At 42.4% G+C, this 111,341-nt stretch overlaps 4 protein-coding genes, 1 non-coding gene and 2 pseudogenes across 18 annotated transcripts, besides 7 other annotated features; 5 read left to right on the top strand and 2 right to left on the bottom strand.

Annotated features, from left to right (window-relative positions):
• Positions 1,029 to 1,323: an enhancer, noted in NCBI's record as "tiled region #7870; K562 Activating DNase unmatched - State 1:Tss". NCBI's record gives its function as "activates a minimal TATA promoter and a strong SV40 promoter by Sharpr-MPRA in K562 cells {active_cell/tissue: K562}" and the evidence as "EXISTENCE:reporter gene assay evidence [ECO:0000049][PMID:27701403]".
• Positions 1,340 to 27,013, top strand: CDC23 (cell division cycle 23). Its single transcript, NM_004661.4, has 16 exons — positions 1,340 to 1,511; positions 1,600 to 1,672; positions 7,979 to 8,116; positions 12,508 to 12,550; positions 13,215 to 13,320; positions 13,424 to 13,556; positions 15,881 to 16,058; positions 16,140 to 16,237; positions 16,383 to 16,464; positions 22,006 to 22,159; positions 22,275 to 22,394; positions 22,726 to 22,801; positions 23,128 to 23,189; positions 24,757 to 24,835; positions 24,911 to 25,030; positions 25,515 to 27,013. The coding sequence occupies exons 1-16, from the start codon at positions 1,351 to 1,353 to the stop codon at positions 25,683 to 25,685; spliced, it is 1,794 nt and encodes a 597-aa protein (NP_004652.2). The 5' UTR covers positions 1,340 to 1,350; the 3' UTR covers positions 25,686 to 27,013.
• KIF20A (kinesin family member 20A) lies at positions 26,940 to 35,551 on the bottom strand. Its single transcript, NM_005733.3, has 19 exons — positions 35,461 to 35,551; positions 34,818 to 35,003; positions 33,152 to 33,241; positions 32,935 to 33,054; positions 32,202 to 32,340; positions 31,890 to 32,077; positions 31,673 to 31,802; positions 31,300 to 31,494; positions 31,082 to 31,193; positions 30,907 to 30,975; positions 30,558 to 30,701; positions 30,259 to 30,424; positions 29,987 to 30,151; positions 29,717 to 29,856; positions 29,466 to 29,568; positions 28,953 to 29,151; positions 28,611 to 28,702; positions 28,232 to 28,369; positions 26,940 to 27,567 (listed from the first exon to the last, which is right to left on the bottom strand). The coding sequence occupies exons 2-19, from the start codon at positions 34,980 to 34,982 to the stop codon at positions 27,250 to 27,252; spliced, it is 2,673 nt and encodes an 890-aa protein (NP_005724.1). The 5' UTR covers positions 34,983 to 35,003; positions 35,461 to 35,551; the 3' UTR covers positions 26,940 to 27,249.
• Positions 34,018 to 34,147: an enhancer, noted in NCBI's record as "active region_23195". NCBI's record gives its function as "activates an Ori minimal core promoter by ATAC-STARR-seq in GM12878 lymphoblastoid cells {active_cell/tissue: GM12878}" and the evidence as "EXISTENCE:reporter gene assay evidence [ECO:0000049][PMID:35858748]".
• Positions 35,722 to 35,891: an enhancer, noted in NCBI's record as "active region_23194". NCBI's record gives its function as "activates an Ori minimal core promoter by ATAC-STARR-seq in GM12878 lymphoblastoid cells {active_cell/tissue: GM12878}" and the evidence as "EXISTENCE:reporter gene assay evidence [ECO:0000049][PMID:35858748]".
• Positions 35,722 to 36,083: a biological region, named in NCBI's record as "Sharpr-MPRA regulatory region 11877".
• Positions 35,789 to 36,083: an enhancer, noted in NCBI's record as "tiled region #11877; HepG2 Activating DNase unmatched - State 1:Tss, and K562 Activating DNase matched - State 1:Tss". NCBI's record gives its function as "activates a minimal TATA promoter and a strong SV40 promoter by Sharpr-MPRA in HepG2 cells, with weak activation in K562 cells {active_cell/tissue: HepG2 | K562}" and the evidence as "EXISTENCE:reporter gene assay evidence [ECO:0000049][PMID:27701403]".
• Positions 36,032 to 36,081: an enhancer, noted in NCBI's record as "active region_23193". NCBI's record gives its function as "activates an Ori minimal core promoter by ATAC-STARR-seq in GM12878 lymphoblastoid cells {active_cell/tissue: GM12878}" and the evidence as "EXISTENCE:reporter gene assay evidence [ECO:0000049][PMID:35858748]".
• On the top strand, positions 36,033 to 74,893 carry BRD8 (bromodomain containing 8). 6 transcript variants are annotated; one of them, NM_139199.2, is made up of 27 exons: positions 36,033 to 36,067; positions 36,996 to 37,092; positions 42,529 to 42,598; positions 43,253 to 43,302; positions 43,503 to 43,625; positions 43,751 to 43,831; positions 44,254 to 44,318; positions 45,305 to 45,441; positions 46,585 to 46,729; positions 47,936 to 48,145; positions 48,555 to 48,835; positions 49,497 to 49,949; positions 50,250 to 50,343; positions 50,530 to 50,576; positions 51,319 to 51,533; positions 52,517 to 52,609; positions 52,799 to 52,867; positions 53,595 to 53,772; positions 54,490 to 54,594; positions 55,064 to 55,108; positions 61,903 to 62,181; positions 63,655 to 63,918; positions 64,866 to 65,023; positions 68,785 to 68,874; positions 69,418 to 69,486; positions 73,781 to 73,958; positions 74,497 to 74,893. In NM_139199.2, the coding sequence occupies exons 1-27, from the start codon at positions 36,049 to 36,051 to the stop codon at positions 74,587 to 74,589; spliced, it is 3,708 nt and encodes a 1,235-aa protein (NP_631938.2). In that variant the 5' UTR covers positions 36,033 to 36,048; the 3' UTR covers positions 74,590 to 74,893. The 6 variants fall into 6 exon arrangements, with proteins under 6 accessions (NP_631938.2, NP_006687.3, NP_001287895.1 ...); NM_006696.5 differs by lacking the exons at positions 61,903 to 62,181; positions 63,655 to 63,918; positions 64,866 to 65,023; ... (2 more) ...; positions 73,781 to 73,958; positions 74,497 to 74,893 and adding exons at positions 45,975 to 46,193; positions 57,396 to 57,738; NM_001300966.3 differs by lacking the exons at positions 55,064 to 55,108; positions 61,903 to 62,181; positions 63,655 to 63,918; ... (3 more) ...; positions 73,781 to 73,958; positions 74,497 to 74,893 and adding exons at positions 45,975 to 46,193; positions 57,396 to 57,738 and having other exon boundaries at positions 43,751 to 43,826; positions 48,053 to 48,145.
• A 341-nt stretch (positions 74,894 to 75,234) lies between these two features.
• On the top strand, positions 75,235 to 99,488 carry NME5 (NME/NM23 family member 5). 9 transcript variants are annotated; one of them, NM_003551.3, is made up of 6 exons: positions 75,235 to 75,292; positions 75,878 to 76,011; positions 85,195 to 85,400; positions 86,084 to 86,184; positions 95,727 to 95,845; positions 98,899 to 99,488. In NM_003551.3, the coding sequence occupies exons 2-6, from the start codon at positions 75,883 to 75,885 to the stop codon at positions 98,980 to 98,982; spliced, it is 639 nt and encodes a 212-aa protein (NP_003542.1). In that variant the 5' UTR covers positions 75,235 to 75,292; positions 75,878 to 75,882; the 3' UTR covers positions 98,983 to 99,488. The 9 variants fall into 9 exon arrangements, with proteins under 9 accessions (NP_003542.1, XP_016865434.1, XP_047273760.1 ...); XM_017009945.3 differs by having other exon boundaries at positions 98,061 to 99,110; XM_047417804.1 differs by having other exon boundaries at positions 75,235 to 75,684; positions 98,061 to 99,110.
• Positions 81,977 to 82,177: a silencer, noted in NCBI's record as "peak5489 fragment used in MPRA reporter construct". NCBI's record gives its function as "represses an SCP1 promoter by STARR-seq MPRAs in K562 erythroleukemia cells {active_cell/tissue: K562}" and the evidence as "EXISTENCE:reporter gene assay evidence [ECO:0000049][PMID:32103011]".
• On the top strand, positions 91,552 to 91,629 carry RNU6-888P (RNA, U6 small nuclear 888, pseudogene; annotated as a pseudogene).
• On the bottom strand, positions 97,983 to 98,090 carry RNU6-460P (RNA, U6 small nuclear 460, pseudogene; annotated as a pseudogene).
• LOC124901208 (small nucleolar RNA U13) lies at positions 99,359 to 99,461 on the top strand. Its single transcript, XR_007059172.1, has one exon. It is a non-coding gene; the product is annotated as a small nucleolar RNA U13 (small nucleolar RNA).
• Positions 99,489 to 111,341: the final 11,853 nt, after the last annotated feature.

Genomic DNA, 111,341 nt, shown 5'->3' with positions numbered 1-111,341 from the left:
CTGGGATTACCGGCGTGAGCCACCGCGCCCGGCCGAGACCCTTTCTTAAAATAAATAAAATAATAAAATAACAATTTAAAAATAGATAACTTCTATATAACACCCAGTGAATGACAAAATGGTTTCAAAAAAAATTCCCGAGGGGTTGGTAAGATAGTATACTACTATGAAAGGATAAAAACCAAAAAACGCCGAAAATGTTCATGTAATGTTTAAGAACATTGGGCTTTGGAGTAAAATCTGGTTTATAGTCTAGACTCTCTCCTTGGAAGAGTGATAGAACTTCTCTGAGCTTCCGTTTTTTCTTTTTTTTCTTTTCTGGTTTTGTTTTTTTTTTTTTTTTTTTTTGACGGAGTCTCGCTCTGTCGCCCAGGCTGGAGTGCAATGGCACGATCTCGGCTCATTGCAACCTCCGCCTCCCAGGTTCAAGCGATTCTCCTGCCTCAGCCTGCCGAGTAGCTGGGACTACAGACACGTGCCACCACGCCCGGCTAATTTTTATGTATTTTTAGTAGAGACGGGGTTTCACCGTGTTGGCCAGGATGGTCTCGATCTCCTGACCTCGTGATCCGCCCGCCTCGGCCTCCCACAGTGTTGGATTACAGGCTTGAGCCACCGCGCCTGGCCGAGCTTCCGTTTTTCTTTCTATAAAATTGGGATGATACGAATATCATAGTGCTGTTTTTAGGATTAAACCAGATTATAGTTGTAAAAGAGCAGAACCTGTTGTAGGATAAACCCTCAATAAATGTGAAATGTTAACAATTATTGTTAAATAAATGTTACAGAACAATGCTCTCACCCCCACCTCCCCGGGCTACCCGGGGTAAGAAAGGGTAGACAAAGAGGAAAAATCCTCCACATGGGGCGATACATCCTCCTATTTTAAGGAAGAATCCAGAGGCTACCATGCATCTTTCCTAGCATATACATCACTTTGTCATTATCTGGTACAGAGTCGGCCCTGAAACTACACCCTTTCTATTTTTCATCCAATCACATCACCCGTGAAAGGCACTCTCCCTTCTCCACCCTTTCTTGCCCCTACTCCCACCCCTAGCTTCCCAGTTTACTTTTCCCAGTCACTCATTCCCCTCTTCCCCGCCCCGCCCAGAGGTCGTGGCTTCTCCCTCGCCCCGCCTATTTTCTAATTTTCCCGCCTCAGTAGCTCTTGGCCATTTGGGGATGTAGTTGTTTCTTTTCCCCCGCCTCTTCGTGACGTTTCAGAAATAAGACCTATGATTGGTTTTTCCGGAGCAAGAGCCGGCCAATGACAGGCAGATATTTTTGGTGCAGATGGGCAGCCAGTATTATCGCCGATGATTGGCTGGAGTGGCCCGAGTCGGGAAAATGGCTGCGAGTACCTCCATGGTCCCGGTGGCTGTGACGGCGGCAGTGGCGCCTGTCCTGTCCATAAACAGCGATTTCTCAGATTTGCGGGAAATTAAAAAGCAACTGCTGCTTATTGCGGGCCTTACCCGGGAGCGGGGCCTACTACACAGTAGCAAATGGTGAGATGTTGGAGTGGGAAGGGACGGGGCTTGGATCCTTGGCCTTGGGGGGCTTGTCGAGCTGATCTAGTTTGTGTGGGTGTTCCAGGTCGGCGGAGTTGGCTTTCTCTCTCCCTGCATTGCCTCTGGCCGAGCTGCAACCGCCTCCGCCTATTACAGAGGTAAGGACATGTTTACAGTGAGCGCTCCCCATCAACCCAGGGGTGTGCCTCAAGAGCCACTGAGTGCCCTGTCACTGGAGGAGAGCAAACTGCTTAGCAGAAATGTTTGTAGAGGGAATTCAGGCATTCAAAGAGCTGAGTGTTTTAAATGATTTTATCCATTTAGTTTTCTTGAGCTTTGAAAGACTTGGTGGTGCTCTTATTTAAAGCTGGGGAGAATTAGTAAACAATTACTGCTTATGATTTCAGCCTTTTAGGGCTTATAGCCAAACCTAGACATAAGAGTGCCTCATAATAGTAAATATTATTATAAGGAATTATTATAAGGATATCTCATAATAAATACCCAAAAGGATGAGAAGAATCAAAAGTTTTGGTCTGGCGCGGTGGCTCACGCCTGTAATCCCAACACTTTAGGAGGCCGAGGTGGGCGGATCACGAGGTTAGGAGTTCGAGACCAGCTTGGCCAACACGGTGAAACCCCGTCTCTAGTAAAAATACAAAATTAGCCGGACATGGTGGCGCGCGCCTGTAATCCCAGTTACTCGGGAGGCTGAGACAGGAGAATCGCTTAAACCCGGGAGGCGAAGGTTGCAGTGAGCTGAGATCGCGCCATTGCACTCCAGCCCGAGGGCAGAGCGGGACACTGTCTCAAAATAAATAATAAATAAATAAAGTTTTTACAATACCTACACTGTTGTCTGATCAGCATAGCAAATAATGGTTAAGTTTGGGTGCTGGATTGAGACGACTCTGGGTTCAAATGACCTTTGGCAACTTAACCTTCTGAGCCAGTTTCCTCATCTGTGCAGTGACGATAGTAATAGTATCTACTCAATGGGGATATTGAGAGAAGTCAATGAGATAATAATATAGACCGCTTAGAAGTGTGCCTGGTGCTTGCATCTATATTTCGGTCAAGTTCTTTATTAGCAGCACCAATGTGGGCAAATGATTTCTAAGTGACAGCCTTCTCATCTATAGATAATGTTAATAATTGCTGCATTTTCAAGAAGATTAAATAAAGCAATAAGGGTAAAGCATACGGTATACTCTTAGGTAAATTTTTTGAGTCAATGCAGTTTATATTTGTCTCATTAGCTTTTACTCTTGTGCCCACTTTCATAATGCCTAGGCCCATCGTTGGTCCTGAATAGGATAAATAATTGTTTTTGTTGTTTAAATTTTAGATTCAGGGGTTACTTGTGCAGATTTGCTACATGGATATATTGTGTGATTCTGAGGTTGGGCTTCAGTTGAACCCATCATCCAAATAGTGAACATAATACCTGATAGACAGTTTTATTTTATTTTACTTTTTTTTTTTTTTGAGACGGAGTCTTGCTCTTGTTGCCCAGGCTGGAGTGCAATGGCATGATGGCTCACTGCAACCTCTGCCTCCCGGGTTCAAGCAATTCTCCTGCCTCAACCTCCCGAGTAGCTCGGATTACAGGCACCCGTCACCACGCCTGGGTAACTTTTTGTATTTTTAGTAGGGACAGGGTTTCACCCTGTTTACCAGGCTGGTCTGGAACTCCTGACTTCAGGTGATCCACCTACCTTGGCCTCTCAAAGTGCTGGGACCTGGCCAGATAGTTTTCACCCTTTGCTTTCCTCCTTCCCCACTCTTGGAGTCCCTGGTGTCTGTTGTTCCCATCTTTAAGTCCGTGTGTACCCAGTGATCAGCTTCCACTTGTAAGTGAGAACATGCTGTATTTGGGTTTCTATTTCTGTGTTAATTCACTTTGGATAATGGCCTCTAGCTGCATCCATGTTACTGCAAAGGACATGATTTTGTTCTTTTTTATGGCTGTGTCGTATTCCATGGTGTATATGTACCACATTTTCTTTAGTGCACCATTGATGGGCACCTAGATTGATTCCATGTCTTTGCCATTGTGAATAGTGCTGTGGTAAACATGCGAGTGCAGATGTTTTTTTGGTAGAATAATTTATTTTCCTTTGGGTATATACCCAGTAATGGGATTGCTGAGTCAAATGGTAATTCTGTTTTTAGTTCTTTGAAAAATCTGTGAACTCTGTTAGTTCAGAGGCTGAACTAACTTAACAGTTCCATCAACAGTGTATAAGTGTTCCCTAAATAGGATAAATAACTATTGAATGAGTAAATAAAGCATATTTATTGAGAAGTAGAGCCTCAGTAAATATCACCCTCTCCTGAGGGTTTGTATTATATACAGGGATTTTACAGACATTGCAGAAACCTGACCATTATTGAATTATTGTAAAGTATTAGCTATTGGTTTGTTGAATAGCTTTCAGTTTGCTGTGAGAATGATTGATTCAGCAGCCTCTTTACCAATTTGTTGTGTACTTAGTGTTTTCAGGTCTTCTCTAGGGACTATCTCTGAAAAACCCCAGAGTAATGTTTTGATCTAAAGTGTAAACTAGAGTAAACCTTAAAACTGTGATTTATTTACTTTATTTTGTTTATTTATTTTTTTGAGATGGAATGTTGCTCTGTCACCCAGGCTGGAATGCAGTAGTTTGATCTCGGCTCACTGCAGCCTCTGCCTCCCAGGTTCAAGGGATTCTCCTTCCTCAGCCTCCTGAGTAGCTGGGACTACAGGCGTGTGCCACCACACCCAGCTAATTTTTTGTATTTTTAGTAGAGATGGGGTTTCACCGTGTTGGCCAGGCTGGTTTGAATTCCTGAACTCAGCTGATCCACCCACCGAGGCATCCCAGGGTGCTGGGGTTACAGGTGTGAGCCACCGTGCCTGGCCAAAACTGTGAATTTTTTTTTTTTTTTTTGAGACGGAGTCTTGCACTGTTACCCAGGCTGGAGTGCAGTGGCTCAATCTCGGCTCACCGCAACCTCCACCTCCCAGGTTCAAGCAATTCTCCTGTCCCAGCCTCCTGAGTAGCTGGGATTACAGGTGCATGCCACAACACCTGGCTAATTTTTTTGTATTTTTAGTAGAGAGGAGGTTTCACCATGTTGGCCAGGCTGGTCTCGAACTCCTGACCTCAAGTGATCCACCCCTCTCAGCCTCCCAAAGTGCTGTGCTGGGATTACATGCATGATTCACTGCTCTCAGCCATAACTGTGATATTTAAAGTTATTAAAATGCAAGAGTATTATGCTTGCTCAATCTACGTAGTAGATGTTTGTTATAGCTTACTCTCAATTTTTTTTTTTTTTTGAGACGGAGTTTTGCTGTATTACCCAGGCTAGGGTGCAATGGCCCAATATCGGCTCACTGCAACCTCTGGCTCCTGGGTTTCAGTGATTCTCCTGCCTCAGCCTCCCGAATAGCCGGGATTACCGAATGTGCCACCACGCCTGGCTAATTTTTGTATTTTTAACAGAGACGAGGTTTCACCATGTTGGCCAGGCTGGCCTCAAACTGCTGACCTTAGGTGATCCACCCACCTCAGCCTCCCAAAGTGCTAGGATTACAGGTGTGAGCCACCACACCCGGCTTGCTTACTCTCAGTGTTTTATAAACATTACCAAAGAAGCATGTCATATAAGGCCTTAAACTCGTTATCCTTTGTCTTGGACTTAAAGCTTTTCTTTTCTTTTCTTTTCTTTTTTTTTTTTTGAGTCTCACTCTGTTGCCCAGGCTGGAGTGCAATGGCATGATCTCCACTTACTGCAACCTCCACCTCCCAGGTTCAAGTGATTCTCCTTCCTCAGCCTCCCAAGTAGCTGGGATTACAGGTGCTCACCACCACACCTGGCTAATTTTTTGTATTTTTAGTAGAGATGGGGTTTCACCATGTTGGCTAGGCTGGTCTTGAACTCTTGACCTCAGGTGATCCACCTGTCTTAGCCTCCCAAAGTGCTGGGATTACAGGCATGAGCCACCACACCTGGCCCTGAAGCTTAGCTTTTCTGAATATAAGATGTGACTAGGACCAATTGTGGCTTCTTGGTTTAAAAACTCAACCTGGCTGAGCATGGTGGCCCATGCCTGTAATCCCAGCACTTTGGGAGGACTGCTTGAGGCCGGGAGTTCCAGACCAGCCTAAGCAACATAGTGAAACTATATCTGTACTAGAAATACATGGTGGTGCGGTGGCACGCACCTGTGGACCCAGTGACTTCAGAGGCTGAGGTGGGAGGAGGATCACTTGAGCCCAGGAGGCTGAGGTTGGAGTGATTTGAGATTGCGCCACTACACTGCAGCCCAGGAGACAGAGTGAGATCCTGTCTCAAAACGAAACAAAACTCAGCCAAATGCTAAATGCCTCTAAATTACATGTAATTTTCAGTAGAACATTCCAGATTCTTCCCATAAGCAAGAATGAAACAGAAAAATTTAAGATTATATAATCCAAATAGTAAAACTTTCTGAATTATAAGGATATATCGACTGTTACGAATATATTTTATGCTGGGCCTATAGTATGCATGTATACATAGTCTTGTATAATCTGAATGCTTTTCATTATAATCCATTTTGTTTTCCTGATGATGCCTTTCTTGATTTTTTTGTCCCATTCAGCAATAACAAGTATTTCTTACTCAAAAAGGCATAATGCAGGTGAAAGAGTTAGGGGGAAAGAAATAAACAAGTGGTGAGTTGATATGAGAAGGGCCTCCAGAATCCTAAATCAAATGGTCGTATTTAGGACATGTTGATCTAATGAAGAAAGCACTGAATATGTTTTGGTTCCAGTTTTGTTCTGGTGATATTTGGGGCAAGAAAGATGAGGAAAATACAGTTATTCAAATTTTAATTAACTCATCCTTAGAATTTGGAGGATTGGGCCGGTGGTGGCTCGTGCCTGTAATCCCAGCACTCTGCTGTGAGTTCAAGGCGGGTGGATCGCTTGAGGTCAGGAGTTCAAGACCAGCCTGGTGAAACTCCGTCTCTACTAAAATACAAAAATTAGCCAGGCATGGTGGCGGGCACCTGTAATCCCAGCTGCTAGGGAGGCCGAGGCAGGAGAATTGCTTGAACCTAGAAGGTGGAGGTTACAGTCAGCCAATATCACACCACTGCATTCCATCCTAGGCGACAGAGCGAGGCTCTGTCTCAAAAAAAAAAAAGAATTTGGGGGATTGAATTTTTGTTTTTTGTTTTTTTTTTGAGACAGAGTCTTGCTACGTCACCAGATTGAAGTGATGTGGCGCGATCTTGGCTCACTGCAGCAAGGCTCAGCCTCCCGAGTAGCTGGGACCCCCGGCACATAGTACCATGCCCAACTATTTTTTTGTATTTTTAGTAGAGGCAGGGTCTTGCCACGTTGCCCAGGCCGGTCCTGAACTCCTGAGTTCAAGCCATCCTCTTGCCCTGGTCTCCCACAGTGCTGGGATTACAGCCACTGCGCTCAGCCAAGGATTGTATGTTTTTAACTTAAATGTGACATTATCTAATTTTTTTTTAACATAGAGAATTACAGCTGTGTTCTGTGCCTTCAGCAATACTAAATTATGACAAAACTTTATTGAAGTACAAAAAATATAAGTAATTGCACGTACATTGCATTTATGTAGGACTGTAAAAGACAGGAGAAGGAATAGAATGCCAGTATTAATGCTGGATATTTTATGTGACTCACATTTTCCTCAAGTCAAATCTGTAAGGTCAGTATTATTGGCTTCATTTTACAGATGAAGAAATGGATGCTAAGAGAAGCTAAGTAACCTCCCTACCAATGTCCTGAAACCAGGAAATCAAAAAGTCAGAATTTGAATCTAGGTCCTTAACACTAAAGCCTATTCAACTTTCTACTACATTTATAGAAACAATACACATTTATGAGTGTTCGTTTAGTTTTTTAAAGTTTTCTTTTTTCTCCATTTTTTTATTTTGAAAAAATTAGAAAGAAAAACTTGGCCGGGTGCGGTCGCTCATACCTGTAATTCCAGCACTTTGGGAAGCCGAGGCAGGCAGATCACTTGAGGCCCTGAGTTTGAGACCAGCCTGGCCAACATGGCGAAACCCCATCACTACTAAAAATACAAAAATTAGCTGGAAGTGGTGGCGCACACCTGTAATCCCAGCTACTCTGGCAGCTGAGGCACAATAATCGCTTGAACCTGGGAGGCAGAGGTTGCAGTGAGCTGAGATTGCGCCACTGCACTCCAGCCTGGGTGACAGAGTGAGGCTCTGTCTCAAAAAAAAAAAAAAAAAAAGAGTTCTATGGGCTTACTTGGTAATAAAATAAATATATAAAATTATATATATATGCATCTACATATTCTAGGTTTTTAGGAGGAAGAAAACAATCCTTTTTCTTTTACATCTTGAAATTAACGAATATACTTTTTAGATTTGAAGTTTTGTTGTCCTATTCCCAACCACTTACATAAGCTTGTTTCTTTTTTAGGAAGATGCCCAGGATATGGATGCCTATACCCTGGCCAAGGCCTACTTTGACGTTAAAGAGTATGATCGGGCAGCACATTTCCTGCATGGCTGCAATAGCAAGAAAGCCTATTTTCTGTATATGTATTCCAGATATCTGGTGAGGGCCATTTTAAAATGTCATTCTGCCTTTAGTGAAACATCCATATTTAGAACCAATGGAAAAGTTAAATCTTTTAAATAGCTTAGCAGTGGGCCACTGAATGAATGTACTTTATACATAGCAATAATAAAAAAAAGATATCATAAATAAAGTTAAAAAGGATGGTAGAGAAGAAAATATTCTTAGGAATGACTAACAGGATAAGTAACAACCTGATTATTTATTTACTTTAGGTTATATAAGGTTCTTCATGCCTGTGAATTAATATTATTGTGTAAGAATTAAGTTAAAAAGCCTGGGCTGACTTTTAAATTTATAAATTCATTTATCATGTTTATAGTATATTTATTGTTTTTCTTTCATGGCTATTAAAAAGTATGACTGTAAAGGACAATGCAAGTAAACCAACTTAATACTGTATTGAATAATAAGTACAATTTATTATTTTACTTTGAAACATTATGAATTTACTTTCCTACTTTTTCTTAGTTGTTATCTATATAAATTGATTAAAAAAACATTTTATGTACTTCTCATTTCCTAGTACAGGTTGAGTATCCCTTATTTGAAGTGCTTGGGACCAAAAGTGTTTCAGATTTCAGATTTTTTTCAGATTTTGGTATATTTGCATTATACTTACTGGTTGAAATAAAAAATGCTGCAGTGAGTGTCATTGGTGCTTTGAGTGTCATTGGTGCTGAAAAAGTTTTGGGTTTTGGAGCAATGCAGATTTCAGATCTTATGATTTAGGTTGATCAACTATTAGCATAGCTTGTATTTGTCAAGCGTGGTAAATTCTTGCAGTTATGGACTATGTTTAAGTCATCTTTGTTTTTTTTTTTTTTTTCCAATTTACCATTTTAACATTTTTAAAGTGTACAGTTCAGTGGTATTAAATGCATTCATAATGTGCAACCATCACCACCACCCATCTCTAGAACATTTTTTATCTTGTAAAACTAAAATTCTATACCCATTAAACAATAACTCTCCATTTTTCCCTTTCCCCAAGGTGGACCCCTTGGCAACCACTATTCTATTTTCTGTTTCTATGATCTGGACTACTCTAAGTACCTTACATAAGTGGAATCATGCAGTATTAGTCTCTTTGTGACTGGCTTATTTCACTTACCATAATGCTGTCAAGTTTCATCCATGTTGTAGCATATATAAGAATTTCCTTTTTTAAAGTTTAATAATATTCCATTGTATTTATATACCACAGTTTGCTTATCTCCATGAGTTTAAGAAAGATATTTTGAAATTATGGGATTTAAAAAGTTAATCTTTCACATACAATCTATACCTGTGTAGAAGCACTAATTTGGATGAGTTATGGTAGAATAGAACCAGCATTTGCTGAAGTTTGGGATAAAATAAAGTTCCTTAAGGCAAATATATAAAATATAAAAGGAAGCCCGGGCGGCATGGTGAAACCCCGTCTCTACAAAAAATACAATAATTAGCCAGGTGTGGTGGTGTGTGCCTGTGGCCCCAGCTACTTGGGAGGCTGAGATAGGAGGATCGCTTGAGCCCAGGTGGTGGAGGTTACAGTGAGCCAAGATTGTACCACTATACTCCAGCCTGGGCAACAGAGCAAGACCCTGTCACCAAAAAAAAAAAGAAAGAAAGAAAAAGTCCGGGCGCGGTAGCTCACGCCTGTAATCCCAGCACTTTGGGAGGCAGAGGCGGGCGGATCACGAGGTCAGGAGATCAAGACCACGGTGAAACCCCGTCTCTACTAAAAATACAAAAAATTAGCTGGGCGCAGTGGCGAGCGCCTGTAGTCCCAGCTACTCGGGAGGCTGAGGCAGGAGAATGGCGTGAACCCGGAAGGTGGAGCTTGCAGTGAGCCGAGATCATACCACTATACTCCAGCCTGGGCGGCAGAGTGAGACTCCGTCTCCAAAAAAAGAAAAAAGAGAGTCTGAATGTTTACTTTGCTTTTTAACCTTTTATTTGAAAATGATTCCAAATTGACAAGTTGCGAGAATAAGAATAGTACAAAGAATACTTATGTACTTTTTTTTTTTTTTTTTGAAATGGAGTCTTTCTCTGTCACCCAGGCTGGAGTGCAGTGGTGCGATCTCAACTCACTGCAACCTCTGCCTCCCGGGTTCAAGCCTTTCTCTTACCTCAGCCTCCCAAGTAGCTGGGACTACAGGTGCATGCCAGCATGTCCAGTTAATTTTTGTAATTTTAGTAGAGATGGGGTTTCATCATATTGGTCAGGCTGGTCTCGAACTCCTGACCTCAGGTGATCCACCTGCCTTGGCCTCCCAAAGTGCTGGGATTACAGGCGTGAGCCACTGTGCCTGGCACTTCTGTACTCTTTATAGTTTTGCCTATTGTGAACATTAATCCTATTTGCTTTATCATTTCTCTCTACTTTATCTCTACACAACGTGTGCATACACATGGAATTGTTTTACTCTGAACCATTTGAGAATAAGTTGCAGATATCATCATTCTTTACCCCAAATGCTTTAATTTGTTCTCTTTAGAATAAGGACATTTTCTTAAATAACCACAACATAGTTATCAACTTTAGTAAATTTCACACCATATTGTTAAATATGGCATTTGATACTATATTCAATCTATTATTGAATTCCAATTTTTTTTTTATTTGAGATGGAGTCTAGCTCTGTCACCCAGGCTGGAGTGCAGTGTTGTGATCTCAGCTCACTGCAACCTCCGCCTCCCAGGTTCAAGCGATTCTCTAGCCTCAGCCTCCTGGGTAGCTGGGATTACAGGTGCTCACTACCATGCCCGGCTAATTTTTGTATTTTTTAGTAGGGACGGGGTTTCGCCACGTTGACCAGGCTGCTCTGGAACTCCTGACCTCAGGTGATTGGCGTGCCTCGGCCTCCCAAAGTGCTAGGATTACAGGTGTGAGCCACTGCACCCGGCCGAATTCCAATCTTGTCAATTGAGCCAGCAGTGTCTTCTATAGCATTTCCCCCTCAGTACAATCTAGAATCAGTTGTCATGTCTCTTTAATCTCCGCTAATCTGAAACAGCCTTATTTGTCTTTTATGACATTGACTTTTTTTGAAATTTATAAATCTTCCCTCCCTGTTTCTTTTTCTTTCTTTCTTTTTTTTAATCAATAGAGTATTTTTTAGAGCAGTTTTAGATTCACAGCAAAATTGAGCAGAAAGTACAGGAGTTCCCATATACCTCCTTCTCCCCTCTCACAGAGGTTCTGTCACCATCAGTATCCTGCACCAGTGTGATATATTTGTTGTAATCAATGAACCAGTATTGACACATATCAACAAAAGTCCACAGTTTACATTAGGGTTCACCCTGTGTTGTACATTCTGTGGGTTTGACTTCTTTTCCCTTTCCATTTCCCCTTCCTTTCCTTTCCCTCTCTCCTCCTTTTTTCACATATTCTTGGTATGTGAATCTTTCCCTTTTGTTAATAGAACATTCTTCATTTTGGATATGTCTGATGTTTTTTCACAGGGCATCGCATCTAGTGTTACACAATGCCTTTAAGCCCCTCACTGCTAATGTTAATTTTGATCATTTGATGAAGATGTTATCCATTTTCTCCACTGTGTAGTTACTGTTATTTCCCTTGCAACTCATCAACAGTCTGTGCGGATAACATTTTAAGACCATGCAGATATCTTGCTCCTCATACAAATTTTTCTCTAAATTTAGTATTCATTGTTAATTTTTATCTGAAGCAATCTTTACTATAATGTTTCAAAATGATGATTATCTACTCTAGCATTTTGTCTACATTTACTACTCAACGCTTGGCATTCTACTTTAAGAAAGAGCCTTCCCTCCCTTTCCCCATTTATTTATCTATTTAGTATCAGTATGAACTCATGGATTCCTATATTTTTAATTGTACATAATTCATTACTTAATTATTTTGGTGCTCAGATAACTCCAGATTTGGCCAGGGAGGCCCTGAAGAGTTATTTGAAATTAGTGACCAGCTGGGCACAGTGGCTCACGCCTGTAATCCCAACACTTTGGGAGGCCAAGGTGGGCAAATCACTTGAGGTCTGGAGTTCGAGACCAGCCTGACCAGCATGATGAAACCTCGTCGCAACTAAAAATACAAAAATTAGCCAGGCGTGGTGGCGGGTGCCTGTAATCCTAGCTACTCGGGAGGCTGAGGCTGGAGAATCACTTGAACCTGGGAGGCAGAGGTTGCAGTGAGCTGAGACCACGCTACTGCACTCCAGCCTGGGCAACAAAGCAAAGTGAGACTGTCTCAAATAAATAAATAAATAAATAATGACCAAAAGTCGATGCCATTTTGGTTGAACTTGGCCCTTTAGGTAGGATCAGGATGCTAGTTTTAAAGTATGTTTTAGAATAAACTGAAAAAAGACCTATTTGTTGATTTTCTCTTACAGTCTGGAGAAAAAAAGAAGGACGATGAAACAGTTGATAGCTTAGGTACGAATTTTTTTCTTTTACCTTTTGACCTAAAAAGCAGGGTTGCAAACTTAAATGCCTCCAACAGCCAGGCAGGTAATATGAATGGTCTGAGGATAACCATTACAAATTGGAAAGCACCTGGCTTATCTCAGCTACCTTGTACCCAGCTATAGCTGAGGGCTGTCTTGGGGGAATCTGGGGTTGGTATTGTGATGGCTTTCTTCCCTTGGCCCTACCCTGTTCCCTGCAACCTGAAGCTAGAAATTTAGAGTTTTATTTGAGGTTTTTGATTTTTAAACATTCATAACGAATTCAAATAAAAACTGTGTGGGTCTAACAGAATGACTGTAAACCCATTAGTAGTTGCAATTTCTGGAATACAGTAAATGGGTTGTGTAAGATATCATTGGTACCTTGTGTTTGCTAGAGGTTTCAGGTGTAACTTTCGTTGATGCTAAAGAGAATATCTATGCATATGAAAATGAGCTGGGTACAGTGGCTCACACCTATAATCCCAGCACTTTGGGAGTCTGAGGCGGAAGGATCACTTGAGCCCAGGAGTTTGAGACCAGCCTAGGGAACATAGCGAGACCCTGTCTCTAGAAAAATAAATAAATAAATAAAATAAGAAAATGAAAACCAGCATCCTAACCTTAGAACAGAGACTCTGTTTCTTTCCTAGGCCCCCTGGAAAAAGGACAAGTGAAAAATGAGGCGCTTAGAGAATTGAGAGTGGAGCTCAGCAAAAAACACCAAGCTCGAGAACTTGATGGATTTGGACTTTATCTGTAAGTGTTACAGTAATTTGGAACTTTCTGTAACATATTCTCCTGAGTAGAAAGCAGCTATTAAATAGCATTAACTTCTGTGATTGTTTCTTTTTTTTCCCAGGTATGGTGTGGTGCTTCGAAAACTGGACTTGGTTAAAGAGGCCATTGATGTGTTTGTGGAAGCTACTCATGTTTTGCCCTTGCATTGGGGAGCCTGGTTAGAACTCTGTAACCTGATCACAGACAAAGAGATGGTAAATTGTGATGAGCTATGTGAAAAACCCTCTGCTTCAAGCCTTTTGTAATTCTGTAGTAATATAGGGGTGGGGAAAGTTTTGGCAGGGCTTTGGTTATAGTTCTCCCTTTGCTGCGCCTCTGGTGTCTTTTCGCTGTTTTGGAAGTAAGTCTTTGTTTGAAAGACTGATGACTAGCTCTTTTTCAGTAGTTGCTGTTGGATTTGTATCCAGTTATACTAGAATATTTTTTTCATATTCATGTTTTCACATTTCAGTTCTATTGTGACTTGTTTTTGTTTTTGTTTGAGACGGAGTCTTGCTCTTTCATCTAGGCTGGAGTGCAGTGGTGCGATCTTGGCTCACGGCAACCTCTGCCTCCCAGGTTCAAGCAATTCTTCTGCCTCAGCCTCCCAAGTAGCTGGGACTACAGGCACGCACAACCATCCCCAGCTAATTTTTGTATTTTTAGTAGAGATGGGGTTTCACCATGTCGGCCAGGCTGGCTTCGAACTCCTGACCTCAGGTGATCCTCCTGCCTCAATCTCCCAAAGTGCTGGGATTACAGGCATGAACCACCACGCCCAGCCTATGTTACTTATTTTATAGACTGAATATTGTTGTAGTTTGTCCCCTAATCCCAAAGATGCTATAGGAAAGGTTTCTCTGCTGTCAAGAATTGTATTAAAACATTATGGCCAGGCACGGTGGCTCATGCCTGTAATCCTAGCACTTTGGGAAGCCAAGGTGGGTGGATCACCTGAGGTCAGGAGTTCAAGACCAGCCTGGTCAACGTGGTGAAACCATGTCTCTACTGAAAATATAAAAATTAACCAGGTGTGGTTGTGGATGCCTGTAATCCCAGCTACTCGGGAGGCTGAGGCAAGAGAATCACTTGAACTTGAGGGGCAGAGGTTGCAGTGAGCCCTGATGGTGCTATTTCACTCTAGCCTGGGCGAAAGAGCGAAACTCTGTCTCAAACAAACAAACAAACAAACAAACAAAAAATTGTTCAGGCCTCTTCTGAGCTGTCATGGATTCTGTAAAGATTCAGAAATTTGCTTATTAAAGAAATAATGTATACTAAGTTGTTCTTAAACTCCAGTCATTTTATTAGCCATTAGTAGAGGATATTGTCTATAGTGTTTATTTTGCTGTTCTTCAGTAGTTAATGGAAGCAACAATACACTTCCTTTTTTTGGCCTTAAAGTCTTGTTGATTTCCCCCAGTAGTGATTTATGTCACTAAATCTGTATCTGAAATCTTATCTTGGTTTACTTTTATTCACCTATGTGTAACTGCCTACTAGACTTTCATTGAAGGTTTGTTAAACAATCTCTGGATTCAAAATAGCAAAACCAAATTCCTTGTCTTGCCTACTAAATTATTTCTCCCAACTTGATAGACTTTTACTAGCATCGCTATTAACGACATCCAGTCTTGACACATTAGAGTCATACTTGTGTCTTCCTTTTCTCTTATCTGCCTTTATCTAGTCTGTCATGAGACATAACCATAGTTACTTTCTTGTATACATCTCTTTCTCTTGGTTTCCTTTATCATCTCAGTTGTCATCTCAAATTTGGATTACTTATAAGTAATGGGTACTTTCTATCTAGGGTTCCCATTTTTATACTTCCATTTCCAAGTCATCTCTATACTGTTTCCAAACTATTTCTTTCTCTTTTTTGTTTGTGGAGATGAGGTTTCACTCTCTTGTCAGGGCTGGTGTCAAACTCCTGGCCTCAAGGGATCCTTTCCCATAGCCTCCCAAAGTGCTGGGGTTGCAGGCTTGAGCCATTCCACCTGGCCTGTTTCCAAACTTATTCTTAAAGCTCCCATGTCATCATGTCATTCTCTTACTGAATATTTGCAGTGGTTCCCTATTGTATCCCATTATCTGTTGTACCCTAGGATGCGCTCTACCAGTTCAGTTTGATTTTTCTGCTACTTCCCAGTACATAGCCTCCCCGCAAACCAAGCTAGTTTCTTTGTCCTACTCACTCACAATCATCATGACTGTTTTGCCTCTCCTTATGCTATTACCCGTGTCTAGACTATTGTCTTCTTTCTCTTCCTCTCCCCTTTTGTATTCAAATCCTACCCATTCTCTAAGACTCACCTCAAATCCTGTCTTTTCTTTGGAGCCTTTCCCAACTAGGCTGTTCCTCCCTATTATGCTTGTAAGTCATATTCAGTTAATTGGACTGTCCTGTTTTCATTACTAGGTGTTCTAATAAAATTTTAGTGATAAATTCCTTTAGATAATAAAGATAGTTCCTGGATGTTTGTTTGAGAGAGAGGTCAAGTTATATTAAGTGTGTCCCTCTCTCTCCTGCTGCCAGCTGAAGTTCCTGTCTTTGCCAGACACCTGGATGAAAGAGTTTTTTCTGGCTCATATATACACAGAGTTGCAGTTGATAGAGGAGGCCCTGCAAAAGTATCAGAATCTCATTGATGTGGGCTTCTCTAAGAGCTCGTATATTGTTTCCCAAATTGCAGTTGCCTATCACAATATCAGAGGTGAGTGAATAAAGACAATGAAATACTATCAGACCCTGACAGGTGCATTGTGCTGTTTTCTGAACTATCTTCTTTCTGCAGATATTGACAAAGCCCTCTCCATTTTTAATGAGCTAAGGAAACAAGACCCTTACAGGATTGAAAATATGGACACATTCTCCAACCTTCTTTATGTCAGGGTGAGCTGCTTCCCTTGCTTGGATTTGATTAAGCTCTTTTGTGCACTAATCTGGGTTGGATTGTCACCCACTTGTATTAGCTACAGGAAAAATAATTTAGGGAGTTCTTTTTTCATGCTTATATTGTCTTTTTCTTTTATCCCAGAGCATGAAATCGGAGTTGAGTTATCTGGCTCATAACCTCTGTGAGATTGATAAATATCGTGTAGAAACGTGCTGTGTAATTGGTAAGAATTAACTACATTTTTTCTTTTAAGATTTATATTTATTATAAGTAACACATGTGAAAATAACCACAATTAGCTAGGGATGGTGGTGCGTGCCTTTAGTTTCCTCTACTCAGGAGACTGAGGCGGGAGGATCGCTTGAGAGCCCAGATGTCAGGGCAGCAGTCAGCTGTGATCATGTCACTGCACTCCAGGGCTGGGCAACAGAGTGAGAGCCCATCTCTTAAACAAACAAACAAACAAACCAACAAGCAAACAAAAACTCAATAATACAAAAGTGCCAAAGGTAACAAATACATACCATAGAATGTGAAAGCTCACTGATTAATCCTACTCTGAAGATTGTTTGGTGAACATGATTCCAGGATATTTTTCTGTGCAAATAGTAAAAATGTATGTGTAGGGGCTGGGCGCGGTGGCTCATGCCTGTAATCCCAGCACTTTGGGATGCCAGGGCAGGCAGATCATGAGGTGAGGTATTCGAGACCAGCCTGGCCAATATGGTGGAATCCCATCTCTACTAAAAATCCAAAAATTAGCCGGGTGTGGTGGCATGTGCCTGTAGTCCCAGCTGCTTGGGAAGTTGAGGCAGAAGAATCACATGAACCCGGGAGGTGGAGGTTGCAGTGAGCCAAGATCGTGCCACTACACTCCAGCCTGGGCGATAGAGTGAGACTCCGTCTCAAAAAAAAAAAAAAAAAAATAAATATGTATTACATGTTACGTCTATATTGTTTGCTTGCCAAAACTGTATCATTATACATAGTGCTATCTAACTTCCTTTTTTTTAACTTAATGATATATCTTTGCCATCTTTTCATGTTAGTACATTTAAACTTGTATTATTTTTGATGACTAGCATTTTATAGATGTACTTTTTTTTTTTTTTTTTTTGGTGACAGAGTCTCGCTCTGTCGTCCAGGCTGGAGTGCAGTGGCGCCATTGGCTCACTGAAAGCTCTGCCTCCCGGGTTTACACCATTCTCCTGCCTCAGCCTCCCGAGTAGCTGGGACTACAGGTGCCTGCCACCACGCCCGGCTAATTTTTTGTATTTTTAGTAGAGACTGGGTTTCTACTACTACAACGATTCTTTTTTTTTAAACATATTTTTAACAGTTCTTTTTAAAACAGAGACAGTTAAAATCAAAGGAAGCCAGGCATAATTACTAGCTTCAGTAGTCTTAGTGACTTGGGAGGTTGAGGCAGGAGATGGCCTCAGCCCAGGGTTCGAGTCCAGCCTGGGCAACCCCATCTGGCTTTAGACAGTGAGACCCTGTCTCTATTTAAAAAAAAAAAAAAAAAAAAAAAGGAAAAAAAAAGGCCAGGCGCGGTGGCTCACACCTGTAATCCCAGCACTTTGGGAGGCCAAGGCAGGTGGATCACGAGGTCAGGAGATCGAGACCATCCTGGCTAACATGGTGAAACCCCATCTCTACAAAAAATACAAAAAATTAGCTGGGCGTGGTGGCGGGCGCCTGTAGTCCAAGCTACTCGGGAGGCTGAGGCAGGAGAATGGTGTGAACCCTGGAGGCGGAGGTTGCAGTGAGCCGAGATCGTGCCACTGCACTCCAGCCTAGGCGACGGAGTGAGACTCCATCTCAAAAAAAAAGGCCGGGCACGGGGGCTCACAGCGCCTGTAATCCCAGCACTTTGGGAGGCCAAGGCGGGTGGATCATAAGGTCAGGAGTTCGAGACCAGCCTGGCCAACATGGAAACCCTGTTTCTACTAAAAATACAAAAATTAGCTAGGCGTGGTGGCAGGCACCTGTAATCCCAGCTACTTGGGAGGCTGAGGCAGGAGAATTGCTTGAACCCAGGAGGCCGAGGTTGCAGTGAGCCAAGATCATGCCACTGTGCTCCAGCCTGGGCAACAGTGAGACTCCATCTCAAAAAAAAAAAAAAATCAATATATATGAGAAGAATAATTATTAAGAAGCTTCTTTTTTCTTTCTTTTAATAATCATTCGAGGTGAACTCCTTAATGAATTGTGTTTTTTTTCCTTAATATATCCATAATGCCCAGTAAAATTTCTGCATACAGTCAATAAATGTTTGTTGAATTCAGCCCACCTACCTTAAAAATCAGAGCGGGGAACATTAGATATGACAAAAAATAATACGCTAGCTTTCATATTATAGCCAGTTCAGAGGAAGTGAAAAGGAGAAAGAAGGATGGAGAGAAGAAAAGGAAACTGAGGACCTGAGAGAATGAGACAATCTTAAGAGTAGAGTGATGGCAAGAATCTCCTACTTGTTTAGTCCTGGCTTCTTTTGCTTTTATGTCTTGATGTGACTTGCTCCCTTCTGTACCTGTCAGTCACAGTCTCTACTTGAGCGGCAGCATTTTATTTTATATATATATGTATATAATATATATTATATATATGTATATATATACACATATATAAAATATATGTATATATACACATATATAATATATGTATATATATACATATATATTATATGTATATATATACATATATATTATATGTATATATGCATATATATTATATGTATATATGCATATATAAAATATATGTATATAATATATATTATATATGTATATATATTTATATTTATATATAAATATATCATATATAATATATATTATATATAATATATTATATATAAATATATTATATATAATTATATTATATATAAATATATATAATTTATATATATTTATATATATATATTTTTTACATATATGTATACTGCAGTATAGCATAGTTAAGCTTTGGACTCTGAGCCAGATTGCCCAATTTTAAATTCTGGTTTAGATACTAACTAGCTGTGTAATCTTGGACAAGTTACCTAACCTTCTGTGCTTTAGTTCCTTCATCTGTAAAAGGAGAATAATAAAATGTGAGCCACTGCGCCTGGCCCATAAAGGAGATTTTTTAAAGTGCAGGGTTTCTTTTGCTTGCTGTACCTTTCCCCCTTTAAGTTACTTGTGTTAACATGTTCTCATGCCACATTAAAAGGAATATGTATATATACATATGCAAGGTTTAATGGGCTGCTTGCTTTACAAAAATAGGATATTATATACATACTCTGCATTTTGGTTTTCTCATTCAACAGTATTTCATGAAAATCCTTCTTAGTCTTGGTGTAGCTCTTCATTCTTTTTAAAAAAAATATAGCTTAGGCCAGTGCAGGGGCTCAGCACTTTGGGAGGCTGAGGCAGGAGGATTACTTGAGCCCAGGAGTTCAAGACCAGCCTGGGCGGGTGGATCACCTGAGCTCAGGAGTTCGAGACCAGCCTGGCCAACATGGTGAAACCCTGTCACTACTAAAAATATGAAAATTAGCCGGGCATGGTGGCGGATACCTGTAATCCCAGCTACTCAGGAGACTGAGGCAGGAGAATCGCTAGAATCCGGGAGGCGGAGGGTGCAGTGAGCCAAGGTCGTACCATTGCACTCCAGCCTGGGCGACAAGAGCGAAACTCTGTCTCAAAAAAAAAAAAAAAAAAAAGACACCAAAAAAACACATAGTTTTATTGAGGTATAATTTGCATACCATAAAATGTTAAGTCTACATTTCAATGAGTTTTTGTAAATTTATGCAGTTGTAACCATTACCATAATCCAGTTTAGAATACTCCATCACCCCAAAAAGTTCCCTCGTGTGTATTTGCAGTCAGTCCCATTCCCATCCCCCAGCAACCACTGCTTTGCTTCTTTATAGTTTTGCCTGTTCCAGGAATTTCATATAAATAGATTCTTGCAATATTTAGTCTTATTGTCTGGCTTCTTTCAGTTAGCTTTTTTTTGAGACACGGTCTCTCTCTGTCACCAGGCTGGAGTGCAGTGGCGTGAATTCCTGGGCTCAAGCTTTCTCCTGCCTCAGCCTCTGGAGTAGCTGGGACTACAGGCATATATCACCACACCTGGATACTTTTTATTTTTAGAGACAGGGTCTCACTATGTTGCCCATGCTGGTCTCGAACTCCTGACCTTAAGTGATCCTCCCACCTCAGCCTCCCATCCATTAGCATGCTTTTGAGGTTCATCCATATTGTAGCATGTATCAGTAGTTCCTTTTATTGCTGAGTAGTATTCCATGTTTGGATATGCCACATTTTGTTTATTCACCAGTTGATATAAGACAGATGGCTCTTATACTTTCTTCAGCTGAAATCTTTCACTTCCACTTTTTAAGACCAATGAGAATAGAACTGCTTTGATTCTTGTGTGAGACGGAAACTTAGAGCGCTACCTTTTTTTTTTTTTTGGAGACGGAGTTTTGCTTTTGTTGCCCAGGCTGGAGTGCAATGGCGCGATCTTGGCTCACCGCAACCTCTGCCTCCTGGGTTCAAGCGATTCTCCTGCCTTAGCCTCCTGAGGAGCTGGGATTACAGGCATGTGCCACCATGCCCAGCTAATTTTGTATTTTTAGTAGAGACCGAGTTTCTTCCTATTGGTCAGACTGGTCTCGAACTCCTGACCTCAGGTGATCCGCCCGCCTTAGCCTCCCAAAGTGGTGGGATTACAGGCGTGATCCACCACTCCTGGTCAGAATGCTACCTTTTTAACCCTTGAGGTACCTGTTTTTTTTTTTTGAGACAGAATCATACCTCTTTTTTTCCTTTTTTTTTAAGATGTTGTTTTGCTCTATTACCCAAGCTGGAGTGCAGTGGCACGATCTCAGCTCATTGCAACCTCTGCCTCCCAGGTTCAAGCGATTCTCCTGCCTCAGCTTCCTGAGTAGCTGGGACTACAGATGTGCGCCACTATGCCCGGCTAATTTTTGTATTTTTAGTAGAGACAGGGTTTTGCCATGTTGGCCAGGCTGGTCTGAAACTTCTGACCTCAGGTGATCTGTCCACCTTGGCCTCCCAAAGTGCTGGGATTACAGGCGTGAGTCACCATGCCCAGCCTGGGTACCTCTTTAGAAACCTAGGCTCCAAGGAATATAGTTTGAAAACCACCGATGTAAAGCATAATCTAAGAAAATGTATATATAGGCCAGATGTGGTGGCTCATGCCTTTGATTCCAGCACTTTGGGAGGCTGAGGCAGGAAGATCGCTTGAGCTCAGGAGTTTGTGACCACCCTGGCAACATAGGGAGACTGTCTCCACAAAAAAATTTAAAAATTACCCCGGCTTGGTGGCATGTGCCTGTGCTCCCAGCTACTTGAAAGCCTTATGTGGGAGGATTGCTTGAGCTCAGGAGGTTGAGGCTGCAGTGAGCTGTGATTACACTACTGCTTTCCAGCCTGTGTGACAAAGCAAGACTTTGTCTCAGAAAAAAAGAAAGAAAGAGACTGTGTATATAAATGCTGTATCCAGGTGATATTAAAAGGAATAAAAACTTGCAGTGTTTAAGAATACTTTTTTTTTTAACCGGAATGTGTGACAGATGAAATATATTTCCCAAGGGAATATTTCCCTTTTGTACAATTTGGGTGTTTTGCCAGGACTTTAGAGGGAATGGGTTATGGTTTCACGCCCATTTGGTGGAATGCTATCTATTTTAATGGACTTTTATTTTTACCTTTCTGATTATTCATTTTTTTGTTTGATTTTTAATCAGGCAATTATTACAGTTTACGTTCTCAGCATGAGAAAGCAGCCTTATATTTCCAGAGAGCCCTGAAATTAAATCCTCGGTATCTTGGTGCCTGGACACTAATGGGACATGAGTACATGGAGATGAAGAACACGTCTGCTGCTATCCAGGCTTATAGGTGATTATCTATAGGTGGTGAGGTAGAGCAGATTGCTGTGGTTAGGAGCCTCTAAGCCTGCAAGTTGCCAACCTTGATTCTGCCTTCTTAACAACCTGTCTTTTCCATTTCTTAGACATGCCATTGAGGTCAACAAACGGGACTACAGAGCTTGGTATGGCCTCGGGCAGACCTATGAAATCCTTAAGATGCCATTTTACTGCCTTTATTATTATAGACGGGCCCACCAGCTTCGGTAAGCCTGGTCACTTGACAATGCGTCTGATATGGGAAGGGCTAATAACTTTTTTTTCCTCTTTTGATAGCTATTGACAAATCACAGTGGATGGTTTTGGCTCTTGGGGATCTGAGGTTAAAGTTGCTGAAGGCTGTTTGGTTATTTTCATTTAGTATATTTCACTAATGGGTTAATAGTATAATTATGAACACAAAGTAATCTATTATATGGAGCATCAGGTTAAAGACCAGTTGTTGCATAGATTTGAAATAGTGGTGTACTGGTTCCTCAAAAGAGAACTTCAGTTTCTGTAAAGTCTTTGCTCAGACTGCCTGTTCTTCTTTCTCAGACCCAATGATTCTCGCATGCTGGTTGCTTTAGGAGAATGTTACGAGAAACTCAATCAACTAGTGGAAGCCAAAAAGGTACCTTAAATTGGGTCCTGAAGAATTTGAGTGGAAATCTGCTGTTTAGATGAAGGTTGGGCTATCTGTGCTCTAATTTTTCCCTTATTCTGATCTAGGTGCATAGGAAAGTCTGAATATTTATAGATACATAGTCTGAAAGCAAAGCTGGGCCAAGGTCATCAGTGGGAATGTCAGTGTGTAGCCTAGACCTATCAGAACTAGTAAAAATGTCTTGCATTCTATAAATCTGAACTTCTGGGAGGCTTGCAGGGTCTTAACCTTCATATGATTTAGTTGTGACACATGGGACAATGGTCAAAATGACCAGTTTATTTTTTTGACAGTGTTATTGGAGAGCTTACGCCGTGGGAGATGTGGAGAAAATGGCTCTGGTGAAACTGGCAAAGTGAGTGAAAGGAGTGAAATGCTATTGATATTTCTGTTGGCTTCTCTGGGATGGTGGGTCCTGCATGGTCTAGAGCCTCCCATACACCCATCATTCTACATAGGTGTAGGGATGTAGCAGGGTGTGTGAATGCTGGTTTGTGAATGTAGCCATCTTGTTCCTAGAGAATGCCACTTCTGGCCAGGTGCAGTGGCTCATGCCTGTAATTCTAGCACTTTGGGCGGCTGAGGGAGGTGGATGACCTGAGGTCAGGAGTTCAAGACCTGGGAGGTGGAGGTTGCAGTGAGCCGAGATCGCGCCATTGCACTCCAGCCTGGGCAACAAGAGCAAAACTCCATCTCAAAATAAAAAAAATAAAAAGAGAATGCTACTTCTCTTGAAGGAGGGCCGTTGCTTTCCTATTAAAGCAAGAGATCAAGATTGATTTGAAGAAAGGATAACATTTTTGTGTCAAACTACTTTCAGTATTAATTTCCTGCTAAGGGCCAGAAAAATTAGGAATAACTCAAATAGTAGGCAAAGAGGTTCTTAAATGTAAAGAGGTTCCTGTCTGGATTCTTAGGAAAAAAATTGAGTTGCTTGGTATCTTTTTTTTTTTTTTTGTAATTTATAGATAGGATCTTGCTGTGATGACCAGGTTGGTCTTGAAGTCATTGGTCTCAGCCAGATTAGAGAGTAGCTAGGATTATGGCCCTATGCCACCATGCCTGGCCACTTGTTATCTTTTTTTTTTGAGACGGAGTCTTGCTCTGTCACGGAGGCTAGAGTGCAACCTCTGCCTCCTGGGTTCAAATGATTCTCCTGCCTCAGTCTCCCGAGTAGCTGGCATTACAGGCGCTTGCCACCACACCTGGCTAATTTTTGTATTTTTTAGTAGAGACAGAGTTTTGCCATGTTGGCCAGGCTGGTCTTGAACTCCTGATCTCTGATGACCCACCCGCCTTGGCCTCCCAAAGTGCTGGGATTACAGGTGTGAGCCACAGTGCCCAGCTTTTTTTTTTTTTTTTCTTTTTTTGGAGTCAGAGTCTCATTCTGTGGCCCAGGCTGGAGTGTAGTGGTATGATCTTGGCTCACTGCAACCTCCACCTTCCAAGTTAAAGCAATTCTCCTGCTCCAGCTTCCTGAGTAGGTGGGATTACAGGCATGTGTCACAACGCCCGGCTAATTTTTCTACTTTTAGTAGAGATGAGGTTTCACCTTGTTGGCCATGCTGGTCTCAAACTCCTGACCTCAAGTGATCTGCCCTCCTTGGCCTCCCAAAGTGCTGGGATTACAGGCATGAGCCACTTTACTCTGGGTATTACTAGATAATTTTTGCAAGGATGGTTTATCTAGCTTAGATATTAATATTTACTGACTCTCCTTCCATCATTAGCAGAGTAATGATTCTAAGCTTTGATAACAGTAACTATCACATCTAATACTATTCTAGTTCCAAGAGTGTCATTTATGTCAAAATTGATACTTACCTATGTATTGTTTTTTTTGGTCTTATGTACTTTTACTTTTTTTATCACTAAGTTGCTTTGGGATATCATTGGTATTTAAAGATCAGTTTCTTTTGTAGGCTTCATGAACAGTTGACTGAGTCAGAACAGGCTGCCCAGTGTTACATCAAATATATCCAAGATATCTATTCCTGTGGGGTATGTATCATACCATGAGAATTGTACTGCTGATATTATTACTGTCACCTCAGTAATTTTGCTTTCCCTTTCTAGGAAATAGTAGAACACTTGGAGGAAAGCACTGCCTTTCGCTATCTGGCCCAGTACTATTTTAAGTGCAAACTGTGGGATGAAGCTTCAACTTGTGCACAAAAGTGTTGTGCATTTAATGATGTGAGTATCAGTTCTTTAATAAAAGGTTTGAATTTTAGGCTAGAACATAAGATATTTAAGTGGAAAGCCTACCTTGGCCAGGCAAGCGGCTCACACCTATAATCCCAACACTTTGGGAGGCTGAGGCAGGAGGATCGCTTGTGTCCAGGAGTTCAAGACCAGCCTGGACAAAAAAGGGAGAGCTTGTCTCTACAAAAATTAAATTTTGCCAGGTTTGGTGGTGCATGCCTGTGGTCCCAGCTACTCAGGAGGCTGAGGTGAGAGGATCACTTGATCCTCTGCAGTGAGGTCGAGGCTGCAGTGAGCCTTGATCACACCACTGCACTGTAGCCTGGGTGACACAGTGAGACTCCATCTCAAAAAAAAAAAACAAGCAAGCCTCCCGCCTCCTTGATCTGTGGAACTTGTTTAACAGCATCTTAATAACTTGTTTTCGAGACTAGCTTTGGACATGTTTTGAAACATTTCCCTGACTTTGTTGCAGACCCGGGAAGAAGGTAAGGCCTTACTCCGGCAAATCCTACAGCTTCGGAACCAAGGCGAGACTCCTACCACCGAGGTGCCTGCTCCCTTTTTCCTACCTGCTTCACTCTCTGCTAACAATACCCCCACACGCAGAGTTTCTCCACTCAACTTGTCTTCTGTCACGCCATAGTTGGCTACTCTCAAGCCAGCACATTGTTAGACCCATCTTAATTAAGCCTTACCTCCATGTAAAGAACAGCACGTCTGTTCCAAGGACCTCAGCTCTTCTTGTTTCTACAGATGGCAACAGCTCCATAGGGACAGCTTGTATAATTACCTTCAGAGGCCAACTGACAGAATCCTGGCAGGAACAGACATTATCTTGCCAGTTAGAAGTACTTCTGTCTCACTTATGTCCAAAGAGTGGCTATAGATCTTGGCCTTCTTCCCTGAATGCTTTTTTTTTTTGGCCCCCAAGAAAGTCCCTTTTATAGCACTTTAGCACAGGCAATGCTACAGGAACAAAGTTTCAATGCTGCTGAGAGTGAAAGAAAGGAGGAAAGTCTGCCACTCTACCCTGAGCTGGCAGTAGGGCACTGAGTACCCTAGGAAGAAGTCAGAGCAATGGATACAAATGACCTTGCTCTTGGATTTGCTGAGCATGATCCCTATTCTGATGTCAGAGATTAGGTTTAAATGGAATAGAGCTATCCATTTGTTCTTACTCTCTAGGGAGACAATCTTCCAAAACAGTTTTGGGGGGGTCTTCTAAAGCTTTCAAATTGGAAGTAACTTTATTCAACTAGAGTTGAATAAAAGAAGGGCAAAAATAATCTCACAGAGCTTGGAACTGCTGATAGCCCTTACTGAGGGCAAAAGATGGCTATATTGTTAGCTATACTCCTACCAAAGCAAGCAAGGAGATAGGATTATAGATAATTTCACGGACATTTGGAAATAACATTGGTGATTATACAGACAAGAATAAACTCACTTCAAGCTGGTCTGTTTTAATAAATTTTCAACGTAATTGTCTATTTTTTTCCCTCCCATCTGCAACAGAATACATTTTTTTCAGCCTTTATCTAGATGAGGTAAAGGGAATCATTCTTATGGTGCTCTTGGAGAGTTTCAGGCCTGTGCATGTGTGTACAGCAGGAGGTAATATGCTATAATGTCTGCTGTAATATATTTGCACAGTAGATGCTATGGATCATTCTGAGCTCAGGGTCCAGACTTTATTCTTATTCCCAGAATTTTGTGTTACGTTTTTACCTCCTAACATATGACACTTCATCTTATATTAAGGAAGGTTTAGAATATCTAATACGACTTGAATTCATTTGTTACTAAGCCTTCTCAGGCAAGCTGTATACTAGTTACTGGTCTCCACTGCCATGCCTTTTCAAGGTTCCCATGGTCCAGAATGATGTTTGATTCTTAATTTTTCTGTCCCTTTTATAATTTGTTTTAATGATTTTGCTACATTTGGAATTCAATAAAAAATGTGAACAATAATATCTTTAATATAACTGTTTTTGTGTGCATAGAAATCATATAAGTAAATAAAAAAAAACAACAACATGAGATTACATAGGTGGTTATAATACAAAAGTGAGAAAAAAGCTAGTGTCTGAGTATTGCATCCTGGATATAATTCCTGATATATGGTAAAGCATAAAAGAGACCTATTTCTTCAGGAGAGTAGCTGACCCACCTCAGGGCCATGACTGCTCTTCTCTTTCCCCACAGCCTTAGTACTTTTTGCCAAAAGGCCCAGATTTGAGTAAAGGGGAACGCCGTGAGCGTAGGATCCGGGCATAAGGGCTGCAGTCTGTTGAGCTTTGGCAGGTTGGTGTTCGGGGAAGTAAATTTCGAAGGAATGGTTTCTTCCCTGGTGGTTGTTGGTTTGGTTGCTGATTTTCCTGGTTGGTACCAAGGCGCTTTTTGGCAGAAACCTGGCCTTGGAGTTTCAACACAGTATGATACTGCTCAGCAATACATGCTGCCTTCTTCCGAAGGTCCAGTTTCACTAGCACCATGTTGTTCTGCAGTTCAGCCAGAGTCTGGTCCTAAGGAAGATCAATAAAGTTATAGAAAACACTTTTGTCTGGTATATTAGAGAAACGAGAGGGCTAAGGGTAATACATACCATCCATTACTAGTTACTAACAACTGTTTCTTCAAAGATTAAAACTCTTTAAGGTCGGAGCTTATAACTGAATAAGGGGACATTTTCTGAGAACAAAACATAAGCAGTGCTGAATAGGACATCTTCTAACACATAAGGTAGTATGAGCTTGAGTAAATTTAATTTCTAAGTGCCTCAGTCTCTAAATGTCAAATTAAATGTTGAGTTTAGTTTAAGATACACAATTTTAACATTTTAATCTCTTTGGAATCAGGATGCATCTTACTGATGAGAAATTGTTACTTTTTTCTTAGTAGTACATAAAATAATGGTTTCTTATAATCAGTAGCATCTTAGATGAAATATGACAGTAACTACCTCCCTAAGGTGGTTGTGACAGAAAATGCCTATAAATTACTTAGCACAGTGCCTGGTACTTAGTAAATGCTTAACAAAGAATAGTTATTTTTATTTTGCAAATATACTGCTCTCACTATAAATTCAGCCTAAAAATCTTTACCTTTTTCTTCTGGTCCTCTTTCCTTTCTCACATATACACTGGAGTGGGCTGGTAGGACAGAAGTGGGTATATAGTTTGCCCTAACCTGTTTGATTAAGATGTCATCACAAGTGGTCAAGGCTTGACGAAGTTTTCCTGCCCCAGTGCTGTGGCAACAAGCTCTCTCTGCTGATTGGAGAGACTCACCAAGTTTCTGAAGCTCTGTCCGCAACAGCCTTATATTCTGAAAAAGGGGAAGTAGGAATCATATTGTGGCCAAGAGCAACCAGGATAATGATCTGGAGGGGTCAGGTAGCCATTTGAAGAGAAGTAAAATTAGAAAGGCTAGTCAGCTGAGTGAAATAGCCACTCTCCAGAACTGTGCACAAAAAACATCTTGTCTTCACATGAACCAGTGATAGAGTGTTGGATGTGGGAAATTGCCTTAGGTAAGAGTTTGGTAAACAGAGAATGGTGGTAATTACCTTCTGGCCCTCTTCTAACTTCTTGTCCACATCAATGGTGAAGGGCTTGGCTGAGGGTGGTGGTTCTAACATTTTCTGATACTTATGCAACTCTGAGGGAAGGAAACAGGAAACTTAAAATATGTGGGGTTTTTTTAGCCTTGGACTAACCTCTTTAACTGAGGTAACAGTAGCTTGCAGCAAATATAAAAAGTGAGGCTATGTGTATCCTAGATTGAAATGTCAGGGGGATGTAGCTTGCAGTTTAGGAAATTATGTTAGAGCAGGAGTTAGAAGGCCTGGGTTTAAGTAACAGCTCTTCCCTGAACCACTGTTATGTTTCCTGCCTGTCTCTTTCCTCACCTTCAGTGGTAGAGTTTAGCTCTGCTTTGCACTGCTGTAATTTAGCTTTAACCTCCTGAAGCTGCTGGGTGGAGGCAGAAGCTGCCAACCTTTGTGACCGCCGTAGGGCCAATTCAGACCCTGATTGCTGATGGGCCACTGACTGTTGTCTGGCTTCCTGCAAGAGAGCTTCTAGCTCTTCAATCTTTTCATCCCGCTCCTAAGAGGGAAGCAGAGAGCACAATTCTTTGCAGAGCCAGAAAAATATTGCTAAGACAGATGACTGAACAAACAAAGCACTTGTGACACTGATCCCTTGAAAACCTGTTGTTAGCACTTAATACGATTTCCTGGCCAACTAAACCCTTAATCAATTCACCAAACATAGATTGAACCCAAAGCACTATGGGGAATAGAGAAAAGGGAGTTATATATTCCTGCCCTTACTGGAGTAGTTTATAAAATCTCTTTACTTCAGGCAAGCTAGTGATGGAAATCTGAGCAGCTAATTGGAGCTGGCTCAGGGCAACTCACCTGAATCTCTTCTTGGTAAAAACTTGTCAGTGACTCCTTGAGGATATTTAGTTTTTCTTCATACATTTCCTCCAATAGTTCCTTTTGGGTGTCCAAATGTTCACTGTCAGAAACAGAGGAGAAAAGAGAGGTAAGTGAAGGTTCTGAGGAGTGAACTTGGGGAACAGATCTTGAGGCACAACTCCACCTAACTCCTTACTTCCCACCCTCTGTCTCAGGTGACAGAGCAAGAGGGGTCACTCAGCTAGTACCTGCACCACTGTTCCCGCTGTTGCATCTGTTCTACCATCTCATTGCAAATTTCATCTCGGAGATGCATCTCCAGCTGTAGCTTTTCCTGTCGTTCCTTCAAAAGCAGTGTCTTCATGGCTTCCACAACTTGTAGGAGCTCCTAGGAGAGACACACATGTCAGAGGTCATCAGATGCTCATGCCCTCAGAAGGCACAAGCCCACCTGGAAGGCACCATGGAAAAATGTGTAGCTACTAAGCTGCTACACTAAAGCTTTCTTGTATTCTCACCTCTTTGCCATACATGGAGATGTCAGCTTCATTTTCAATATCATCATCAAGGCCTGTGTCTGCCTTAGCCCCTTTCTCTAAGCTGGGGGATACCTGAAGACTATGTTCCTTGATGAACGAGTGCAGGGATGGGAATCCCAGTTGCATAGGTGGGGCATGCACAAGCTAGAGGGAAAAAAAATATCTTACTTGACTCCATAAGTAGTCCCTAGGAGCTTTCTTAGAGTTACCAGTTCCAAGTGCGCACACCCATCACACCTCTAGCTTCTCACCTGGCTAGCAATGGCTGAGAACTTGGCCACATGAAGAGTTTCATCATAGGTAGATGCACAGGGATTCACATTGACAATCATGCAGGAACGGCCTCGGCCTGTGAAGAAACCTTGGAACACTCGAGTCAACTTGCTGTCACGGAAGGGAACCAGGTTCTGCTTTGACCTGGCAGAGAATCAGAGATAATAGAGCTGTGAGCAGAACACCAGCCCTTTGGGTATCCTAGCACCATCCCCAGTGGTGTCCAGGAAGTCTCTTAGCAAATTGCAGAGCCCAGGAATTATAGTCAAAAGCTCACCGGTTCTGCTGGTTTTGACGAAGGGCAGCAATACAGCGGCCCAGGGTGTGTAGAGAGGTGTTAATGTTTCCTGCTTCCTTCAACCGTTCACCACTCTTCTGATCTTTGCAGCGCTCTGAGCCAGCCAGATCACAGAGTGACAGCCTAGAATGATGCACAGGATCTGACATAAGGGCCTCACATGTTATGAGCCTTCTGGCCCTTTGTATAATTCTGGAGAGGGGACGGCCCACTAAGAATCTCTGTACCCAAAGAAGGAGAACACATAGTTCCCCTGAGGACCTCCTCCATGCTTTCCCAACTATCATTTATGGCCAAGAAGCCCAAATTTCTAAATGGATAAACTTACTCGCTGATCTTGGGGACTATATCTCCTTCCCCCTGAAGGTGTAGGATCCTGATTGAGAAGATGCTGTGACTGGAAGTTAAGAAAAACAAAAAGTCATTGCACATTTTCCATGACCAGGCAGAGGACTAATGTTTCCTGGAACACAGTGAAGAGTTTATTCTTACAATCTACTCACCTGCGGCTGGAGTTCTGGTTGAGGTGGGTGCTGGCAAAGCTCTGGTTCTTACGACCCACTTTTAGGAGCTTCCAGGCCTCCTCAGCATCTTGCACATGAATCCAGTTGAGATCTGGGGCCAAAGGAGAGGGGTGTAAGATGGGAACATCCAACTCTTTTGCCAGTCTCTCCCCAGTTGCCCTCCAGGGTTCATGCCAGCTTTCCCCATGTTCCTTTACCTTTCACATAGGGATTGCCATTTTGATCCTCGCATAGCCGCAAAGTCTGCCTCTTGCGCTGTTGGCTAGGCGGTTCTAATAGGTCATAAAGCAGTTCGTTGTAGATCTCAAAGAATGAGATCCAGATGGAGAAGCGAATGTTTGCCGGGACAGGTAGTGGGGCAGTGTCTGGCTGTGCCCATCGATGACTTGTTTCTGGAGAAGAAGCCAATGTATAGGGCATCAACCTAGAGCAGTTCACCTCTCTTTTGGCCTGCAGGGGCCTTGGAAGGCAGACCTTAGATTGCAACCTCTGGTCTGTACTCCTGGCAGCTATTAGGAACAGGGAGTGAGTTCCTACTATTTTTTGGCAGAGCCCAGTCACGGTACATACCATCCAGCTGGCTACTGCTGGTACACTGACTGATAGAAGAGAGCCCAGCAATGCCACTGTCGAAGCTGGTGCTGGTACCTATCCGACTTTCGATGTAGACACTCCTCTTCAAGGAAGTGGACAGCTCCTCCTGGAGGGGCACAGGGAGAAGGTAAGCACAAAACTTCCCCGAGATTTGTACCCCCTACCCCCACTGCCATGGATACCAATGCTTTACCTCTTGGAGGCCTCCATTTAGCAGGGACAGCTTCTTCATTTCCTCCTGTCGGATCTGCTTGCTGTCTAGCCAGATTACCTCATTGGAGAGCAAGGGCTTCAGATCAGGTGTTGGATGAAGTTGGCCTTGGAGGCTATTGAAGATCAGCGCCAGGGACCGGGGGAGAATCCCTCCATCCTTGATGGTACCTGGAGGCATATGAAAGATGGACAGCTGAGGCAAGTGCCCTTCTCCCCCTAACTCAGAGTCTCAAAAGGTAAAAACAACACCATTACCAGCCAATCAGGAATCCCGTGAAGGCTTACTACTCACCTTGAATCGTGTGGGTTTTCCCTGAGTTAGTGACTCCATATGTATAGATGAGCCAGTTCTGCCCTTTGAGTACATCCTTTACCATCTCCTTCACAGTTAGGTTGAAGAAGGATGCCTGTCCCACTTCTGGCCCAAAGATCTAGAGAGAGACCCAGTTTTTTAGAGGCCTCTCCTTCATCTCCCACTTGCCTCCTGTGCAGAGCCAGCAGATATATTCCTTCCTGAGTGGTTGGCTCTGGAGACCACTCAAGCAGCTTCTTCCTGCAATGCTGCTGGCTGTTCCCTAAACACTGAGGACTCAAGCACTCTCTGCTAGTCCATCTTTCCACCAAATCAACAAACACTTAAGGAATGCTATGCCCTAGGCCTGATGCTGCACACACAATGGGGCAATATAATGGCCCACAAGTATGGGCTTTGGAGATACATGGATCTAGACTCAGGTCCTAACTCTACTAGTGACTAGCTACATGGCTTCAGCAATATTACATTCATTGAGCCACACTATCCTTGTGAGGAAAATAAGGAAATAATGATAATAACAATAGAATTTTTCAGAACTGATATACATATGTTACTTGACACATTGACTAACACATAACTAGGGCCCTCAAAATTGTAGGTGTGCATATACAAGGAACTCACAGTCAGGAAGAGAAGCTTTCCCTCTAAAGAGGGAATAAAGTTGCCCTTACATGTTGGTCTTTTGTTCACAAACCAGTACCCTCCATACCTGGGAAAAGGTGAACCTGTGTGTGGCTTGGCCAATTCCCCGTTCATTGCTCTTCAGGGCAAAAGAGTCCTTGGGTGCTTGTAGAACAAGGGTCTCCACATTCTCAATACGGACACAACCCTGAGAAGGGAGAAAATACAGTTGTCACAGAAGGCATTCCTGGGAATCTTTTGTACTGCATCATTTCACCTTGAATCCTCCCTTCTCAGACACTTACCTGATCTTCCTGTCGTTCCAACTCTGAAGGTAACAAGGGCCTAACCCTCAAGTATACTTTCACCTTCTCCATACTGTCCTCAGATGGAACCTGTGGCAGAATCCCAGCCCAGAACCACAGATTAATTTCAGCAGTTACCTCTGAGCAAATGGGCAAACAGTAGTTTCTAGGAACTATGATAACACTACCCCATTTCACCTCAAATGTCTCTGTGCAGCTACTCTTTGGTTCCACAATCATTCCAACCCACATGGACATTTTTACTACTTTGTCACCCTTCCCTGTCTCGTCATTATCCTGCAAATGTGGCTTGCCACACCGATGATCTGAGTTCGAATTTATTGACTGGTATGAAAATTAGTATGTGATATTAAAGCAAAGCAGAGGCAAACACTTGAATTTGAGTCCCAATTCCATGACTTAGTAACTATGAGACCTTGAATTATGAGTTCTTGAAATTCTTGGCCTCAGTTTCCTCATCTGCAGAATGGGGTTAATAATAGCACCTATGTCATTCATTCAACAGATACTTAGAGGCTGGGTGCAGGGGCTCACGCCTATAATCCCGGCACTTTGGGAGGCCAAAGAGGGTGGATCACCTGAGGTCAGGAGTTCCAGACCAGTCTGGCCAACACAGCAAAACCCCATCTCTACTAAAAATACAAAAATTAGCTGGGCTTGGTGGTAGGTGCCTGTAATTCCAGCTACTCAGGAGGCTGAGGCAGGGAGAACTGCTTGAACCCGGGAGGCGGAGGTTGCAGTGAGCAGAGATTGTGCCACTGCACACCAGCCTGGGGGACAGAGCGAGACTCCATCTCGAAAACAAAAAAACCCAAAAAACAAAAAAAACCCAGATATTTAGAGTGTCTACTATGGCCTAGGAACCGAGAAGCTCTGATAGTCCATAGTGAGAGACATCATCAAGGACCATGCTCTCATGGAACTTTATAAGTCTCTAAGAGAAACTCTATAAGAGCACAAAATCTGACAATGTATGTTAATGTTTAGCATAGGACCTAGTACAGTGTTTCTCAACCAGGGTCATTTCCACTCCAAGGGCCATTTAGCAATGCCTGAAGTGCCTGAAGACATTTTTTGATTGTCACAAATGGGAAGGCACTACTGACATCTAGTGGGTAAATGCCAAGAATGCTATTAAACATCTTGAAATGTACAGGACAGATCCCTACAAGAACTGTCTAGCCCCAAATGTCAATAATGCTGTAACTGAGAAACCCTGGCCTAGCAGGAAACCTACAACAAATTGAAGCTATGGTGATACTATTAAAACCTGAACATACATTCCACTTACATAATGCCTATATGACCTTGTGCAAATTATTTAGCACAACTGGGCCTCAAGGCAAAGAGAGATAACTATTATTCCCTGAAAGATTAACTAAGAGCATGCATTTGAGGCTATTTCATTAATGCAATGCAAATTATAGTTCTTCTGGACACACAACTCAATTTTTTTTTTACTTGTCATGCCCTTAATTTTTTTTTCTTTTTTTCTTTTCATAGCCATTTTGTCCTAAATGCCCTTAATTTTGAATTGATCTCAGACCTTTAGGATTGCTAGTCTTTGACCTCATACTACCCTGTATGGACAATTATTGGCCTGAGGATATCACTTTCCGCCCCAGCCACTCCCCAGTTCCTTTACCTGCTGCTTGTCCTCTAGGGAGGTAGAGACGACAGAGCAGTCTGATAGCAGGTTCTTGCGTACCACAGACCCCAAATCTGCAGCTGTGGACTCAAACATGGGAGAAACTACGACATCGTCATCGGACAGCAAGCCCGCTGGCGGAGAAAGGATCCCTTGCGACATGACGGCAGGGGCAGCCTAGGTCTAAAAAGAGACCAAAAAGTGGGCAGGGAGAAGAACCTTTAGGGACAGAAGGGGCCGCGAATTTTAGGTAATAAGTCCCTTGCCCCAGGACACCGTGTCCCGCTTCCTACTTCTTTTCCCCTCCAATTATCGGCAAAGGGGAAGGGAATGAGAGAAGTTCACTTAATGAACAATTGAGAGAAGTTTGAGGCGGCATTTCTGAACGCGAACAGAAGTCCACAGACATCTGGCTCCAAAAGCAGAAGGCTACGCCTAAAGTAGGGCACCTCGCCCGCCGGTGCTGTGGAGGTGGTGTCAGGATCCCTCGGCTCCTTCTCTAACCTCACCCCAAGGACCACCGTGAGAACAGAGATGCAGCATTAAGAGAAAAACAGATGGCTGCAGCTCCGATTTCTTAAAGCCTATTCCGCGCGGGCAAGAGCTGGTAACCCGGGCTCCAGCACAGCCGCACACTCACCCGAAGACGTGCCACTTGCTCCTCCTGGGATACTGGCTTACTCACACCTAGTCGCCGAAGCTGGACTTTCGCAGCCGCAGAGCACAACTCCGCCCACGAGGTGCAGCTTTGTTACAGATACAATATTTTAAATTACGCGCTGCGTTCGTTCGGCCAATCAGATAGGGAAGCCTGCAGCTACCAATCCGCGTAAGGAAAGGGGGCGGGCCTGACTGGAATTCCAGTCGTTCGCTTCTGCTTGACCTCTGAGTTCTAATGTGGGTCCGGGTTACCAACTGTCGTGGATTCGCACTTATTTTGCCTGGGATTCTTCCAACTTAACCTTTTTCCTTGAACCTTAGACATTTCTTACCTAAGAGCCTAAAGGAAATCTTGAGGCTTCAGCAGCCAACTCCTGTCCTTCCTTAGCAACAATCTTAACAGGAGTGCACAGGGTAACTGGTTTAGGGTGCTTGCTTTGTCTTAAGGGGAAAAACGACATTTCCCAGGAGGCACCGCGAACCAACGCCGGTACACTATTTCCCAGAATTCCAGGGTTTCGGCCCTTCCAGACCGTCTCTCCTCAGGGTTGGAGACTTCGGGGCCAAGATGGCGACGGGAACGGGCAGTGAGTATCTGAGCAGGTTTTGCGTGAAAGGCCTTTGTAGATCCGAGGCTAGGCACCATATTTTTGTTACACGCTTAGGGAGTGGGAGAAGTGGGTTGCTTGAGAGCCCAGGGTTTTCAGAGACCTGCGCTCTACAGCATCGTGAAGACCAACGTTTGGGGGCCCAGAAATCTGGGGTCTTGTTTCTCAGGGAGAGAGCGGAGGTGTGAGAGAAGCAGCTTAGTGAATCCTAGTGTGTTAGGAACTCTGCGGGTTAACCGTAAAAGCACTCTAGAAACTTGGGCGTGCAGACGAAAAGATGTTATGAGCCAGACGGAGTAACCGGCACCTCAAAGAGCCATTCATTTTTTTGTCTGACGTTTGTGAGGCAGTGGAAGTGGGGTCTTTTAACCATGAGCTTTTCTTGCCACTCAGGAAATTGCATCTCGGGGATTTCAGCCATTTTTCTTTTTTTGGACTGAAAAGCTCTTTTACCCCCGACATTTGGAGTAGAGGATCTGAGAGAAGTAAACAAGTTTATGCTAAGAGGGAGGCGGGGTAGTAGGAGGGGCTGGCCGCTCGGGTTCCTGGGAAATAAGCCCTGAATAAGTTCAAACTGGAATAAAGTCCAGTATTCTTAAAACTGGGCTTTTAGGGAGAACTGCCTAATCTGACATTCCCTGTTTCTTAATAAAGCGGAGCTTCAAGCCATGGCGTTTTAAGAAATAAAATGTTAATAATTCACATGCAACGAATAGGTACCCCGGTCACTGGTGATATTTCACTTGGAGAGGTGAAAATCAAGATTTGGTTATAGTAGCTCACTTTGTCCTAACAAGTTGGGATGTTTTGTATTAGGCTTTTAGTCCTCTTTTTGGGGATTTTGGAGCTTAGCACTACAGTCTCAGTGGTTGTTTCCAAGGCTTTTTTTTTTTTCTCCCTTTCCCAGAACACAAGCTGCTAAGCACTGGCCCCACAGAGCCATGGTCCATCCGAGAGAAGCTATGTTTAGCATCTTCTGTCATGAGAAGTGGCGATCAAAATTGGTAAGGTATCTAGGATGTCAGCTTTTCTGGGTCTTAGAAATTGTTAGATACTCTTTCACATCGGTAGATTTCTATAGTTAATCATATTAAGCTGTAAGTAGACTTTCTTTTCTTTTTCTTCTTTTTTTGAGACTGAGTCTCCTTCTGTTGCCCAGGCTGGAGTGCAGTGGTGCGGACACGCCCAGCTAATTTTTGTATTTTTTAGTAGAGACAGAGTTTCGCCATGTTGGCCAGGCTGGTCTCGAACTCCTGACCTCAGGTGATCCCCCCACCTCGGCCTGCCAGAGTGCTGGGATTACAGGTGTGAGCCACTGCGCCTGGCCATGCCTGGCTAATTTTGTATTTTTAGTAGAGACGGGGTTTCACCATGTTGGCCACGATGGTCTCAATCTCCTGACCTCATGATCTGTCCGCCTCGGCCTCCCAAAGTGCTGGGATTACAGGCGTGAGCCACTGCCAGGCCTATTTTTTTTTTTTTTTTTTTGAGACAAGATTGCACTCTGTGGCCCAGGCTGGAGGGCAGTGGTGTGATCTTGGCTCACTGCAACCTCCATATCTCAGGCTCAAATGATCCTCCACCTCAGCCTCTTGAGTAGCTGGGACTACAGGTGCACACCACCATGCCCAGCTAATTTTTTTTATTTTTTTGTAGAGATGGGGGTTTCATCATGTTTCCTAGGCTGGTCTCGAACTCCTGCGTTCGAGCGATCCGCCCAACCTACTGGGATTACAGGTGTGAGCCACCAGGCCAGCTGTATTTCTTTTTTTAAACAGCTTTATTGAGATATAATTCACATACTATAAAATTAACCTACTTAAAATGTACAATATAATGGTTTTTAGTATATTCACAGTTGTGCAACCATCACCACAATCTAATTTTAGAACATTTTATTCTAAGAAAAACCCCTTACTCCTTAACTGTCAGTCCATGTTGTCCCCTCCTCACCACCCCCAAGCAAGCACTCATCTACTTTCTATTAATTAATTAATTAATTTGAGACAGAGTCTCACTGTCACACAGGCTGGAGTGTAGTAGTTAGATCTTGGCTCACTGCAACCTCCGCCTCCCAGGTTCAAGCGATTATCGTGCCTTAGCCTCCCAAGTAGCTGGGATTACAGCCATGCGCCACGAGTGGCCTGGCTAATTTTTGTATTTTTAGTAGAGATGAGGTTTTGTCCAGGCTGGTCTTGAAGTAATGCACCAGTCCTGGCCTCCAAAAGTGCTGGGATTACAAGTGTGAGCCACCATACCCAGCCAACTCTCTTGTCTCTGTAGATTTGCCTATTCTGGATATTTCATACAAATGGAATGATACGTGCTCTTCTGGACTTTTTTTTGTTTTTTTTAATCACTTGACATAACACTTTTTAAGGTTCATTCTTATGTAGCATGTATCAATACTTAATTCCTTTTTTAGCTGAATAATAATCTGTTGTATGAATATACCAAGTTTTATTTATCCATCACTTGATAGACAATTGGGTTGTTTCCACTTTTTGGCCATTATGAATAATGCTGATGATGTGCACATTCGTGTACAAGGTTGTGGACAATGTTTTTAATTCTCTTGAGTTTTTTATTCAAGGAGTGAAATTGCTGGGTTATGTAGTAACTTTATTATGTTTGACTTTTTTTTTTTTTTTTTTTTTTTTTTGCAGACAGGGTCTCACTGTCACCCAGGCTGGAGTGCAGTAGTGCGATCGTGGTTCACTGCAACCTCTGCCTCCTGGGCTCAAGTGATCCTCCGGCCTCAGCCTCCTGAGTAGCCGGGACTACAGGCACATGCCATCACCCCTGGCTAATTTTTGTATTTTTTGGTAGGGATGGGGTTTTGCCATGTTGCCCAGGCTGAACTTTTTTTTTTTTTTTAATTTAAATATTTATGTTTTTGTAGAGACGAGGTCCCACTATGTTCCCCAGGCTGGTCTCCAACTCTTGGCCTCAAGTGATCCTCCCAGTTTAGCATCCTGAGTAGTTGGGAATACAGACCCTTGCCACCATGCTTGACTAATTTTTTGTGTTTTTTGTCACTTGTTGCCCAGGCTGGTCTTGAACTCCTGGGCTCAAGTGATCCTCCCACCTTAGCCTCCTAAAGTGCTAGGATTATAGGCGTGAGCCATCACTCCCAGCCTAGAACTATCATCATTTTACCTTTCTCGGTATCAGCCCCTCACCCCCTTTCTTTTGAATCATCCATTATGAATTTAACTCTCTTGCCACATTTATAAACAATTCAGTACTTTGCTGATTGTCATGCTTCCTAGCATTTTTTTTGTTTGTTTTTTAAATCTAATTTTTGAAGTAATATGTGGCCACCATAAAAACAAAAACACTATATAGAAAGCAATAGCAACAAAGAAATGGGTTAAAAACTTAAGTTTAAGGCCGGGCGCAGTGGCTCACGCCTGTAATCCCAGCACTTTGGGAGGCCGAGGTGGGCGGATCACAAGGTCAGGAGATTGAGACCATCCTGGCTAACACGGTGAAACCCCGTCTCTACTAAAAATACAAAAATCAGGTGTGGCGGCGTGCGCCTGTAGTCCCAGCTACTCAGGAGGCTGAGGCAGGAGAATGGTGTGAACCCAGGAGGCGGGGCTTGCAGTGATTTGAGATCGTGCCACTGCACTCCAGCCTGGGCAACAGAGCAAGACGCCATCTCAAAAAAAAAAAAAAAAAACTTGAGTTTATTTTTTGTCACACATACAGGAAGTCTAGGCAGTCCACAGCTCTCATAGCAACTTCACAGTGACATTAGAGGCTCAGGATATTCTCTTTCTGTTCCACCTTCCTCAGTGCATAGTTTATCTTCTGGTTATCTTATGGTTCACGGTGGCTGCTTGACCTTCAGCTATCACATCCTTGTTCCATGCAACAAGAAGGAAGGGGGTTGGTAAGAAAAGTCACATCTCTTCCCTTTTAACAACTTTTTTGTGATATAATTGATGTGCAGTAAACTGCACCTTTTTTTTTTTTTTGAGATGGAGTCTCTGTTGCGCAGGCTGGAGTGCAGTGGTGCAATCTTGGCTCACTGGAACCTCTGCTTCCCAGGTTCAAGTGATTCTCCCACCTCAGCCTCCCGTGTAGCTGGGACTACAGGCCTTTGCCACCATGCCTGGCTAATTTTTGTATTTTTTGGTAGAGATAGGGTTTTACCATGTTGGCCAGGCTGGTCTTGAACTCCTGACCTCAGATGATCCACCTGCCTCGGCCTCCCAAAGTGCCGGGATTACAGGCATGAGCTACGACACCCGGCCAGTGCACACATTTAGAGCATAAGACATGGTATTTTTGAAATATATATACATTTGTGAAACTATCCACAATTAAGGTAATTATTATAGTATCCATTAACAGATGAATGGGTAAAGAAAAAATATATATGTATACACACACACACACACACACACACAATGGAATACTGTTGAGCCATAAAAAAGAATTAAATCCTCCATTTGTGATTCCATGGTTGAGCCTGGAGGATAGTATGTAAAGTGAAATAAGCCAGACACATAAAGAAATACCATATGATCTCAGTTATATGTGGAATCTAGGAAAAATTATAGACCTCACAGAACTAGAGAATAGAATGGGGCTGGGTGCAATGGCTCACATCTATAATCCCAGAACTTTGGGAGGCCAAGGCAGGAGGTTGCTTGAGATCATGAATTGGAGACCAGTCTGGGCAATATGACAAAACTATAAAAAAACACAAAAATACTAGCCAGGTCTGGTGGTGTGTGCCTATAGTTCCAGCTACTCGGGAGGCTGAGGTGTGAGGATGGCTTGAGCCAGGGAGGCAACATAAGAGAAACTGTTCCCTACAAAAAAGAAAATTAGCCAGGCATGATGGTGCATCTGTGATTTCAGCTACTTGGGTGGGGCTGCAGTGGGAGGTTGCCTAAGCCTCAGAGGTGGAAGCAACAGCAAGCCATGATTGTGCCACTGCACTGAAGTCTGGGTGACAAAGTGAGATACTGTCTAAACAAAAACAATGTGTGTTTTGTATGTGTGTGTGTGTGTGTGTATACACATCACATATATTTGTATATGTATATAAATTGAGCTCATTTTTAAACAAAACAGGTAAACTGGTTTGAAATAGAATCTAATCTGTATATTTCCTCACATTTTTATTAGATAAATAGTGTTAAGAATCTTTTTTTTTTTTTGAGATGGAGTCTCACTGTGTCACCCAGGTTGGAATGCAGTGGCACGATCTCGGCTCACTGCAACCTCCACCTCCTGGATTTAAGTGATTGTCCTGGCTCAGCCTCCCGAGTAGCTGGGATTAAAGGTGCACGCCACCATGCCTGGCTAATTTTTGTATTTTTAGTAGAGGTGGGGTTTCACCACATTGGCCAGGCTGGTCTCAAACTCCTCATCTCAAGCAGTCTGCCCTCCTCGACCTCCCGAAGTGTTGGGATTACAGGCGTGAGTCACCACGCCCAGCCATAGAAAAATAGTATAAGAATACTTGAGTAAAAGTTTTAAATTTTATTATTTTATCAGCAGATACTAAGTCATAAGATTCAAAATTATATGCAGTGTCTTCCTCCCGTTACTATCCCCCGTCTACTAGTGTTAGCAGTTTCTTGTGTCTCTCCAGCAAAATTTTATGTGAGCAAATATTTTCTTTTTCCCCTTCATCCCCCTCATTTTCTAACACAAATGATTATATACTATATATGCTGTTCTTTTTTTTTTGAATGGCGGAGGGGGTGGTCTTACTCTGTCACCCAGGCTGGAGTGCAGTGGCGCGATTTGGGCTCACTGCAGCCTCTTGACTTCCTGGGCTCAAGGGATCCTCCTACCTCAGCTGCCCAAGTAGCTGGGACCACAGGCCGCAGGTACGCACCACCATACCTTGTCGATTTTTTTTTTTTTTTTTTTTTTTTTTTTTTGTAGGGATGGGATCTCCTCGGGTGGCTTGAACTCCTGGGCTTGAGCTGTCCTCCCACCTCTGCCTCCCAGAGTGCTGGGATTACAGGCACGGTCCATTGCACACCTCGCATTCATTGGCTTTTTTTTTTTTTTTTTTTTTTTTTGAGATGGAGTCTCACTCTGTCCCCAGGCTGGAGTGCGGTGGTGAGATCTCGGCCCACTGTGACCTCCGCCTCCTGTGTTCAAGAGATTCTCCTGCCTCAGCCTCCCGAGTAGCTGGGACTACAGGTGCATGCCACCATGCCCAACTAATTTTTGTATTTTTAGTAGAGACGGGGTTTCACCATGTTGGCCAGGTTGGTATTGATCTCCTGACCTTGTGATCCACCCGTCTTGGCCTCCCAAAGTGCTGGGATTACAGGCGTGAGCCACCGCGCCTGGCCATTCGCATCTTTTTTATTCCAAAGTTTGAACTCCAAGCCTTGCACTCTCAGCATACCTCTCCTATTGTTTTCTGCTTGGTGTGTAATAAAGCTTTCCTCATTTTGTAGGGTATCAGTTAGCAGAGCAATCAAGCCCTTTGCAGAACCTGGCCGCCCTCCAGACTGGTTCTCTCAAAAAGTAAGTTCCCAAGCAAGGGCTCTTTTAGAGCAGTCTTTGGGTTGTAAAGTAGGTTCTCTACCAGGCCCTGACTTTTAGTTACAAAGCTTTTATACCATGATGTGGGAAAATAGTTGAGAATACCTTTTTCTTTTTCCTACTGTTTGCTAATCCATCCATGTATGATCATATTAGACCTTTCTTATTGGTGTTGCATAACAGTTAAGAGCCCAAGCTTGGGAATTAGATCTGGGTTCATTATTACTCCATCTAAAAACTTTGGGCCATGATCCTCTGTTTTTTCATTTGTAAAATAGAGATAAAAGAGTTGCTTCAGGATTGTTGTGAAGCTAATTGAAGTAATACATGTAAAACATTTAACACAGTGCCTTGCATGTAGTAACTACTTGGTAGATATTAGCTATAAATATTGGCAGTTAGGTTGCCTTTCCGCAAATGCACAAACTCCAGTCCATAAGACTGTCTTTTTCTGTGTCTTGTTTTGATTATTTTGAACTGATTTGATTATAAAGTTACTTGCCCTCCTAGTAAACCACTCCCGTCTTACATATAGTTCTCTTCTCTAAATCTTACTCTAATCTCTTGAAACTTTGAAAGGTCATTTCTTTCCAGCCTTGCTCATCACATTTTCACTTTTTTTTTTTTTTTTAATAGCATTGTGCTTCCCAGTACTCGGAGCTTTTAGAGACCACTGAGACACCAAAGTGAGTACAAAGCCAGGTACTTCAGCCATATTTCTTTAGTGGAGAGTATTTACTGAGGAATTCTGGTTTATACTTAGTTATGATACTGGATGATTAAAAAATAGCAGAAGTTATCTATGATTAAGTGGTAAAAGCAAGTAGGAGAGGGGATAAATGTTATGTTATTTGAATATGAATTTTTTTTTTTCAATTTTCCACAGACGGAAACGAGGTGAAAAGGGAGAAGTGGTGGAAACTGTTGAAGATGTTATTGTTCGGAAATTGACTGCTGAGCGAGTTGAAGAACTAAAGAAAGTGATAAAGGAAACCCAGGAGAGATATAGGTACTTATCAGAGAGAATGCCAAAAAATTGAGAAAGACATAAGGGACTGTCTTCTGGTACTGGTCAGAACTTTTAAAATAGCAGATTAAAAAACCCAGTCTACCTACCTCTCTTTCTTCCTATAGACGGCTAAAGAGAGATGCAGAACTAATTCAAGCTGGACACATGGACAGCAGACTGGATGAGCTTTGCAATGACATTGCAACGTGGGTTATATTATATTGTTCTTCTGTGCTTCTTTCTTTTTACCCTCTTTTCCCCTCAAGTAATCTGGCTTATTTCCTCCAATTGCCGTCCCTTTAGACTTGAGACAGATTCTGGAAGGGGAAAGCTGCAAAGTGGTTTGGTGGCTGGGAGGGGGGAGTGAGTCCTAGAAGGTAATATAATGGGACATTTCAGTATGAAAACATAACTTAGTTCTAACTTAAGAGTGGCTATAGTTTGCCTGGGTGAAGAACTGGGAGTTAGGCAGTATACCCCAATTCACTGTTTTGCTGGTTAGAATTCCTGTTTAGGCCTTTCTTCCAGAAAGTGCTGGCCTGGCAAAAAAAATTACTTTGTAAGGGTTCTGTGAACTCTGGGGAGGAGCCAGAGCTGTCTAGCATCTAACCCTTAATTCCCTGTTTAGGAAAAAGAAATTGGAAGAAGAGGAGGCTGAAGTAAAGAGGAAGGCTACAGATGCTGCATACCAGGGTAAGCTGAACCTAGTATGCCTCTTTAGCAATTGATTGCACAGTACTGCATGCTAATGACAGTTGGACTGTTTTGTAACATAGAATACATTGATTTAAATTTACTTGCAGTTTTCTCTTCTACCAGAATAAAAACATCCCTTAATGTCTTAAGAAGAAACTCCTAGAACATGCGTTGTGCTCAGATCTCACTAGACCTTAAATTAACTTCAGGACACAAAGGCTTGATGAGATATTGAACATAATGTTTTAGAAGTCAAGGGCCTGTGAAAAGATTGAGAATAGCTCAGTCATTAGATGAGGAGAAATTTAAGCATTTACAACTCTAGGAATACATGCTGTGCGCCAGTGAGGTCTTTCCCTGTTTTTGTTTTTTGTTTTTCCCCCAGGCGGAGTTTTGCTCTTGCTGCACAGGCTGGAGTGCAGTGGCGCGATCTTGGGTCACTGCAACCTCCGCCTCGCGGGTTCAAGTGATTCTCCTGCCTCAGCCTCCCGAGTAGCTGGCATTACAGGCGGCTGCCACCACACCTAGCTAATTTTTGTATTTTTAGTAGAGATGGGGTTTCGCAGGCTGGTCTCAAACTCCTGACCTCAGGTGATCCACCTGCCTTGGCCTCCCAAAGTGCTGGGATTACAGCCGTGAGCCACTGCACCTGGCCTTCCTGTTCTTAAAAGCAGAATATTAGTAAGTTGCTAAAGAGAATATTAAAGGATGTTTAAACTACTTTCCCACTCCAAGGACCTTTGGGATAATTAAGTAGTTTGAGATTGTTAAAGGAGTTTCTTAGTGTGAGAATTGCCCTTAGGAAAAATTAGGCTAAAAAGTTATCCATCTCTAGAAGTGTTAAAGCTTTCTAATCCAAACTTATTATGCTGCTTTAGTAATGCAACATACCTATTTGTCCTTTATTGTATAATAGCAGACTAGTGTCAAGTTTCATTTATTTAATCTTGAAGATTTGGACATTGTTCTCTTTTATGTTCTAGCTCGTCAAGCAGTAAAAACACCCCCCCGGAGGTTACCCACTGTGATGGTTCGCTCTCCTATAGATTCTGCCTCCCCAGGAGGTGATTATCCACTTGGGGACTTGACTCCAACCACTATGGAAGAGGCTACCTCTGGGGTGAGTATATTTCCATCTGTGGGAATTGATCAGTGAAGGGGCAATAAGCCGGCAGAGCTGAGCGATGAGGAAACCACTTTTGGCCTAGAGGCAACTTCCTCTCTTGATCTGAATGCTAAAGACTTAATTTACCATGTTCTGTGCTCTGAGATAAGAACGGACCTAAAAGCATTGAGGCTTTTGACCTTTTTGAGAGATAGGTAAAAAACTATTTTAAGAAATTGTTTCATACTAGTCTTATGAAATTCCTGCTGAAATAAGGGACAAAATCCTTGTAAATGTAATATTGGTAGTGGGTAAGGAGTTCATAAAAGGCAGGTTGGGTGGGATGGTTGAGTCACTGTGGGTTTGAGTGGATGAAAGAGAAGATTGTGGGGAAGAAAAGTATGGCTAAGAGCAGGAGGGATAGAGGGTTTCTGGGCAATTCCACTCAGGACTAATAAAATAATAGTTAGACACACTAACCCATACAGATTAGTAGGGAACCTTCCATAGTTTGAGAAGTCAGATAAAGGTTCTCTGTTGTCTCTTAGGTAACCCCCGGGACTTTGCCGAGTACCCCAGTCACCTCGTTTCCTGGGATTCCTGACACCCTTCCTCCAGGCTCTGCACCCTTAGAAGCCCCCATGACCCCAGTAACAGATGATTCACCCCAGAAAAAGATGCTTGGACAGAAAGCAACTCCACCCCCCTCCCCTCTGCTGTCAGAGCTCTTGAAGAAGGGCAGCCTCCTGCCTACTAGCCCCAGACTGGTATGGAGACTTCTGTGGGTGTTTGAGAGCTGTGGTGATTTAGTACTTGGAAGGGAGTGCCTGGGACCTAAAATGTGACATGGGGAATAAAAGTTCAAAAGAGGAAAAGATCTCCTAATTAAATGTTAATTTTTTAAAAATACAGTAAGTTGATAGTACCCATGGGTCCTGAGGTATCTGAATCACAATTATTTTGGTTCTCTTCTCCAGAGAACTCTTGTCAAATAAGTTTTGAACATTATAGTTTAGAGTTTCCCTTGGGTCTTAAATTATTCTCTGTGGATATTAGCTATTAGTTTTCATGAAGTTTGATCAACTGCTGGAGCTTTGTTGGGAAATGGTAGTGAAGGAAAGCTTGAGTGTAGCCTTCACCTCTATTCTTCCCTGGTAGGTCAATGAGAGTGAAATGGCTGTGGCTTCTGGCCACCTGAACAGTACAGGTGTCCTCCTGGAGGTAGGCGGGGTCCTTCCCATGATACATGGTGGGGAGATACAGCAAACACCCAATACTGTTGCAGCCTCCCCTGCTGCATCAGGTAAGTTACCACTTTTCCTTTATCAACCTCAAAGGTGTTGAACTTGACATTGACTGACCTCAGTTTCACTGTTACTAAGCAGTTGTCAGTGCTAGATTTAAAGCCCAACTTTTTCTAACTTTTTTTTGGAGCTACTTTACCTGGTAAACAATGTAGTCTCCATATTATAAAGCCATCTATCTTCAAGATAGTGATAGCCCTGATTGACCACAGCATGGATATTGAGAGTAATATTGAACTGCTTTCTTAGGGCTTGCAAAATCAAGGTGCTAGAGATACCTAAGATTATAGAATAGTGGAATAAGATTTGGAACCAGAGAATTGGGCTTGAATCTCAGGCCTGCCACACATTGGTTTTGTGACCTTGGATAGGTAACTTAGCTTTTGAGCCTCAGTTTCCTTTTTTATTGTAACATATATACTTCACAAGGATGTGATGAGAATTTAATGAGGTAGAAAGTATAAAGCAGGGAAATAAAAAAAGCTCCATAGAATACCATACAAACCTTATTGGTATTTGAATGGTGTTGAACTTGGGTGGTTTACAATATGCTGAACTTCAGCAGAAGCGACAGATTTATTCATACCAGTTTTTCGTTTCTTGGTGATTAATTTTCCTCTGAGGAAAAATTACCACCCTTTGTTGTTGTTGTTGTTGTTTTTTTTGAGACAGAGCCTTGCTCTGTCGCCCAAGCTGGAGTGTGGTGGCACAATCTTGGCTCACTGCAATCTCCACCTCCTGCGTTCAAGCAGTTCTCCTGCCTCAGCCTCCTGAATAGCTGGGATTACAGCACCCACCACCACGCCTAGCTAATTTTTTTTTTTTTTTTTTTTTTTTTTTTGTATTTTTAGTAGAGGCAGGGTTTCGCTATGTTGCCCAGGCTGGTCTCAAACTCTTGACCTCAAGTGACCCACCTGCCTCGGCCTCCCAAAGTGCTAGCATTACAGGCGTGAGCCACTGCACCTAGCCTTACCACCCATTTTTTATATATGTTGTGTGTTCTAGTGCTTTGGTTCATTCCTAACTTGGAGGAAGATCTTAAGTAAGGTTAGAGTAAGGATATAGATGATGAACTTATTCAATGCAGGAGTTGCTCTCATCCTTTGAGACCATAAGAATTTTCTTAGTTGAGTCTTCAAGTAGCTATTGCTTCTTATTTATGTGCTTTCTTCTTACTTCATTTTGTGTACCTCTTTATATGTTAGGTGCTCCCACTCTTTCCCGGCTTTTAGAAGCTGGTCCTACACAGTTCACCACACCTCTTGCTTCCTTCACTACTGTTGCCAGTGAGCCTCCAGTTAAACTTGTGCCACCCCCTGTAGAGTCTGTGTCCCAAGCTACCATTGTCATGATGCCTGCGCTGCCAGCACCATCCTCTGCTCCGGCTGTCTCCACTACTGAAAGTGTAGCTCCAGGTGCGTCCCTGAGCAGCCACTAGATCTAAAATTTCATTTTGAGCTTTAGTTAGAGAAAAATGACCAAGAGCATCAGCTCCGATTCAGATGCTTCTTCTCTGTTCTACATAGACATGTGCCATCTTTATCCTTAGAAATAAATATCCTTAGAAATAGATGTGAGAAGAGGTGGGTGGGCATTTATGTATTGCAGGAAGAGGCTAAGTATACAGATATGAGCAGGCTTGAAAATATGTTCTCACCTTTCTAGATAAAACTGGGGAGAAGAAAACATAGGCACATGTTGATGACTCTTTCTGACCTTAAGTGTTTGGATATTTGACATCTGTCTGTAGCGCTTATGTGATCTCAAGGTGGTCGCTTTGTACCCAATAAGCTTCTGAGATGCTTTTCTCTTTCTGTTACTCAGTGAGTCAACCCGACAACTGTGTTCCCATGGAGGCTGTGGGGGATCCACATACTGTGACTGTTTCCATGGACAGCAGTGAAATATCCATGATCATCAATTCTATCAAAGAAGAGTGTTTTCGATCAGGGGTAGCAGAGGCTCCTGTTGGATCAAAGGCTCCCAGCATAGATGGGAAGGAAGAATTAGATCTGGCTGAGAAGATGGATATTGCTGTGTCTTACACAGGTGAAGAGCTGGATTTTGAGACTGTTGGAGACATCATTGCCATCATTGAGGACAAGGTAACTATTCAGCGAAGCCCCAGAGAATCTCATGGGTCCTACATAGGCTTCTCTTTTCAGCCTCACTTTGGTGCTGCTGCTGCTTTTTTTTTTTTTTTTTTGGAGACAGAGTCTTGCTCTTTCATCCAGGCTGAAGTGCAGTGGCACGATCTTGGCTTACTGTTACCTCTGCCTCCCAGCCTCAAGTAATTCTTGTGCCTCAGCCTCCTGAGTAGCTGGGACTACAGGCACATGCCACCACGCCTCACTAATTTTTTGTATTTTTAGTAGAGATGAGTTTTACCATGTTGGCCAGGCTGGTCTCAAACTCCTGGCCTCAAGTGATCCACCCACCTCGGCCTCCCAAAGTGCTGAGATTACAGGCATGAGCCACCATACTCGGCTGCTTTGCTTCTTACAGTAAGAATTACTTAAACAACTCTCCTACTTCTGCCCATCTCCATCTTTGTAGCCCTTTGGTGCTAACATACTAGTCATCTCCTCAGGTCTACCCATGTTACTGGTTTGCACAGGACAGGTGCCTCTTCATTGTTTGCCTCCACTACATGGAAAAAATGGAGCGAAAAGCTGCAGATTCAAGCCATCACATTTGGTGCTAACAAAAATTGAAGGACTTGGGCTTCTTTCTGTGACCTCAATAGTCTTGTGTTTTGTGGGACAGGTAGATGATCATCCTGAAGTGCTGGATGTGGCAGCAGTGGAAGCAGCACTGTCATTTTGTGAAGAAAATGATGATCCTCAGTCCCTGCCTGGCCCCTGGGAGCATCCTATCCAGCAGGAGCGGGACAAGCCAGTACCTCTCCCTGCACCAGAAATGACGGTCAAGCAAGAGAGACTGGACTTTGAGGAAACGGAAAACAAGGGAATACATGAACTGGTGGACATCAGGGAGCCCAGTGCAGAGATCAAGGTGGAACCTGCAGAACCAGAGCCAGTCATTTCAGGAGCCGAAATAGTAGCTGGAGTTGTTCCAGCCACAAGTATGGAGCCACCAGAACTCAGGAGTCAGGACTTAGATGAGGAACTGGGAAGTACTGCAGCTGGAGAGATTGTTGAAGCAGATGTTGCCATTGGGAAAGGCGATGAGACTCCACTTACAAATGTGAAGACAGAGGTACTTAAGAAAGATCGGGGCTGGGGAGATGGAGGTTTATACCTTAGATAAGAAGTGACAGCTTAGGCTTTTTGGTTTTCCAGTTGCATTCCTGAGTTCTGACATGTTTGATGTGTCCAAAGCCCATAGGCTGTGATTAGTGTTATATATACTTATTCCTGTTAAGGTGACCATTGGAGTCACATTACATGAGTAGGACTTAGAATTTCTTCTATGGTCTCATTATCACTGAAGAATAAAGTTGTGTGAGCTATAGCGATTTATCAGTACTTAGGGTGTTTTTTCTTTTCTGGTTTTCAGGCATCCCCTGAAAGCATGTTGTCTCCATCACATGGCTCAAATCCCATTGAAGATCCTTTAGAGGCAGAGACTCAGCACAAGTTTGAAATGTCAGGTAAATAAAGTCCTCTTTCACTGACTTGAAATCATTTGCTTTGGCTTCTGAGGGGTTGTGGGTTGTGGGCAAGTAGAGGAGGTAGAACAGGTCAGCATGTAAAGGAGAGCTGCAGGGGATTATGGTCCATAGGAAGGGGAAGGCTAAGGTGGAAAAATCTTCAGGTAGTCTTTCTCTCCTCTGCAGACTCATTGAAAGAAGAATCAGGGACTATTTTTGGAAGCCAGATAAAGGTATTTCAGACTTTTCTTTATTCCTCTTGCCATGTGATTAGATTTCCCTATAGCACTACTTTTTAATGAATTTCAGTAAAGTCACATCTTTATTCTCTGATAAGAGACTGGTATGGAGTTGCATGGGGAAAAGCTGCAGTAGACAGGCATAATGGGAGTACTATAGCAACAGGTGCCTCCCATATGAAACAGCATGTGAATATCACACAGTCCTTAAGAAGGCTTGATACACTTAGAGTGATTTGTAGTGAATAAGGATACCTGAGCCAAGGAGAACATACAGGAATCAAGTTTATTAATTAGACTATCCAAAGAGAATCATCCAGAGTTTTCTTTTTAGAATTATTAAAGCAGCAGTAACAGAGGCTTAAAGAATGTGATGTGAGCTTGCTCCATCAAATGAGACACAAAATAAAAATTATTTTTGATAACTTTGTACCCAGGGTCAGAGTTACTCTCGAGCAAGGGGAAAGAAGGAACGCCTCTTAGCTTAGTCTTAAGTAAGTAGCTTTTTTTTTTCTTTCTTTTTAAAAGATCCTGGGTATTATTCTTTGTCCAGGTTCTAAATTACTTAACGCAGTGTCTGTAAGTAGATGGTAGTATAAGTGATAGACAGCTGAGTCAGGAAACAGCGTGAGGTCATTTCTAGAACTAATTCTAACCCAAAAGACAGATCATGTTTAATGATGCTTTGCTGGATAGCTTTGCTTGCATTTGTTAACTGGAGCATACTGTATCTAAGGATGCCCCAGGTGAGGATGAGGAGGAAGATGGTGTCAGTGAAGCGGCCAGCCTAGAGGAGCCTAAGGAAGAGGATCAAGGAGAAGGCTACTTGTCAGAAATGGATAATGAACCTCCTGTGAGCGAGAGTGATGATGGCTTCAGCATACACAATGCTACACTGCAGTCACACACACTGGCAGACTCCATCCCCAGCAGCCCTGCTTCTTCACAGTTGTGAGTATCTGAGATTCTTTCTTTGAGGCCAAGGCAGTGAAGGTGAGGAGAGGATCTTTTCCTTCCTTCCTTCCTTCCTGTCTTTTCTCTTTTCTTTTCTTTTCCCTTTCCTTTCCTTTCCTTTCCTTCTCTTTTTTCTTGTTCTCACTCACCCATGCTGGAGGGCAGTGGTGCGATCTCAGCTCACTGCAACCTCCACTTCTCAGGCCCAAGCAATCCTTCCACCTCAGCCTCCTTAGTAGCTGGGACTACCAGCCTGTGCCACCACACCCTGCTAATTAAAAAAAATTTTTTTAGTAGAAACCAAGTTTTGCTACATTGCCCAGGCTGGTCTCAAACTCCTGAGCTCAAGCGTTCCACCTGCCTCGGCCTCCCAAAGTGCTGAGATTACAGGCGTGAGACACCATGCCTGGCCTTTTTCTTTATTTTTAAATTTTTATTTTAAAAAAATTTTTTTAAGGGACAGGATCTATGTGGTCCAGTCTGGTCTTGAACTCCTGACCTCAAGCAGTCTTCTTGCCTTGACCTCCCAAAGCAGTAGAATTAGAGGCATGAGCCACCATGCCTGGCCTGATCTTTTCTTTAGTGTTTCCCTTTTTTGACCTGGAATAAACAGCTGACAAGAAATAATTAGGGCTGGGCATAGTGGCTCACACCTGTAATCCCAGCACTTTGGGAGGCTAAGGCAGGAGGATCGCTGGAACCCAGGAGTTCGAGACCAGCCTGGGCAACACAGTGAGACCCTATCTCTACAAAAAAATTAAAAAATTAGCTGGGCATGGTGGTATGCACCTATAGTCCCAGCTACTTGGGAGGCTGAGGTGAGAGGATTGAGTCTGGGAGGTTGAGGGTGCAATGAACATGATCATGCCACTGCACTCCAGCCTGGGGGACAGAGTGAGACCCTGTCTCAAAAAGAAAAGAGAATTATAATTTTTATTTTTTAACTTGTGCCTAGTGGAATTGCTGTATCTCTGTTTCAGCTCTGTCTGTAGTGAGGATCAGGAAGCTATTCAGGCACAGAAAATTTGGAAGAAAGCCATCATGCTTGTATGGAGAGCTGCAGCTAATCATAGGTGAGTGGGCTTTACCAGTCAGTAGGTTCATTTTCTCCTACTCTTCATTGTTGGTGACTGGAAAAAAGTCTGAGTAGGCTTCTGTGGAACTGCTGGTATTAGTTCTTACTACCTTTAGTTACTTAGAGTAAGTTCCCTCCCTGCACTTCTGGAGAATGTCAGTAATTGCACCTTATTCCTTTTGGACAGGTATGCCAATGTCTTCCTGCAGCCTGTTACAGATGACATAGCACCTGGCTACCACAGCATTGTGCAGAGGTGAGCCATGGTCCACCCAGCATGGTAACTTGCCTGAATTATAAATTGTCCAGTCTTAGTGAAGTTTTGCTTTCGATAGAAAGTTTAAAGCAAGTAAGTTTATGGTTTTGCTATAAGGGGCACTGAGTGCTAAACTGATAATTCCAGTGGCTAGATCACCACTGATAGTCTAAAAGAATAAATCTCCACCAGGAGCGGTGGCTCACGCCTGTAATCTTTGGGGGTGCTGAGGTGGGTGAATCACTTGAGCCCAGGAATTCAAGACTAGCCTGGGCAACATGGCGAAACCCCCTCTCTACAGAAAATACAAGACTTAGCCAGGTGTGGTGTCGCGCATTTGTAGTCCCAACTACCTGGGAGGCTGAGGTGGGAAGGATTGCTTGAGCCTGGAAGTTCGAGGCTGCAGTGAACCAAGGATTGCTTGAGCCTGGAAGTTCGAGGCTGCAGTGAACCATGATTGTGCCACTGCACTACAGCCTGAGTGACAGATCCAGGCCCTGTCTCCAAAAAAAACCTAAATAAACTCCCTTTATTACCTTTCTCAATGCTTATTATATAGATTGTTTCTTGGGTTAAGTGCATGTTTTGGGATAAGGGGTTAGCATTTAAGTCCTGGCAGCTGGGAGTTAAGGTATATATGAGAAAGTCTATATGATAATGTATTCATAGATCTAGGTGCGTCCTCTTTCCATCCCCACTGCTACTTACCCCTGTTCTTTTTTTTTAGGCCTATGGATTTGTCAACTATTAAGAAAAACATAGAAAATGGACTGATCCGAAGCACAGCTGAATTTCAGCGTGACATTATGCTGATGTTTCAGAATGCTGTAATGTACAATAGCTCAGACCATGATGTCTATCACATGGCAGTGGAGATGCAGCGAGATGTCTTGGAACAGATCCAGGTACTTTGAGGATCCTTTGTGTTTCAGCAAGGATGAAATTAAAATACTTCAAGGGGAGGATTCATATTGATGCCAAGAAGGGTTGCTGTGGCTTTTACGTGGATAGCTGTCAGGGACACAATTGAAAACATAATATTTTGTTCTTACTTTTATTTTCTTTGGTGTGGTGAAAGAGTTGTGATACAATATTCTACCTTTCTTGGGCAATTATTTGCAGTTTCATAAAGTTTTTAAATAAAATTTTTTAAAAATGGTGAATGTATATTTTTTAATTACATTAAGTACCTGGTACATAGTAGGTGATCAGCAAATAAGAGTTTCTCCTTTCCTTTTCCCTGCTTTTATCCTATGATTGTGTTACCAGGTACTTTTTGGGGTGTTGAACTTGGAAGAATATTGCAAATCTTTGCACGATTTGTCAAATTACTTAAATTGCTGAATGATCTTTGGTTCATTCTAGTTTTATTATTTTTCTCATTCCTGGAGGATAGAGATTTTGATCCTATGTTATAGCAAAAAAAAGTTAGGGCTGCTTGATTCTTTAGCATCCCTATTGCAACTAGAATTAAAACTTAATATGCTAAACTTCCAATCAGTCAAAATATATTTGAGCCAGAAGAGTACTATACAAAGTTCTATTTACAGTGCTTAAAGTGTACTTAATTTGTCCCTACTAAATCAGGTCTCCATGGCCTACCCTGTTTCTTCTCCCTACAGCAATTCTTGGCCACGCAGTTGATTATGCAAACATCCGAGTCTGGGATCAGTGCTAAAAGTCTTCGAGGGAGAGATTCTACCCGCAAACAGGATGCTTCAGAGAAGGTGAGGCGATCAGGAAGGAACCTGTGTGCCAGTGTTCCAGTAGTAGAAGTCTGAAGCATCCAAGGACCCTTATGTTACTACTTGGTATTGGGCTTCTAGATTCCAATGATATACAGACACATAGATCTTAGAATGATGGTGGTTTGCACCCATCTAAACGTTGAATAAGCCTATTGTAACCGAAAGGCCCAGTCACATGGGAGAAATCATGAGTAGGGGAATTATTAATTCCTCTGGGAGAGTGCTCTCAAGGCGGGGGAAATGGCTTAGCCTGCAGCAGTTGGGGACCATCAGTTTCTGTGCTAGAGGCGTAATGGACAGATTGCTTTTGGATCTCTTTCCTCTTGTTCTTGAGTTTTAAAATTTTGTCCTTGTGTGTGTGGTGCTTGTGTCTCTGTCCTGAGGTTTGGGGTGCTTGTGGCTGAGAGTTTCTGTGGAACCTGATCAGTGTTTGTTTGTCCTCTAACAGGACAGTGTCCCAATGGGCTCTCCTGCCTTCCTTCTCTCTCTCTTTGTAAGTATTGAATGGCTGCAAGGGGTGGTGTTGCCACAAAGATTCTCAGCTCTTAATGGGGGTGGGTGGCAGAGGGAAATCCAACATGCAGACTGTGGCAGTGTCTTGAACTTCTGTTTATTCAGGTCATTGAATAAGAAACTCTTTTCTTCTGCATTCCTGTCTTTCTGCATGTGTGTGTGTGTGTGGGCTGGGTAGGGACTGTTTTTGAGATCACTGGGCTGAAATGTATTCTAGGGGTGAAGGATCTAGGATGTACCTGCTCGTCATTTCCTGACTTCACCTTTTACCAATTCTTTTCTTAACAAATTTAAAATTGGTCAGAGCAGGAGCTGCTAGCTGGCTTTTTAACAGTGTTTCTCATAATGGCAGTACTCAGCAAATAGTTTTTCTCTTGTCTCCTAAAATTAAGTTGCAAGACTAATGTAACAAACAGTAAAATTTAAGCTAAAGAACTCAGTATAGGCTGGGTGTGGTGGTTTACGTCTATAATTCCAACACTTTGGGAGGCTGAGGTGGAAGGATTGCTTGAGCCCAGGAGTTTGAGACCAGCCTGGGCAACGTAGGGAGACCCTGTCTCTACAAAATTTAAAAACGGCAACAACAACAAAAAACCCTACTAGCTGTGCAGCGGAGTGGTGCGCACCTGTGGTCCCTAACTACAAGCTACTCAGAAGGCAAGGTAGGAGCATCACTGGGGCCCAGGAGGTCAAGGCTGCACTGTTCATACCATTGCACTCCAGCCTGGGTGACAGAGCGAGACCTTGTCTCAAAAGAAAAAAAAAAACAATCTCAGTAATAATGACCACTGTGGCTGGGTGTGGTGGCTCACACCTGTAGTCCCAGCACTTTGGGAGGCTGAGGTGGGCAGATCACCTGAGGTCGGGAGTTCGAGACCAGCCTGACCAACATGTAAAAACCCCGTCTCTACTAAAAAAAAAAAAAAAAATTAGCCGGGTGTGGTGGCATACGCCTGTAATCCCAGCTACTCGGGAGGCTAAGGCAGGAGAATCGCTTGAACCCAGGAGGCGGAGGTTGCCGTGAGCTGAGATTGCACCATTGCACTCCAGCCTGGGCAACAAGAGTGAAACTCTGTCTCAAACAAAAAAAAGAAAAAAAAAAGTGACCACTGCATCAATAGTGGCTGCTGGAATTACAGATAAGCTTAGGAGAGCTAGCCTAAAGACTTTTATTACTTTCCTCCATAAATTAACTGGCTCTGACTCTGTGTTGTTCATTATGGGACAGTGAGGTATGATGTAATGGAAGGGCATCAGGCTAGAAAACTACATGGTCTTAAGGTCATTGGATAATCTCTTGGGGCATTGTTTTCCTTGGTGTGTGATAAAGCTAATATAATGAGGTACTTGTCCAGCCTACCTCACAGGGATGTTGTGAGGATAAAATGAGATAATAGATATGAAACTGGCTTGGAAAAAAAAGAAAAGCATTATACACATGCAAGGTTACCACCTTTTTATTTTCACTGTTGCCTCATGGGCAACTTATGTTCATGGACTCTAAAAATTTTAGAGTCCTTGCATATTAGAAATGTAAAAATGGCCTGGCCCAGCAAAGGTTTCAGTAATTCATCTTGCCTACAGGCTGTACCACAGACAGAACATTATAATCTCCGTTCTTTCTTATTGGCCTACAACAGTGACTCTGGATCCCCCAAGCAAAGCATTTGGCTGGCTATTGCAAGGCTGGTTAATAGGATCTTTTATCTATTGAAGACAGCAAAATATTGCACAAGAGGAAGGAGCTGGGCTGCAGGGAGAGAGCAGCAGATGGAAAGAAGCCTTCTAATTGTCCTGATCTCATGGAAAACCACTGTCAGGAGGTGCTAGGGAACTAGTGCCAGGGTCAGTCTGCAGGAAAGGCCTTTCTTATAGGGACCAACAGTTGGACAGGTATGTTAGTCAAGAACCTCACTACCCATTGCCCATTCTGACTCTCCTACCTTTCTTTTACTCTCCTGCTCCTTTGCACATGATTTGGGCCTGGGTGGGATGACTAATAGTTATTCTGTGGGACCCTAGGTGAATTCCAAGGACCTCTGTAGTGGGCATGAGCAAGATATTCCATCCTACATTTCCTCTCACAAACTACCAGGTGTTCTTTAGCCACTCTGTGGGAAGACAGAAATATGCCCCTCATCCCTCTGGATTTTTCTGCTGATTCTCTTCCCTCTCCCCCAAGAAACCAAATCCCCAACTTTTCTGTTGCACCGTCTCTTGTCTCCTGACCAACTCATGCTCCCTTTCTTTCTCTGCCTGTCATCTAGGATGGAGGAACCAGGGGACGCCGCTGTGCCATTGAAGCAGATATGAAGATGAAAAAGTGAAGCCTCAGAGTTACCCTCTTTGAGCCGAACCTAAAATAAAAGTAAACAAGATAGAGCTTGGGCTTGCGGGCCCAGTTCCAGAGGTGGAAGTTACAGAAGAGGAGGTACCTGGGCCACACGACATGAGCTGGAAAATCTCTCTTAGAGAGTTGGAGTAGCACAATTGCCTGTTTTAGGGCAGAAACCATGGGCTATGTTAATGTCCTAATGTGTAGCTAGCAGATCGTAGCTAGTTTGTATTGTCTTGTCAATTGTACAGACTTTTTAAAAAAAACAACCACCAGTGAAATGTGTGTGTATACAATAAACTGAAAAAAAAAACTAGCCTTTGGCTTGTTCTGTGTGTGTGTGTGTGTGTGTGTGTGTGTGTGTGTGTGTGTGTATTTGAAACTTGTTTCTTCTGCATAACTATTTCATTTGTAGGAATGAGATTGTTACAGGGGAAAAGTCTTATGAACTGCTTGCTGTAGTGTGAGAAGGTAAGCAACCAGAATTGAGTTTATAGTTAATATACCTTAAGGTGTTGCATTGCGCAGGAAAGACTTCCTTACTCAGATTTTCTTGAATGTTTGGGAAAAGTAAGGTTTTTAGAATTCTGTTCATGGCATTGCTTAAAGAAGATTAGAGCATGGACATAGGTAGCATTGACCCTTACCTCAGGAACATTTGTCTCACTTAATGCTATCTTTGCAGATGGTATTTCTAGGATAGTGTGTTACCATTTTTTTCCTGTTTTTATGGTTAAAGACTCTGTATAAAGAGTTCTTGGCGGCCGGGCGTGGTGGCTCATGCCTGTAATCCCAGCACTTTGGGAAGCCAAGGCTGGCAGATCACGAGGTCAGGAGTTCGAGACCAGCCTGGCCAATATGGTGAAACTCTGTCTCTACAAAAAATACAAAAATTAGCTGGGCGTGGTGGCGCATGTCTGTAGTCCCAGCTATTTGAGAGGCTGAGGCAGAAGAAGCACTTGAACCCGGGAGGCGGAGGTTGCAGTGAGCTGAGATCGCGTCACTGCACTCCAGCCTGGGCAACAGAGCAAGATTCCATCTCAAAAAAAAAAAAATAGCCCAACACTTTGGGAGGCTGAGGTGGGAGGGTTGCTTGAGCCTAGGAGTTTGAGACCAGCCTGGACAACAAAGTGAGACCCTTTCTCAAAAAAAAAAAAATTAGCCCAGCATGGTGGTGTGCACCTGTAGTCCCAGCTACTCGGGAAGCTGTGGCTGGAGGATCTCTTGAGCCACGGAATTCAAAGTTGGCAATGACCTATAATTGCATCACTGCACTCCAGCCTGGGTGAAAGAGCAAGACCCTTTCTCAAATAAATATAGTTCTTAACATTGCTGTTTGAAGGCTAAGCCCAGTTTTAAGAATTACTGAATTTGGCCAGACACGGTGGCTCACACTTGTAATCCCAGCACTTTGCGAGGCCAAGACAGGAAGATCACTTGAGCCCAGGAGATCAAGACCAGTCTAGGCAACATAGCAAGACCTTGTCTCTACAAATAATAAATTAGCCAGGTGTGGTGGCACGCACCTGTGGTCCCAGCTACATTGGAGGCTGAGGTGGGAGGATCACAACCCTGGCCGGTTGAGGCTGCAGTGAGCTGAGATCATGCCACTGCACTCCAGCCTGGGCAACAGAGAAAAAACACCCCTAAATTTAAAATCTCAGTTCAATTCCAACTTCTGTTAATAACTTTTTTTTTTTTAAGTGATGAGTGACTGCTCCTGGCCAACTAAACTTTTTTTTTTTTTTTAAATTCGGAGTTTCACTCTCGTTGCCCAGGCTGGAGTGCAATGGCGCAATCTCGGCTCACTGCAACCTCCGCCTCCCAGGTGCAAGCGATTCTCCTGCCTTAGCCTCCCGAGTAGCTGGGATCACAGGCATGCACCACCAAGCCCGGCTAATTTTGTGGTTTCTTTAGTAGAGGTGGGGTTTCTCCATGTTGGTCAGGCTGGTCTCAAACTCCTGACCTCAGGTGATCCACCCGCTTCGGCCTCCCAAAGTGCTAGGATTACAGACATAAGCCACCACGCCCTGCCAACATTTTTAAAACTCAATAGTGAAATGAAATAGTGCCGGGCACCGTGGCTCACACCTGTAATCCCAGCACTTTGGGAGGCCAAGGTGGGCGGATCACTTGAGGTCAGTAGTTCAAGACCATCCTGGCCAACATGGTGAAACCTCATCTCTACTAAAAATACAAAAAATTGGCCAGGCATGGTGGTGGGCGCCTGTAATCCCAGTTACGCGGGAGGCTGAGGCAGGAGAAGTGCTTGAGCCTGGGAGGCAGAGGTTGCAGTGATCCGAGATCAAGCCACTGCACTCCAACCTGGCGACAGAGCAAGACTCCATCTCAAAAAAAAAAAAAAAAAAGTTATGAACTTTTTATTATAAACATGGCTATGATGAAAAAATATTAGATGAATATCACTTTATAACTAAATATTTAGACAATATGTCACACTGGAGCCTGGTCTAATAGTCAAAGTCTTCTTGAGAAGGGTTTAAGAGGATACGATTAGAAGTCACAGATCTTTTTGCCTTTAATAGAACTATATTAGGATGCTAAGGAAGAGAAGATACAGTCTTTGTGAGGCAATGGAAAGGTATTCAATTAGTCCAGGAGTTAGAACATGAAATTCCTTGTTACATGGACATGTTGCAAACAAGAAAGGAAAATAAAAAATAACATTGTAGTCCCAAAGCAGTCTGCAAACAGGCATGAGATACAAACACAAGCTCTAAAAGCTGGGAGAAGTGTGTGGAAAAGGTCCATTAAAGGACATACGTTTTGAGTTGGTAGAGAAGGTGATAAATGAGACTAGCAAACCGAATGGAAGGTGTAGGCATCTGGTGGGGGTGGTGGGTGGCAATACGGAGAAAAATGTAATTAGAACAGGGATTATACTAAGGAATAAGGAGGTGTACATGTGAGTGAAGGGAACAAAATAAGGCTAAATTTGTGGAGGACTTTGGCAGATTGAGAAATTTATATTTGAGGTGATAGCTGTTATAAAGCCTTGAGTAGAATAACTATATTTGTTGAGAGCAGATAGGATTAAAGATAGAAAAGCTGACTAGGAGACTATGGCATTTATTCAGGAAAGGATGGACACTGAGAAAACTTATTGTGGGAGAAAACTGGGAAGAGGACTTGCTTACTGAATATAAGAGAAGGAAGGGTCAAAACAGAATTGTGGGTTCTGTAGACTAAGAAAATGGTGATGGGGTCGGGTGTGGTGGCTCACGCCTGTAATCCCAGCACTTTGGGAGGCAAAGGTGGGTGGATCCCCTGAGGTCAGAAGTTCAAGACCAGCCTAGTCAACATGGTGAAACCCCGTCTCTATAAATATACAAAAATTAGCCGGGCATGGTGGTGGGCACCTGTAATCTCAGCTACTCAGGAGGCTGAGGCAGGAGAATTGCTTGAACCCAGGAAGCAGAGGTTGCAGTGAGCCGAGATTGGGCCATTGTGCTCCAGCCTGGGCAACAAGAGTGAAAGTTCGTTCAAAAAAAAAAAAAAAAAAAAAGAAAAGAAAAGAAAATGGTGATGGGGATAAGGAAATTGGGAAGAAGCAGTGATTTTGGAGATAAAGGAAATGTGATTTTTATTTTAGAAATGTTACAGCAGGTGGTAGAGCATCTAAAGGGAATTGACTTTTGGATGCATGGAGAAATGACACCAGAATTCATATAAGAAGTAAAGGTAGAGAGATTTGGGAGCCACCTGAATAGAGGTCAAAGTTGAAACCTCAAAGTATATATACATTTTTTTAAAATACATTAATAAGAAAGCAGAGGACCAAGCATGAACATAGAAGGTAGGGATTTATTGAAAGTTGTAAAAGGGAGAGGACAAAGAAAGATATAAAAAAACCAAGATAGTGGTGTAATGAGAGCAAGGGAAGATATATTTTAAGCTTAATGTTTCTCAACATCAATTTGGATATGACCAGAAGGATGCCAAAGGCAATCCTAAAGTGTGTTTTGAAGGTTTAATGGTTCATAGGTTAAAAATGTTTATACACTGAGGAAAATATCCCCTGCCCCCTCAATTTGTTTGCCTTACGGTTTAGTTATGGATGATTTGGGCTAGAGGAAAATAATTGAGCTAGCTATGCTCCAGTTCTTTCCCTTCTTTTGGTGTGAATATGAGGAATTCCAAGTAAAAATAATTATTAGGTAATATTAATGTCTCTATTATACTGTATTGTATGGTGCAATATCTCTGTTATACTGACATGGGGCTTTCTTTATTCCCAAAGACAAATATAATTTCATCTCATGTCTCCCTTCAGCAAGATTTTAATTCTTCCTAATGATGAATACTTGAATACAAATAAATTTCTGGCCCCTTATTTTTCTACTGAACTCGGGAGATGGAGATGCCTCAGGAATATTTATTTGAATGAATTTAATGCATGTTTTCCTGTGTATTTACAGATGGGACACGAGTGGGTTTGGCTGGATTCTGAACAAGATCATCCCAATGACTCTGAGTTGAGCAATGACTGCAGGTCCCTCTTCAGCTCATGGGACTCCAGTCTGGATCTTGATGTGGGCAACTGGAGGGAAACTGAGGATCCAGAGGCTGAGGAACTAGAGGAAAGCAGCCCGGAGAGAGAACCTAGTGAACTGCTTGTTGGGGATGGAGGCAGTGAGGAATCTCAGGAAGCGGCAAGGAAAGCCAGCCACCAGAACCTCCTCCACTTTCTCTCTGAGGTAACAGTGAGCTCTTATTTCCAAAGCTGGAAAAGCCTCAACTTTCTAAGAGAATGCTTATCCTTACATGCTTCTACCACTCTTAATATTGTTTACTAAAATATAAGCTCCACAGTGGCAGGGATTAAGTTCATTGCTATGTCCTCAGCACTTGGTGCTGATACAGAATATGCACCAAATACATGCTTTTTGGGCCGGGTGCAGTGGCTCACGCCTGTAATCCCAGCACTTTGGGAGGCTGAGGCCAGTGGATCACTTGAGGTTGGGAGTTCGAGACCAGCCTGGCCAACATGGTGAAACCCCATCTCTACTAAAAATACAAAAATGGCCGGGCGCAGTGGCTCATGCCTGTAATCCCAGCACTTTAGGAGGCCGAGGCGGGCGGATCACTTGAGGTCAGGAGTTCAAGACCAGCCTGGCCAACATGGTGAAACCCCATCTCTACTAAAAATACAAAAAATTAGCCGGGCGTGGTGGCGGGCGCCTGTAATCCCAGCTGCTCGGGAGGCTGAGGCAGGAGAATCACTTGAACCTGAGAGGCGGAGGTTGCAGTGAGCTGAGATCACACCATTGCACTCCAGCCTGGGCGACAGAGCGAAACTCTGTCTCTAAATAAATAAATTAATTAAAATTAAAATTAAAATTAAAAAATTAGCCGGGCTTGGTGGCATGTGCCTGTAATCCCAGCTACCTGGGAGGCTGAGGCAGGAGAATCGCTTGAACCCGGGAGGCGGAAGTTGCAGTGAGCTGAGATCGTGCCATTGGACTCCAGCCTAGGTAACAGAGCGAGACTCCGTCTCAAAAGTAAAAAAATTAAAAATAAAAAAATACATGCTTTTTGACTGAATTTCTAATACTTCAGTCATTAGGGGCCTGGGTCATAAGGACTGCTTTATGAGTATCCTTGTAATTCATGCTTTTGGAGTTGTGGGAAGTTATACTTGCCCAAATTTTCCTTGAAGCTTAAAATGCTGTAACTTTAAGGTAGTATTTTTAAGTGTCATTACCTTGGTTAAGGGCTGAGGACCAGAAATAAACAGAATTGGACAGAGAGTTATATGTATGCTGTTATTGAACACATTTAGAAGACCCTAGATCAAGATCAGCAAGCATCCATTTCAAATGTTGCCACTTCTCTCTACAAGTGTCTGTGGTAGACAAAATTTTCAACACTTTATTCTAGACAGCCACTCCCAATTGATCAGAGTTGACAGCTGAGATGAAAAAGTAGAACATAAACTCCTGGAAGAGGCAAGAACCATATCTTTCTTGTTCACTGTAGTGTCCCCACCAACCAGCCCAGTGCCTGTGTATATAAGATATTTTGGCAGATTTTAGATGATTGTATTAATTAAACCATTTTGTCCTCTCAGACTTAGTCACTGTGACAGTGTTAGCATGTGGCATTGTTGATATGTGGATGATGATTTTCAGTGGTGTTCCTGTGCATCTAATAATAAACTTTGATTGCAGGTAGCTTATTTAATGGAGCCCTTGTGCATCAGCAGCAACGAATCAAGTGAAGGCTGCTGCCCTCCATCTGGTACCAGACAAGAAGGAAGGGAAATTAAAGCTAGCGAAGGAGAAAGGGAGCTCTGCAGAGAGACTGAAGAGCTTTCAGCTAAAGGAGACCCCTTAGTAGCTGAAAAGCCACTGGGAGAAAATGGAAAGCCAGAGGTGGCTTCAGCTCCCTCAGTTATTTGTACAGTTCAGGGACTACTCACAGAGAGTGAAGAGGTAAGAAAGTAACTTAAATCAGCTGTCTTGTTGGTCTTCTGCCTAGGGAAGCAGAACAGAGTAGTTAGAGCACATAGGCTAACTCCAGAAAGTTAAACTACCTGGATCCAAATCCTGGATTTAGCACCAGTTTTAGCTGTGTTACCTTTAGCATGTTAGTGAACATTTTAGAACTTCAGTTTTCTCTGCAGAAATGCAATAATAGCACCCTATTTTGTGGGATTGCTGTGAGGTTTAAATGAGATAATTCATGTAAAGCACTTAGCACAGTGCCTGGCTTATAGTAAGCAATCAGTAAAATTTAGAATACCGTCATCATTATTAATATTATCTGGCAGGTGGGGTGCAATGGCTCATGCCTGTAATCCCAGTGCTTTGGGAGGCAGAGGCAGTAGGATCTCTTGAGCTCAGGAGTTCAAGACCAGTCTGGGCAATACAGGGAGACACCATCTCTACAAAAAACAAAAAACAAATTAGCCAGGTATGGTGGCATGTTCCTGTAGTTCCAGCTACTTAGGGGTCTCGGGGGAGCCCAGGAGTGCAAGGCTGCAGTGAGCCATGATGATGCTACTGCACTCCAGCCTGGGCAACAGAGTGAGACCCTGTCTCAAAAAAAAAAAAAAAATTATCTGGCCAGCTAGAGTAGTTAACTCCAGGGCCACAGGTGATCATGATGGTTTTTAAAGAATCCAATGAGAATTGGGCAAATAATGCTTTTCCATTTTGCTGGAGGTGAGTGGCACAGAGTCAAAGTCCTCCAGCAAGATTGTTACCAAGAACTCATTAACTTAAATCTAGTTAAGTCAGCTTTCTTTAATTTCTTTTGTAGCTTTATGTAATTGACCTCTTCTCACCTTAAGGGCAGCCTTCATTTACTCTATGCAAGTAAAATTACTATGCAGAAAGTAAATCTCCTTCTAAAGTTTCCTGTTTCCTGGCATTCCTAGGGGGAGGCTCAGCAAGAATCCAAAGGGGAGGACCAGGGTGAAGTATATGTGTCAGAGATGGAAGACCAGCCCCCTTCAGGCGAGTGTGATGATGCCTTTAACATTAAGGAGACTCCCTTGGTGGATACACTTTTCAGCCATGCTACCTCCTCAAAGCTGTAAGCGTAGACTTTCATCCAAGTTTGTTAAGATTCGTACTTCTGTTTATGCCTATTTGAATCATGAAATGGATTACTTTTATAAGTTAAAGAAAATTAGAGTTGGAAAACACAAAAAATATAATTAATTAAGTATAATTTTAACATCATATAAATAGAAGTCTATATGCTCTCCTGTTATAAAACAAATATGTTTAATCAATATTAGGACTGTCTTTCAAGGCTAGGTGTGGTGGCTCACACCTGTAATTCCAGCACTTTGGGAGGCCAAGGCAGGAGGATCCCTTGATCCCAGGACTTTGAGACCAGCCTGGGCAACATAGGGAGACCATGCCTCTACAAAATAAAAATTAAAAAAAAATTAGCCAGGTATGGTGTCACTTGTCTATAGTCTCAGGTACTCCGGAAGCTGAGGTGGGAGGATCACCTGAGCCCAGGAGGTCAAGCTGCAGTGAGCCATGATTGTGCCACTGTACTCTAGCCAAGTCTGTATCACTCCAGCCTGGGTGATGGAGCTAATATTATACAAACTATGCCTAATATACAAACTATGGTGCTTTTTTTTTCTTTAATAGAGACAGGGTCTAGCTCCATCACCCAGGCTGGAGTGCAATGGGCACGATCATGACTCACTGCAGCTTGACTTCCTGAACTCAAGGGATCCTCCCACCTCAGGCTTCCAAGTAGCTGGGAATACAGCCATGGGCCACCACACCCAGCTGATTTTTTATTTTTTGTAGACAGGGCTGGCCTTGCTATATTGCCCAGGCTTGTCTTGAACTCCTGGTTTCAAGTGATCCTCCTACCTCAGCCTCCTAAAGTGTTGGGATTACAGGCTTGAGCCACTGTGCCTGGCCCAAACTATACCTCTTTTAAAAATATTAAAATAGATTTTATGAACTTGAAATGGAAAATTATTTTGATGGAGACAAGGAAGAGGATAAAAAAATTTTTTTTTAAAGAAAAAATTAGGCCAGGCGCAGTGGCTCACACCTGTAATCTCAGCACTTTGGGAGGCAGAGGCAGGAGGATTGCTTGAGCTCAGGATTTTGAGACTAGCCTGGGCAATATAGTGAAACCTCATCTTTACAAAAAATAAACAAAATTTATTGGGTGTGGGGGCATGCACCTGTAGTCCTAGCTACACAGGAGGCCAAGGCAGGAGGACTGCTTGAACTTGGGAGGTGAAGGTTACAGTGAGCTATGATCATGTCACTACACAGCCTGGGTGACAGAGCAAGACCCTGTCTCAGAAAACAAAACAAGAAATAAAAGAGAAGAAAAAAATTATTTTGAAGTTTGTGATCTTTGTTTCTTTTTCACATCTCTTAGGGGATTGTTTATGTCAAGCTTGTCTAATCCCTAGCCTGCAGCCCAGGACAGCTTTGAATGTGGCCAAACACAAATTCTTAAAACATTATGAGATTTATGCACTGACCCTTTTTTTTTCCCTTTTTTTTTTCTTTTTTTTTTTTTTTTTCCAGCTCATCAGCTATTGTTAGTGTATTTTATGTGTGGTCCAAGACAATTCTTCTTCTTCCTCCAGTGTGGCCCAGGGAAGCCAAAAGATTGGACACCCCTGGTTTATGCAATTGTCTCATCTTTGTATAGATAATTATAGGACTAAATAACACATTTTCAAATCTTAATGGGGGCTGTTTTTTTTTAACAGGAAACCAAAAAAATATTAATTTTTTTTTTTGAGATAGGATCTCACTCTGTTGCCCAAGTTAGAGTGCAATGGCATGATCTTGGCTCACTTCAGCCTCCGCCTCCTGGGCTCAGGTGATCCTCTCACCTCAGCCTCATGAATAGCTGGGAACACAGATGTGCACCACCACAACCAGCTGATTTTTTTGTATTTTTGTTAGAGACAGGGTTTCATCACATTGACCAGACTGGTCTCAAACTCCTGGACTCAAGCGATCCCCTGCCTTGGCCTCCCAAAGTCCTGGGATTATAGGCATGAACTACTGCATCTGGCATGAAGTGAATTACTTTTTAAAGCAGAAAAACAAAGTTGTTTTTATCTGTGACTCCTGGCCTCAAGTGATTCTCCTGCCTCAGCCTTTCAAAGTGCTGAGATTATAGGCATGAGCCACTACGTCCAGCAAAGTTATTTTTGTTATGGTAATAAATAAATTGTTCTTTTTCCAGCCTGTGTCAGATCCATCTGTTGAGAGAATATAGTATGAACTGTTTTTTTTTTCTTCAGTATATCCCAGATCCACCCAGTTGTCTGTGGAAAGGTAAAACTAATAATTATTCTAGTGTTTTTTTGTTTAAGATATACAGCTGAACCATGCATATATTTATATATGAATATATATATATATATATTTTTTGAAGAGCAGATTTCTTTTTTTTCTCATAGAGACAGGGTCTTGCTTTGTTGCCCAAGCTGGGTCTTGAACTCCTGGCTTCAAGCAATCCCACCTCAGCCTCCCAAAGTACTGGGATTATAAGCCTGAGCCACTGTGCCCAGCCTAGATTTCAATTTTTGGTACACAAATAGGATACAGTTTAAAATGTAGATTGGTGAGGAATGCCTTCATTTGCTTTTCTTTAACTCCTTAAGTATGAGCAATAGAGTGCAGAGATGACATACTGTGACTGTACAAACAGCAGGAAATCTGCAATCTGAGACTTTTTTTTTTTTTTTTTTTTTTTGAGACGGAGTTTCGCTCGGTCGCCCAGGCTGCAGTGCAGTGGCGTGATCTCGGCTCACTGCAAGCTCTGCCTCCTAGGTTCACACCATTCTCCTGCCTCAGCCTCCCAAGTAGCTGGGACTACAGGCACCCGCCACCACGCCCAGCTAATTTTTTGTGTATTTTTAGTAGAAACGGGGTTTCACCGTGTTAGCCAGGATGGTCTCAATCTCCTGACCTTGTGATCCGCCTGCCTCGGCCTCCCAAAGTGCTGGGATTACAGGCGTGAGCCACCACACCGGGCCCAATCTGAGACATCTTATCTCATGACAGTTCATAGTCTTGGATGGTAAATTCCACATTCTTACCTTACAATTTAGATTAAATATGAAATCTTTATTAGAAAGCAGTAGATATCCAGCCTGGGCAACGTAGTGGGACCTTGTCTCTACAACAAATACAGAAATTAGCTGCAGGGCGTGGTGGCATGTGCCTGGAGTCCCAGCTACTTGGGAGGCTGAGGCAGGAGGATCGCTTGAGCCCAGCAGGTTGAGGCTGCAGTAAGCCACGATCACACTACTGCACTCCAGCCTGGGCAACAGAGCAAGACCCTGTCTCAAAAAAAAAAAAAATTGGCTGGGCATGGTGGTTCATGCCTGTAATCCCAGCACTTTGGGAGGCTGAGGCGGGTGGATCACTTAAGGCCAGGAGTTTGAGACCAGCCTGGCCAACATGGCAAAACCCCGTCTCTATGGAAAATACAAAAATTAGTTGGGTGTGGTGGTATGCAACTTTAGTCCCAGCTACTTGGGAGGCTGAGGCAGGAGAATCGCTGGAACCCGGGAGGCAGAGGTTGCAGTGAGCTGAGATCATGCCACTGCACTCCAGCCTGGGCAACAGAGCAAGACTCTGTCTCAGAAAAATAAAATTAAAAAATTAAAAGAGAAAACAATAGATATTAATAACTAAGTCTGCTTGGCCAGATAAGGGGAGATAAAAAGCTTCAGATATTAATTAGGAGCATGTCTTAAGAAAACCTCATTACCCACCTGGGGGAGATAGAATATTATTTGTGAAGTTACTGTCTCTTTTCTTCATGTTTTATCCTCATAGGACTGATCTAAGCCAGGATGACCCTGTTCAGGATCATTTGCTATTTAAGAAGACTCTCCTGCCAGTCTGGAAGATGATTGCCAGTCACAGGTAGGTCTCCAAAGTGGTAATAGGATTATGTTCAGAGCTGAAGCAGTAATACATATTGGGGTTTAAGCATAAAAGGAGATATGTTCATCCCTCAAATGAGCCATAGTTGAAAGGTAGATTCTGTATCTAAGCCCGATTTATCCCAAAGTACCCACAGCTGCTTTCACAAGTCTGTACAAGAAATAGTTGCTGTGCCATTTGAGTTGCCTCTAGAAATTGGTTCCTACTACATGATAAAATTTATATTTAAAATGTATATTCTTCTTTTCAATCTGGTGGATTCTCTTTTTTCACAGAGACAGGGCCTTGGGAACTTTGAACAAATTTCTGAGCCCTAAATCAGTATATTGTAATAATAGTGAAATATTTTATAGTTTTGTGTTTTTTTTAACTCTCTGGCAAGAGGGAACAAATAGATTTTTTCCTAATGGTGCTGACAGTCTGCATTCCCCTAAAGGAAGTCTACTAAGAACTGAGCTACTCTTCTCCTTCAGAGTGCCTTGCCAGGGTTTCTTTATCCTCTCTGGGTTTGTCCCTTAACAGGTTCAGCAGTCCATTTCTGAAGCCTGTGTCAGAAAGGCAGGCCCCAGGGTACAAGGATGTGGTGAAAAGGTCAGTGAAAAAGGGGTCAAGAAAGGTTGGTTGCTTTTATATCTGCCTTTTCATTTTTTATTTCCCATCTGTTAGATTATTTTTATAACTTACAAACTCAAGATATGTTTCATAGCCAAACAAGTTTATAAAGTTATGATGAGCTCAGTATCATATCTTCATTTAAGAAGGAATGCAGGGAACAAAAGGATGATATAGGCTTTTTATTTTGTACTATTGACTTTTAAGTAATATGATCCATTCTATATATATATATATTTTTTTTTTTTTTTTTTTTTGACAGGGTCTCACTCTGTTGCCCAGGCTGGAGTGCAGTGGTACAGTCTTGGCTCACTGCAACATCCTCTTCCCAGGCTCAGCTATTCTCCAGCCTCAGCCTCCCAAGTAGCTAAGACTACAAGCATGAGCCATCACGTCCGGCTAATATTTGTATTTTTTGTAGAAACGGAGCTTTGCCATGTTGCCCAGGCTGGTCTTGAACTCCTGAGCTCAAGCAATCCACCTGCCTAGGCCTTCCAAAGGCTGGGATTATAGGTGTGAGCCTTGGTGTCCAGCCTGATCATTAATTATAATCTTAAATTAGCCTTTGGTTGTTTTTGACACTATTCTTTTGGAGCAAAACTTTAAAAGGAACCCTGTATTTATTCAGTTAGTTATAGGTATAGTAAGGCACAGATGTCGATCCAAATGGAAGTTATGAACATTGGTTGATTGTAGTATTGTGTCCGGAATTGGTTCCTTCCGGTGGGTTCTTGGTCTCGCTGACTTCAGGAATGAAGCTGCAGACTCTCGTGGTGTTACAGTTCTTAAAGATGGTGTGTCCAGAGTTTGTTCCTTCGGATGTTCAGATGTGTCCGGAGTTTCTTCCTCCCGGTGGGTTTGTGGTCTCGCTGAGTTCAGGAGTGAAGCTGCAGACCTTCACAGCGAGTGTTACAGCTCTTAAAGGTGGCGCCTCTGGAGTTGTTCGTTCCTCCCAGTGGGTTGGTGGTCTCGCTGGCTTCAGGAGTGAAGCTGCAGACCTTGGCGGTGAGTGTTACAGCTCTTAAAGGTGGTACATCCGGAGTTGTTTATTCCTCTTGTTGGGTTCGTGGTCTTGCTGGCTTCAGGAGCGAAGCGGCTGACCTTCACGGTGAGTGTTACAGTTCATAAAGGTAGTGCGGACCCAAAGAGTGAGGAGCAGCAAGATTTATTGCGGAGTGAAAGAACAAAGCCTCCACAGTGTGGAAGGGGACTCCAGCGGGTTGCCACTGCTGCCTTGAGGGGCCAGCTTTTATTCCCTTATTTGGCCTCCTCCACATCCTGCTGATTTGTCCATTTTACATAGTACTGATTGGTCCATTTTACAGAGTGCTGATTGGTCCATTTTTATAGAGTGCTGATTGGTGCGTTTACAAACCTTTTTTGGTGCGTTTTTACAGAGTGCTGATTGGTGCATTTACAAAGCTTTAGCTAGACACAGAGCGCTGATTGGTGCATTTACAAATGTTTAGCTAGACACAGAGCGCTGATTGGTGCGTTTTTACAGAGTGCTGATTGGTGTGTTTACAAACCTTTAGCTAGATACAGAGCACTGATTGGTGTGTTTACAATCCTTTAGCTAGACAGAAAAGTTCTCCAAGTCCCACCCAACCCAGAAGCCCAGCCAGCTTCACCTCTCAGTATTTTGGGATTTTATTTTTATTTTTTATTTAAAAAAATTTTTTTGAGACAGGGTCTCACTCTGTTGCTGGAGTGCAGTGGTGCAATCATGGTTCACTGCAGCCTTGACCTCCTGGGCTCAAGCAATCTTCCCACTTCAGCCTCCGGAGTAGCTGGGACTACAGGCATGTGCCACTGCACTTAGCTAATTTTTAAATTTATTATTTTTTAAATTTTTACTTACTATTATTTTTTGAGACAGGTCTCACTCTGTTGCTCAGGCTGGAGTGCAGTGGCACATTTCTTGGATAACTGAGCCTCAACTGCCCAGGTTCAAGCAATCCTTCCACCTCAGCCTCCCTAATAACTGGGTCTAGAGGTGTGTGCCACCATGCCCGGCTAATTTTTGTATTTTTTATAGAGATAGAGTTTCACCATGGTGCCCAGGCTTGTCTCAGACTCCTGGGCTCATGCAGTTCACCCACCTCAGCCTCCCAAAGTGCTGGGATTACAGGTGTGAGCCACTGTGCCTGGCCTGATATTTTTATTATAATAAAATATTTTCTTTGTTTGAAATGTTATTAATAACTTTATTTTTCTTCAGAATATCACTGAGGAGGAATTTTTAAATTTTTTGTAGATATGGGGTCTCACTAGATTGCCCAGGTTGGTCTTAAGCTCGTAGTCTCAAGCAATCCTCCCACCTCAGCCTTCCAAAATGCTGGGATTACAGGCAGGTAATCCTAGCCTATTTTGGATTTTTTTTTTTTTTTTTTTTTGAGACAGTCTTGCTCTGTCACCAGGCTGGAGTGCAGTGATGAGATCTCGGCTCACTGCAACCTCCGCCTCCCGGGTTCAAGTGATTCTCCTGCCTCAGCCTCCTGAGTAGCTGGAACCACAGGCACACGTCACCACGCCCAGCTAATTTTTGTATTTTTAGTAGAGACAGGGTTTCACTATGTTGGCCAGGATGGTCTCAATCTCTTGACCTCGTGATCCGCCTGCCTCGGCCTCCCAAAGTGCTGGGATTACAGGCTTGAACCACTGTGCTCGGCCTATTTTGGGTTTTTATAGCATAGGTCATCTAAAATGCTGTCATAAACCTGTATGGTAATAGAATGTAAAAGATCATGATAGGACCTTTGGAGAGTCACTAGTCTGTGCTGCTATAGCACAATACCACAGGCTGGATAATTTATAAATAATAGAAATCTATGTTTCTTTGTTTTGGTTCTGGAGGCTGGGAAGTGCAAGATCAAGGCATTGGTAGTTTTGGTGTGTGAGGTGGGTTACTCTCTGCTTCTGCTTCTAAGATGATGCCTTGTTGTTGTATTCTGCAGAGGGGACGAATGCTGTATCCTCACATGGCAGAAGGGACAGAAGGATAAGAGGGCACTCTCTTCGATATGGAGCCCTTTTATAAGGATGCTAATCCCATTCATGAAGGCAGAGCACTCATGAATTAATTACCTCCCAAAGGCTCCACCTCTTAATACTGTTGCACTTGGGATTAAGTTTCAACATGAATTTTGGAGGGGATACCATCATTCAAACAGCAGAGACAATGATACCATCATTCAAACAGCAGAGACAAACTTCTTTAGGAATGAGGAAACTAAAGCTCAGAGGTGCTTGGTCATGACTTGCTCGTGATCAACCAACAGTTAATAGCAGAGCTAGAACTAAGCCCCAGATTCTTACCTGCAGTTCAGTCTTCTTTCTACACTGCTGTGCCTTCTCTTATATATCTACTTTCTGTGTCTCATTAATATTGTCTTAATATTCACTTGATCCTTTTTTCATCTCCATGAAAGGAGAAAAAAATTATTCTTAGCTTTTTATTTGTGCAGTAAGAGAAGTAGATGAAATAATATATGACTATACATTGTAAACAGCAAATAACTACTGTGTGATAAACTGATGATTGGTGCTCTTTACAACTTTGATACCTGGGGCCAGCACTCCTCCTCTGATAGTAGAATATAGTGGCTTGACCTGTGGGCTCTGGAGTCAGGCTGCCTCTGAATTGGAATTCAGGCTGTGTGCCTTTCAGTGAGTACTTAACCTCTTTAGATTTCAATTTCTTCATCTGTGAAATGGAGATAATAAGGCCGGGGGCGGTGGCTCACACTTGTAATCCCAGTACTTTGGGAGGCCAAGGAAGGTGGATCCCCTGAGGCTAGGAGTTCGAGACTAGCCTGACCAACATGGTGAAACCCTATCTCTACTAAAAATACAAAAATTAGCTGGGCATGATGGCGCACGCCTGTAATCCCAGCTATTCTGGAGGCTGAGACAGGGGAATTGCTTGAACCTGGAAGGTGGAAGTTGCAGTGAGCTGAGATTGCTCCATTGCACTCCGGCCTGGGCAACAAGAGTGAAACTCCGACTCAAAAAAAAAAAAAATGAGATATTAATGATACCTACCTTACAGGTTTATTGAGAGGATTAAGTGAGTTAGTATAGAAATACAGTGTTTGGCCCATTGTAAACAGGCAAATATTAACTGCTGTTGCTATTTTATTATCTGATGAGGGTTGTTATCTTTGCTACTGTTTTCATTAAGAACTGGTTAGTTCTTCAAGAGAACGTGTTAGGTTATCATATGTTCCACATGAAGGTTTGATTTTCTTTGTTTTTTCTTGGCCACCTGCAGACCCATGGACTTAACTAGCCTGAAGAGAAATCTCTCTAAGGGTCGGATTCGCACCATGGCCCAATTCCTGCGAGACCTGATGCTGATGTTCCAAAATGCTGTAATGTACAATGACTCTGATCATCATGTATACCATATGGCTGTGGAGATGCGGCAAGAAGTCCTGGAGCAGATTCAGGTACTGTATGCAGATACCTGTAGCCTCTGGAATCTTGATTTCAGAACGCCTATGAGAATAAAGGTGATTTCGAGGTGACTGTGTTCTCAGAGTTTATTTTTAAAGGTGATTAAGGCCCTGAAGGATTGATAATGTGCCTGCTGGTTTGGAAAACCCTGAGCCTCAGTAAGTCCAGCTCTGATAGTGAAGTAGTCTAGGAATGCAGGCAGCAGTGAAGAGCTCTCAAGAGAGCTGAGGATAGACAAGTAATGGGAATTCCCGCTTCCAGAGCCTCAAGTCAAGGGCTAAACTCCAAAGAGGCTGGAGTCACTGTGTATTTTTTGGTTGCTTCATCTGTTGTTATTAATGTACGTTCACACTTTCCCATCTTTAGGGGATAAGATATAGTAGCTAGAAGACATTTGTGGGTTTCTTTTCTGGGTAGCATCATACTTTAAAGAAAAAAGTATAGTTGAGTCTATTTGCCAAAAAAATAAACTTGCAATACTTTAGTGTTTAAGGTTCATAATAGCTTGCTATGTGTTCCTTAACCCTTTAGGTACTGAATATCTGGTTAGACAAAAGAAAAGGCTCAAGTAGTCTGGAAGGAGAACCAGCTAACCCAGTGGATGATGGAAAACCTGTTTTCTAACCTGGAGCTGCTATCCTGACTTTTTCTAGAGTTTGAATCTCTCCCGGAACTCTGACCTAGAGAGGATCCTGGTACTTCTTTGCCATGTCCTCATTTTCTTTTCCAACAAGAATAATACCTTAACTCACAACCAACGAGTCAAAGATGCATGTGGACATAATATAAAGAAAAAAAGGGGAAGCTGAGGTTTGGATTTATGCCATAAATGTTGCCCACATCTTTGTTCCATCGGCTTGATTTAAAGACAATTCCATTAGATCTTTTCTAAGCCTTTTACTCTATAAATAAATGTATTTACACAATAGGAATATTGCTTTTTAATGACTAGATAAGCTGGGCATAGAGGGCACAGCATCATCTGGTGAAACGAAGGTATCTGACACGGGTCATTTACATATACCGCCTGGAAAGGAATGGTTGGGGGAGGGGTTCTTATCATTTATAGAGTAGGGATAATTGAAGCATCCTTCAAACGGGAAGAAGGATGAAATAAGATAAATTATGAGTAAAATGTCAGAAAACATCTAGTGCTCTAAGATTCACAAGGAGAATAAAAGTGACTGGCTGGCTCCCTTTGGTTAAAACGAACTGGCCAGAAGCTGCAAGGTTCCTTGCTGGGATTGGCTCTCTGCAGCCACCGTCCCCACGCTGGGGCTTCAGGTCTCCTAGCAACAAGTTGTACCATATGAGGACGGCCGCTGAGGTGAGTACTTAGAGAGGGTCAAATTCAGAATTTGCAGGTGCAACCCGGAAAGTCCCCGCGGACCTAGAGGCCCTGCTTTTCAATTAGCCTGACCCTATGCACAGAGAGGTCCCTGCGGGACAGGGTCGCTTCACAGAGGCAGCTGGCCGAGGCCGCTCACCCGCCGCTGTAATGGTGTGTGGTTGCCCACCAGCCACCGTCCCCTCGAGCCCCCACCACCCGCTCTACCGCCCCCTCGAGCCCCCACCACCCGCCCCACCGCCCTCTGCTGCCTGGGGCTGTTGCTGGTTCCAGGCCTTCGGGTCGCCCCTTGGCCTCTGGTTATGTGAGCCCATAGTCCTTCCTGCCTTGGTGACATCGTATACGAAAAGCCGGGGCTCGATTTGGACATAGTAGGAATCCTATTATTGAGACCCTGTATATAGAAAAACATGGCAGTTTCTACCTTCATCAGTTAATAAAATCAAGTACCTACTATTGCTATTCTTAATCATAATTACATTGAATTTGCGATGGGGGTGGGGGGAAATGCATGTCATTGCAGTTGATACCTGTTAAGAAACTCTTAATTTGTGCCCTGAAAAGCCATAATGGAGATATCAATGCCTCCACCTCAGATATATGTAGAAAAAACTCTGGCCATTATCAAACCAGATATTGTTGACAAAGAGGAGGAGATACAAGATATTATTCTTAGATCCGGATTCACCATTGTTCAGGTAACTTCTGGGTATGATGATTCATGCTTTTTTCCTCTCTGCCCTTAAAAAAAAAATGCTTATGTAAATGTGCCTACCCATTTAAACCCTTAGTGTTCAGCATTAAATTTAAGTTTATTCTTCTAAGTATAAAAGTTATATGTGATAGTTTTTAAAAGGATGTAAAATGAGAAATAAAATGGACTTTTCCTTCACCTGTCCTCTTTTACCCCAAGTCCCAGGCTCCAGAGAGAGGCAACCACTTAACACTTTCTGTTCTTCCAGGAGTTTTCTATGCATTTATAAACATTTTCCCCCCATAAAACAGAACAGTCCCTTTCCCTTGACCCCTTTACAGAGTCCCTCAGATAGGATTCCAGATCATTGCATCTGAATTGATCTCACTCTTCCTAATTTCTGTGTAATATTTCCCTGTGTATTAGAACTACAATTTATTTACTTGATCTTCTATTGATGGAATTTTAGGCTATTGGTACTTTTTTCAGTTATGGCATAACATTTAATGTTTTAAGCCTTATGTTCTGCAATTAGTAAACATTGTCATTCTAGGGGTTTGAAAGTGAATATAAATAGCATTGTTAAGGATAAATCAAATAGAATTGAATATTTTTAATCTTCCTCTTTTATAGTTTTTTTTTCTTTTTTTTGAGACAGAGTCTCCCTCTGTAGCCCAGACTGGAGTGCAGTGGTACGATCTCGGCTCACTGCAACCTCTGCCTTCCAGGTCCCGGTTCAAGCAATTCTCCTGCCTCAGCCTCCTGAGTAGCTGGGATTACAGGCATGCACCACCATGTCCAGCTAATGTTTGTATTTTTAGTAGAGACGGGGTTTTACCATGTTGGCCAGGGTGGTCTTGAACTCCTGACCTCGTGATCCACCCGCCTCGGCCTCCCAAAGTGCTGGGATTACAGGTGTGAGCCACTGCACCCCGCCTCTTTTACAGTATTCTCATTCGAACTTCCAATTTTTTATTTTCTCCCATTTATACAGTGTCATATTGCTTATTCAGTCAGTATTTTTAAAAATAAAGAGAAAATGGCGGGTACGGTGGCTCACGCCTGTAATCCCAGCACTTTGGGAGGCCGAGATGGGTGGATCATAAGGTCAGGAGTTTGAGACCAGCCTGGCCAATGTGGTGAAACCCCATCTCTATGAAAAATACAAAAATTAGCTGGGCGTGGTGGCGTGCACCTGTAGTCCCAGCTACTTGGGAAGCTGAGGCAGGAGAATCGCTTGAACTCAGGAGGCAGAGGTTGCAGTAAGCCAAGACTACGCCATTGTACTCCAGCCTGGGCAATAGAGGGAGATCTGTCTCAAAAAATAAATAAATAAATAAAGAGAAAATATCAATCTTCAGAAAAGATACGGAATTTCAGTTGAGCTTCAAAGGACAGGTGGAGTCCGAGAGTAGGGATGGCACAAGAAAGTGTTAGGAAGTATTTAATATGATTAAAGACTCAGGTAAATAACTTTTTAGTAAATGTTAGGAAAACTGGTAGCCACTGAAAAATTTGGATCAAGTATTATATACCAGGATAAACTCCAAATAAACCTGAGATCTACATATTAAAAAAATTAAACCATGTAAGTTCAGGAAGAAAAGATAATGGATTTATTTTGTTGTTGGAGTAGGACAGCCTTTTTTTTTTTTGTTATGACTTAAGGTCTAGGAGCCATGGAAGAAAAGATTGATAAGATTATATCAACAAGGCCAGGCACGGTGGCTCATGCCTGTAATCCCAAAACTTTGGGAGGCCAAGGTGAGTTGATCACCTGAGGTCAGGAGTTTGAGACCAGCCTGACCAACATGGAGAAACCCCATCTCTACTAAAAAATACAAAATTAGCCAGGCGTGGGGGCGCATGCCTGTAATCCCAGCTACTCAGCAGGCTGAGGCAGGAGAATCGCTTGAACATGGGAGGCGGAGGTTGCCGTGAGCCGAGATCGTGCCATTGTGCTCCAGCCTGGGCAACAAGAGCGAAACTCTCGAAAAAAAAAATTTTTTTAATTTAAAAAAAGATTATATAAACAAAAAATTTCTGCACAATGAAATAAACACCATAAGCAAAGTCAAAACACAACAAACTTGGGAAAAAGATTTGCAACTCATAGACAAAGGGCTTGTCTTCTTAATACATAAAGAGCTCCTAGAAAAAGATAAAAATAAATTAGTAGAAAAATGGGCAGAACAGATGGATGGTCACAGAAAAGGAAAAACATTTTTTAAATATATGAAAAGATGCTCAATCTTTAGGTGGGAAAAAAAGCAAGTTAAAACTACACTGAGATTCCATTTGGCAAAAATATAAAAGTAAATGGCACAACCCCTATCAAAGGGAATCTGGCAGTTATCTACCAATACAACAGATGGACTTACCATTTGATCCAGCAGTTCTGCTCTTGGAAATCTGTCCTATAGAATTCCTTGTGCTCTTACTACCTGTCATGCGCAGAGCCCTGTTTAGTCCCATCAGTAGGTGCCTGTATTAATATGAAGTGATATATATGCAGGTTATTTTTTGCAGCATTGTTTACTTATCAACAAAAGATTGAAAATAACCCAGGTTGGGAGATTGGGAGACAGGACTAAATAAACTCTGGAAAACCCATCAAATTGCATAATATGCAACTAATTGTAAATAGAAGAATGAGGAACCTGTCTGTACTGTTAACGGAAGAAAGCAAAGTGTGTAGCAAAAAGAACAAAATAGCAAAAAAAACACAAAATCATGTGTACCAACCTTTTGTGATAGAGACAAAGTAATATATTCATGTTTGCCAATATTTGAAAAATGGAATTCTGGGGAAATAAACATTTAAAAAGGGTTGCCTATTGAGGGCAAGGAAGAACTGAGTAGATTAGGAAATGGATAGGAATAAGATTTTTCAGTATATACCTTTTTGTCTTGCTTTGAATTTTTGAATCCTGTAATTATATTACCCATTAACTTTAGAAAAAATAAATGAAGTATACAGATAAAGGCGTCCCATTTAAGTTTTTTAAAAGTCCGTATTTTGCCCGGGTGCAGTGGCTCATGCCTGTAAACCCAGCACTTTGGGAGGCCAAGGCGGGTGGATCACCTGAGGTCAGGAGTTGGAGACCAGCCTGACCAACATGGTGAAACCCCGTCTCTACTAAAAATATGAAAATTACCTGGGTGTGGTGGCACGTGCCTGTAATCTCAGCTACTGGGGAGGCTGGGGCAGGAGAATGGCGTGAACCCGGGAGGCGGAGGTTGCAGTGAGTCAAGATCGTGCCATTGCACTCCAGCCTGGGCGACAGAGGGAGACTCTGTCTTGAAAAAGAAAAAAAAGTCCTTTTTTTTTTTTTTGAGACGGAGTCTCGCTCTGTGTCGCCCAGGCTGGAGTGCAGTGGCGCAATCTCGGCTCACGGCAAGCTCCGCCACCCAGGTTCACGCCATTCTCCTGCCTCAGCCTCCCGAGTAGCTGGGACTACAGGCACCCTCCACCACGCCCAGCTAACTTTTTGTATTTTTAGTAGAGACGGGGTTTCACTGTGTTAGCCCGGATGGTCTCGATCTCCTGACCTTGTGATCCACCTGCCTCGGCCTCCCAAAATGCTGGGATTACAGGCGTGAGCCACTATGCCCGGCCAAAAAAGTCCATATTTTAAAAAATATTTAGTGACGGCCGGGCGCGGTGGCTCACGCCTGTAATCCCAGCTCTTTGGGAGGCCGAGGCGGGCAGATCACAAGGTCAGGAGATTGAGACCACAGCGAAACCCCGTCTCTACTAAAACTACAAAAAATTAGCCGGGCGCAGTGGCGGGCACCTGTAGTCCCAGCTACGAGGCAGGAGAATGGCGTGAACCCGGGAGGTGGAGCTTCCAGTGAGCTGAGATCGCGCCACTGCACTCCAGCCTGGGTGACAGAGCGAGACTCCGTCTCAAAAAAAAAAAAAAGTGACAAACTTAATAATTAAGTGGCTAGTGTTAATTATAAATTAAAAATTAGCCGGCCGTGGTGGCTCAATCCTGTAATCACAGCACTTTGGGAGGATGAGGCGGGTGGATCACCTGAGGTCAAAAGTTCAAGACCACCCTGGCCAATGTGGTGAAACCTTATCTCTACTAAAAATCCAAAATTAGGGCTGGGTGCGGTGGCTCATGCCTGTAATCCCAGCACTTTCAGAGGCCGAGGTGGGTGGATTACCTGAGGTCAGGAGTTCGAGACCAGCCTGGCCAACATGGTGAAGCCCCATTTCTACTAAAAACACAAAAATTAGCCGGGCGTGGTGGTGGGAGCCTGTAATCCCAGCTACTCAGGAGGCTGAGGCAGGAGAATCGCTTGAATCTGGGAGGCGGAGGTTGCAGTGAGCTGAGATTTCACCACTGCACTCCAGCCTGGGCAACAAAGCAAGACTCCATCTCAAAAAACAAACAAACAAAAATCAGCTGGGCGTGGTGGCGCATGCCTGTAATCCCAGCTACTCAGGAGGCAAGGCTGGAGAATCACTTGAACCCGGGAGGCGGAGGTTGCAGTGAACTGAGATTGTCTGGGCAATGTACTGAGACCAGAAAAAACAAACAAACAAAAAAATTTAATGTAAATATATATGACACTTTCCCTAGTTAGTAACTTTCAGAGCAAAGGCAGCCATGGTACATCCTTCATTTTTTGCTTTAATTGCGGTAAAATATACACAACATAAAATTTACCATTTTAACCGTTTTTAAGTGTACATTTCAGTTGCATTAAGTACATTCACATTGTTGTACAACCATCACTACTGTCCATTTCTAGAACCTTTTCATCTTAAACTGAAACACTCTACCTAATGCTAACTCGTTGCTTCCCTCTTCCCCATCCCCGATAACCACTATTCTACTTGCTGTCTGTAGGAATTTGACTATTCAAGCTATCTAATTTAAGTGAAATTATGCAAGTTTTGTCCTTTGCACTGTATGCTTTTAAAATAGGCTTGGGAGTCCAATGAACTTGAGGCTTTCCTGTCCCACTTAAGGGAAAAGCTGAAAAATGATATGTCATTTCAGTAGATGGCAGTGTTGCCTTTGTTACAAACTAAGAGTTCTGTTCTGATAGTACTTGGTATCACTGCTTCTCTGTGAAAATATTCAACCTAATTTCAGATGAGATCGGGTGTGTTCAGGGTGGTATGGCTGTAGACTATTCAACCTAATTTCAAAAAATTTCACCTGATCCAGTTTTAAAGCAACCAATGGAATAATTGATTTAGTATCAATTTTATTTAAAGATGAACCCTTAAGGCCGGGCGCGGTGGCTCACGCCTGTAATCCCAGCACTTTGAGAGGCCGAGGCGGCAGATCATGAGGTCAGGAGATCAAGACCATCCTGGCTAACACGGTGAAACCCCGTCTCTACTAAAAATACAAAAAAAAAAAATTAGCCGGGCGTGGTAGCAGGCTCCTGTAGTCTCAGCTACTCCGGAGGCTGAAGCAGGAGAATGGCGTGAACCCAGTAGGCGGAGCTCGCAGTGAGCCGAGATCGCGCCACTGCACTCAAGCCTGGAGGACAGAGTGAGATGAGACTCCGTCTCAAAAAAAAAAAAAAAGATGAACCCTTAATTTTAAAAATTGTGCTACATTGGCTGGCATACCTGCAGAAGGTAGGTTCCCCTGCTTTTTAAGGGGCAAGTGGCAGATAAGGGCTTACATTACAACAGATGAGATTTTATTTTTAAACTCAGCAAGAAAAAACAAAAAAAAAAAACGCTAATACGCATAATCATAGTTTCATGTCTTAATTTTAGATAATAGAATGGAGGATTATGCTAAATCAGGTGCTCTTGTAATTTCTCACATCTTTTATTTAATCGCTGTATGAATTTCAATTTGAGAACAAATGTCAGCACCTTTTTCATAGTAACTGGCCCTTCACTGGTGAGAATCCAGTGGGTCCTATTCATAGCAGAGCTATGCCACCTAGGTAAGCGTGTTCCTAAACTTCTTGCTCTGGGCGGTTTGGTCCCTTGCTACAAACCAAGCAATTTTACCAAGTTTCTGAAGCCTGCGGAGACACGGAATTTTGGAAAGGGCTTTAAGAGGTGAGTTACTTGGTAAAATTCACACTTACTCTCAGGAAAATCTAAGACATTTTAGAAAGACAGATTTCTGCCATAATCATGGAGATTTTTAGCCTTCACTTAGTGACATATCTCCATTTTTCATCATCCTTACTGCAGGCAGAGGTTCTTTGATTTCTACTTTGAATCCCTCTGTTATATTTTGAGCATTTTCTCTCCTCACCCACCTTTAGTGGAATTGAAAAAACAGCAGTAATAAATAATTTTTTTTTTCTTTTGAGACCAAGTCTCACTCTGTTGCCCAGGCTGGAGTGCAATGGCATGATTTCGGCTCACTGCAACCTCTGCCTCCTGGGTTCAAGCAATTCTCGTGCCTCAGCCTCCCGATTAACTGAGACTACAGGTGTGCACCACCAATTTTTGTATTTTTTGTAGAGACGGGGTTTCTGCGTGTGGCCCAGGCTGGTGTTGAACTCCTGGACTCAAGCAGTCCGCCTGCCTCGGTCTCCCAGAGTGCTGGGATTAGAGGCATGAGCCACCGAGCCTGGCCAGCAGTAATAAATAATTTTTTAAAAGCTCTCAAGGCCGGGCGCGGTGGCTCACACCTGTAATCCCAGCACTTTGGGAGGCCAAGGTGGGCAGATCATCTGAGGTCAGGAGTTCAAGAGCAGCCTGGCCAACAAAGCGAAAAACCTGTCTCTACTAAAAATACAAAAATTAGCCAGGCATGGTGGCAGGCACCTATAATCCCAGCTACTCAGGAGGCTGCGGCAGGAGAATCACTTGAATCCAGGAAGTGGAGGTTGCAGTGAGCCAAGATCACACCACTGCACTCTATCTAGCCTGGGTGACAGAGCAAAACTCCGTTTCAAAAAAATAAAAAAAAAAAAAAGCACTCAAAATAGCTGCTTCTAGAGAAAGCATGAGTTTCAAATTAGACTGAGCTACCATGATTTTTTAAACCTGATTAATTTTTATAGTCTCATTTGTGAAGGAAATAACATCTATTTGTCCAGAGTGTTTCATACTCTTTCAGATTGAGAAACATACTAGCATCTAATTTTTTTTTTTTTTAGACAGAGTCTCATCCTGTTACCCAGGCTGGAGTGCAATGGTGCTATCTCAATCTTGGCTCACCACAACTTCTGCCTCCTGGGTTCAAGCAATTCTCATGCTTCAGCCTCCTGAGTAGCTGGGATTACAGACATGCACCACCACGCCTTACTAATTTTTGTATTTTTTTTTTTTGACGGAGTTTCACTCTTGTTGCCCAGGCTGGAGTGCAGTGACACGATCTTGGCTCACTGCAACCTCTGCCTCCCGGGTTCAAGTGATTCTCCTGCCTCAGCCTCCCAAGCACCTGGGATTATAGGTGCCCGCCACCACGGCTGGCTAATTTTTTTTTTTTTTTTTTTTTTTTTTTAGCAGAGACGGGGTTTCATCATGTTGGCCAGGCTGGTCTTGAACTCCCGACCTCAGGTGATCCACCCACCTCGGCCTCCCAAAGTGCTGGGATTACAGGCGTGAGTCACTGCGCCTGGCCTAATTTTTGTATTTTTAGTAAAGATGGGGTTTCACCATGTTGGCTAGGCTGGTCTCAAACTCCTGACCTCAGGTGATCCACCTGCCTTGTCCTCTCAAAGTGCTGGGATTACAGGAATGAGCCACCACACCCGACCTAATTTTTCTTTTTTCTTTTTTTTAGACGGAGTCTCGCTCTGTCACCCAGGCTGGAGTGGAGAGGTGCAATCTTGGCTCCCTGCAACCTCTGCCTCCCGGGTTCAAGCTGTTGGCCTGCCTCAGCCTTCCGAGTAGCTGGGACTACAGGCGCGTGCCACCACACCTGGCTAATTTTTTGTATTTTCGGTAGAGACGAGATTTCACCATGTTCACCAGGCTAGTCTCGAACTCCTGACCTCAGGTGATCCACCCACCTCGGCCTCCCAAAGTGCTGGGATTACAGGCGTGAGCTACCGCGCCTGGCCTGATTTTTGTATTTTTAGTAGAGATGGGGTTTCACTATGTTGGCCAGACTGTTCTCGAACCCCTGACCTCAAGTGATCTGCCTGTCTTGGCCTCCCAGAGTGTTGGGATTACAAGCCTGAGCCACCATGCCTGGCCTAATTTTTCTTAATGTTACAGTGAATCAAGATATTTATGACAGAACCAGAATAAAGAACACACGTTCAAATGAAAAACTTTTTACTGCATCATTATACTACATGTTACTTTTTTTGTTAGTTTGTTTGATACAGGGTCTGCTTTATCGCCCAGGCTGGAGTGCAGTCGTGTTATCATGGCTCACCACCTCTAATGTAGTGGGGACTACAGGCGCACACCACCACACCCGACTGATTTTAAAATTTTTCATAGAAACAAAGTCTTCCTGCGTTGCTTAGGCTGGTCTCTAACTCCTGGCTGGGATGAAGCGATCCTTCCGCCTTGGCCTCCCAAAATGCTGGGATTATAGGCATGGGCCACTGTGCCTAGCTGTTATTTCTAAGTACTAAAATGAGACCAGCTCCCAAAATAGTAACACAAATAGAGAAACATGAATTTGGAATATTTTTAAGTCCAGTTTTGTTAATTGAAGTGTTATTTACTTTAAGAAGGAGATGCGATAAATTTGTTACTGACAAAACATATGCTGAGGGAGGCTTCCTAACTGGAATAATTTTTCTTTTTCTCTGTCGCCCGGGCTGGAGTGCAGTGGTGCAGTCTTGGCTCCCTGCAACCTCCGCCTCCCGGGTTCAAGCAAATCTTCTGCCTCAGCCTCCCGAGTAGCTGGGACTACAGGCGCATGCCGCCCGCCCGGCTAATTTTTTGAATTTTAGTAGAGACGGGGTTTCACTGTGTTGCCTAGGCTGGTCTCGAACTCCTGAGCTCAGGCAATCCACCGACCTCGGCCTTCCAAAGTGCTAGGACTACAGGCATGAGCCACCGCACCCGGCCATAATTTTTCTTAAGTAGGCTAAGTAATTCCTCTTACTATCTTATTTACAGCATACATTTAATTATATCCTTTTCTTTCTTCATAATACAAAGATAAACCTTGAAGTTATAATCAGATTGGTACTAGTTTCAAGTTACTAATGATTTTAATGAGCTATCATTGAACTGTCATTTTAAATGCTTTTGTTGACTTTGTGTCTTTTATAGAGAAGAAAACTACGCCTCAGCCCTGAGCAATGTAGTAACTTTTATGTGGAAAAGTATGGAAAAATGTTTTTCCCCAACTTAACAGCTTACATGAGTTCTGGACCACTTGTCGCCATGATATTAGCTAGACATAAAGCCATCTCTTATTGGTTAGAACTTTTGGGACCAAATAATAGCTTAGTAGCGAAGGAGACACATCCAGACAGGTAATTTTCAGGGTTTGGGGGATGGCAGGGAATGGAATCCATCTGTGAAAATGAAAAAAAAAAATCTGATTTCATTGTAATGGGAATTTTTTTTTTATTTGGAAGTTTTCCAAAATCAACTTTTTTGGGGGGCAGAGGGTGGCAGGGCCTGGGGGGTCCATTTTACATTTTAAAGTGTTAAATGTCTATTTTAATACTACCTACCAGAAAAAGCAACAGAGAATGTCTGATTTATAGTTGATTACCCTTATTCTCTCAACCTTTAAACTGCCACTGAAGTAGGATTTTTAGATGGAAAAATTGGAATGGTATTTTAAAAGAATAATGGTAATACAGGAACAGAAATTCAAATTTTCAGCATTATTGCTAATGTATGGAAACAAGAAGATATTGAGTTCTTGCACTTTTGAATGTGCATTGCTTTTTTACTTCTCACAAAACAACACCACGTTTTTATCCAGAGAACTCCTATTTTCTCAGTGTATTCCTCCTGCAGACGTAAATATATTTGATCCTTATCTAGATAGATAAGCTTAAATTTAAGCTTAAATTTGACATAAATTGTGAAGCTTTCATATGTAAGAAGTGGCAATGCTTTTGTAAAATTCTTAAGTGGAATGCATGCATATAAAGTAAGGAATAGACGTTAGATTGGATGGACGTCATCTCTAACTTGTTTTTAGTCTGAGGGCAATTTATGGCACAGATGACCTAAGGAATGCACTTCATGGGAGTAATGACTTTGCTGCTGCGGAAAGAGAAATACGTTTTATGTTTCCTGAAGGTGAGTTACAGATGACTAACTTGTCAACTGCATCTCCTTATTGTTTGCTTTTTCTTTTATTTTGCGGATATAGCTGGGAAGGAAGATAAAATAATTTTTTTTCCAGTATATTTTGTTATGTTTTCAAGTTGTAGTTACTTAAAAACTTGAAGCCACAAATGGAAAACTTGACATTTCCCTAACAACTAAATTGTGCCCTTTAGGGAGTCTTTTGAGAAGTGTTTAATTTTTATTTATTTATCTATTTTTAACATTAAAAAAATTTAAGACAGTGTCTCACTGTCGCCGACGCTGAAGTGCAGTGGCACAATCTTGATTCATTGCAGCCTCAAACTCCTGGGCTCCGGTGATCCTCCCACTTTAGCCTCCCGGGTAGCTGAGACTATAGGTGCATGCCACCATGCCCAGCTAATTTTCTTTTATCTTTTGGAGAGATGGGGTCTCTCCGTATTGCCCAGCATACTCTCAGATGCCTGTGCTCAAGTAATCTGCCTGCCTTGGCCTCTCAAAGTGCTGGGATTGCAGGTGTGAGCCACCACACCCAGCTTAATTCTTTTTTCTTTCTTTTCTCTTGCATTAGACATATTCTTCTGTGTAACAGTTCTTTCTAGTTATCCTGAAAGGTTCAGTAGAGTTTGTGACACATGAGAAAAATAGTCTCTCTAGGAAACTACATTTGATTTACCGTCTTCTGTAACAATTTACTGTTTGCCTAACAAAGTCTCATGCAATTGAGAAATTAATAACTAGTCCCTTTTTTTGTTTCCTTACTGTTAGAGAAGTTGTAAACCTTTGAGAAGTGGACATACGAGGAAGAACACTGAAGTTTTTGGTTTGTTTTTAATATTTTTAGAGCAGAAATAAAATTTGGTGATTTTTGTTATAAGGAAAAAAATGCAAAGCATTGAGCAAAATTTTGGATTTTTTTAGTATGTTATTTTTCCTGTTATGACTTATTTTTCCCTAAGTCATTTAGATCTGTTCCTCAGTATTTTCCACTGGATATTCATTCAAATAAAACAGAAAACTGTCTTGGAGATTTAAAAGTTCCTGATATATTTTTTTTCTTTTTTTTGGAGATTTCACATGTTTTGAATAACTGATGTGATACAACAGTATCACTGTTGTTTGAATTTCTGAATTCAAAATAAATACATTTCACATTTTGAATACTTGATCTGTTACTTTTTAGTGCCAACAGGGTCGGTAACGGCCTGATGCTGACCTGACAATGGGCTGACAACTTTTCTCCACTGGCCTTTCAGTCATCCTCCCAGGGGAAGACCTGCTTCCCTCCTTTCTGTACAGTCTGAAAAGTCCCTGATTCTTAAACAAACAAACAAAAACCACTTTTAGAAATATATATTTTTTCTCAAAGCAGTCCTCCTGCCTCAGCCTCCCCAAACACTGGGATTACATGAGTGAGCTACCGTGCCCAGCGAGAGGTCTTTTTAATATGGTAGCACTTTATATTAGTCTTACAAGTGAATTAGACTTTTGCTCGTTAGCTTTTATTATTTATTTATCTATTTGAGATGGAGTCTCAGTCTGTCACCCAGGCTGGAGTGCAGTAGCATGATCACGACTCATGGCAGCCTCGACCTTCTGGGCTCAAGTGATCCTCCCACCTCAGCCTTTGAGTAGCTGGAACCACAGGCGCATATCACCACGCCCGGCTAATTTTTATATTTTCTATAGACATGAAATCTCACTACGTTGCCCAGGCTGGTCTTGAACTCCTGGGCTCAAGCAATACTGCTGCCTCTACCTCCCAAAATGTTGGGATTATAGGCATGAACCATCATGCCTGACTTCTCTTTAGCTTTTAAATAAAACAGGATAAAATTTCATTTTATCTTAAATAGAAGGTATATTTGGAAGCTCTTCTTACTCATAGGATTATATTCCTAAACTGTAATTTTCTTTCTTTTCGCTTTCTTTCTTTTTTTTTTTTTTTTTTTTTTTTTTGAGATAGATTCTCACTCTGTTGCCCAGGCTAGAGTGCAGTGGCACAATCACAGCTCACCGCAGCCTTGACCACGCAGACTCAAGTAATCTTCCCACCTCAGCCTTTGGAGTAGGTGGAACCCCAGGTGTGCACCACCACACCTGGCTAGTTTTTCAAGTTTTTTGTAGAAGCGGAGTTTTGCCATGTTTCCCAGGCCAGTCTCGAACTCTTGGGCTCAAGCAATACTCCCACCTGCCTTCCAAAGTGTTGGGATTACAGGCATGAGCCACTGTGCCACTGTGCCCAGCCAACTGTTATTTTCAGTTGCCTTTGATTTTACTCATTAAATTAATCCGCTAGGCATGAGTTTAGAGATATAGTTAGACATTTGAGAAGCAGCAAGTTGTAGGATAAATATAAAATCATTAATTACTTAGCACATTGTAGCTCTTTTGCTGTGAAGTTCTTTGGAGCAAGTACTCAGAGTTTGTGGTATGAGCGTCCTCTTACTTAGCAGTTGATGAACAACTATGTGCAAAACTTTATACGATGATTCACTCAAGCAAGTTATCAAGATATTTAAAGGCATGTTCTTAACCCTTGAAAAAAGTAATGCTGGCTGGACGTGGTGGCTCACAACTGTGATCACAACACTTTGGGAGGCTGAAGCGGATGGATCACTTGAAGTTGGGAGTTCAAGACCAGCCTGGCCAGCATGGTAAAACCCTGTCTCTACTAAAAATACAAAATTAGCCAGGCGTGGTGGCGCACGCTTGTAATCTCAGCTACTCAGAAGGCTGAGGCAGGAGAATTACTTGAACCTGGGAGGCAGAGGTTACAGTGAGCCGAGATTGTACCACTGTACTCCAGCCTGGGTGACAGAGTGAGACTGTCTGAAAGAAAAGAAAAGAAAAAAGTAATGCTCTCTTCTTTCCCTTTTTTCTGGGGGGTGGTCACAGGGTCTCTCCATGTCACTCCAGATGGAATGCAATGGTGCAATCATAGCTCACTACAACCTTAAACTCTTGTCCTCAAGCAATCCTCCTACCTCAGCCCCTTGAGTAGCTGGGACTACAGGTGTGTACCACCATGCTCGGCTAATTTTTTAATTTTTTTGTAGAGATGGGGTCTCACTACATTACCCAGGCTGGTCTCTTTTCCCTTTTAATATAAATGGCTAATTCAAAGTTTTGCTATATTCCATTTCTTCAACAAATTTATTAAGTTGCCTACTATTTGCCATAAATGCAAAGCTGAATAAGAAGATATCCCTGCTATCAAAATGATTATATTTGAAAATAAATATACAGTCTGGGTGTGGTGGCTCACACCTGTGATTCCAACACTTTGTGAGGCTGAGGCGGGAGAATCACTTGAGTCCAGGAGTTGGAGACCAGCCTGGGCAACATAGCAAGATCTCATCTCTACAAAAAATAAAAAATTAGCTGGGCATGGTGGCCCATGTCTGTAGTCCCAGCTACTCTGGAGGCTAAAGTGGGAGGATCACTGGAGCCTAGGAGGTTAAGGCTGTTTGAGCTGTGATGGCACCAGAGTGCTCCAGCCTGGACAACAGAGTGAGACCCTGTCTCAAACAAACAAACAAATAAATAAATAAAACAAGGATGAGAGAAAACTTAAAAAACTTAAAGTTCATCCATGTAAGAAACATGAAAACACTCTTTTTATTCTCTCATTAATTTATTCAGCCCTAGCCTGGCATGGTGGCTAACACTTGTAATCCCAACACTTTGGGAGGCAGAGGCAGGAGGATTGCTTGAGCCCAGAAGTTTGAGAGCAGCCTGGGCAATATGGCAAGACCCTGTCTCTACCAAAAATAAAAAAATTAGCTGGGGGTGGTGGTGTACACCTGTGGTCCCAGCTACTTGGGAGGCTGAGGTGGGAGATTCACTTGAGCCCAGCAGGTCGAGGCCGCAGTGAGCTGCATTTGCGCTGCTGTACTTCACTTGGGTGACAGAGTGAGACCCTCTCAATAAATAAATAAATGAATAATTCACTAATGAAATTAAGAAAACAATTCCAGGGAAGAAAATATTTGCAAACCATGTATCTGATAAGGGGTTAATGTCTAAAATATATAAGGAACTCTTACAAATCAATATCCAAAAAACCCCTAAATAACCCAATTAAAAAATGGGCAAAGGACTTGAATAGATATTTTTCTAAAGAAGACATACAAATAACCAACAAGTATATGAAAAGGTGCTTAAGGCCGGGTGTGGTGGCTCACGCCTGTAATCCCAGCTCTTTGGGAGGCCGAGGCTGGCAGATCACCTGAGGTCAGGAATTCAAGACCAACCTGGTCAACAAAGTGAAGCCCTGTCTCTACTAAAAAAAAAATACAAAAAATTAGCCAGGTGTGGTGGCACGTGCCTATAATCCCAGCTACTCGGGAGGCTGAGGCAGGATAACCACTTGAACCCAGGAGGTGGAGGTTGCAGTGAGCCAAGATCGCGCCATTGCACCCCAGCCTGGGCAACAAGAACAAGACTCCATCTCAAAAAAAAAAAAAAAAAAAAAAAAAAAAGTGCTCAAAATCACTAATCATCAGGGAAATACAGATCAAAACCACGGTGAGATATCACCTCACACGTTAGGATGGCTATTATCAAAAGAAAAAAAGGTAAATATTGGCAAGCATATAGGGAAATTGGAATGCTTGTACACATTTGGTGGAGATTAAAAATGGTGCTGCCACTATGGAAGACAGTATGGAAGTTCCTCAAGAAACTAAAAATAAAACTGTTACATGATCTAACAATCCCACTGCTGGATATATATATCTGAAAGAATTGAATCAGGATCTTGAAGAGATACCTGCACCAATGAACCACAATAATGTTCATTGTGGCATTATTCACAATAACCAAGATATGGAATCAACCTAAGTGTCCATCAGTGGGTTAATGGATAAAGAAAATGTGGTGTATATACACAATGTAATACTATTCAGCCTTAAAAAGGAAGAGATTCTGTCATTTTTGACAACATGGATGAACCTGGAGGACATTATATTAAGTGAAATAAGCCAGGCACAGAAAGACAGATATCACATGATCTCACTTATATGTGGAATCTAAAAAAACTTGAACTCGGAGAGTAGAATGGTGGCCACCAGGAGCTTGCAAGAGAGAGTAGGGGATGGAAATGTTGATCAAAGGATACTTATTCCTGTGATAGTAGGAATAAGTTCAACATGGTGACTATAGTTAATAATAATGTGTTGTTGAAAATTGCTAAGACAGTAGATTTTAAGTGTTCTCACCACAAAAAAAGATAAGTATTTGAGGTAATGCATATATTAATTAGCTTGATTTGTCTTTCCATAGTGTTTACATATTTCAAAACAACATGTACACAATAAATGTATACAATATTTCTTATCTATTAAAAAATTTGTTGTGCTCACTTCAGCACATATGCTAAAATTGGAACGATACAGAGAAGATTAGCTTGGCCCCTATGCAAGGATGACATGCTTTTAAAATAAAAAGAAATTTTAAGTACACTTATAAGTTAAAAAAAATTTGGGGGACCAGGGGTGGTGGCTCATGCCTGTAATCCCAGCACTTTGGGAGCCTGACATGGGCAGATCACTTGAGGTCAGGAGTTCGAGACCAGACTAGCCAACATAGTGAAACCCCATCTCTGCTAAAAATAAAAAAAAATTAGCCTGGCATAGTGGCATGCATCTGTAATCCCAGCTACTCAGGAGGCTGAGGCAGGAGAATTGCTTGAACCCAGGAGGCAGAGGTTGCAGTGAACCGAGATCGCACCACTGCACTCCAGCCTGGGCAACAGAGCAAGACCATGTCTCAAAAAAAAAAAAAAATTAAAAAAATTTTTGTTTAATGATTAGTACCTGATAAATTGGCATAATGAACTTTATATAATATATGAATAAAACATTTGCCCATATTGAGAAAAAATTGTATACATTAATTGTGTGCAATTTTGTGTACATGAGTAATACTTCAATAAAGCTGTAAAAAGGAAAATTCCATTCACAATGACATTAAAAATAATATAATATTTAGGCACAATTTTTTTTTTTTTTTTTTTTTTTTTTTTAGAGACAGAGTTTCGCTCTTGTCACCCAGGCTGGAGTGCAGTGGCCCGATCTCAACTCACTGCAACCTCTGCCTCCTGGGTTCAAGCGATTCTCCTGCTTCAGCCTCCCGAGTAGCTGGGATTACAGGCGCCCACCACCACGCCCAGCTAATTTTTTGTATTTTTAGTAGAGACAGGGTTTCGCCACGTTGGGCAGGCTGGTCTCAAACTCCTGACTTCAGGTGATCCACCCGCCTTGGCCTCCCAAAGTGCTGGGATTACAGGTGTGAGCCACCACGCCCGGCCATATTTAAGCATAAATTTAATGAAAGTGCAATTCTTGTACACTGAAAAACAAAGAACATTGCTGAGATAAATTTTAAAATAAATAATAGATATTCCATATTAATGGATTGGAAGACTCAATATTGTTAAGATGGCAATTCTTTCTAAATTAATTAACAGTTTTGGGTTGGGTGCAGTGGCTCATTCCTGTAATCTCAACACTTTGGGAGGCTGAGGCAGAAGGATTGCTTCAGTCTAGGAGTAGGAGACCAGCCTGGGCAACAAAGTGAGACCTCATCTCTACAAGAAAAAAAAAATTTAAAGAAAATTTTAATGTAATCCTTTTAAAAGTCCATGCATACTTTTACGTAGACATTGACAAGCTGAGTTTAAAATTTAGCAAAATTGCAAATAATTCAATTTTAGAAAAGAAGAACAAAGTTGGAAGACTTCCACTATCTGATTTTGAAACTTACTGCAAAGCCACAATTATAAGACGGTATGACAGTGATATAAAGATACACATATAGATTATTGGAACAGAATTGAGGATCTAGAAGTAAACTTTTACACTTATGGTCAATTCACTTTCAACAAAGGTGCCTAGACAATTCAGTGAGAAAAGGATGGTCTTGCCAATACAGTCCCCAACTTACCATGGTTCAAGTTACAGTTTTTTGACTTTACTATGGTGCTTTCAGCTGTGTACATTAATGGCGAGTATCCATACAACCATTCTATTTTGGTTTCCTTTTTTTTTGAGACAGGGTGTCTCTCTGTCACCCAGGCTGAAGTGCAGTGGTGCCCACTACAGCCTGACCTCCTGGGCTCAAGCATTCTCCCACCTTAGCCTCCTGAGTAGCTGAGACTAGAGGCATAGACCACCATGCCTGGCTACTTTTTGAATTTTTTTGTTGTAGAAAGGCAGTCTCGCCATATTGCCCAGGCTGGTATTGAACTCCTGGCCTCAAGAGATCCTCCCCCAAAAATGATATATATATATATCTTTTTTTTTTAAGAGACAGAGTCTTGCTTTGTTGCCCAGATGGTCTCAAACTCATGGCTTCAGGTAATCCTACTGCCTCAGCCTCTCAAGGAGCTAGGACTACAAGTGTGAACCACTGTGCCCAGCTCATAATATATGTATATTATATAGAAAATGTTATTTATATAAAATTTGCTTTGTGTTAGATGATTTTGCCCAACTGTAGGCTAATGTAAGTGTTCTGAGCACATTTAAAGTAGGCTATGCTATGCTATGATGTTCAATAGGCTAGGTGTATTAAATGTGTTTTTGACTTACTGATACTTTCAACTTATGATGGGTTTATTGGGATGTAACCCATGTAAATTGAGGAAAGTCTGTATATGGTGCTAGGACAGCATGATAGTCACATAAAAACAAAAAGAACTTAGACCCTTGTTTCATAGCATACACAAAAATTAACTCAAAATGGATCACAGACTTCAATGTAAAAACATCTAAAAGAAAACAAGAAAATCTTTGTAACTGGAGTTGGACAAAGACTTCTTAAAATGACATCAAAAGCAAGATCCATAAAAGAAAATATTGATAAATTGGACTAAATCAAATTAAAAGCTTTTGTGCTTCAAAGGACATCATTAAGAATGTGAAAAGAGGCTGGGCGCGGTGGCTCATGCCTGTAATCCCAGCACTTTGGGAGGCCGAGGCAGGCGGCTCACAAGGTCAGGATATCAAGACCATCCTGGCTAACATGGTGAAACCCCGTCTCTACTAAAAAATACAAAAAAATTAGCCGGACTAATTAGTGGCGGGCACCTGTAGTCCCAGCTACTCAGAAGGCTGAGGCAGGAGAATGGCGTGAACCCAGGAGGCGGAGCTTGCAGTGAGCCAAGATCGCGGCACTGCACTCCAGCCTGGCGACAGAGAAAGACTCTGTCTCAAAAAAAAAAAAAAAAAAAAAAGAGCTGGGAGCAGTGGTTTGCACCTGTAAATCCAGCTATTCAGGAGGCTGAGGTGGGAGGATTGCTTGAGGCCAGGAGTTTGAGACCAGCGTGAGTGACACCCTGTCTCTAAACACTTAAAGAAAAAAAAAGCTGGGTGTGGTGGCACACACTTGCAGGCCCAGCTACTTGGAAGGCTGAAGCCAGAGGATGCTTCAGCCCAGGAGTTCGAGGCTGCAGTGAGCTGTGCTCACACCACCACACTCCAGACTGGGCAACGGAGCAAGACCCTGTGTCAAAAAAAAAAATAGAAGTTAAATTTTTAAAAATATGAAAAGATAGGTAGGCAACAGACTGGGAAAAAATATCACCAAATAATATAAAGAACTTGTAACTAGAATATATAAAGAACTCCTATGTCTAAATAATAAGAGAAACATCCCAACTGAAAACTGAGGCTGGTTCTACTCAGGAGGCTGAGGCAGGAGAATTGCTTCAACCTGGGAGACGGGGTTGCAGTGAACTGAGATTGTGCTGCTGCACTCCAGCCTGGGTGACAAGAGTGAAACTCTGTCTCAAAAAAAAAAAAATAAAGAAAAGAAAAGAAAAAGAAAACAGGCTGGTTGCAGTGGCTCATGCCTGTAATCTCAGCACTTTGGCAGGCTGAGGCAGGCAGATTATTTGACGTTAGGAGTTCAAGACCAGCCTGGCCAACATGGTGAAACCCCATCTCTACTAAAAATACAGAAATTAGGGCCGAGCATGGTGGCTCATGCCCGCAATCCTAGCACTTTGGGAGGCCGAGACAGGAGGATTACCTTAGATCAGGAGTTTGAGACCAGCCTGGCCGACATGGTGAAACCCTGCCTCTACTCAACGTACAAAAATTAGCCAGGCATGGTGGCACACTCCTGTCTACTTAGGAGGCTGAGGCAGGAGAATCACTTGAACTCAGGAGTTGGAGGTTGCAGTGAGCTGAGATTGTGCCACTGCATTCCAGCCTGGGCAACAAAGCGAGACTCTGTCTCAAAAAATAAAAATAAATAAAAATACAAAAATTAGCAGGGTGTGGTGATGCGGACCTGTAGTCCCAGCTACTCGGAAGGCTGAGGTGGGAGAATCACATGAACCCAGGAGGAGGTTGCAGTGATCTGAGATTGCATCATTGCACTCCAGCCCAGGCAACAGAGTAAGACTCCATCTCAAAAAAACATATAAAAAAATAGAGAAAAGTTCTTTAAAAAGAACCTTTTTAATGATTGTATAGTATTTAATCATTATGTTTGCATCAATGAGAATACATTTGTATTTGCAGTGATTGTTGAGCCCATTCCAATTGGACAAGCTGCTAAGGACTATTTAAATTTACATATAATGCCAACTCTGCTTGAAGGACTCACAGAGCTTTGTAAGCAAAAACCAGCAGATCCTTTGGTAAGAAATATTTTTATTCACACTTAAGAATATTGTCACCAGGCGTGGTGGCTCATGCCTGTAATCCCAGCACTTTGGGAGGCCAAGGCGGGCGGATCCGAGGTCAGGAGTTTGAGACCAGCCTGACTAACATGGTGAAACCCCGTCTGTACTAAAAATACAAAAATTAGCTGGGCGTGGTGGCATGTGCCTGTAATCCCAGCTACTCAGGAGGCTGAGGCAGGAGAATCACTTGAACCCAGAGGCAGAGGTTGCAGTGAGCCGAGATTGTGCCACTGCACTCCAGCCTGGGTGACAGAGCAAGACTCCATCTCAAAAAAAAAATTTTTTTTTCTATAAATTGTCTGTAGTTTTCACGTTTAAGACATTGTGTCTTTGAAATACTGCGAATATAGCTGGGCGCAGTGGCTCACGCCTATTATCCCAGCACTTTGGGAGGCCGAGGTGGGTGGATCACTAGGTCAGGAGATCAAGACCATCCTGGCTAACACGGTGAAACCCCATCTCTACTAAAAATATAAAAAATTAGCCGGGCGTGGTGGTGGGTGCCTGTAGTCCCAGCTACTTGGGAGGCTGAGGCAGGAGAATGGCGTGAACCCAGGAGGCGGAGCTTGCAGTGAGCCGAGATTGTGCCACTGCACTCCAGCCTGGGCAACAGAGCGAGACTCCATCTCAAAAAATAAATAAGTAAATAAATGAAATACTGCAAATATTGAGAACCTTTTTAAAATAAACATTTCTAGAAGGTATTTCATATACATGTTAGATATGTATAATTATTGATTACTTATTATTTTCTTGCTGTGTTTTATTTATTTATTATTATTATTTTTTGAGACGGAGTCTCACTCTGTTGCCCAGGCTGGAATGCAGAGGCGCAATCTGGGCTCACTGCAACCTCCGCCCCCCAGGTTCAAGTGATTCTCCTGCCTCAGCCTCCTGAGTAGCTGGGATTTACAGGCGAACACCACCACGCCCGGGTAATTTTTGTATTTTTAGTAGAGACAGGGTTTCTTCATGTTGGCCAGGCTGGTCTCGAACTCCTGACCTCAGGTGATCCACCTGCCTTGGCCTCCCAAAGTGCTGGGATTGCAGGTGTGAGCCACCGCGCCCGACCTATCTTTCTTTTTTTTTGTAGCCATGCTAGTAGATAACACAAAATGGTTTCTCACGGTGGTTTTGATCTGCATTTCCCTAATGGCTAATGTTGAACATCTTTTCATGAGCTTCTTGGCCATTTGTATACCTTCTTTGAAGAAATGTCTATTCAAATTGAAGTCCTTTGCCCATTTTTAAACTGGGTTGTCTTTTTGTTGAGTTAAAGTTCTTTGTATTTCTAGATGTTAAACCCTTATTAGATATATGATTTGCAAATATTGTCTTCCATTTTGTAGGTTGTCTTTTCACTTTCTTGATAATGTCCTTTAATGTATAAACATTTTTCATTTGATGAAATCCAATTTATTTATTTTTTCTTTTATTTCTTGTGCTTTTGATGTCATGTCTAAGAATCCATTGTGAAATCCAAATCCAAGGTCATGAAAATTTACCCCTGTGTTTTATGTTTTCTTTTAAGATTTTTTTTCTTTCCTTTTTTTTTTTTTTTTTTTTTTGAGACAGGGTCTTTGTTCCCCATGCTGGAGTCTGGTGGCGCCATCTCGGCTCACTTCAACCTCTGCCTCCTGAGTTCAAGTGATTCTTGTGCACCAGGCTGCCAAGTAGCTGGGACCACAGGAGCACACTACCACACCCAGCTAATTTTTAAAATTTTTTGTAGAGATGGGGTCTCCCTATGTTGCCCAGGCTGGTCTTGAACTCCTGGTCTCAAGTGATCTTCCTACCTCGGCCTCCAAAAGTATTGGGATCACAGGTGTGAGTCACTGGCCTCTTTTAAGATGTTTATTGTTTAAGCTCTTATATTTAGGTCATTGGTCCATTGTGAGTTCATTTTTGTATATGGTGTGGTATAGGGGTCCAACTTTATTCATTTGCATGTGGAAATCCAATTGTCCTAGTACCATCTGTTGAAGAGACTGTTCTTTCTCCAAGTCCAGTGGTACCAATGGGCTTGGTACCATTGTCAAAAATTTGTTGACCATAGATGCGTGGGTTTATTCCTGGATTCTCATTCTTTTTTTAAAATATGAAATGCTTAATAAATTGTGCATCATCCTTGCACAGGAGCCATGCTAATAATCTCTCTGTATCATTCCAGTTTTGGTATATGTGCTGCCGAAGAGAGCACTGGACTCTCAGGTCCATTCTATTGGTCTGCATGTCTGGCATAAGGATGTCATTACCACACTGTGCTGACTACTGTAGCTTTGTAGAAGGTTTTGAAATTGAGAGTACAAATCAGTCCTCCAACTTTGTTCTTTTTCATGATTGTTTTGGCTCCTCAGAGCCCCTTGCAATTTCATATGAATTTGAGGATTGGCTTTCCATTTCTGCAAAAAAACTTGTTGGACATTTGGCAAGAGCTGCACTGAATCTGTAGATTGCTTTGGGAAGTATTGACATCTTAACAATATCAAATCTCCGTATCCATGAAAAATAATGTCTTCTCATTTATTTAGGTATTCTTTAATTTCTTTCAGCAATGTTCTACAGTTCTTAATGTATAAGCCTTTCGCTTCTTGGGTTAAATTTATCCCTTGGCATTTTATTTGTCTTTATGCTACTGTAAATGAAAGTGATTTAAAATTTTTTTTTGGACTGTCATTGCTGATGTATAGAAATACAGTTGATTTTTGTGTATTGTAACCTACATCTTCGCTGAATTTATTAGCTGTAGTGGCTTCCTTGTAAATTCCTTAGGGTTTTCCACATGTAGGTTTATGCCATCTGTGAAAAGAGATAGTTTTACTTCTTTCTTGCCAGTTTGGATCTATTCTTGACAATCTTGCATAATGTAAATCCAAATGTTTCCATTTTTAATGGTCATTTTCTTAAAGTGATTTTGAAAACTGTTTAAGTTTCCAATTGATATAGTATATATTGAAAGGAAATATGTAACTGTTTCTTAACTTAGGTTGTTTTTTTTTTTCCCATAGATTTGGCTAGCTGATTGGCTGCTGAAAAATAATCCTAACAAACCCAAACTTTGTCACCATCCAATTGTAGAAGAACCTTATTAAAAAAAAAATCCTCGAAAGAACAAATCATGAACTATCTTATTATAAAAGGCTGTACTTCTACTGTTTGAAAAAATTATTTCTAGGGTTTAAGTAACTACAAGTAAAATAAATTTATTTCTTAAAAATAAGTGTTAAAGGAATAACTATTCTATGAAGCAGATAACATTAAGGTAAAATATAGGCTTAGAGTATGATTTTAACAATGATGTAACACTAGGTAATGGAAAACTCATGTAAGATGTTGCTAGATGTTTTTGTTTTTCTTAAGTTTGAGAAGTAAGACATAAAGTTTAGTTATACATTTTCCCAAGCACATATCCTATATCTAAATACATAATTAATGCACAGTTGAGACAGTCTAGTTTAAAAGGCTTAGGTCCTTTTGTAGTCCATAAGCATGGTGATTTGGTTTCATGCTCATGTGTCAGATATGCTTCCCTCAAACCTTGTTACAGCATCATCACATTACCTGTTTGATGTAAAAAATAAAAAATAGAAAGGTGTAAGTATATAAGTAATTTTTTGGTACAATGAAAATGGCCAGAACCAGGGGATGATCTTAAACTAATCACTTGGATAACTATTAGGCTGGTGCAAAAGCAATTATGGTTTTTGTCATTAAAAAACAATGGCAAAAACCACAATCACGGCCGGTCTTGGTGGCTCACGCCTCTAATCCCAGCACTTTGGGAGGCCGAGGCGGGTGGATCACGAGGTCAGGAGATCGAGACCATCCTGGCTAACACGGTGAAACCCCGTCTCTACTAAATATACAAACAATTAGCCGGGCGTAGTGGCGGCGCCTGTATTCCCAGCTACTCGGGAGGCTGAGGCAGGAGAATGGCGTGAACCCAGGGGGCGGAGCTTGCAGTGAGCCGAGATCGCACCACTGCCCTCCAGCCTGGGTGACAGAGCGAGACTCTGTCTCAAAAAAAAAAAAAAAAAAAAAGAGAAAAGAAAGTATAATGTAAGAAAATGTGAAAACAGAAAGATTGTTAGCTGAAAAAAAGTATGTTACAAAGCAATATGCACAGTGTACGCCCATTTGGTTTTGGTTTGGTTTTGGTTTTTTTTGTTTGTTTTAATAAGATAGGGTCCCGCTATGTTGCCCAGGCTGGTCTCAAACTCCTGGGCTCAAGCAATCCTCCTGCTTCGCCCTCCCAAAGTGTTAGGTTTATAGGCATGAGCCATTGTGCCCAGCCATGTGTTCTCATTTAGATTAAAAAATGAATAAATAAATGTGTATAGAATAACATGTAGAAGGATACCCACTCAAGTGTTTTTATCTATAATCTCTGGATGGTAGAAATATTTTATTTTTCTTCTTTTGCTTAGCTGTATTTTAAATTTTTCTACAGCATTTATGTAACTACTTTTGTGATTAAAAGAAACATTAAGATTACGAAAAATAAGCCGGGCGCGGTGGCTCAAGCCTGTAATCCCAGCACTTTGGAAGGCCAAGGCGGGCGGATCACGAGGTCAGGAGATCGAGACCATCCTGGCTAACACGGTGAAACCCGGTCTCTACTAAAAATACAAAAAAAATTAGCTGGGCGCGGTGGCAGAGGCGCCTGTAGTCCCAGCTATTCGGGAGGCTGAGGCAGGAGAATGGCGTGAACCCGGGAGGCAGAGCTTGCAGTGAGCCGAGATCGCGCCACTGCACTCTAGCCAGGGCGACAGAGCGAGACTACGTCTCAAAAAAAAAAAAAAAAAAGATTACGAAAAATAAATGTTGTAACAAATGTCAGCTTTAAAGGGCTGGCAACACTTCCTTATTAATAGACTGTGTTTAAGCTGTCAGTGGCTAAGATGTTTTGCAAGTTCTCACTGTTGGTATTTTTCTGAAGTTTTGGACATATTCCTTCTGAGACTGTGTGCCCACTGTATTTCAAAACACCTTTAGCATCAGTGTTGGGAGAACAAACCAAAATCTTAAAAATAAAGATAAATAATAAATTGTTATATTTTTTAGCAATGACCAAGGACATATAGGAAAAAGCAAATCATTTTTACAGTAGGATTCCAGTGTGACAGCTTTAGGAGGTCATTTCCACATTCAAAGCCTCTGTCATGGAGGAAAGAAAAAAAAGAAAGAAAAAAAAAGGCAGCACTGTGTATAGCAAAAAATTCCAACTGGGTGTGGTGGCTCACGCCTATACTCCCAGCACTTTGGGAGGCCAAAGCAGGAGGATCACTTGAGGCCAGGAGTTCAAGACCAGCCTGGGCAACATAGCAAAACCACGTCTCCACAAAAAGTATAAAAATTAGCTAGGTGTAGTGGCCTGCACTTCTGTTCCCAGCCACTTTGGAAGCTGAGGCGGGAGGATTGCTTGAGCCCAGGAGGTCAAGGCTGCGGTAAGCCATAATCACACCAGTGCTCTCCAGCCTGTCTAAAAATATCAAACAAACAAACAAAAAAGATGGCCGGGCTCGGTGGCTCACACCTGTAATCCCAGCACTTTGGGAGGCCAAGGCGGGTGGATCACGAGGTCAGGAGTTTGAGACGAGCCTGGGCAGCATGGTGAAACCCCGTCTCTACTAAAAATACAAAAAATTAGCTGGGCGTGGTGGCGGGTACCTGTAGTCCCAGCTACTCGGGAGGCTGAGGCAGGAGAATTGCTTGAACCCAGCAGGCGGAGGTTGCAGTGATCTGAGATCACGCCACTGCACTCCAGCCTGGGTGACAGAGTGAGACTCCATCTAAAAAAAGAAAGAAAGAAAGAAAGAGAGAGAGAGAGAGGGAGGGAGGGAGGAAAGAGAGAGAGAGAGAAAGAGAAAGAAAGAAAGAAAGAAAAAGAAAGAAAGAAAGAAAGAGAAAAGAGAGAAAAAATCCATGCTGGTAGTCACCTCCAATCGAGACCTGCCATTCGTTTTTTTTTGTTTGTTTGTTTTATTTTTTTTAATGGAGCAGGAGCTGAGTGCGGTGGCTCATGCCTGTAATTCCAACGCTTTGGGAGACTGAGGTGGGCCAATTGCTTGAGCCCAGTAGTTTGAGACCAGCCTGGGCAACATGGGGAAACCACGTCTCTAGTAAAAATACAAAAATTAGCCGGACATAGTGGTGCACACCTGTAGTCCCAGCTACTCGTGAGGCTAAGGCAGGAGGATCATTTAAGCCTGGAAGGTCAAGGCTGCAGAGAGCCATGATTGTGTTACTGCACTCCAGCCTGGGCGACAGTGCTAGACCTTGTCTCAAAATAAATAAATAAATAAAAATAAAATGGAGGGGGAAAAGTGGAGAAAAGCAGACTAATTTAAGATATATTTTAGGGATCGATAGACAAATGCACATGCAAATGGAAAATAACATAGTTATCATGGAATTCTTTAATTTTGCACACATTTGATTTCCTTACTTCATGGGCCAGGAACTGGGAAGTGTAGCATAGGGTGAGTAGGAAAATGAGAAGTCTGCCTTCTTGTTTACTTCCAAAATAACTAGAAGAGGAGAAGTCTGTCTTCCAACATAACCTGTTAGGTGTTACCAAAGTACTGTGCATGCATTTGTGGTTGTTAAGTACTGGTGCCTTAATGCATTTTTATCACACTGAATCATAGTATGGCATCCTTGTTAAGCATGATATGTCACTTTGTTTGGTTCCTTTCTCCAGGACTCGAACTAAAGAGAGCCAAAAAAGGATGCAGGCATGCAGCTCTCTTACAACTTGAAACTAAACAGAAGTTTAGATTCCTCTTTTTTTTCTTTAGAAGTTTAGATCTGGGATGGCATCTAGAAGCCCCCTCTTCCCAGGTCTCTTGCCAATCTTCCTGTACTTAGCCAGAATAAAAGGTACATGTCTAACCTGGACATTCCTACTTAAGTTTCTATTTGTGTGCATGTGTGTGGCATGGGCATGGGGGGTGTGGGTGTGGGATTTTGGAGCATGAGATAGTGCTTGGAGGAAGGAGCCCAGGGCAATAACTTGTCTGTCCTGTGTTAAGGGTGTCATGGATAAGCTTGATTTGAAACTTATGTAGTATTTGAGAAGTACTCTCCCAGCTCGGAAATACTGCCACTTCTCTTATGCAGTTAACTCTTTATAAGAACTATTCAGATGATGCTTTTATTATTTTTTTCTTTTTGATATAGGGTCTTATTCTGTCACCCAGGCTGGAGTGCAGTAACACTGTCATAGCTCACTGCAGCCTTGACCTCCTGGGCTCAAGTGGTCCTCCCACCTCAACCTCTTGAGTAGCTGGGACTACAGGCATGAGCCACCACACCCAGCTAATTAAAAATTTTTTTTTGTAGAGACGGGGTCTCACTACGTTGCCCAGGCTGGTCTTTTACTCCTGGGCTCCAGCTATTCTTCTGCTTTGGCCTCTCGAAGTGTTCAGATTATAGGCGTGAGCCACTGCACCTGGTCTAAGATTTGATTTTTGATTCAGAGATGGTCCAGTTCTTCTCAGTTTGCTATTTCTGTGACTTCAATTGCTTTTCTTGGGTTGTTTTTGTTAGTCCCTTTACTAGTAACATTCTCTATATTATCTTTACACCTTTCATTTGAGATCCATAATTATGTTCCAAAAGTTAATTAAATCTCAGAAACTCCCAGGCTTACGAGAGAAATTTACTTAACAGAGAAGTTATTTCTAAAGATAGAGTCCAATGATTTCTGGCAATTTTATATAGCTTTCTTCCACCTCACCAAAGGACATGACTAAAGAAAAAAATCTTTGTGAAGCAGTCTTGCATTAGCTTTCTCATTAATTTAATTAGAGCCTCTAGTACATAGGAGAAAGTGGAGATGACTAAATAAAATGATACCTCTTCCTTTCCTGCTTCCAGGGTGATCCAAGAAATTTCTCTCTCCCCATCCAAATCAAGAGTTGATGACACTGCTGTGACTGATGCCTTTTGTTCCCAGACCAAATTGTTTTTATTGCCTACCCCCTGCCGGCACTTTCCAAAGCACCACTGCCATCAGCTCCAGAGGGAATCCCTTCCTCAGGCGTCCTGGGCAGCAGCTGCAGGGTGATGGCAGGGAGCACAGAATGGGAGGAGAAAGCAACTTGCAGACAAATGGGCAGCTAATCAGACCAACAGCCCAATCACTAGACCCATAAAAAAATTCCATTCCCCACCTCCACTAACCTCATCTGCATTTTTTTGGCCAAGGTGGGGAGAATGCTCCTTGAAAAGTTATGCTTCATAAGATCTATCAAAGCAGGCTCAAATTACTGCCCCCCACACCTTATTCTTTCTCAAGCCAATTGTGCTTATTCAGCCGAATAGTTGTCAAATCACTACAGACCTTACAAATACTAAAAGGACAATTGGGGAATATTATGAACAACTTTATGCCAATAAATCGAACAAATTAGATGAAATAGACAAAGCCTTTGAAAAATGCAAACTACCAACAGTGTGTCAACCTGAAGCACAATTTCTGGGTCTTCCTTTTAAACTCTTTGCAAAGTTTGGATCTCTCTCAATTTTCAGGATTTTTCATTTTAAAGCAGCCTTACTGAGCTTACTTAATTAGCATTCTCAACTGTTCTGCTAGGAGCTGGTTACTTCTCAATACAAGTTATCTAATTGTGGGATGGAGAGGGTTAAGCTATTTTATAAGAATAAGCATCTCCATCTTGAGGGGGAGGATAACACATCTTAATCAGGATTATAAAATCCTGATCCTTCTGGGCGGCCTTTATGTTGGGGCCAGAAGGACAGCCTCTCTGAACTTTAGTGTTTCTGGTCCTTGCCACTGTGAGAACATTTCAAGGAGTCTTTAACATATATATGTGGTTAGAGTCTTCTTGTACCATAAAATGGTTAGACAAGGACCAATATAAAGCAGTCAGTCTGCAATGAGGTTGGAGCTTTAGAGATAAGCACATCCTTTTCAGTGGTGCTTGCTTTTATAATGTGTCATTTAGCAAATGGACTGTGAAGAATTAGTCATGCCAAACTCCTAACCATCTGATGACTGGATATGGACTAAACATCTCAGATGAAAATGTTTAGACTTTAAGCCTTCAGTCTTTCAAAGCTCAATTAAAATAAAGTACTATATCTAATTTAAGTTCTAGTTTAACTTAGCCTGTTTGCAACTTTTATAGATACAGGTTCAACATGTAAATGGCAAACCATTATCAATTCCTTCATGCTTCTCAGGGATGATTTAAGAAAATGTAATATTTGAAACTGTTGTCATCTTTGTGGTGAGAAACAAATATGTATCCTAAATTAAATTAAAATGTAATATTATTAGGGTATTGTCCCCTTGGTGAAATCATATTATTATATCTCTCTGTTGCTAAAATGGAAGGTGCCAACCCGAACACACTATTGTGTGTAGGAAGTCAGACTTTGTTTAGCTTCCTGTAGATTCTGGGTGCCCCCGTGCCCTCCTCCTTCAATTCTTCGGTAGCTACCTGGCTCTAAGGCCTGGCTTTAAGTTCTCCTAAGCCATCTGAGCTGGCCTTTTCACTGGATTCCCTCCCTTTTTCTCTTCATGTAGTACTTTTCTCTTCTTCCTCTTTATAGCTCTATTCTTTTTAAAGCCTCTTCATCTTTTTTCCTGCCCTTATCTTGATCATTTCCCTTTATATTTAGAATGCTTCTGACCTCCACATAACTGCTATAAAGATTTTGAAATGATGAAGCATGTCACAAAGTAGAGGAATTTTTTTTTTGTGGGCCGGGGGGACGGAGTCTTGCTTTGTCGCCCAGACTGGAGTGCAATGGCACAATCTCAGCTCACTGCAACCTCTGTCCCTGGGGTTCAAGCAATTCTCCTGCCTCAGCCTCCCGAGTAGCTGGGATTACAGGCACCTGCCACCACACCCGGCTAATTTTTGTATTTTTAGTGGAGATGGGGTTTCACTATATTGGCCAGGCTGGTCTTGAACTCCTGACCTTAGGTGATCCGCCCACCTCAGCCTCCCAAAGTGCTGGGATTACAGGCGTGAGCCATTGCATGCGGCCAAGTGGAGGGATTTAAAACAGTATACTGGCCGGGCGCGGTGGCTCACGCCTGTAATCCCAGCACTTCAGGAGGCCGCGGTGGGTGGATCACGAGGTCAGGAGATCGAGACCATCCTGGCTAACAGGGTGAAACCCTGTCTCTACTAAAAATACAAAAAATTAGCTGGGCGTGGTGGCGGACGCCTGTAGTCCCAGCTACTCGGGAGGCTGAGGCAGGAGAATGGCGTGAAACCGGGAGGCAGAGCTTGCAGTGAGCAGAGATTGCACCACTGCACTCCAGCCTGGGTGAAAGGGCAAGACTCCGTCTCAAAAAAAAAAAAAAAAAAAAAAAAAAAAAAAAAAAAAAAAAAAACAAATAAAAAAAAATGCAAAAAAATTAGCCGGGCGTCATGGCGGACACCTGTAGTCCCAGCTACTCGGGAGGCTGAGGCAGGAGAATGGCGTGAACCCAGGAGGCGGAGCTTGCAGTGAGCCGAGATCGCGCCACTGCACTCCAGCCTGGGAGACAGAGCCAGACTCCATCTCAAAAAAACAAAACAAAACAAAAAAAACCAACAGTGTACTAACGCGATTTGTTGCTGTTCCAGTTGGCCATGGGACTCAAGTTGAATGGACACTTCCTGTACTGATACTGAAAACAGATCCTACATCCTATGTCCGTTGAGTAACTAGGTTTGAAATTAATTCTCTCTACTTTGTGACAATCAACAATTACTTATTGAGTATCTAGTGTGTAGCTGATATGGTTAAAAAAATTATATTTATGTTAGTCTGATATTCAGGGCTCCCACAGACTGGCCAGTGCTTATCTTTCTAATGCTTATTTTTCTAAACTAATCTCCCCCGTACCTGCCTTTATGGACTCTGCTCTAGCTAGAGTGGTCTGTTTGCTCCCTTGCTCATTCCCGTCTACATTTGCTAAAGCCATTCTCTTCCTTTGCCCTTGCTCCCCAACATCACAAACACTGGACGACCCTCCTCTTTCTGTTTATACAATTTCAAGCCTATAAGATAATTTCCTGTAATTTTGCTCTAATACATGCTTATCTCTTATGCCTGTGAACTACTCATACTTAAATTCTGACTTGGCTTGTAGTTAATATATTTCCTTGACATAATGTGCTGGACAGTACATTATGAAGTAGTTTAACATTTGGCCTTTGGAGACAGCAAAGCAGTTTTTACAAACATTTATGTATTTTTAAAGTGAATTATCTGGTAACCTCCCAAACAAGAATAGGTTCGTTCAGTCTCCCAACAAAGCAGTTTTTATCATGACTCCATGACTTCCTAGCTCTGTGACAATGGGGAAGTTTGCTTAATCTTGCTGAGTCTCAGTTTCTTCATCTATAAAATGGGGATAATGGTAGTTCCCATCTCACAGAGCTGTTGTGAGTACTAAATGTGATAATATATGTAAAAGTATATAACAGTTCCTACTGGCAAAGAGGAAACATTCAGTCAACATTAGCTGTTATTATTTCCCTTTAGTATTTTTACTTAGCTTATTTATATATGGATTATGTTCCCATCATTAATGGAAAGATTACTATTTGCTGTTATTCATTATATGCCAAGCACTGTACTAGGCACTTTTTTTTTTTTTTTGAGTTGGAGTTTTTCTCTTGTTGCCCAGGCTGGAGTGCAATGGGGTGATCTCGGCTCACCACAATCTCCGCCTTCTGGGTTCACGCCATTCTCCTGCCTCAGCCTCCCAAGTAGGTGGGATTACAGGCATACGCCACCACGCCCGGCTAATTTTGTATTTTTAGTAGAAATGGGGTTTCATCATGTAGGTCAGGCTGGTCTCGAACTCCTGACCTCAGGTGATCTGCCTGCCTCAGCCTCCGAAAGTGCTGGGATTACAGGTGTGAGCCACCACGCCTGGCCTGGCACTCTTATTAATACTTACGTTATTTAATTCTCACAGCAGCAATCCTGAGGTTAAAGTGATTTTATCTGGAAATTAAAAGATCCTACTAATGCCTTACCTAGGAATTAATAGAGCCAGGATTTTGAACTGTCTTTTGTTATAGGGGCCTCAGCCATGAACCTAGGATGAGTAGGGAAAATGTATTTTTATCCCCTGCTGAACTCAATTATATCTACCTCTGAAGCCTTTCCACTGCTTCATGGTGCTTTTTCACAGACATGGGAAGCTTTTTGTTTTTCTCATGGGGCTACCTAAGTGTTGTGTACAAAACAAGTTCCTTCATTTAATGGATTTATTGTATTTAAATCAATAGAGTGGAATTGGGGGCTTTATTTAGTTTATGCTATTGTTCTTTGTGGCTGAAAATCACAGGTTCTCTTCCCTTATCACTCAGAAGGCACCTCCAAATCTCTTTTCATTCACTGTATTACTAAAGGCACTAATGCTGTTATTTACACCTAACTACTACTTGCTCTTGCTCATATATCTGCTTGAAAAGAAGGTTTGCCAGTTAATTTAAAACCACCTAATTTAACCCCTTAATTTATAGTTGAAGCAAATAAGGCTCAAGGTGGCTAAGAGATGTGCCCAAGGTCAAGCTAATGGCTGTACCTCAATTGGTTCTCAATCCAGGTTTCTGGCTCATGTCCAGAATGCCACTCATTATGCCAGGATCCCCTTGAAAACCAGCACTCAACAAGGTTATTGTCCTAAGTAGTTCAAAACCTCCACCTGTAGTCTTATTTGTGGCGTTAATTTAATAGCACCTCCCTTTAAAATATAATATACAAACAAACTTCCTCCAGCACAAAATTCAAGTGAATGAAATCTTAAAAAAAAAATTTTTTTAATGTAGAGATGGGGTCTCACTATGTTGCCCAGGCTGGTCTGGAACTCATGGACTCAAGCAGTCCACCTGCCTCGGTCTCCCTAAATGCTGGGATTACAGGCATGAGCCACAGCGCCCAGCCCAAATAAGTGAAATCTAACCATTAGACTATGTGTACATCAAGAACATGTGACTGTTGCTTTTTTTTTAAAATGAGACGGAGTCTCACTCTGTCGCCCTGGCTGGAGTGCAGTAGAGCGATCTTGGCTCACTGCAACCTCTGCTTCCTGGGTTCAAGTGATTCTCCTGCCTCAGACTCCTGAGTACCTGGAATTACAGGTGTGCACCACCATGCCGGCTAATGTTTGAGTTTTTAGTAGAGACGGGGTTTCACCATATTGCCCAGGCTGGTCTCCAACTCCTGAGCTCAAGTGATCCACTTGCCTTGGCCTCCCAAAGTTCTGGGATTATAGGCGTAAGCCACCATGCTGGGCCTGACCGTTGCTTTTTTTTTTTTTCTGAGACGGAGTCTCGCTCTGTTGCCCAGGCTGGAGTGCAGTGGCGCAATCTCGGCTCACTGCAACTTCTGCCTCTCGGGTTCAAGCAATTCTCTGCCTCAGCCTCCCGAGTAGCTGGGAGTACAGGTGCCGCCACCACGCCTGGTTAATTTTTTTGTATTTTTAGTAGAGACAGAGTTTCACCATATTGGTCAGGCTGGTCTCAAACTCCCCACCTCGTGATCCACCCTCCTTGGCCTCCCAAAGTGCTGGGATTATAGGCGTAAGCCACCATGCTGGGCCTGACCGTTGCTTTTTTTTTTTTCTGAGACGGAGTCTCGCTCTGTTGCCCAGGCTGGAGTGCAGTGGCGCAATCTCGGCTCACTGCAACTTCTGCCTCCTGGGTTCAAGCAATTCTCTGCCTCAGCCTCCCGAGTAGCTGGGAGTACAGGTGCCGCCACCACGCCTGGTTAATTTTTTTGTATTTTTAGTAGAGACAGTTTCACCATATTGGTCAGGCTGGTCTCAAACTCCCGACCTCATGATCCAACCTCCTTGGCCTCCCAAAGTGCTGGGATTACAGGCATGAGCCACTGCACCCGACCGACTATTGCTTTTTTATAGGCTATATATTTCTAGGAAGCAGAAGTAACTTATTCTAACTTTTTCTGTATGGCAATTGGCACAAGGCATCATCTGAAGACCAAAACTGTCAGGATAGAGAAACTTAGAAGCTCAGAATAGAATTTTAGAATTTGAAAAAAAAATTGGGGGAATGTATCATGCAATCTAATCCAATCCCCTCTTTGTATAACAATGATTTTGAGGCTCAAGAAGTAATTAGCATAGCATTATAGTAAAATCTGTGGCAACATCAGCAACATTTTTCCTGCAATACTAAATTACCTTCCTTGATTTTCTGAAAATTAAATTGTATCAATAGTCACATAAGATTGCAGGAATAGGCCAGGCACGGTGGCTCATGCCTGTAATCCCAGCACTTTGGGAGGTTGAGGCAGGCGGATCACGAGGTCAGGAGTTTGAGACCAGCTTGGCCAACATAGTGAAACCCCATCTCTACTAAAAATACGAAAATTAGCCGGGTGTGGTGGCACGTGCCTGTAATCTTGGCCACTTGGGAGGCTGAGGCAGGAGAATTGCTTGCATCCGGGAGGTGAAAGTTGCAGTGAGCCAAGACCGTGCCATTGCACTCCAGCCTGGGTGACAGAGTGAGACTCCGTCTCAAAAAATAATAATAATATTAAATAAATAAAATAAAGATTTCAGGAATAAGTCCTTTTGGAAAAATGCAAGACAACCTTCAGGGAACTAAAATTATATATTACCTTACTCTCTTTTTGGAACATGAACCTCATTTTTTGGGCAGTTTTATTTGCAGGTACAAATTTTCTTGGCTTTTGGATAGTCCTTATGTATTATTGGCAGAATCGTTTCTCACCAGAAGCATCGGAATTCAGAAAGACAGAAACAATGGAATTTATCTTAGCTAAATAAGAAGTTTGAAGAACTCCAGATTATGATATATTCCAAAGTAGCCTCAGTTTTTCAGCAAATTTTAGAGTTAGAAAGGAGTCAGAACTCGGCTTGGATCATCCTCTTAAGAGAGTCAACAATTCTTTTCTAGTATCTTAGCCATAGAGGCAACATGAAATGTCTGGCTGTTTAGTAAAGCTCTAACAATATTTTCATCTTCACTGTTTTCTTTAGGTTGTGTAGGTATCCCTATTGGAGCCCAAGATTTGAAAGAAATTTTGTATTATTGTCTTTTTTTTTTTTTTTTAATTTTGCTTTCCCCAGTTTGCGCTCATATAGATTCCAGCCAGGCTTCTTTTACCACACGTGCTACCCAGCCCGGTTCTAAAGAAATCAGGCTGAGAAGAATTACATAACACACTGGGGAAATGTATCCAATACACTCAACCCTGCCCTGTCCTTCACACTCTGGAGATTATTTCAATTCAACCCCAGGACACTGGTGAATGAGGGAAGCTTTTGGAGGGGTGAGGTGTGGGCGGGTGCCAAGGGGCTAAAAGATCTTATGAAGCTCCCTGCCATGCTGGCCCAGAATTAACCCATGGTTTCCCAGCCAGAGCAGTCCCAGCTGCCTTGCTTTCCTGGGGCTTCACATGTTAATCTATGAAATTAACC

Source organism: Homo sapiens, chromosome 5 (assembly GCF_000001405.40).
Source record: "Homo sapiens chromosome 5, GRCh38.p14 Primary Assembly".
Lineage (NCBI taxonomy): Eukaryota > Metazoa > Chordata > Mammalia > Primates > Hominidae > Homo > Homo sapiens.
Note: the sequence above shows the minus strand (reverse complement) of the source record. Positions and strands in the feature narration are given on the sequence as shown.

What these genes read in the sequence shown, in the direction of transcription:
- BRD8 (NM_139199.2), top strand. An exon ending in TACTGAAAGTGTAGCTCCAG is followed by an intron (nt 48,146 to 48,554) that starts GTGCGTCCCTGA and finishes TCTGTTACTCAG; the next exon opens with TGAGTCAACCCGACAACTGT. An exon ending in TTTTTGGAAGCCAGATAAAG is followed by an intron (nt 50,577 to 51,318) that starts GTATTTCAGACT and finishes ACTGTATCTAAG; the next exon opens with GATGCCCCAGGTGAGGATGA.
- CDC23 (NM_004661.4), top strand. Translation starts at nt 1,351, where the DNA reads ATGGCTGCGAGTACCTCCATGGTCCCGGTGGCTGTGACGGCGGCAGTG. An exon ending in CCAACCTTCTTTATGTCAGG is followed by an intron (nt 16,238 to 16,382) that starts GTGAGCTGCTTC and finishes CTTTTATCCCAG; the next exon opens with AGCATGAAATCGGAGTTGAG. An exon ending in AGTGTTGTGCATTTAATGAT is followed by an intron (nt 25,031 to 25,514) that starts GTGAGTATCAGT and finishes ACTTTGTTGCAG; the next exon opens with ACCCGGGAAGAAGGTAAGGC.
- NME5 (XM_017009945.3), top strand. Translation starts at nt 75,883, where the DNA reads ATGGAGATATCAATGCCTCCACCTCAGATATATGTAGAAAAAACTCTG. An exon ending in CCGGATTCACCATTGTTCAG is followed by an intron (nt 76,012 to 85,194) that starts GTAACTTCTGGG and finishes TGTCTTTTATAG; the next exon opens with AGAAGAAAACTACGCCTCAG. An exon ending in ACGTTTTATGTTTCCTGAAG is followed by an intron (nt 86,185 to 95,726) that starts GTGAGTTACAGA and finishes TTGTATTTGCAG; the next exon opens with TGATTGTTGAGCCCATTCCA.
- KIF20A (NM_005733.3), bottom strand. Translation starts at nt 34,982, where the DNA reads ATGTCGCAAGGGATCCTTTCTCCGCCAGCGGGCTTGCTGTCCGATGAC. An exon ending in GAAAACCCACACGATTCAAG is followed by an intron (nt 32,078 to 32,201) that starts GTGAGTAGTAAG and finishes ATATGCCTCCAG; the next exon opens with GTACCATCAAGGATGGAGGG. An exon ending in CAGCGGGAACAGTGGTGCAG is followed by an intron (nt 29,569 to 29,716) that starts GTACTAGCTGAG and finishes TGTTTCTGACAG; the next exon opens with TGAACATTTGGACACCCAAA.